At 40.5% G+C, this 137,839-nt stretch overlaps 17 protein-coding genes and 1 long non-coding RNA gene across 24 annotated transcripts; 9 read left to right on the forward strand and 9 right to left on the reverse strand.

The window, feature by feature from the left end:
- The first annotated feature begins 11,644 nt into the window (after positions 1 to 11,644).
- On the forward strand, positions 11,645 to 13,599 carry LOC125048807 (isochorismatase domain-containing protein 1-like). The gene is made up of 4 exons (XM_047647715.1): positions 11,645 to 11,885; positions 12,117 to 12,323; positions 12,620 to 12,736; positions 13,329 to 13,599. Exons 1-4 carry the CDS (start codon positions 11,754 to 11,756, stop codon positions 13,479 to 13,481), a joined length of 609 nt encoding a protein of 202 aa, XP_047503671.1. The 5' UTR covers positions 11,645 to 11,753; the 3' UTR covers positions 13,482 to 13,599.
- Positions 13,600 to 14,341: 742 nt separating this feature from the next.
- LOC125048806 (TAR DNA-binding protein 43-like) lies at positions 14,342 to 15,965 on the reverse strand. Its single transcript, XM_047647714.1, has one exon. The coding sequence runs from the start codon at positions 15,711 to 15,713 to the stop codon at positions 14,832 to 14,834; it is 882 nt and encodes a 293-aa protein (XP_047503670.1). The 5' UTR covers positions 15,714 to 15,965; the 3' UTR covers positions 14,342 to 14,831.
- A 2,122-nt stretch (positions 15,966 to 18,087) lies between these two features.
- LOC125048871 lies at positions 18,088 to 20,733 on the reverse strand. Its single transcript, XM_047647824.1, has 4 exons — positions 19,965 to 20,733; positions 18,606 to 19,784; positions 18,361 to 18,467; positions 18,088 to 18,121 (listed from the first exon to the last, which is right to left on the reverse strand). The coding sequence occupies exons 2-4, from the start codon at positions 19,482 to 19,484 to the stop codon at positions 18,088 to 18,090; spliced, it is 1,020 nt and encodes a 339-aa protein (XP_047503780.1). The 5' UTR covers positions 19,485 to 19,784; positions 19,965 to 20,733.
- A 1,375-nt stretch (positions 20,734 to 22,108) lies between these two features.
- On the reverse strand, positions 22,109 to 25,566 carry LOC125049230 (serine/threonine-protein kinase MAK). The gene is made up of 5 exons (XM_047648383.1): positions 23,289 to 25,566; positions 22,868 to 22,930; positions 22,652 to 22,783; positions 22,376 to 22,542; positions 22,109 to 22,297 (listed from the first exon to the last, which is right to left on the reverse strand). The coding sequence occupies exons 1-5, from the start codon at positions 24,116 to 24,118 to the stop codon at positions 22,236 to 22,238; spliced, it is 1,254 nt and encodes a 417-aa protein (XP_047504339.1). The 5' UTR covers positions 24,119 to 25,566; the 3' UTR covers positions 22,109 to 22,235.
- A 5,161-nt stretch (positions 25,567 to 30,727) lies between these two features.
- On the forward strand, positions 30,728 to 33,971 carry LOC125048728 (tryptophan--tRNA ligase, mitochondrial). Of its 2 annotated transcripts, none has more exons than XM_047647566.1 (5): positions 30,728 to 31,056; positions 31,372 to 31,593; positions 32,808 to 33,347; positions 33,418 to 33,762; positions 33,829 to 33,971. In XM_047647566.1, exons 1-4 carry the CDS (start codon positions 30,973 to 30,975, stop codon positions 33,757 to 33,759), a joined length of 1,188 nt encoding a protein of 395 aa, XP_047503522.1. In that variant the 5' UTR covers positions 30,728 to 30,972; the 3' UTR covers positions 33,760 to 33,762; positions 33,829 to 33,971. The 2 variants fall into 2 exon arrangements, with proteins under 2 accessions (XP_047503522.1, XP_047503523.1); XM_047647567.1 differs by having other exon boundaries at positions 31,375 to 31,593.
- On the reverse strand, positions 33,602 to 42,527 carry LOC125048731. The gene is made up of 3 exons (XM_047647573.1): positions 42,082 to 42,527; positions 33,838 to 34,119; positions 33,602 to 33,744 (listed from the first exon to the last, which is right to left on the reverse strand). The coding sequence occupies exons 1-2, from the start codon at positions 42,407 to 42,409 to the stop codon at positions 33,839 to 33,841; spliced, it is 609 nt and encodes a 202-aa protein (XP_047503529.1). The 5' UTR covers positions 42,410 to 42,527; the 3' UTR covers positions 33,602 to 33,744; position 33,838.
- On the forward strand, positions 34,563 to 37,727 carry LOC125048727. The gene is made up of 4 exons (XM_047647565.1): positions 34,563 to 34,750; positions 34,838 to 35,150; positions 36,045 to 36,637; positions 37,488 to 37,727. The coding sequence occupies exons 1-4, from the start codon at positions 34,608 to 34,610 to the stop codon at positions 37,684 to 37,686; spliced, it is 1,248 nt and encodes a 415-aa protein (XP_047503521.1). The 5' UTR covers positions 34,563 to 34,607; the 3' UTR covers positions 37,687 to 37,727.
- On the reverse strand, positions 35,170 to 38,502 carry LOC125048730. Its single transcript, XM_047647572.1, has 3 exons — positions 38,009 to 38,502; positions 37,769 to 37,869; positions 35,170 to 35,991 (listed from the first exon to the last, which is right to left on the reverse strand). The coding sequence occupies exons 1-3, from the start codon at positions 38,247 to 38,249 to the stop codon at positions 35,530 to 35,532; spliced, it is 804 nt and encodes a 267-aa protein (XP_047503528.1). The 5' UTR covers positions 38,250 to 38,502; the 3' UTR covers positions 35,170 to 35,529.
- A 133-nt stretch (positions 42,528 to 42,660) lies between the features above and the next one.
- On the forward strand, positions 42,661 to 45,990 carry LOC125048729 (reticulon-4-interacting protein 1, mitochondrial). 4 transcript variants are annotated; one of them, XM_047647569.1, is made up of 3 exons: positions 42,661 to 43,107; positions 44,269 to 44,456; positions 44,815 to 45,990. In XM_047647569.1, the coding sequence occupies exons 2-3, from the start codon at positions 44,291 to 44,293 to the stop codon at positions 45,741 to 45,743; spliced, it is 1,095 nt and encodes a 364-aa protein (XP_047503525.1). In that variant the 5' UTR covers positions 42,661 to 43,107; positions 44,269 to 44,290; the 3' UTR covers positions 45,744 to 45,990. The 4 variants fall into 4 exon arrangements, with proteins under 4 accessions (XP_047503525.1, XP_047503527.1, XP_047503526.1 ...); XM_047647571.1 differs by having other exon boundaries at positions 42,661 to 43,015; XM_047647570.1 differs by having other exon boundaries at positions 42,661 to 42,932.
- A 3,230-nt stretch (positions 45,991 to 49,220) lies between these two features.
- Positions 49,221 to 50,897, forward strand: LOC125048662 (protein ALP1-like). Its single transcript, XM_047647453.1, has 2 exons — positions 49,221 to 49,430; positions 50,026 to 50,897. The coding sequence occupies exons 1-2, from the start codon at positions 49,221 to 49,223 to the stop codon at positions 50,845 to 50,847; spliced, it is 1,032 nt and encodes a 343-aa protein (XP_047503409.1). The 3' UTR covers positions 50,848 to 50,897.
- On the reverse strand, positions 49,426 to 51,443 carry LOC125048665. The gene is made up of 2 exons (XM_047647456.1): positions 50,903 to 51,443; positions 49,426 to 49,984 (listed from the first exon to the last, which is right to left on the reverse strand). The coding sequence occupies exons 1-2, from the start codon at positions 51,242 to 51,244 to the stop codon at positions 49,697 to 49,699; spliced, it is 630 nt and encodes a 209-aa protein (XP_047503412.1). The 5' UTR covers positions 51,245 to 51,443; the 3' UTR covers positions 49,426 to 49,696.
- A 949-nt stretch (positions 51,444 to 52,392) lies between these two features.
- Positions 52,393 to 69,931, forward strand: LOC125048659 (fatty acid synthase). 2 transcript variants are annotated; one of them, XM_047647447.1, is made up of 15 exons: positions 52,393 to 52,836; positions 54,768 to 54,971; positions 57,099 to 57,865; positions 57,961 to 58,191; positions 58,261 to 58,578; positions 58,660 to 59,389; positions 62,962 to 63,443; positions 63,517 to 64,446; positions 64,531 to 64,748; positions 64,818 to 65,424; positions 65,951 to 66,084; positions 66,158 to 67,215; positions 67,858 to 68,265; positions 68,406 to 68,947; positions 69,016 to 69,931. In XM_047647447.1, exons 2-15 carry the CDS (start codon positions 54,797 to 54,799, stop codon positions 69,526 to 69,528), a joined length of 7,113 nt encoding a protein of 2,370 aa, XP_047503403.1. In that variant the 5' UTR covers positions 52,393 to 52,836; positions 54,768 to 54,796; the 3' UTR covers positions 69,529 to 69,931. The 2 variants fall into 2 exon arrangements, with proteins under 2 accessions (XP_047503403.1, XP_047503404.1); XM_047647448.1 differs by lacking the exon at positions 52,393 to 52,836 and having other exon boundaries at positions 52,852 to 54,971.
- A 1,697-nt stretch (positions 69,932 to 71,628) lies between these two features.
- On the forward strand, positions 71,629 to 73,557 carry LOC125048667. Its single transcript, XR_007116856.1, has 3 exons — positions 71,629 to 72,531; positions 72,993 to 73,139; positions 73,362 to 73,557. It is a non-coding gene; the product is annotated as an uncharacterized LOC125048667 (long non-coding RNA).
- Positions 73,558 to 76,866: 3,309 nt separating this feature from the next.
- Positions 76,867 to 84,809, forward strand: LOC125048660 (unconventional myosin-IXb). 2 transcript variants are annotated; one of them, XM_047647450.1, is made up of 9 exons: positions 76,867 to 77,079; positions 80,095 to 80,304; positions 80,626 to 80,750; positions 80,824 to 80,989; positions 81,122 to 82,182; positions 82,574 to 83,173; positions 83,529 to 83,774; positions 83,848 to 84,045; positions 84,136 to 84,809. In XM_047647450.1, the coding sequence occupies exons 1-9, from the start codon at positions 76,989 to 76,991 to the stop codon at positions 84,400 to 84,402; spliced, it is 2,964 nt and encodes a 987-aa protein (XP_047503406.1). In that variant the 5' UTR covers positions 76,867 to 76,988; the 3' UTR covers positions 84,403 to 84,809. The 2 variants fall into 2 exon arrangements, with proteins under 2 accessions (XP_047503406.1, XP_047503405.1); XM_047647449.1 differs by having other exon boundaries at positions 76,868 to 77,079; positions 83,514 to 83,774.
- LOC125048664 lies at positions 84,804 to 97,792 on the reverse strand. Its single transcript, XM_047647455.1, has 4 exons — positions 96,660 to 97,792; positions 95,989 to 96,233; positions 87,113 to 87,209; positions 84,804 to 86,898 (listed from the first exon to the last, which is right to left on the reverse strand). The coding sequence occupies exons 1-4, from the start codon at positions 96,811 to 96,813 to the stop codon at positions 86,720 to 86,722; spliced, it is 675 nt and encodes a 224-aa protein (XP_047503411.1). The 5' UTR covers positions 96,814 to 97,792; the 3' UTR covers positions 84,804 to 86,719.
- A 726-nt stretch (positions 97,793 to 98,518) lies between these two features.
- On the forward strand, positions 98,519 to 100,537 carry LOC125048663 (proteasome subunit alpha type-6-like). The gene is made up of 5 exons (XM_047647454.1): positions 98,519 to 98,710; positions 98,940 to 99,116; positions 99,313 to 99,468; positions 99,548 to 99,821; positions 100,413 to 100,537. The coding sequence occupies exons 1-5, from the start codon at positions 98,635 to 98,637 to the stop codon at positions 100,468 to 100,470; spliced, it is 741 nt and encodes a 246-aa protein (XP_047503410.1). The 5' UTR covers positions 98,519 to 98,634; the 3' UTR covers positions 100,471 to 100,537.
- LOC125048661 lies at positions 100,531 to 102,408 on the reverse strand. Its single transcript, XM_047647452.1, has 3 exons — positions 102,153 to 102,408; positions 101,671 to 101,945; positions 100,531 to 101,584 (listed from the first exon to the last, which is right to left on the reverse strand). The coding sequence occupies exons 1-3, from the start codon at positions 102,205 to 102,207 to the stop codon at positions 100,718 to 100,720; spliced, it is 1,197 nt and encodes a 398-aa protein (XP_047503408.1). The 5' UTR covers positions 102,208 to 102,408; the 3' UTR covers positions 100,531 to 100,717.
- Positions 102,409 to 103,471: 1,063 nt separating this feature from the next.
- LOC125048666 (ras-related protein Rab-10) lies at positions 103,472 to 105,887 on the reverse strand. Its single transcript, XM_047647457.1, has 4 exons — positions 105,668 to 105,887; positions 105,298 to 105,497; positions 104,890 to 104,979; positions 103,472 to 104,651 (listed from the first exon to the last, which is right to left on the reverse strand). The coding sequence occupies exons 1-4, from the start codon at positions 105,792 to 105,794 to the stop codon at positions 104,457 to 104,459; spliced, it is 612 nt and encodes a 203-aa protein (XP_047503413.1). The 5' UTR covers positions 105,795 to 105,887; the 3' UTR covers positions 103,472 to 104,456.
- Positions 105,888 to 137,839: the final 31,952 nt, after the last annotated feature.

Consider the following 137,839-nt stretch of genomic DNA (forward strand, 5'->3'; position numbering starts at 1 on the left):
ACAAAAATTGTATAAAGGTAGAGTCGACTCTACAAACCCAGTTTTTTCACTAGACAAGTCGGGGTTGGGGCGTTCATCACGACAGTGAAAACCGCTCCCTCCTCCGGCAGAAACTCACAAAGATACGGCAATTTTACAGATTGGCGGCCATTTTGACCGCCATCTTGGATATTTTAAAAACTACATAACTCGGAAAATACTTAACCGATTTTAACAAGCGACGTATCAAATAAAAGGGCACAGAGAGCCCAATCGATCTGGGATATAGAGACGGCTCTACATAGAGTCGAAAAACCGACTCAGAACTAGCATAAGTTGACGGCTGCCACCCTATTGGGGACAGACCCTAGGTTAAGTTAAGAAATTTGACAACGTGACGGCTGCCACCCTATTGGGACAGACCTTAATTTTAAGCTAAATAATAATAATTGTAAAAACTCCAAAAGTGCATTGTATTATTGACTTATATTTATTGAATAATTTAAACTATTGACATAACTTCCCCCTATTGGGAATTGTTTTTATATACTGTCAGTTGTAAAAAGTGACGACTATCACCCTATTGGGGATAGACCCACTGACTTAATTATTATAAACTATTACATAAGAACAACCACCCTATTGGTGGCCTTATTAGTTTAAGTTCTAGTTTAAGATTACACCAGACAAACGCACTATTGGCGGCCGTTTAGATACTGTAATAGAATTGTTACTGTAAAATAAAACGGACGTGAAGCCTTATTGGGCCACAAAATAAAACAAGACAACTATTATTACAAATTGTTTAAATATTACTGTATATAAGACAGCCGCCCTATAGGCGACCTTATTAGTTTATAAGTAAAAAAATCTACATCTATCTGGAAACTAAAATAATAGCCTACCTAAATATATCACTTACCTGAAACTCACCTCAAATCCAAAATCCCCCAAATAAAAATGTTCGCATTAAGAACACCCACAAAACCTCGCACCTCCACGACACCAGACATAAATCTGGAGAAGACTTCTACTGTAGCGAGCGGAACACAAGTACCAAGAGAAAGCAAAGTTAGGAAGAGCATAGACCAGTGGGAGGGGACAACTGCAGAAGAGGAAGAAAGAGGGAAAGGTAAAGAATGTAAAGAGTATAAGAGTCGCACCACGGAAGCATTGGCGCAAAGACAGAGCGTAAGCAAACATTTGAGTATGTCAAGAAATATAAAGGGAGAAATAAAAACAGCGATCACGGAGGCAGTCAAAAAATTATATGAACTTGTAAAGGAAACTGAAGCTGAACTCAAAAGAGAGGAATTACCAATAAACAAAACCTATAACATAGACGGTAACGGAAACACGAGAAGCAAGCCGCAAATCGATACAGAAAAATTAGAAGAACAAATAAAACGGCTGGAAAAGGAAAACGACAGGATGGAAGAAACCAGCAAACAACTAAAAGAGGATATAAAAGCTCTTAATACACAACAAGGAAACAGTATAGTAGAAGAAATGAAAATGGAACTAAGAGAATACAGACGCGAGGAAGAGGAAAGAGAAAAAAGGATAGAAGGAAAGATTTTGACGTACGCAGAAGCGGCAGCAATTAAGCAAAGAAACACTGAAACGAATGAAGATGAAACGAACAAAACCCTGAACAAACGAGGGCAAATGCACTCGATTATAATAAAGTCCGCAGGCACAGAAACGAGCGAAAAATTATTAGAACGCATCCGGAACACGGTAGACGCCAAAAACACCGGACTCAATGTAGACAAAATTAGAAAAGTAAAAGATCAAAAAATAGTTATAGGATGTACCACCACGGAGCGACTTGATAAAATCACAGACCGCTTAAAGACCGACTCATCCTACATAGTGGAAACTGCAGTCACCAAAGACCCACTGGTCGTCCTCAGAGACGTAATAAAATCCCACACTGATGAGGAAGTGGTGACTGCACTGAAAATCCAAAATCAGAACGTGTTCAAAGACCTGCGGGAGGAAGAGATAAGAGTGGCGGTAAAATACCGAAGACGAGCCAGAAATCCGCATACCGAGAATATAATCCTACAGGTCTCTCCGCGCGTGTGGAAAATGCTCACAGAAGCAAGGAAGGCACACATAGACCTGCAGCGAGTATCGGTGCAAGATCAATCACCACTTATACAGTGTTCGAGGTGTCTGGGTTACGGCCACGGGCGGAAATACTGTAAAGAAGCTGACCCAACCTGCTCACACTGTGGAGGATCGCACCTGAAAGCTGACTGCCCAAACCACCAAGCGGAAGTACCACCGGTGTGCGTGAACTGTCGAAAGGCAAACACTGGCCCAGATGCGCACAACGCCTTCAATATCGAGTGCCCAGTGCGGAAAAGATGGGACATACTAGCTCGCAGCCCAGTAGCTTATTGCTAACGCCAGAGTTGAGCAAAAATCTATCAGGGTGATACAGGCAAACCTGCAAAGAGCTAAAATCACCACTGAAGAACTCATCCTGGAAGCACAAAAGCGTCGCGTAGCGATAGCCCTAATCCAGGAACCATATGTCGGGTCGAAGGGCAGAATGAAAGAGTACAGGGGAACCAGTGTGTACCAAAATGTAGATACGATGGGAGGCCACAACAAAGCGGCTATTGTTGTGCTCGATGATACTATCGAGGTACTGCAATACCCCGAAATCACAACTAAAAACGTGGTACCCATCGGTCTTAAAACAGCCAGAGGCGTGGTACACCTGGTTTCCTTCTACATCGAGCCAAAACCCAAGCCCATAAGACCGTTCCTGGATGAGATAGAGAGGGCTATCCAAACACTCCGCCAGAAGATTCTGATAGGAGGAGACACCAACGCAAGAAGCCCATGGTGGGGCAGCAATACCACGAACGACAGAGGCGAGGAGGTCGAAGCGACTCTCGACGGTGCAAGTATGGAGATCGTAAACCAGGGCGGGGAATACACATTTGACACTATCAGAGGAAACACAAGATACACGAGTTGTGTTGACATCACTGCCGTCACTCATGATCTTCTCGGACTTATCGAAAAGTGGAGGGTCGATCATGACGTGACAGGCTCTGACCACAACGCTCTTACATTTACCATCAAATTAGAACTAACACAAAAAGTAAGCGTTGACAGCACAACCAGGGTTTACAACGTGAGAAGGGCGAACTGGACCCATTTTCATGAGAAAATTAGCCAGTTGCTCTCCGAACGCAATCTCTCAATAGAACACATAAACAGTATACACTCAACACAAGATTTGGAAAACACACTCACACACTACACAAACATCATCACAGAGGCATGTAACACACATATACCAAAAATTAAAAAACGCAAAATACTCACCTCCCCCCCCTGGTGGTCCGAAACGCTCTATCAGATGAAGAAAGATGTCGCCAGGAAAAAGAGGAGAATTCGATGCGCAGCCCCAGCTCGCCGTACCGTGGTCGTTGAGGAGTACCTAAACGCGAAACAGAACTACAAGGAAGAAATTGAGAAAGCAATGACAGACAGCTGGAAATCCTTTTGCAGCAAGCAAGACCGAGAGAGCCTTTGGGATGGCATATACAGAGTGATAAAAAGAACCAACCAAAGGAAGAAGGACGAGATGCTGAAAAAAGACGGAAGGGTTCTGACACCTGAAGAGTCGGCACAGTATCTGGCGGAGACCCTCTTCCCAGAGGACACGGCAATGGGAGAAAGCGGGGAACAATCAGAGATAAGGAGCAGAGCCGAAAGGTTAAACGGTACAGTTGATGATAATGATAACTATGATCCGCCGTTTACCTACACGGAACTCACTGAAAGCGTTGCCAGCTTCAACCCGAAAAAGGCACCCGGGGAGGATGGGTTCACGGCAGATATATGCGAACGAGCAATTTCGGCAAACCCCTCCATCTACCTAGCGCTAGCAAATAAATGCCTAAAACTCGGACACTTCCCTGTCCAATGGAAAAAGGCCACGGTTATCATATTACGGAAACCGGACAGGGAAGCGTACGACCAACCAAAGGCATACCGCCCAATTGGGCTGCTGTCTGTATTGGGGAAGATAATGGAAAAGATGATCGTCAAAAGGCTGAACTGGCATTTAATACCAAGAATGTCGGAGAGGCAATACGGCTTCGTCCCACAAAAGGGCACGGAGGACGCGCTGTACACTCTGACAAAGCATATTAGGGAAGGTCTGAGGGCAAAAAGGGTGGTGACGGTAGTGTCTCTCGATATCGAGGGGGCTTTCGACAACGCTTGGTGGCCGGCAATTAAAACTAGACTAGCCGAAGAGGACTGCCCCCTCGGTGTCGGGAGGATTATCGATAGCTACCTTAGGGACAGGAAGATCAGAGTTATATATGGAGGTACAGCCTGGGAAAAAACCACAAGCAAAGGGTGTGTTCAAGGTTCCATCAGCGGACCGACATTTTGGAATTTACTGGTGGACCCCCTGCTAAAAGAGCTAGAACATCAAAATGTATACGTACAAGCCTTCGCTGACGACATTGTGTTGGTCTTCACAAATGAAACCGCGCTGGAAACGGAAAAAAGTGCCAACCAAGCACTAACACATGTCCAAAGGTGGGGACAGCGCAACAAACTAAAGTTCGCACCACACAAAACAAAGTCCATGGTGACAACTAATCGGACTAAATACGATGTCCCGAGACTCACCATGGCTGGTGTGGACATCGAAACTTTTAAAAGCATAAAGATACTGGGACTTATCATAGACAATAAATTAACCTTTAATGATCATACGGCAGCGGTAGCCAAAAAGGCGATAAACTTGTACAAACAAATAGCTAAAGCAGCGAAAGTAAGCTGGGGTCTAAATCCAGAAATAATCCGCACAATATATACAGCGGTAGTAGAGCCAATAATCCTTTATGCAGCCAGCGCCTGGTCTCCATCAGTAAGCAAGCTGTACATAAGAAAAAGGCTGGACACGATCCAACGAGGTTTTGCAGCAAAAATCTGTAAAGCACACAGAACCACTTCGCTTAACTCAGTGAGGGCACTCGCCGGACTGCTGCCCCTTGACCTGAGAGTGGAAGAGGAGGCAGCACTGTTCAAAATTAAAAAAGGACACGAAAATCTGGAAGCGCTGAAGGACGCGGAGTTAGAGGTTAAAACACCCTACCGAAACACTCCGCACCCAGCAAAAATCCCAAAAGTTAGCTACCGGGTGTTAGCAGATGAAGAAGTCATAACGAACGAAAACGAAATTCATATTTACACAGACGGCAGCAAAACAAGCGAGGGCGTGGGTGCAGCGGTGACATTCTGGAGAAACAATCGTGAGATCCTGAAACATAAAATAACCCTGGCCGGCTTTTGCAGTGTTTACCAAGCCGAATTATTGGCCTTGAAAAAAGCAGTGCACTTGGCGGTGCGACGAAAGGAGGTCGGCTTTAATATATTTAGTGATGCAAGGTCAGCGCTTGACGCTATAACAAGTAGCCGCTCTCTCAGTCCCCTCGTCACCGATATTCGTGAAGTGCTCGGAAAACACCCGGAAAAGGAAATAAAACTTTTCTGGGTGAAAGCCCACGCAGGTAGGGAGGGAAATGAGAGAGCGGACGAGCTAGCCAAAGAAGCAACAAAAAACCACAAAAACAAGCCGACCTACGATCGCTGCCCGCTGTCGCACCTAAAGCGCCTCATAAGAGCGGAAACGCTGCAAAAGTGGGCCACAAGGTACAAAAACGAACAAACAGGGAAAATAACAAAAATGTTCTTCCCGGATGCAATCGCTGCATACAAAATAATCAGAAATATAACATTTAACAGTACACTGTCTCAGATACTCACAGGACACGGGGGATTTTCTGCCTACTTATATAGGTTTAAATTAAAAGAAAGCCCGACGTGCATATGTGGATACGCAGAGGAAGACGTTCCACACATCCTATTCGACTGTCCCGTCCACCTCTACGAAAGAATGAAACTTGAAAACCAGATAGATGTAGACAAAATAGGCAAATGTAATATAGCATCGGAATTAGCGAAAAAAGATAATAGAAAAACGATACTTCAATATTGTATAGAAATAGGAACCTTAGTAAATAATAGAAATAAGTAAAAATTGCAAAATATGTATTGTAAAAAATGTAATCAAAATTTAAATGTAATTTGAATTGAATAACCAAATAAAGGAACAACTAACAAAGTATCAGCTATTCCACGGCCCGGAGTTGCCCAACGTCCGGGGGTAGGCTATTTAAAAAAAAAAAAAAAAAAAAAAAAAAAAAAAAAAAAACCTAACCTCGTCGAAGACGTAAAAGACAATTAATCACTTCTTATAGCGTGTTTCCCATGTAACAACATCGCGTTTTGCCAAAATTTATGTTACATCTAGCGCCATCTATTGAACTATTGTGGAGGTGAAATTTATAATTTTCTTTATAAATCACAATAATAAATAATTTTTTTGTAAACCGTTCGAAGCGACAAAAAAAAAATTTTTGTTAGTTTAGGTTCTTAAATTCAATAGCATTTATTATTATTGTTATTGAAGTTGTACTTTTTTTTTTTTTTTTTTTTTTATGTAATAGGAGGCAAACGGGCAGGAGGCTCACCTGATGTTAAGTGATACCTCCGCCCATGGACACTCACAATGCCAGAAGGCTCGCAAGTGCGTTGCCGGCCTTTCAAGAATTGGTACGCTCTTTTCTTGAAGGACCCTAAGTCGAATTGGTTCGGAAAAACTTCTGTGGGCAGCTGGTTCCACATAGTGGTGGTGCGCGGCAAAAACTGCCTTAGAAAACGCTCTGTTGTGGAACGACGGACGTCGAGGTGATACGGATGGTATTTTGTATTTTGCCTTGACGTCCGATGATGAAACTCAGCTGCAGGTATTAGACCGAACAACTCCTCTGAACACTCTCCATGGTAAATGCGGTAGAAGATGCAGAGAGATCCTACATCTCTACGCAACGCCAAGGGATCAAGCCGCACGGAAAGTGACTGGTCGTCGACGATTCGAACCGCTCTTCGTTGAATACGGTCAAGTGGAAGGAGCTGGTACTGGGGAGCTCCCGCCCAGAGGTGAGAGCAGTACTCCATGTGGGGCCGAATTTGCGCCTTATATAGTTGCAAGCGGTGGCCCGGAGTGAAGTACCGTCTCGCCTTGCTGAGCACACCAAGCTTTTTGGAGGCTAATTTAGCCTTTCCTTCCAGATGACCGCGAAACTGAACGTTATTCGATATGTCAACGCCCAGTATTCCGATGCTAGCTGAGGCTTTAAGGAGAGTGTCTTCGAAGAGGGGAGTAGCGACAAAGGGAGTTTTTTTAGCGGAAAACGCGCATACTTGTGTCTTCTTGGGGTTAAATTGGACTAGATTTAGTCTACCCCAGTCCGAGACTCCACGTAGAAGAGTTTCGACTTCAGACACAAGTTTGTTCCGGTACTCATCGACAACAGCCCGAGAAATACCTGCCCGGCCAGTGTAAAAAGTATCCCCAGTGCTGTCGTCCGCATAGCAATGGATGTTGCTAAGCTGCAACATATCATTGATATGCAGAATAAACAGGGTCGGGGATAGGACACAGCCTTGTGGGACACCAGCATTCACAGGTTTCAGGTCGGAGCATGCTCCGTCGATGACGACTTTGATGCTTCGATCAGCGAGAAAGCTGGAAATCCAGTTGCATAATTTCTCAGGGAGCCCATAGGCTGGAAGCTTCGAGAGCAATGCTCTGTGCCACACCCGATCGAAGGCTTTCGCTATGTCCAAACTTACCGCCAGCGCTTCCCCCTTGGACTCAATTGCCTCTGCCCACCTATGTGTAAGGTATACAAGGAGGTCACCAGCCGAGCGACCACGACGAAAACCGTACTGGGAATCGCTAATCAGCTGGTGGCCCTCTAGATACCTCAAGAGCTGGCTGTTAATAATGGTTTCCATTATTTTGGAGAACAAGGAGGTTATAGCTATTGGGCGATAGTTGGACGGATCAGAGCGATCGCCTTTTTTAGGGATCGGATGTACCGAAGCGATCTTCCAGCACTTCGGAACAGCGCCGAGCGTGTAAAGGTACCGGAAAAGGCGCGTTATTACCGGAGCCAACTCAGGAGCACAAGTACGCAGCACAATTGGGGGAATGCCATCAGGCCCGCTCGACTTATGGATGTCCAAGGAAGACAAAGCTTTACGGATAGCACGTTGCCGGAATATAACTTCGGGCATCGTAGTATCACACCGCAATAGTGTCGGTGGTTCCTTCCCTTGATCATCCAAAGTGGAGTTCGACGCAAAGAGACAGCCTAGAAGATCGGCCTTCTCTTTCGCGGTATGGGCCAGTGAGTCATCCTCCCTATGCAATGGTGGAATTGAGGGCTGACAGAAATTCCCTTGGACAGCTTTGGCAAGAGACCAGAAGGCTCGAGTTCCCGAAGGGAGGTGGGCCAACTTCTCACCAAATCTGGCAATGTGCTCTGACTTTGCTTTAGCGATTTCCCGCTTGAAGGACCTGGAGGCTGAATTGTATGCTTTTTTACGTTCGCCGATAGTCACATCACAGGATGTCACCGCTTCTGCCCAGGCTTTGAAGCATTCATGCTTACGGCGCAAAGCCGCTTTGCAAGAACGCCTAAACCAAGGCTGGGACTTGCCACCGACCGGCACCGAAGAGAATGGAATAAAAAGATCCATACCCTGCAGGACCACCTCGGCGACAGAGTCAGCGACGGCATCTGGAGTACTCGACGAAAAGCAAATGGGCCCCCAAGGGTAGGACGCAAAAAAAGACCGCATCCCATCCCAATCTGCTGACTTATAGTGCCACACGCGGCGACAGCCCGCGAAGCTAGGCCGTAGAGGGCGCGTGAACGGCACAATGCTCCAGACCACACAATGATCTGATGAACCCAATGGCGGTTCAACAGAGACTTGGTAGTTCTCCGGATGTGAAGTCAGCAGAAGGTCCAACAAAGAGGGTTTATGACCATCCACATCTGGTATTCGCGTAATCGCAGGGACCATTTGTGTCAGGTCGTAGGCTAAAGCAAAGTCGTGAAAGGATCTTCCCGCGTGATCGGTAGTTTCAGAACCGAGCCAATCGGCATGGTGGGCGTTAAAATCGCCAAGTATCACGATTTCAGCGGTAGGAACCCTTTCGAGCAGGGAATCTGTAGCCATTTGGATGTGCTCAATGAGTCGGTCAGTTTCGGTATTTCCGCTATGGGACCTATACAGGCATGCGTAGAATCGCGGATGGTCATCGCAGTCTACGCGCAGCCAGAGGTTAGATAGGTCCCTTCCTTCAAGCGTCCCGAGGCGACGAGAACAGATATCCTCTCTGACGTACACGCAAACTCCAGCCCGCGGCACAAATGAATGTTCCAATTTGTACCCCGGGTAGGAGAGGTAGGAAGTATCAGCCGGGGAGGAAATCTGAGTCTCGGTAAGAAAGAGCAAGGCCGGCTTCGCAGTCTCTAGATGATGGTGGACAGCGTTGATGTTGGAATTGAGCCCCCTAACATTTGTGAAGTCCACGGCGAGTGTGGACGGGGGTGCCTTTGTTAAATTGCTCCGTTTGCCCCGAGAACGATTACTGTTGTTTTTATCGAGCGCAGAATTGCCCCCCCCAGAATACGAAGGGCAGCCTGTGCGTCCACCACCGGGTGCTGTGTGTCCCGGTGTTGGACGCCCAGAGGGGGATTCTCCACCGCGAGCGCGTGTGGTACCCCCCTGGGGTAGTTTCTGTTTTTTCTGCACCTTCATATTTCTTGTAGAGGGGGGGGGGGAGAGGGATGGGCTCCGGGAGTCTCTCTCACCGCACGAAACGCGAGTACAATAGGGCGAACCTATTGCATCACTTCACGCCGGTTTTCTGAGAGACAGTGGTACTGCCCCGGTCGTGCCTGCCCATTTGGCTGAAGCCCGAAGGCAACAGCATGGCACTCCCACTAGGAATAACGTACTTAATGTACTTCTTTAGGCGCGATATGAAAAATTGATTGAGAGTAAAATGATTGACACAAAATTGTCAGTGTGATTATAGCGTGCGCGAGCGAGATGGGAATAAGACAATCTACAAGTAAAAAGAAATAGAATATGCGTGAAGCTAACTTTACTGACGGACTGACGGACTCATAAACTGCATCAAAGTAAAAAAAAAAAAAAAAACGACTGTAATAAATATTTTAACCAAGTATGCAAACTTTCTACACAGATTTAAATTGAAACGTCTAGATTGGTTCGTTTACTTTAAAACAGCGTAGGGTCATATCCTTAAGTTTGAGTTTGTGTACTGGAAAGGACCTTAAAACTTTATTGAAGAAAAACAGAAATTTAAAGAAAATTGGTTTGATTACAAAAATTTGTTTTAACAATAAACACAAGCTTTATGCAAGGGTTTTTTTATGTTTTAATAAGGTGTATAAAATAATAAAAGTTTGAAATAAATTCACAAGATCCAACGTGGGAGAAAATGAGATAGGAAGCATTATACAGTGTATAAACTTTTAATTAAGTGTAGTACGAAGTTTTCACTTCAAAAAGTTTCTATAACGAATGATTTGTAAATAAAATTGATAAATAATCTAATTTTATAATTAAACTACTTACTTGACTTACTTATTTAATTTTCATCAAATCTGTTTTTTTATTTCAGAAAATGTTCAAATACACACTAATTTTAAGTTTCTACACTGTATAATGCCTCCTATCTCACTCTCTGTCACGCCAAATCCTATTAATGTATGTGTCTGTCTCTTTTTACTGTCGCTTTTTCCGTTGCATCCGGTTTGAAATCACAACGATTCTAAAGAAGTTTCACTTCAAAAACTTTTTTTCTCATCAGTCTCCAGCTCTAAGTGATTAAAAAGAATATAATTAATTATATCCTCTTTTCATCTTCATATTATCTTTAGTGTTTTTTGTGTAACTTAAATACGCTTAAGCAAGAATGGGTAGTGAAAATGAAGAAGAGCTACCTTGGTAGCGCCAGGTACTCCAAAAAAAAAAAATCGGTTGTCTGTAAAGTCGGTTTACTGACGATAGTTGAACGTGACAACGTCATAAGAAAATACTGATGGAATCGTTGCATATTTTTTCAAAAGAAAATTTTTTTTGTTTGATTGAGAAGGAGGTAAATGGAAATCACAATTGAATTGATCAAGTTACATATTTGTACGCATAAATTCAATTATGTCATTCTTTTGTGCCTCTTTGTCGCTCGTCCGCGCTCTCGCTTGCACTTCAAGCCTTAAATAGAACGCCTCAGAGGTAACGCCTCAGAGCGAGGTAACGCCGCATGAGTCATGTTTTTTCGTGAGTGCAGCCGGCTCCATCGATTTATAAGACGTTGTCACGTCAAAAAATTTGCCAAAAGAGCAGAGCTTTCTGCGGCAGAGAGGAACAAACACAGAGCACAGAAGTATCGTTCCAATTGGGAAAAATTAGATTTCTTTAAGGACTGCTTAGGGCCCGGTAAAAACCAATTTAAAGCGAGGTGCACTGTTTGTGACGTCGAAATGGCTTCAGAATATGGAGTTTTAAAGTTACATTCTTCAAGGCAAAGACAGCCAGTCATTTTAAATAAAAACCTTCCACTTTTATGTTGTACGATCTTTTCATTTCAAAATTTCCTTGGAGTACGATTTTTTTGTAGTTGGTGCACGATCATGTTTTTCTTTCATCTGGCAGCACTGCGGCTCTACTTAAACTGTGTTTAGGATTTATACTTTATAGATTTATAATCAAATAACTTATAACACAGCAAATTCTTGGGTAGTTTGCTGTTTAGCTCGGTAAATATTTTAAATATGGCTCGAAATATTATAAAATTAGGCGCATTAGAAGCTCCGAAAACAGCGTTTCTTTTATGTGACATACAAGAAATATTTAGGCCACACATTAAATATTTTAGCGAAGTTGTAAAAGTGGCCAACAAAATGGTAATTATACTTATTATTATTACGTAACTAAATTCAATAATTTATTCTCAAACTTAATTTGACGGTTCATCTGCTTACCAATATAATTATTAACGCATGAACATCTACACAATTAAGTTATTGTGAAAGCAAATTAATAAAAACAAGTAATATTTTATTGTAAACTTACATTATATCTCTTAAGGCTTTACACTAATATGTGTTGGTTGTAAGTTGTAAAATTTTATGCAGGTAGAGGCAGCAAAACATTTCCAAATACCTGTATATGTGTCCGAACAGTATCCTAAAGGGTTAGGCCACACCACTAAAGATATTAACATAGGGGAAGCCGCAATGGTCTATGAGAAAACTAAATTTTCAATGGTTACTCCAGAACTAGAAGGGAGGTTGAAAAAAGATGTTCCAGGTTTGAGTTCCATTGTATTATTTGGAATAGAGGTAAGTAAGCTAAAGTAAGATAAATAATACTACAAGTAATACTAAAGAATTTAAAAGACTTGAGGAGGAAAAAAACTGTACAGCAATCAGTAAAAAGAAAAAAAAACTCATTTTGTTAATAAAACACAGTACATAAAATTAGATAAGTAAAATTTATTGTCAATAAATAATTATATGTTATAATAATTTATGTCAATTAATTTTGTAGGGACCAGAAATTAAGTTTATTGTTTTATTGGTTTCTATTCCTCAAAAGGTAATTATAAAATATTAATAGGTACTTATATGTATTTTAGTGCCATGTATGTATTGAACAGACTGTGATTGACCTTATCAATATGGATCTATCTGTTCATGTATTAGCTGACGGAGTTTCTTCAAGGTCACTTATGGACCGAGAACTAGGATTAAAGGTATTGTATTGTTAGGTAATAAGCTTTGGCTCAAAGGTCATTAGCTCTTTAGGTATCTCCCAGTTTATCTTTTAATCACTGATCTTTTAACAAAGGAAACACCAAATTCAGTTTTGCCATTAAGTGTTCGAATTCGTATTGAATGTTAGTATATTAAATAGTAACATAATATAATGCTTATCACCGAACTGCTTAAAAAGGCCTCAATTTTTGTAATTCTCTTTTTGTTATATTTGGTAATAACTGAGAATAAGTTGTTTACTATTTTCTTATACCCCTATTAGATAAGGGAGACCTATTGTCGATGTCGATGTTTGGAATTATGTAAATGCTTCGTATTTCCTCTCAGTAGACTTACTAAAGCATCTTGGAGAAACATCTCACTGTAGGTATGTGTCACATTATACCTAACACGTTATATGGTGAAAATGTTTTTCACATAGCGTAAATAATAAACTGAGGTACGGGATTACCGAAATTCGACATCAATCTTGCTAGGAAATATATGTGCTACTGTTAAGTAAATTGGGAAGGTATCTTTAAACAGCCTTCTCTTCTAAGCTTATGTAACTGATTGATTCTTCTGTTTCAGCGTCTCCAGTCTATCGGTTGTTTTGTTGCTACATCAGAAAATGTCTTGTTTAAATTAATGAAAGACAAAAATCATCCTGCCTTCAAACAGATATCCAAACTCAATTCTCAACCCACACCTGATGAATTTGGCCTCACTAAGTCCAGCTTATGATTGAAAGAAAAATTCATTATTGCTAGTTAAGAAGCATACTTGGATTGTCTTCAAAGCAGAATAATTTTCGCGTAATACGACTATACATTTTAAATAAATAAATAATTATAGAATTTTAGTGGCAATTTATTGCTTTTACTCTCACTTGGTGCTGGGTGGATAATATGTTCACCTCATTACTTTTAACGCCTTTCAACGCAGTGATTTTCTATGTATGTACCTTTTACAGAACGAAATCACTCTGGGAGTCATAATAATTGTAAAAAGTTCGGTTATTTCATGAAGACAATTTGCTTTTACTTATTGTATTAGATTATATAGTGGCCTACACCGACCGAACGGCGAGTTGGTGGTGGTAAAATTGTACGGAAATGCCACGAAAACACATCCACACCAAGCCCAGGCGAATAACTGATTACCCAATACCCTGAAATAGAAGGCAACCCTACTAAAGAAAGATGCCTTTTGATACCTTGGAATACGTGCCGTTTTCAAAGTTTACTACAAGAAAAGCGTTTGGTCGGTTCTTACGACGATAATCGGTTTAACATAGCTCGTGTACGCCACTTTTCGTCCTTTACTCATCAACTCCACACTGCACAACGTGATCTTCGAACTGTAATAATTAATAGACACATGTGAACTGTCCAGCAGTACTTGTATATTAACACTAGGGGGTTGTCCATAGATTATTTTCTATATATTCAACAAAGGGCCTTCTATCTTGTGATGCAACCTTAGCACAAACTTTACAGTTTATCGTCGTGTGCATGAATGAGGAGATAACGCACATAATTTATATTGGAACTAGGGACAGTTATAATTTACTATAATTACTATTTAAATGAAACCTGGCAACACACATTTCATAGTTATAATTTATCAATTATAGTAAATTAATGAAGCAACAATAAGAGTAAAGTTAGGCATTGTGAATTGTGACTGAGAAGGTACAGACATTTTTATATTCCTGAGAAACTTCTTAAAGCATGAATACTTTTAGAATTTTACAAAAATCTATTCTAACCATTAGTGAAGTCACGCTGTAGTAAATAATGTTCTTTAAATATAAAAATATATATTTTCAAATTTTAAGCTTACAGTTTGTATATATCTATACAAATTAGTATAACCGAGTGGAGTAAATTAAGGAAAAGTTCAGTTTTGTTTTGCTAAAAATTTTAACTATGCATAGAAATTTTTCAAACTTCAACTCATATAGATTGTATTCATAAAAATATTCTTAACATTCAATAATAATATACTGTATTAATATTTTTACATTATCATTATTTACATATTTGCTCTTTAATATAAAAACTATGAACAATCAACAAGGCGCATCAGTAGTCACTCATACTTGAGGTAGGGTTTGGTGTCAGTGAGCGGAGCAGAATGGTGCCAAGCATCAGGTGGCCAGCTGTAGACCCGAGGAGTACCCTCCACCAGTCCCCACCCCATAAGCTGTGACCGTGCACCACGTTCACGCTTTGGTGACGCACTTGAGATGTTCACTGACACACCTTTAATAATATGGTCTTGTCCACAGAGAGATTGAGCGACCTCTGGGTCTAAAAATGTGACAAAGCTGAAAGCACGAAATGGCTTTGGAACAAATACATCGGTCACCTGACCAAATGCACCAAAATATTCTCGAAGATCATCTGCTGTGAGACTCTCTGTGCACCGTCCTACAAACACTTTCCTGTGAGCCGCTGATCCACCTTCTTTACTATTAGGAATACGTACATCACACCAACGCCCATCTATCATATGTCGTCTTCCAAGGGCTCTCATCTGAGCTTCATAGTCAGCAAACTTAACAAAACCAAATCCTTTTGACAAGCCTGTTTTAGTATCACGCTTTACTTGCACCATTAGCAGTTCACCAAAAGCTGTAAAATAGTCTCGTACGGCTTCTTCACTCGTCTTCCACGGTAGGCCCAGAACAATGAGGTCCGAACACCGAGGTCGCAACGCTGCCGTCGCCGACTCGATGCGCGGGAAAGCACAGAAGTAACGGTGTGCTGCCCATCCTTCTGCCGGCGGTAAGACATGTTCATCTGCCAGCCGTAGTCCACGTAACCTCCCACCAGCTCGGTACTTGAGGCCACTGGCACCAGCAAACTGCGCCGCTATAGTACTCAGCAACAGGGAACCATCCTCCTCCGTCGGCAGTTCAATGGGCTCATCTTGTTCGCCCTCGCTGACTACCACGTATTCTATCGACATCGCGTTTAGCAAACGACACAAATAGCCCAATACCGCATTTCGCTTGCTTCACATCGCACGCACCAAGTCAATGGATCTTTTTTCTTTACGATGCAGATTTAAACCAAATATCGGGTTTTGTTATTACTTATTTACTCTAGAAATCGAACTTGAATATAATTGTTTTTAAACACGAAATAAGAAGAGTGAAATTTATAATTACATCGAGTTCTATATGAACTTGTTGTGACATAAGACTTCACCTTTAATATTTTGACACGAGTCCGAAGGCCGATTCCACAGATCAAAAACAAGGGTTATGATATATTATCATCCTACTGTAGTAGCAGACCTTAAGAATAAACTTAGAAACCGCACTAAAATAGCAAAAAATAGAATATCTTGGGGTCCTTTACTTTATAATGCCATTCTAATGCAGAAAAAGAAGATATAACAATGCATTATGCTTGTTGTTTTAATTTACGTAGGTTAGTTTACTGACATCAAAAATTTACGACAAATGTATGGAAATCAATTATTTGGGAAGTAGAATTATATAGAATAGGTGTGCTAGTCGTAACAAAACGACAATCAATAAGTATTATAAGATTTTTTTTTATTGACTATAGTAGATACTATACTATAGTAGATAAAAATAAGTCGGGTTTTCCTTCCTGACGCTATAACTCCAGAACGCACGAACCGATTTCCACGGTTTTGCATTCGTTGGAAAGGTCTCAGGCTCCGTGAGGTTTATAGCAAAGAAAATTCAGGAAAAATTCCAACAGAAAAGCGGGATCACCAAACGAAATGTTACATAAAACGAAGCCATCTGGTGGCGAAACGGAGTTCGCCGAGTTTGCTAGTTTACTAATAAAACCTAGTGCCTAGCCTGGTGTACACTTTATTACGGTAATATTTTCCTTATTGACTCTTTGCCCTAAAACACTCTGTCCACGTATAGAGCTTCTTACCGTCTATCTCACTGTACGGTTCCTGGGTCATCAGGGGTTCGAAATAATAGAATAAATTGAACTTACTCTATATTTATCACTCGCGTTATACAATAGAATATGAGCGGATTAATAACTATTATGTTAATTGCTATATAATAAGTGCAATCTAACAAACAGAGAGAGTGCCTACGTCTGGCTATGCTCCCGGGGTGAAACTCCTATGAGTTAGTTAATTACGAATGACTGCATAGTAACAGTCGAAGAGAGTGCCTGCGTCGGGCTATACTCTCGGGGCGTGACTCCGACGATTGTAGGAAATCGTCATGCTTATAAATGATCAAACTGTACAGCCAGAGCACGTACTTACATAATAAAAACATCACGCTCGTGGATGATTGGAATGTACGAGCCCTGGCACGTACTTATAAAAACATCACGGTTGTAGATGATCGGAATGTACGAGCCCTGGCACGTACTTACATAGGGAATAATTAAGCTTATAAAATAAGGAAGCCTGAGCGAGTAAAATGTACAGCCTTGGCTCGTACATACTCCGCCAGGCAAAAGAGCAAAATGTACAGCCTTGGCTCGTACATACTCCCCCAGGCAAAAGTGCAAGATGAATATGTAGTGCTTTACAAGATGATTTCATTATATGCTTAACAGTCTCTAGGCTTACGCTAACACTTTTAATCACAGCACTATCACTAACACTAGGTCCCATAGCTCATGAGCCCTTGCACTACCTAACCGGAGTCCGGTCCCGGGTGGCTTCTCCTGAGGCCACTGCGAGACCGGCTGCTGATTCTGCCGATGCTGCACCTACTGCTCCGTGACGTCTCCTGAACTTTATATGATTGTAATATCCTATCCACTACCTGTCTTGAGCACATTCCGAGAACTATCATGAGCATACAAAATATATTACAGGTTTGGTGAATGCAACCATGATCTAGGTTAAAAATAATTGTTGTAAAATGCAACCGTACCTCGGTAATTTGATATCTTGCATAATATTATTCATTGTAGTTGACGTCTTTCACAGTAGGTCATTCCACTTGCTAACATATGATATTTTGCTGAACTGGCATTCCATTTATTGTTTATGATATTATATTAATTATCGTTTCTCACGTTATAAATGATTTATGTTAATTGATGTATGTATAATTTAATATAAAGTTTCGACAATGTATGTTATACATAAATGGAACTGAACATACGAAACATAGTCTCTGGTTTGTATGCTTAAAGGAATTTTAAGTATTATTTTATATATGGTGCTTTTCTTTCTCTTCCTCTGATTACTCATATTTGACTCATAGGAATGCATATCCGAATAAGTTTGCTGTATAGTATTTTTATTAAATCCTGAATCGGTGAGCCTGCTATATTGCGGAACGATAACGTTTCGCAATCTTCCCCTTTTACGAAAGACATTACCTTTCTTTCTGAACTTTCCTTTTGACCTTCCTGTAAATTCCTTTCTAATCTTAACTCCATTTTTTCTTCTTCGAAATTCCTGCTTTTTCACGAAAGCATTTTGCTTATATTTCTTGCCTTTCTTGATAGGCAAACCATTTAATTTGCGTGTAACCTTTTCTGATCCATGCGAAAATTTGCCATAACTCTTTCTAGTTATAATGCTTTTGTTTCTTACAACTACGTCGGACCCTTGTGTTAAGCTGTGTTGCAAATAGGGTTCCGTATACAATTGAATCGGCGCTTCTAAAAATGGCTTAGACAATACTAAGCTACTATTTAAATTTTTATTCTTCTTATAAGAAATGGACTGAGACAAACTTTCTTTTTCTTCTGTTTCTTGCTTGTCTTGGCATTTCATGCTTTTGATAGCCATGTTAACACGATGTGATTTATCTTCTCCGCTCACTTCACAACCAAGTTGCGTTTGATGATCTGTACTATGGTTTAGGGTCTCTCCTACCCCGGAGCTGATGCTATGTTGCTCCTTGCTGTAGTCAGTTAACGACTGTGCTACGCTTTCTGCCAATTTGGATAATTCTCCGCCTTGATAATTATCTGCATGTATACTGTGATTAACACTAAGACCTATCGGAGTCCGGTACCGGGTGGGCTCTTTGGAGTCCACTCCGAGACTGGCTGCCACTGCTTCCGCCAATGCCACTATCGATGTTTCCTGCTGCACATCAGTGGTCTTCTGTATTGGCATCATTGCTATGCCTGATGGTATCTGCTGATTGTTACCACTTTCTGCTAAACCTTCCACCATTGCCGAAGACGAAGAGATTTTCTTGTCCGATTTATATTGAAATGATTGCTCTGCTTGCGTAGAATTACAATTTAAATTTGCATTTCCTTGACCTTGTGTATCGAAATGCGTTGACAGCGAATTTTTGCTGATGCTAAAATTTGATGAAGGTCGCTGTTGTTTTGCAATTGAATCTTTCCAGGTTTGATTATTACCTGTTTCCAAATTTTCTGAATTATATGAATAAAGTACCGGTGAATCCATATGCGTTTCTAAAGAATGTAATTTGAGATATATCTTTCTCTTTTGGCGCCTACATATAGCTTGCTTCTCGTAATATATATTTTCATACTCAGAGTAGGATCCGCCATGATCAACAAGTATGTAGATATGGGTTTTAAAAATTAAATCCCAATGCCACTTTATTTCGTCTAGCGCTCCTTCAAGTTCATCTTTGTCGGATTCGGAGTATACATTTGATAGTTCAAAAATCTTATCAAGCGACCTAAATAAATATGCTTGTTTGCGAAGCAACTCTTCGGTTTTTCTTGAATGCCTGATGGTTTTCAGACCGTCGGTAAACGAAGCTTGGAATAAATTCTCCATTATGCTTAATATAATAATTAACTAAACGCTTTGTAAATATTGCATTATAGATTCTTAAATGCTTATACTTGATAAAATGCTCAATGAATGCTTCAGATCATTCTTAGTAAATTTATGCTCACAAATGAGATAATTCTCAGAAATATAGTGCTCAAAACAAATGGAAAGGACTTACTGTAGATGCCTCCGTATGTTGAAGATTGACGTCCGTTGCCTTCTTCTAGGTTCAAAGGACGCTGATATACTTTTTGACCGCTGTGGGTCCTTAAAAATGCTGGGAGTGGACTTCCTGTCGCCTGCCTCCCTATTTGACCGCTTTGGGTTTTTGAGAATGCTGGGAGCGGACTTCCTGTCGCTTGCTTCCCTATTTGACCGCTGTGGGTCCTTGAAAATATTGGGAGCGGACTCACTGTCGCTTGCCTCCCTATCTGACCGCTGTGGGTCCTTGAGAATGCTGGGAGCGGACTCACTGTCGCTTACCTCCCTTTTCGACCGCTATGGATCCTCCTTCTCCTTGCTCTCCTCTTTTCTATTGATGCGGATGATAGTTTCTTACTTGCTTGACGACCCAACAAACCAGCAGTGGGATGTTTTTCCACGGCGCCGATCTTCAGGATGACGGAGAAAAACGCGAACGCGATCAACTGTACGCGAAAGACCCGCTATTCCCGGATAGCTCGAAGGACCAAAATGTACGGTTCCTGGGTCATCAGGGGTTCGAAATAATAGAATAAATTGAACTTACTCTATATTTATCACTCGCGTTATACAATAGAATATGAGCGGATTAATAACTATTATGTTAATTGCTATATAATAAGTGCAATCTAACAAACAGAGAGAGTGCCTACGTCTGGCTATGCTCCCGGGGTGAAACTCCTATGAGTTAGTTAATTACGAATGACTGCATAGTAACAGTCGAAGAGAGTGCCTGCGTCGGGCTATACTCTCGGGGCGTGACTCCGACGATTGTAGGAAATCGTCATGCTTATAAATGATCAAACTGTACAGCCAGAGCACGTACTTACATAATAAAAACATCACGCTCGTGGATGATTGGAATGTACGAGCCCTGGCACGTACTTATAAAAACATCACGGTTGTAGATGATCGGAATGTACGAGCCCTGGCACGTACTTACATAGGGAATAATTAAGCTTATAAAATAAGGAAGCCTGAGCGAGTAAAATGTACAGCCTTGGCTCGTACATACTCCCCCAGGCAAAAGAGCAAAATGTACAGCCTTGGCTCGTACAAATATCTATTCGAATTCTACATACACGGGTGTAGTTCATCAGAAGTGCGAGCAGTGTGCTCAGCTGTTTGTGACGTGAGTAATGTAATTAATATAATGACCGCCCAACGCCAAGTTCAAAGTCGCAAAAGTGCAAAATGTACAGCCTTGGCTCGTACACTCACTAAAACAAACACGGATCAATTACTTTGAAACCACGTTGCTTAAAGAAATCTCAAATCTGTTTATTCCAACATCTCGGTGCCTGCAACATACCTACTCTTCCAGATGTATTATAAGCCTTCAAGTTGCAAGGCCGGCTTCGCAGTCTCTAAATGATAGTGGACAGCGTTGATGTTAGAATTGAGCCCCCTAACATTTGTGAAGTCCTCGGCGATTGCGGACGGGGGTGCCTTTGTAAAGTTGCTCCGTTTGCCCCGAGGACGATTACTATTTTTGTTGAGCGCAGAATTGCCCCCCTAGAATACGAAGGGCAGCCTGTGCGTCCACTACCGGGTGCTGGGTGTTCCGATGACGCCCCCGATGACGCCCAGAGGCTGATTCTCCACCGCGAGCGCGTGTGGTACCCCCCTGGGGTAGAATCTGTTTTTTCTGCACCTAGGCCCCCCCTACAAGAAATATGAAGGTGCAGAAAAACTGGTGGGGGGGATGGGCTCCGGGAATCTCTCTCACCGCACGAAACGCGAGTAGGTACATGAAGGCGAACCTTTTGTATCACTTCACGCCGGTTTCCTGAGACAGTGGTACTGCCCCGGTCGTGCCTGCCCATTGGCTGAAACCCGAAGGAAACAGCATGGCACTCCCACTAGGTCCCACAATTCAAATGATTGTTTGATATTCATAATAAATAAAAATACGTGTACTTTCAGATCCGGCTGATTAAGCTAGTTGGCTGCGACATATATATCACATACGGCGGTAAGTACGACTAATAAATGAGTAGTACCTACGACTTATTAAATAAATATCCTACAAACCAATTGTGGAAATATTGCATACTTCCGATGAAAGGTGTGTTTAGTTGATTCCGTTTACGGTTGCTTTGACAAGCAAAATATTTTCCAAAATTCAATGTTACCTATCCATACTACTGTACACGCATAGAAAGAAGAAGACTTAGCTGAAACTGTAACTATCCAATAAATTTTTGACGTCCTAGAGTTACACTTACAGAGCAATAAGTCTCGTTTCTGAATTTTACCCTATCAAACGTAAGGTGGTAGGTACTTTTGATCCCGGTCTGTCGACATATACATTTTGTACATGCGATATTTATACCTAATGACAAGCCCAACATTCTTTGTCATTCGTTGTCCAGGTCAACTAATATGTAATAGATATAGCATTTTAAATTATTACAAAATTATGAACAATCATTTTTATTGTACCATGTTAATGACGGTTAACAATCATTGAATGCATTAAATAACACTGACTTCTGACATCATCCATTGGACATGATTGGGGACTCTGCTGTTGAAGAAAGCGGGGAGGTGTCATCGCAAGTATTTGGCGGCCCAGTCCACTCGTGTTGGATTGCTTCCCAACGCCGCAGCCTCTAAACAGAGTAAGTGACCTCGGAGGTAATATACTTTGACTATTTTTAATTAACTAGTAGGTAAACGGTTATACGTACCTTTTAGCGACTGTAATGGTAGATTGCGGAAGAAGGAGGTATCGACCCTAGTTCCAGTGACATACCGTGTGGCTCCAAAATACGCACAGGCTGCTCGCTCCGTTTCCATGGTAGCTCCAGCTCCACTAACTGCCGCATCACGTCCGCCACTTTTCACCAATTTTCCTCTACGTATTGGATAATAACAAACATTTAGTACAGCAATAGCTGCATTTGAATTATCCGGGAATAAACGCTACCAATGTGTATAGAAAACAAAATTGTCGCACAACTCACCCTAACACATGCGCAAATTGATCATAGTATGTTGTCGCAACGTATCCTCGTGTAGTTGGACCCGTTTCGTGGGATGGTTCCATCTCGAGGACCGCCGACGGGTATATTTTCTCGTCTTCATAGTGATTGCTCCTGCAAATCATACAACTAGATAAATTGCGAACTTAATAGAGTTCTTACATGCTGCAATAGAAAATAATAAAAATAGACAATAACCTTCTAGGTTGTGTAGCCGGTGGTCCCAGTACTAAGGCAGTGCCTACAGCAAAATAAGGATATCTGTAAATAAAATAAAATTAAATATTTACATATTTCTCATAATAAAAAACACTAACTACTTTTTGTCATAATTATGGGTACGTTGGAATAGTAAGACTATCGTAATGCAAAACGTGCTGTTTTTTAATCTTTGCTTTTATTAACTTTTTGGGGACACGTAAGGGTGACCTATTAAACGAAAATTAACATGTTTTCAAATTGCTGCAGCTATTGTGTCGGTAGGCACAAATAGGTAGGTGTCATATGATTTTCTGTGTTTGTAATATTACTACTATTTACTTTTTACTATTCCGCAAATGTGTGCCTTCGAGGCAAATACCTAAGTAAAAAAGAAATATTTATGGACTACAGTTTTAACCTGAGTGCCTGAGTGGCGGTTGGGCGTTCTCCGGGTGGGAAGCGCAGAAGTGCAGCGAGCAGCGCTAGTGCTGCAGCGGAGGCACGGGGCACGGCGCGTGCCAGCGGAATGCCCGTACTTGCCGGCAACCGTATGCGCAGCGATGCTGCTAGGGCATGACCTTCGGGCCAGTTCGGTGTTCCTAGTACTGTGCACATTTTATGTAGTTGGTCAATTTCCGAATTCCCGGGCAACAACGGGCGGCTCGTATATAACTCGGCGATAATACACCCCAGCGCCCAAAGATCTATAGGCGCTCCATAGTGGGGATCGCGTAGCAGTACTTCCGGCGCCCGGTACCAGCGGGTAGACACATATTCGGTGTAAGGTGGTCGAGAACGAGTCTCTCTTGCTAGTCCAAGATCGGCTATTTTGACGAGGTCAGGACCGGCGCAAAGTAAATTCTCGGGTTTTAGGTCGCGGTGAAAGAAGCCATGGCGATGCATATGAGCAAGCCCCTGTAGTACTTGGAATGTGATGTTGCGTAGCGCCGGTTCTGGCAACGGCCGCTCGGAATCTCGAATAAGCTGGTACAAATTACCACGCATATACTCGAATACGAAGTACAGTGTATCATTCTCTCTGATGACCTCGCGCAGTTTCACAATATTCGCGTGATTCAGTTTCTTTAAAGATTTAACCTCGCGAAGGTTCATAGCTTCGTCCCAAGAGTAATACTTTCGTTTCATGCGTTTGATAGCCACCTTTTCTCCAGTATCTCTGCGTTGCGCTAGCACAACTGAGCCATACGTACCGTCACCGAGCTGCTGCAGCATAAGATACCGGTTCATTGCACAGTCGGACTTATACACACTATTATAATATATACTGAATATTAACAATTACCGATTAGGGAGGCATTTTCATTTTAAGTATTTATACATTTTCATGTTACGATGGACTTGAAATTACGACTACTACACAGGTATAATAATAAAACTGGACTATATCTATATTAGCCACCACGATTTCTCTGATTTAGAATTACGTGCCTACGAATAAGTAAATTTAAATGTTACACACTTCAATTTGTTTACAGCAAAAGTAGCGTTGCTATGGTTACTGATTGTGTACTAGGCTAGGAACACTGAACGCTGTGAAATATTAAACTAAAGGATATGTTGGTCTTAGTATTGTCTTTTATTGACATAACCTTTACACATTAAAGAAAAAACTTTTTAACCGGATTAAAGCTATGTATTACGTCGGATAAATTTAAAATTATGTTAAATAATTGTAATGTTGGTCTTTTTCTAATGCCTAGAATGCGCTGAAGGAAGAATTGATTTTAGTAGGTTGGCAGTCGTTTTGTTAAGGGCAAGAATCGTCCTCTGCTGAAAATTAGTATTTATGTAAATCATTTACGCACTAGGGCAACACAATAAGGAATAATAATAAACAAATAAAACACAATGCGGAATAATTATAATTAAAGAATAGCCCAAAGGGGTTAAGGGTAGGTATATAACTTTTTTGTCGAAAACTTTGACTCAATAAATTTAAACTTTTAAGTTTCAGGGAACAATAAAATATATTATTGAGTTTGTGTACCTACTTCAATTCACTTAGACAAAGTGTGCCAAGAACATAAAATAAAAATATATAATCCAAGAATTATTTATTAATTAAATATATACAATAAATTAAAAAAAAAATACTGTCAAGTTTTAAAAGCTTCATTTTTCTGAAATAGTCATTATTTAGTATTATTGCTTTATAATAAAACCTTAGAGACTATTTATCAATCTTCAGTTCTTATACTAAGGGTGTCGTAAGTCAGTGACGAAAGTTAAATATGACTCCACCATGTCAAATCCAATACGTTTTTGACCTACTGGAGTCTGACTTAGTACTGAGGCGAAGATAGAGAAACGAGACTTAGACACGAACTATGGCTTTGCAAAAAATCTTAACTCTCACATTGATGTTTCTTGCAGTTCTGGTTACAACTCACTCCAAGATTCAGAAATAAGACTTGCTGACATTCATATACGGTATTTTAAGACGGACTGGCTAAGCCGAGTAGAGTCTGGCTAACGAAAGTAGATACTGGATTTTTTTGCAAACTTTTTATATGACAACACTAAAGTTAGTACGGTCAAAATGTCTTGATATTTTTTTTTTATTTTAAATAAGTACATATTAGTTTTAGTTACTTTAGATAATGTTATTGTTCTTTTACAGATAGTCTTGAGATTATTAGCCAACGGTTATGAATTTAAGAAAAACAAAAATGAACCTTCATTATTAATTGATATGATGAAACGATATGATATAGCTGCATGGACACATCGCTTTTTGCGTACCATTGCATCGAAACATGCAGAAGGCAAGCCAATAATCTACTTAGATATAAAAAAAATATTTCTAAGAATGGAATGACCCCTGCCAAATGCCTAGGACAATATAGCAAAACAACCAGTATTCATAACTTTTTCCTTACATGATGTTAATGTTAAGATAAAATTCAGTCACTACTAAGCAGTAGGTATATTACCGTTTGTCAAAAAAGTATCTTAATTGTCTTTGGTTCCTATGGAAATATGAATTTCTTTGGAGTAGACCATTTCGTAAATCTCCATTAAAGATAATAGGCGACTATGTATTAAAAAATGTGCGTGTACTAGTGTACACACGTAAGAAGTGAAACTTCTTTATGACCTTATAACATTGATATACAAAAAACCCAAGATGTACACTCTCGAATAAAAGTAACGCTCGAAAGTGTCCCGAAACACTATTTCTGTCCCTTTCTATAACAGTATGTCTATAACAGTATATGTTACAAGCATATATTATTGCAAAATCAACCTTACGCGAATTGCTTAAAGTTGTTATTACAACGCAGTGTATACGTACTTAAAGCAATACAATTTTACGACCGACCGTGGTCGGTAGGACAAGGTATTGAGTGGAGTCGAACATGACTTTTTATTTACAACTATTTAACATAATTTTAAATTTATCCGACTTTTCGGGTGCTTTACAGCGTGCGTGGTCACGGTGACTGAAGACAAAAGGTGTTGGATGTTAAATAGTTGTAAATTTATAGTAATACATAACTTTAATCCGGTTAAAAAGTTTTTAACACAAATAAATAACATCGACTCCACTTATTAGACGCGAGACTATTTGAAATGAACGCACAATTTAGAATGTTGCGCTCATTTTTTGAGGACGTTTTTTAGACGTTGATTGTGCATCTTGGGTTTTTTGTATATCAATGCCTTATAACTTATTTTTCGAAAAATTATCTATATGCAACTTTACAGAAATTGGTTAAATGAAGTTAAATTTGATAAAGTTTAACAAAAGGCTTTTATTATCATAGACATGAATACAAATACAATTATTTCATTTTACCTTATTGCCACTAAGATTATTACAGAATTTCATAAATTGTAACAGAATTTTTAGTATCATTGTTATAGTTATTATAAATTTTTGTTATTAATGGTTTAGAATCTCTGCGAATCAACCGTGGTAGGGACAAGAAAAAGACGCACGTAACGGTCAAATGTGACGCGTAACCGAAACATGTGACGCGTAACCGAAAAATGTTACACTAAATTTTTTTCCAACCCCGATAAAGAAGTTTCACTTCAAAAACAATAAAAAGTACTATAAGGTTCTAGTTGTGTTTTTTTCTGCAAACGACAAAACTTAAAAGGCATGCCTCGTATTAGCTTATTGGCAAACTAATTAAACAACAAAATATTAAATAAGAGTTTTATTCATTGATTTAAAACATTTTCACTTAAAACCTACAAAAAATCATGCACTAACACTTTGATTTTAATTATTTTTTTCCCAGTTTTCACGTTCTTGCTTTTCCTTTTTAACTTGGTCAACAATTGGTGTTAGATAGAGTTTGTCCTCTTCAAATTTTGTCCACTCCTCCTTTGGTAAAATAGTTTTAGTAACGGATAATTGGACAGCTCTAACTAAACGATAATTGCGTTCATCAACTACATGTTGAGGTAAACGGCGAAGTGCCTCAGTAACTTCTTCAGTTTCGTGAAGGCAATCGTCCCTTAGTAAACCTGTTTATGATTAAAAATTTTAATAATCTCTATATAAATATCTACTTTTACAGCAAAAAATGGGCAAATTATATATTATGTAAATAATTAGGGATTGCAGGCTTCATATACGTATAAAGAACACACCAGAAAATCCTTTTTAAAAAAAAGACGCGCGTAACGGTCAAATGTGACGCGTAACCGAAACATGTGACGCGTAACCGAAAAATGTGACGCGTAACGAAAAAGTGTTACACAAAATTTTTTCCAACCCCGATAAAGAAGTTTCACTTCAAAAATCAAAACAAAACCTATAAGCCTAAAAATTGCAAGCATCCACTAGTAAAATAAAAATGAATGTCAAAGTATCAAAGTGAATTGTTCCAACTTTCCTTTTAACTGTAGGGCTGCCATGCTGATATTTTTTAAATTTGCCGCGCTTTTTCAGTATCAACTTTCATTAGCCAGACTTTAGCTACCAAGCCAAGTTTACATAAATTTCAGAAACAGAATTCAGAAACATGGTTATAGTATAAGATCCCGATATACAACTACCTTCACCGAGATGCTTATTTAATGAAACGTTTTTATATTTAATTTAATATGTCAATAAATATAATCCATATGGGTTGCCTAGCAAATTTCAGTCCAGAGTATTTTAAATAATATTTTTAAAAAAATATGTTTTTTAAAAAATTTCCAGACCGGAAACGTTGGAACCAAAAACGAACTGTGTTTTCTTTTGCAACATGACTATTGACCGCCATACACATCATTTACCCTTCGAGCCGTTTCCGCAGCACTAGTGCCACGGCGGAACTCGTATAGTGCTTTTCATGAAAGAAGTCCCGCGGTGATTTTTGGAACTAAATTTGACAGGTCGGCAATGTTGTCATTCGTCGATGTTATCAAGTACATTTGTTGTGGTAGATTTTTGTGAATTTTTACCTAGCTTAGTGCATTTTGAAGATTGATTACAATGCCAAAAGTTGTAAAAAGTTCGGCTCGAGAAATTATATTAAAGGTGAAAGAGTTCTGTGAAGCGGAACATAAGAATCAAGGTGTTTTAATACCACTAAACAATGTTTGGAAGAGAGTTGCCGCCATAACAGGTACTTTTTAGAGTTGCCATTTAATAATTTTTTGCTGTATTGATGGGACTTTTATGATGTAAATTCGTTTTTGCGACAAAATTGAACAAATACATAACGTGATGAAACTATATAATTTCATCATAAACTTAAAGTTACTATTATTTTTAACTGCTCATAATTTAATTGCAGGTGTGTCAAAGAAAACTGTAACAAGAATTACAAACGAAGGTATAACAGCGGCGTGTATTTCGAAAAAAAATTGCATTATGCATTGAAACTCTGAATATAAATTGTATTGCTTTTTTTTACCCTATTTTCTCATCTTTTCCCTGTAAGTAGGTAGAACACCGCTAATATAAGTAAATAAAAATATAATTTTTACATAACATAAATATTGTTTCATCGAAGTATGCAGAAAATAGTATTATTTGATAAATTACATCTGCTAAATGTAAATAAAATAGGTAAATTTGTTACTCATAAATGGCAACATTACGTCATGCGATTGCAGCGCAGCGTCTGGGGGACTTCTTTCATGAAAAGGACTATACTCGTAAATAATGCGATACTTTAAGTTTTCCATTTTGTAAAATGAGTGACGGAAACAGAAAAAAACAAATGAATGACGGTCATCGAAGCACATTTGAGTAAATAGCTGTACAAATTTGAATTTGGAATTCCTTACCAAAGAGGAGAATATCGTGATTAATGTGGCCAGTACGAAATACGCCAATTTCATATGTAAGGACCTAATATAATCTGGGGGCTTAGTCAAGATGCCTTAACGAACTTTATTTTCTTTTGTTTGACTTGAGTATATTTATTGTCTATATTCTATTTTCTACTAGTACTTAGGGTATGTTCCGATATACACTGCGAGTACTGTATAGTGCTCCCACTGTTCAAAAATTCGTTCCGCTATGGACTGCCAGTATACAGCCGCAGCGTCCTAGGGAAATATATGACGTTACAAATCCCCGCTATACTTCTACTGCGAGCACTGGCGTTTTCGAGGTAAGGTACTCGCAGTGCTTTGATCACGTGATCAATCAAAACCACTTGAATGCCTAACGGCTGATATAACTTACAGTTTAATAACAAACATTTAAAATTCTAACTTACTTTCTTTGTGATATTAATTCAATTGACAGTTAATATTAATATAGATTTTTTTTAATGTGATAATACTCCAATAATAGTTTTTCTTGTTGAATTGAAAAACTTTGATGCACTCATTTGAAAACTGTGTCGAAAAACGAAGCTGACTAGTATACTGGACTGCGTTCCGTTTTAAATTGTAACCACTAACCAGTATAGCTGGCTATAGAGAAACGGTTTCACAGTTTACTAAATTGACGGTACTCTGTACAGTGGTCGCAGTGTATAATGTATAGTCCTTTTCATGAAAGAAGTCCCCCAGACGCGGCGCTGCAATCGTATGACGTAATGTTGCCATTTATGAGTAAACAATTTACCTATTTTATTTACATTTAGCAGATGTAATTTATCAAATAATATTATTTTCTCGATGAAACAATATTTCTGTTATATAAAAAGTATATTTTTATTTACTTATATTAGCGGTGTTCTACCTACTTACAGGGAAAAGATGAGAAAATAGGGTAGAGAAAAGCAATACAATTTTTTATTCAGAGTTTTATTGCATAATTGTTGGGTTACAATTTTTTTCGAAGTACACGCCGCTGTTATACCTTCGTTTGTAATTCTTGTTACAGTTTTCTCTGACACACCTGCAATTAAATTATGAACAATTAAAAATAATAGTAACTTTAAGTTTATAATGCTTATGTAATTTGTAATATATATTTTAATTTCAGTTACCTAGTTTCATCACGTTATGTATTTATTCAATTTTGTCACAAAAACGAATTTATATCATAAAAGTCCCATCAATACAGCAAAAAATTATTAAATGGCAACTCTAAAAAGTACCTGTTATGGCGGCAATTCTCTTCCGAACATTGTTTAGTGGTATTAAAACACCTTGATTCTTATGTTCCGCTTCACATAACTCTTTCACCTTTAATATCTTTTCTCGAGCCGAACTTTTTACAACTTTTGGCATTGTAATCAATCTTTAAAATGCACTAAGCTAGTTAAAAATTCACAAAAATCTACCACAACAAACGAACTTGATAACATCGACGAATGACAACATTGCCGACCTGTCAAATTTAGTTCCAAAAATCACCGCGGGACTTCTTTCATGAAAAGCACTATATATCGGAAGTCGGAACATACCCTTAGTACTTGACTACTTGGTCTGTGGTGCCCACTATCTGGTGACTGGTATCTTTACTTTGTTTACATTATTTTATATTTATAAACAATAGATATATGAAAGAAGTTGAGATATTAGTTAATTAACTTTCTTAGTGAAATCACATATAAAATAGCATAATGAAAAATACAATACCTTAGATGGAATTAACAAATCTATTAGGGCTTATCGGACTAACCTACAAAAATATTGTGATTTAAAAAAGTGACCTTAAATTAAGAGTGGAAATGTGTATATTAACAAGAGGATTGATACGCGTGAAAAGATACGCTCATATATGCAAGTTCAGTACACAGGGTTGCCGTCGACAGGTAGGTGTAACGTATTTTATTGCTGAATATTACATAGTTTGATTTTGTTCAGATCGTGTGCCGAATTCAGTAAAGAAAATAAATTGTGTTTCTATAGAAAGTAAAGGAAACCCCCCAAAGATAAATTTTTCTATAATAGAAAAATTTAAATCCTGTTTAAGAGTTTAGTACATCTGTAATTGTAATTCAGTTATATAAGGTAAATTTGAAAGACTATTCTGATCTTTTGATTATTTATGTTGCTCATAAAATGCTACATAATTATTCTATGCCACAACTTATTTATTTAATGATTAATAGCTAAAACTTTTCTAGAAGAATACTACAGGTGATAACCCACTTGAGCTGAATAATACCATTATTGGTGCAGAAGAAGATGGAAGATGGCCTAGAAGAATAGTATCAGGTCTACAACCAACTGGAGCCTTGCATGTTGGTAATTACTTTGCTGCGGTGCGCCGTTGTGTACAGCTGCAAGAGCAAGGACAAGATGTGATGATGTTTATTGCTGATTTGCATGCTTTAACCACAAAACAGGTATTTTTTTAGTTTTCTTAATAATTTAATAATATAAAGTTGAAAAAAATATTTGTAGTGTCTAGTCTCATAATTTTCTAAATAATTAATATATTATTAATATTTAACAGTCAATATCTCTTTTTTTATATATAAATGTAAATCTAGAACACACCTAATTTATTTGAAAATTAATTACTCATATATCTTAACTCCATCAACTACATCTCTGTGTCTATTTACAGTTTTTTTTTTTGTTATAATTTTATTTTTATTACATTATTTTATTTTACACATATTATATTAAATATGATGTCTGTGCATTTATATATTTGAAAAAATATCATTAGAAAAGGGTAATAAAAAACAAGTTTATTCTTTCTGTTTGTTTTAATAATAAGTGCCCTCCCTCACCGGGACGCCATGGTCACGTCGTCGGCTACGTATCCAAACAATTGGTATTCTCATGCATCAGGCACCTCACTCACTTGGCGACCGACTGGCGACGTCGCCAATTTAGAAGCGTAGCCAGAGTCGACCGCTCCGCATGCGGCGACGCTGGCTACCTGGCGACGTCGCCAGTTGTTTGCACGTGTTTTTATGCTCCGTCACCGAATTAGCACACCTTAGCACTTTTTTTGCTTTTTCATAGTCTCTTAATTACGTTTTTTACTTAGTTATCCTGAAAGAAATTGATAGTAAGGCTCCTGCTCTCCTAATTAACAATATTTTACATAAAAAATGAATTTAAAATGATTAAATAAAATAATAATACTTTTATTGTTATTTTATTGATGATTTTATTATAATTCATTTTTGATTTTGATTTTTGAGTCGAGACAGAACTGAATGCATTGGCGACGCGTTTTGGCGACTCAGTCTGGCGACACAGAGACGCCAAACGTAGCCATGGTAACGTCGCTGGCCACGTCGCCATGGCGTCTCGGTGAGGGAGGGCACTTAGACACATTTATCAAAAACAAAATATTACATAGAAATTTCTAAACAAAAAAATACTGAAGATGAATTCATATTTAAATAATGGATGTAAAATTGCATAGAAAGTGTCCACTGGACCAATAGTGATATTCAAAATCGAGACTTGCAAGGATCAAAATCAAATGCATTTTCGGCGCACGGGAGTGATGAGTTAGTCTCGTTACTGGATCTTCTTATTCCGAGTCATCTAGGAGAAGCATCAGCATCCAAAGTAGAAAGTGAAAGTTTGTCCAAAGGTGAGCCCGGCCGCGATGCAAGACAACACACTGCAGTTGACGGCATATCTGCTGGCCAGCGGCTTGGACCCGGCGCGCACCGTGCTGTTCGCGCAGTCGGCCGTGCCGCGTCACGCCGAACTGTGCTGGGTGCTGACCTGCCTGGCCACGCAGGCCCGCCTCGCACATCTGCCGCAATACCGCGAACGCACCGCCGGCGGCGGCGACCTCGGCGCCGGGCTACTGCTGTACCCGGTTTTGCAGGCGGCCGACGTGCTGCTCTACCGCGCGACGCACGTGCCCGTCGGCGCCGATCAGCTGCAGCACCTGCAGTTGGCCGCGTTGCTCGCGCGCACGTTTCGGCACCGCTACGGCCCGGCCTTTCCGACGCCCCGCGCGTTGCTGCCCGCCGACGGCAGCGACCGCGTGCGCAGCCTGCGCGACCCCGCCAAGAAGATGTCCAAATCCGACCCGGACCCCAAGTCGCGCATCGTGCTCGGCGACTCGGACGACGCCGTCCGCGCCAAGATCAGAAAGGCCGTGACCGACTTTACGCCTCAGGTGAGAGAGCTCCGATCGCCCGTCGGCCGATCCAAACCGGCCACGCGCTGACCGGTGTCTCGTCGCGCAGGTGACGTTCGACCCGGCGACGAGGCCGGGCGTGTCCAACCTGGTGCTGCTGCAGTGCCTGGCCGAGGACAAGACGCCCGAAGAGGTCACCGACGAGGCGGGGGGACTGACGACGGCGCAGTATAAGCGCGTGGTGGCCGAAGCGCTCGTTTCCGTGCTCGGCCCGATGCGTGCGCGCGCCGAGGAGCTGCAGTCGCGGCCGCGGCTGCTGCGCGACGTGCTGCGCCACGGGGCGGCGCGCGCTCGGCGCCGGGCCGACGCCGTGTACGCCGACGTGGCCGCGCTCACGGGTTTGGCGCCGGTCGAGCTCGTGGAGGCCGACAAGAAGCTGAAGGTTGCGTAGAATGTGAGTTTTAGACGCGTCGCTAATAGATAATATTTTCGATCCATTTGTGACGTCTCGATACGACAGGGAGCGTACCTCAGAGCGGGTGGTGGTGCTGGTGCTGCATGGCCAGGTGGTCGTGGGTCGCGGGCGGAGGTGCGGGGGGTCGTTCGCGCAGTAGCGTCACGAGGTCTCGCAGCAGGTCCACGGCGTGCACGACGGCCTCGGCCTGCTTCTCGGCGGCCAGCGCGGTGCGCATGGCGGCCTCGGCCAGCAGCTCGTCGGTTGCCAACGGCGCGGATCCCTCCGAGCACATGTCCTCGTCGAGAGCCTTGCGCTCCTCGTCCGAAGCCGCCGCGCCGCCCGACACCGCGTTTACTGCGTTACGATAGATATCATAAAAATCATAATAAAATGTAATAAATTAAACTAATTTTTTTTTGCAAATTAATCCTTAGAATATTAGTATTTAATTATTTGATGGTGCTTGGATTAATTGCATATTGAAAAAAAAAAGTGTGTGTGTACAAAGTACACATGTCAGAAGTGAAACTTCAGTGGCAAACTAATCTTGAAGTGTTGTTCATATTTTTACAAATCTAAACGTTTAGATTTCCGATACTTACAGGGACGGAAAAAGGAAGATATGTTAGGAATTTAATGAATTTAATTGTCATTAAAATATTAAGTGTCGACAATTGATATACAAAAAACCCAAGATGCACTGTCAACGTCTAATGGTACGTTTACACGCTTGCCAAGCCTTGTCAAACTGCAAACAGTCCCAAGCCTCCACAAATCTCGTTTGGAGTTTGAAAGGCGTTTATACGCTTGTGAATGCGTCAGTCTGCAATATACATCCAAGCATGGCGGACGCCGAACTTGTGAAGGCTATTGCATTTGGTTTAACGTACTTTTATTTGAAATGTAAGCAAAGTGAAATAAAAAAAAGGAGAGCTCGACGACAGCGAAGATGGTGGATGAAAAAGATTCATCATAATCGTACCAGGTAACTACTATTTTGATTTAACCATTATCTGTTGCAGTTGAGTTACGAGTATGCCACAATACTTGCGATATATTTTATTTGTTACAGACAATTTATAGAAGAGAAATTTAATGAACTTTTATATGAACCATCTGGAGAGTTTGATAACTTCTGCCGAATGAGCTATTCTGATTTTGAGTTTTTACTGCAAAAAATTTCACCAATGATATCCAAGCATGATACAGACTTCAGAGAAGCTATACCAGCCAAATTTCGTCTTGCCATTACGCTACGATTTTTGGCATCTGGTGATTCTTACAAAAGCCTTCACTTCTTGTTTAAAGTATCTGTCTCTATGATATCAATAATCATTCGTGAAGTTTGCCGAGCTCTTAATGAAATTCTAAAGGATCTAGTTAAGGTAGGAATAAAACAAAACATTATGTTATACATTTTTTTAGATTTTAATAGAATTATAGGAAATCTGTTCTATGAATGTGTTAGCTGACTGCTTTATTGTTTAATTATTTATTAATTTAAATAAGAATTATGTCGACGAATCAAAATCTTCGAAAGAATTCAACGTAGCCATGTTTATAATGTTGGTTTCACGTGGGGCTGGGTTGATGATTTGGTCCGATATGATACGAATAGATGACGAGGGTGCTGTTGATGTAGACGGAGCTGGAGCTATTGGAGTTGGTATATGTTTTGCCATGTCTGGCGCTGAATAAGAAGTTTGTGTGTTTGGAGAGGGAAAAAAACTTTGGTTGTTATGAATAGGTTCAGAATAAACACTATTAACTGATGTTGGTCGACTCGGAATGACTTGAGGAGATGGTGTTGAATATGCACCAGCCATTGACGACGGACGAGAATAATATTGATTTTTGACTGATTCTGTTTATAAACAACCCATCTATTTGGTACATCATAATTTTTCGTTCATCAGTTGACAGTTCACGTAGCTTTATAGCCAATAATTTTGCGTATAGATCACAATCATCGTCGTGAGCAGGTATATTTTCATTCTGCCTTTGACCCAAAACATTTGTTAATTGTCCAAAAGCCACGGCCATTTGCTTTTCAGCCGTTTCAGAAGCAGGGCGACGACGTTTATTAGTAACAGCTTGTATGGATGGTGGTCTGGATGGTGATCTAGATGGTGGTCTGGATGGTGTGGTAACCGTACTAATTGTACGGTCTCTTATCAGAGGGTCATCCTCTGTCTGATCTGTGTCTTCTTCTATTTGTTGTGATTGCTGCAAAAAAATAATATACTTAAACTTACACTTCATTTACTTTCTTTTTACAGATGCCCACCACAGCAGAAGGATGGCTTAATATAGAAGAAGGATTCAGGACTAAATTTCCGCATTGCATAGGTGCATTGGATGGCAAGCATGTAGTCATTGAAAGCCCAACGCATAGTGGAACAGAGTATTACAATTATAAGAAAACTTTTAGCATTGTCCTTTTGGCTTTAGTGGATAGCAAATACAAATTTGTATTCGCAGACATCGGGAGTCAAGGAAGAATAAGTGACGGCGGCGTCTTTAATAATTGTTTACTATGGAAAAGAATAATTAGAAACGAGATAGATTTTCCACCACCATGTCCACTTCCAGGATCGAATATTAATATTCCATACGTGTTTTTAGCTGACGGTGCTTTAGCATTGAGTCAACACGTAATGAAACCCTACCCTGGAAACCATGAAGTAGGCTCACCAAAAAGGTTATTTAACCAAAATTTATCTAGATCCCGAGTTGTAGTTGAAAATACGTTTGGAATTTTAACCTCAGTTTTCAGAATATTCAGACGCCCTATCAATTTAGAACCACAAACTGTAACGGAATTTACGATGACTTGTGTACTACTACATAACTTTTTGAGAACAAGTAAAAGTTCTTCTTCTTAGAGTGGGGATTAACCAACATCTTGGAAGATTTGGATTATGCCGATGACCTATGTCTGTTAAGTCACACGCACCGTGACATGCAATCTAAGTTGGACGACCTGGAACGCGAGGCGGGAATTGCGGGACTCAAAATCAACACCCGGAAAACGAAAGAAATGCGTGTTGGAGTTGAGAACCGCACCCCATTGCGGATGGGTGTAGAGGACGTAGAAAGCGTTCAAAAGTTTGTTTACCTCGGAAGCGTCGTGTCTGAAACTGGAGGTACAGAAGAGGACATCGCTTCACGCATTGCCAAGGCCCGAGCAACCTTTGCACAACTTCGGCCTGTATGGCAGTCACGGATGTTGACGCGTCGAATCAAGTTTAAAATATTCGGATCCAACGTCAAGTCTGTGCTGCTCTATGGGTGTGAAACGTGGAAGGTCACCAAAGACATCTCGCACCGACTCCAAGTCTTCGTCAACCGCTGTCTTCGCCGTATTCTGGGCATCTACTGGCCTGAAAAAATCTCTAACGAGCAACTTTGGGAGCGCTGCCGAGAAACCCCGATCAGCCAGCAGATCAAACGACGCAAGTGGAATTGGATAGGCCATACACTCCGAAGGGATCCCAATCATATTCCCAAGCAGGCGCTTGATTGGAACCCGCAAGGAAAGCGGAAACGTGGCCGTCCCAAGCAAACCTGGCGCCGTACAGTCGCAGACGAGGCAAAGAGAGCCGGAAAGACTTGGAGTGAGGTAAAATACGAGGCTCAAGACAGAACGCGATGGAGACTCACTGTGGACGCCCTCTGCCCCAACTAGGGGTTATAGGACATTAAGTCAAGTAAGTCAAAAGTTCTTCAAATCGATATACTCCTCAGAGTTCGTTTGACGTATATGACAGTAGTGGAAATATGGTTACCCCTGGTTCATGGCGTAGAGATAACGACGAATATAATGCATTGCAAAATTTACCACAAATACCACGAAGATCTCCGGTGAGCGCCAGAGAAGTCAGGGAAGAATTTACTTCATATTTTAATAGGATTGGATAAGTTGATAAAAATGTATAAATAAATGTAGGTTTAATAACCAACGGTGTTTTTTTATTTAGAATAAATAAATTTATTAACTTACTGTTTCGGTGTTTATCCCTTCATTGCAAGTATATACTGGTAGTAAAAATGACTCCATGGTTTCGTAAGCATACCAAGTTGGATTGTATATTTCTTCGGCACCTAAAATAAAATAAAAACATCGAAAATTAGAGCGAGATAGTTGCGGAATAATCAAGAAACTAACCAACGCTTTTAAACATAAGTTACACCTTGCTAAGCAGACTATCAAAATAATTATAAATGTATCGTAGGAACATACCTGCGCCAGAACGCATAGATTCACGTTTTTTTTTCAAGTGCTTGCGAAAAGTAGTCATCAGTATCTCTTTTTTATTTTTTATTTCCTTTACTGGCCTTCCAGTAAGTTCAGCAAGACGAATCCATGCATCTGCTTGTTTCTTTTTATCTTTATGATTTGCATCTTTCGGATTCCAGATGCATGGTTCCATTTGATAATGTTCCAGAAACGAAAGACTCTTCTCATTCGACCAGCAACTCATTTTTTATTAATTTTTTGTAAAATCAATCAAGCGTGTACTCGCCGCGAGATCACAATGGCTAATAAACGCGGACCAACATGTAAATGCATCGCAAGCGCTTGCCGCAAACGCCCTTTGATCTGCGTAAAAAAACCGACACTCGACTGGATCGAAAGCAAGCAGGCACAAGCCCACGCAAGCCAAGCCAAACGCCCTTTTTACATGCTTGCGATTGTCGATCCTTGCCAAGGCTTGGCAAGCGTGTAAACGTACCATTAAAAACGTCCTCAAAAAATGAGCGCAACATTCTAAATTGTGCGCTCATTTCAAATAGTCTCGCGTCTAATAAGTGGAGTCGATGTTATTTATTTGGGTTTTTTTTTTATAAATAAATTTATGTACTTTTGAACTTTTTTGTGTGTAGTTTTTGACAAATATATTTACGCTTTATAAAGTGTAAAGCAGGAGGTAGCCAATTTAACTTTTTTTTTTAATTTAAAGAAAAAAACTTTTTAACCGGATTAAAGTTATGTATTATTATAAATTTACAACTATTTAACATCCAACACCTTTTGTCTTCAGTCACCGTGACCACGCACGCTGTAAAGCACCCGAAAGTCGGATAAATTTAAAATTATGTTAAATAGTTGTAAATAAAAAAGTCATGCTCGACTCCACTCAATACCTTGTCCTACCGACCACGGTCGGTCGTAAAATTTTATTGCTTTAAGTACGTATACACTGCGTTGTAATAACAACTTTAAGCAATTCGCGTAAGGTTGATTTTACAATAATATATGCTTGTAACATATACTGTCATAGACATACTGTTATAGAAAGGGACAGAAATAGTGTTTCGGGACACTTTCGAGCGTTACTTTTATTCGAGACTGTGCATCTTGGGTTTTTTGTATATCAATGGTGTCGAATAATAAATAACGATCGCCACCTGGATTTCAAAAATGTAACTACTCAAAACGGGCCGCAAAATACATTGGAGACATTTACCAATCCCTACTCCGCTGGAGAAAGTATACTTCGAATCACGCGTGGTAAAGATAAGATAAAGATGGCGCGTAACGGGAATGAATTATGATATAGTTCTGAACACTCTCAATTATAACTATGATTAATAATTACTCTATGCAAAACCGGATTACAGTAGATTGCATATTTTATGATTGACTAGTGTTTAGAATGTAACAATTCTCAATTATATTTCTAGATTAGTAAGACATTAGTTATTTCACACTACTTACATTTTAAATGTTAATTTTGGCAAACATTTTTTTTTTAATTTTTTTCAAATATGAAATTAATTACTTAATTAAAAAAAAAAAACATACTAATTTACTTCAAAAACAAGTGTGACTTGTGATAAGTAAAATTTGTTTTTGAAGTGAAAACTTCTTTAGAGGCATAATTGTACACTTTTTTGTAAATTGTCATGTTTGTGTACGATAGCGCAATAAATAAATATTGTATTCTACCGCATGATAGTACTTTTATACTGATAATTAAAGCAATTTGTGCAAAATTATTCCCAAACCATTGCAAAATATCAAAAATGCAGAATGTTAATATTCAAGTTTTCACTTCAGCCGGCACTTCCAGAGTGCAAAGTTTTTTGTTTGTTTCGTTTTTTATAAATATATAATATTAAATATTAACAAATAACAAGTATCCTTACCCATCTCATAAATTTATCTTTCACACAGGGTATTTTTCCCAGTTCTTTAAAATTATCAATAGTTAAACCTATGTTTAAAAAGGGTAATACAGAGGATATTAGAAACTACAGACCTATAACTTTAATACCAACTTTAGCTAAAGTGTTGGAAAAACTTATGCACAATAGGTTGAGCTCTTCTTTTGCCAAATTCAGTGTTATAAATGATGAACAGTACGGTTTTCAAAGAGGTAAAAATACTATCCTAGCAGATTTCTCTTTAGTTAAGGCAATTGTAGAACATATTTATAGGCGCAAGCAGGTATCTGTAGTTTTTTTTTGACATGAGCCAAGCATTTGATTGCGTAGACTACAACATTCTTCTTCAAAAGTGTAGACTTTACGGAATCCGAGGATTGCCTTTAAATTGGCTGGAAAGTTACCTAACCGGTCGTAAACAATATGTTGAAATCACACATACTTCTTCTCCTAAATATATTGAAAGGAGGTACAAGTCTGTGGCTATAGATTGCAATAAAGGCGTTCCTCAAGGGAGCATACTGGGCCCATTGCTGTTTCTTCTGTACATTAATGATTTACCGAATTTGGTTAGTAATAAATGCATTCTTTACGCGGATGATATCTCAGTGGTCGTGTCGAATGATACTACGCGTAACCACGAATCATTATTGAATGAAACAGTAAGAAATGTCACGGAAAGGTTGGAAATTAATAATTTAAGTGTAAATGTAAAAAAAAACAATTTTATACAATTTCGGAATTATAATAATTGCAGACCCAATAACCTCAAAATCAATTATAAAAATGAGTCAATTGAAGAAGCTGTATCAACCAAATTTCTAGGCTTAACACTAGACCAAAATCTTAATTGGAAACAACACATTTTAACGATATGCACACGCCTAAATAAATTTGTCTTTGCTTTGAATCGAACTCGCAAAGTGGCTTCAAAACACGCAGCAATTATTGCTTATCACGGCTATGTTGCTTCAGTTTTGCGCTATGGTATCCTTTTATGGGGAAATTCGGTAGATGTGAGTAAAGTTTTTATTACTCAGAAAAAATGTATTAGGGCTATCATGGGCGTTGGACCTCTTAAAAGCTGTAGACCTTTTTTCACGAACTCGATATTCCTACAGTACCAAGTTTATATATATTTGAAGCAGTTATGACTGTAAAGAAACATCCACAATTATTTACAACTTACAAAGAAACTAGCTTGTATGTACCGAGGGATCCAACACGGCTGCGGGTGCCTGTATGTTCCACCGCGCTATGTTCAAAAAATTGTTACGCCATGGCTGTAAGAATATTTAATCACCTTCCTAGAAATTATAGATCACTGCTATTTAATGTTTTCAAGGGGAAGATGATTAGGTTTCTGAAGTCAAGGTGCTACTATAGCGTGACCGATTATTTAGAACATAAGTTTATTAATTACTCATAAATGACTTGTTTACCGAATGATCCAACACAATTGTAGGTTCCTGCAAGTTGTATTGTATTGTAAAATCAAGGGCCCTCCCCTTAATAATTTTTTAAAGACAAGGTGCCAATTGTATAGTGGGAGAGGTTTTTATCATAAGTTTTGACAACAATTATACTTAACTGTTCTTATAATTATGACATCATGATAATTCATATTACATTTGCACACATGTTTTATATGGCTGATTGTGCGGTCGTTTATATAATTAATCAAACTAAATGTACCACTTTCTTTGCAAATAAAACTTATTATTAATAGGTTAATTATAACCTGTAAACAAAATGCATTGTATTTGCGCTACAATAAAAGCATTTTTGTTATTCCTTTTTTAACTTTTTGAGTTGTTTTTTACTACTATATTGATATTTTATTATTTTAGTGTGATTTAAAATAAAATGTAGGTTAATCTGTTTACCCAATTAAATCATGTGTACAATAATTATATATAAAGTTTAAAGGTATAGGTTAATGATCTATTACATTTGTGATTACAATATAAATATAGTTTCAGTTTGTAGGCATTTGGCAGCATGTAAAATTTTTGTTCTTTGTATTGTTTAATTATGTGTGAAATGTGCATTTTGACAAATTAAGAATTCAGATAATTCATTTGACTATATCTGCCAAGTACTTAATTATGCTTAAGTAATACATATATACAATACTACACTTACAATCGTTTTTGCAACTGAGAATATTCTGTAAGCGCTCCTCTGCAGACGAGAGGTCACCTAGTGCACCTCCGGCGGCACACTTCTTTCTTGCTTTATATTTAACGTCCGCCCAGTAGCGGCACCACTTATCTGGTGATTTCCGAGCACCGCCCGTGTCTGCCGCCGCAGCGTTTAACCTCTCGGCAAGTAGCCGCCACAGTTTACTAGCGCTAAAGCGAGAATATATCGACTGTTTGCCAGCTGCAAAGTCACGGTGCTCTTCCATAAAAGTCAATAGCAGATCCAGTTGCTCTGCACTTACTCTGCTCCTGGACAGCGCTGAGTTCATGATTCAAACATAACGTCACTTTTTGTGCCTCTAGTAATCTAGTCTCATGATTGACTTGCATTACAGATGTACAATTAACAATATACTAATCTAAAGTCCAAACTTGCATTGAGATTTGTTTATTAAAAGCATTTACCACAGATGAAAAATGTATCAAGATAAAAGATCAAGTTTAGGTACAGACTAGAACCATTTACAGATGCAGACTAATTACTTTTTCGCATATTTATTTGGCACTCATTTTCCCTTTGTTTTTACAGACGAACGAAAGATACCAATGAGTAAAATTATAATCCCGTATGCAGTTCATTTAGGACATATAACTAAGTTTCTATATAATATTATGCCAGTCTAGTTCTTCGTTCTTGGGTGGATAAAAAAGATCACGATTTGAAAACCGACAGCTGACACTACGACAGCTGATATTTACATATTCCATTGACCATTACACAATACTGAAAACACATCTCAGTTTTTACTTTATTTTCGTTCGAACTTTGAAGTGAAACATATTTGTTATTAGGTAAAATTAAGATATTATTAATTGTATTATATTCCCGACAGGGTGAAAACTATACAGTTAGTGGTTGACAAAGTGGAGAAGAGGTATTTAAAAATATTGATAAAGTGAAAAATGAGTGGGGTGACGTGCAATCAGAGATGTGCGAACTGCGAACTAAATTTTGGAAATGGGTAACGTGAGTTTGAATGGTGATTTGACTCGTTACTCGTTAGTCGTTACCGCAGAAAAATTAGCTACCGCATGTTACCGTCCAGCTCAGCCTATTGATTTATCGGGTTTGGATCAATCCAGGAAATACTATTTACTAGAAACAAACTATGAAAACTTGTGTTGACTTATTAGTGAAATTTGACTAGCGAAAATAATGGCAAAATTAAATTAAACGAAAATATCATTAATCCCAATATATACTATCTTTATATGAAATGTTGAATTCACATTAGATAAAAAACTAATGATTTGATACCACATAGATTATTATTTGCTTCCTTATCGTTATTTTATTTTTTTATTTTATTTTAAAAGGCACACTAACGAAACACATACAAACACTTACAGAGAACACATAACATAGAAAACAAGATACATGCATGTGCATCAATAACAAGTGTGCACAACATTTAAAGGGAAACATTACAATAAAGAAAAGAAAATAATAAATATATTCTAATAGTCTTGGATGTTGACACTTGACAAGCCCCCAAGTCTTAAAAAGCAGCCAAATTTGTTTATATATGATGGGACTATGATAAACTGAATTTGTGAAAACAATAAAATATTATTAATAATAATTATTTTTACATAGTACATAATTGGGGATGGTTTAAATAAATATTTCAAATTATAGTTCAGTTATGTATTGACATGGTGTTGGTAAATTTGATTATCTTAATTAAAAATTAATAAAGAAAAAGTATGAACTTAAATAATGAATGAGTATTTTCTCATATTTATATATCTTAAATAAATAAATCGTTAACTTTTCTTGTTTATTTTTATATTAAATATTATATTTTAGTTGAATACATTACATGAATAATGTTTTTATTTCATTAAAATAGATAGTAATCTGAAATCTCATTCAAGCTATTTTATAATATGTACATTCAAATAATTTAGATGTTTTGTTTTATCAATGCTTAAGGATACAGTTTTAAGTCATTTGTGGTTACAACAAAACCCATATAGATTATTACATCTTAAATTAAAATACCAAGAAAATCAAGATATCATTTAATTATATGAATTTTTCTTGGTCTTTGTACAATTGAAATGATTTAAATGCATGTGATATTGTTTGTATGTTTATGAAATGTAACTCAAGGTTTGTTTTCAGTTAGGCATTGTCAAGTTATAATATGTCCGGAGTGGGAGCACGAATGGCAGCGTGGCGCGCGCACGCGTACGGCGGCGTCGGCGAGCTGCGACTCGAGAGCGCCCGCGTGCCTCCGCTCCGAAGCGCCGACGACCTGCTCGTGCGCGTCACCGCCGCCTCGCTCAACCCCATCGATCTCGCCATGCTAGGTGTGCCCATACTTACAGACAGAAATACGTAAAAGATGCATCGAGAATAAAACAAATTTAAATTTAATCGTACGTTAACCCAAATGATGACTATAATGTTAGTGCCGAAAAACTATAAAAAGAATCGCGTATGACCATACCAACTATACATGTGGGTTGGTAAACCAGAATTGATCTTTATAATCTAAATGTAATAAAATTGACCGTTCTAGTGCCACGCCCACAGTTGGTCTAGTATTACCTACTGTAGCCGGTGATGCGATCGGATCTTGCGATAGCCAAGGTAGATTTTAAGGTTAATTGTCTGGCCAAAGAAGCTATTTATTTTTATGTTGATTTTGATCGTTAAAAAATTTAGATGGATACGGATCGCGCATATTGAACACGCTTAGACGTCTGGAGGGCGCAGACGTCGAGTTCCCGTTGGTGCCGGGGCGCGACTTCAGCGGCGTCGTAGTGCGGGCGGGTCGCGGGGCGCGACTGCAGCCCGGGACGCGCGTGTGGGGTGTCCTGCCGCCGCATCGACCCGGTGCGCTCGCAGAATACGTCGCGGTGCCCTCGCGTTGGGCGGGGCCGGCGCCCGTCGCGCTCGATCCGCTCGCCGCGGCCGGAGCCCTCTACGCCGGCCTCACGGCCGCGAGTGCCTTGCGGATCGCCGGTCTAGCGGGAGCGTCCGCGCTAGGAGCGCGCGTGCTGCTGCTGGGGCTCGGGGGCGTCGGCGCGGCCGCGCTGCAGTTGTTAGTGCAGGGCGGCGCACGGGTGGCGGTGAGCTGCGCGCCCGAGCAGGCCGCCGAGGCGCTCGCGCTCGGCGCCGTCGCGGCGCTTCACCGCGGCGAACCGGACTACGAGGCGCGGGTGGCCGCCTCGGGCCCCTTCGATGCGGTGCTCGACTGCGGCGGCGTCGGCGGCTGGGCGGCCGCAGAGGCCGCTTCACGCTGGGGTTTCTCGCGGTACGTGACGCTGACGACGCCGCTTCTGAGCGAATGTGATTCGCGCGGGCTGTTGGCGGGGAGCGTCACGGCGCTAGGAGCGCTGTCGGCGCAGACGTTCGGAGCGATGCGAGGCGCCCTGGCGCGTAACCGGGAAGGGCCCTGCCCGCCTCACGTGCGCTGGGCGTTCTTTGTGCCGAACGCCTCCGATATAGAGATGCTGAGACGGCTCGCCGAGCGCGGGCAGTTTCGGGTGTCGGTGCAGCGCGTGTTCGGATGGCGAGATGCGCCGGCGGCGTTCGCGGCGCTGGCCGAGGGACACGCCAGAGGCAAGCTGTTGCTCGACTTCAGCGATTGATCGCTTCTTTTGCTTGTGAAATACCTCCATTCGGATATTTTATAAGACTGCTTTAGATTTAGTGTTGTTCGGTTTTTAAAATATCTATAAAATTAACTACTAAGTAATAAACTCGACTGAAGACTGCAGTTTCATTACAACGTAAGGTCCTCGTGAGCTTTCGTCATCTCGGATATGTTTCTTTGATATTTTGTCTAAGACAAGCTGTTTGTGCTTAAAACTAATAAAACTATTAATATATCAGTTATACGAGTGTTTCGATAATGCGATAAATAATCTCCGCTCTTCGTTCTACTTGGTATTAAACATACGAACAGGCATAGCTTAATAAAGAAATCAATTCTCTTGTGTTTTGAAAATAAAAGTCATTTGATTACGTCGAGTCGGATCCCAGCCCAAGGCTGAATTTAGTCTCACGCCGACCGCACGCGCACCGTCGGCGCTGATGGTCGAGATATGTGAGCCTAAGGATGAATTTAGTCTTAGGCTGAATTTAGTCTCACGCTCACCGTCAGCGCTCATAGATCAGCGCGTAGTTCGTCAGCGCTGACGCTCAGCGTGGTTCGTTTTAGTATCGTACTGACCGCCTTACTTGACCTGTATCCACTTCGCGATTTGCCATGACTGTACACGCTGACGACGTCCGTTCGACACTACAACGCTCACTGAAAGCAGAGGCGCTCTAGCGATCGTCAGCGCTGACAGCTACGCGGCGCCGACGCGCGACGCGTACGGCCGCGCAGCCATCGGCGCTGACCACCGTGCGCGCTGATAGCTACGCGTCATTCAAAAACGCTTCCTAGAAGTTCATCTATCTCGACCATCAGCGCCGACGGTGCGCGTGTGGTCGGCGTGACACTAAATTCAGCCTAAGTTCACATGTAACGAGCGTTAACGCAGGACAACGTGCGATTAAGTTTATAAAGAATTCAGAAGACAAGCGCTAACGCGCCTGTGCGCGCGAATTGTGAGAGCTCGTCAGTCTGTTTCGATAGAGCTTAGAAAATGGACGTGGAAGAAGTGGTTATATTACCTACAAAATAGAATATACAATATAATATGATTCTGTAGCTATATCCCAAATTGCTGTTCTGTTCCCGACTTCATCAATTAGTAAATCGATTTCAATATCTTGAGATTCACTCATTTTGAACTGAATACGAAGTCTGTGGGATATCAGCGCAACTGAGCGATGCTCAGCTTGGGTTTCGGCGAACGCGGACTACGGTTCCAGCAGATCACTCTGGTGTATAGGTACATGTTTCTACCTACTTGGCTTGGCTTGCAGAAGAAGAATGTACCTACATCAAAACTGTTGCAATTTTGTTATGTAAAGGTGTTATTTCGGATCCAGACTACGTCAATTCCGGTATATTATTTGCCCATAATCATCCAATACGTCTTCTGTTCGCTGACGATTAAAAAAACTTTTTTTTATTTCTTATAAAATTGATACGTGCCTAAGCCTCAGAGTGCCCGATGATCATAGACATTGACGATTGTACTGTTAAACATCGTACCTACTCTTTGTTGTTGTTTTTTCTATATGTAGGTGTGTATATTCAAATTCCAAAATCATTTAATCATATTGGTAACACTTTTTACACTTATGACTTGTCTGTAAAGAAATATATATAAATGCTTCTAATTTTACATTTAGTGCCAGTTCTCAAATCAAGGGCGTAGAACGGAAGAGAAGAACTGGCAATAAACTCTCCGCCACTCTTTTTAATCGCCATGTTTTTTTTTTTTACACAACGTTTGTAAGGAGCTGCAACCATTAAACCATGTTCCACATGACATCTTAAGTAATTAATAATAATAACATAAATTAAAAACAAAGAGTTGTCCTCTTCCAGCAGGAGGCATGGTGAAATAGGAGCACGCACTTACATGCTATTGTTTTATGTAATATAATTGTAAATACTTGCTACAATGGCATGCCGCATGACCCGTAATAGCATTTGATTTACTTAAAAATAAATAAATACTATAGATAAAGACGATCAAACCGCCAATATTTACGCCCAGACCTTTCAATGAACAAAATCTATGAAATCTTTAAAGCAAAACCAATAGTAAAAAAGAGTGCCTACGTCAAAGTATTTGCAACTAAGCTTAATTGCCTTGTCCGCTGCTAGCGGTTGCATGAAAACAACACCAACTGCAGCAATGGAGATAGCCCTGCAGATCTTACCTCTAGATCTACACATACAGCAGGAGGCAGCCCTGGCTGCTATCAGGCTTATACTACTGGATCTTTGGGTAAAAAATCACTATAGTGCACAAACAGCGATTCTCAACAGGGCGATAGAGTGTCAACCTCTTATAGCTGCGCCCTGTGATAGAATCACTAACCAATTAATATTTAACAGTAAATATCACATACAACTGAGAGAAGAGGAACATGATCGGTCGACCATGAATGAGCTACGTAACATACAGATGGATCTTAAACAAGGTCTGGCTCAGGCGCTGGCATATTTGGTGGCATGGTTAGGGATTAATGACTTTTGCATTAAGTTCGTATCCGACAGTGCCTCCGTGCTGATGGCGCTCGGAAACATAAAAACCAACAGCAAACTAATACTGGAGTGTCACGAAGCACTGGAAGCCATAACTCGAACCAATAGGGTTACCTTGCAGTGGATAAAGGGACACAGTGGATCTCTCGGCAATGATGTTGCTGACGAACTTGCGAGAAGAGGCTCCGGAATGACGCCTGCTGGCCCTTATCCGCTCTTCCCCTTGCCCTTCTCGCTGGTGCGAACCTGGATTCGCCAGAGATCCGCTGAACTCCAGCATCAACGATGGTCGCGTAGTGCGGCTTAAATAGAACAATGATAGGGACAATAACGGGTCATTGTCTCCTAAATAAACATCTTTTTGTCCTAGGCGCGACAGACAGCCCCTTGTGCAGAGGCTGTTTCAGCGCAGAGGTATCAGTCACCCACGTAGTCCTGGAATACGAGGCTGTGGCTAATCAACGTGCAGAAATCCTCGGAACAGTGAGGTCGCTCCGGGAAGCCTGTGAAGTGCCCAGGAGACTTATGTGCTTCTGGAAGGAGCTAGGCTGGCTAAATTAGCCAGGACTTTAACGCACAACGGACCATTCAGGAGTCTAATTGCGGAAAATGAGTCCTACAACCCTAATGCCCCGTATTCATGGTAAACATTTGTTTAGCAACAGTTGCTAAACATTGTTGGTGAGCGGCGAGAAGATTGCTAGCAACTATGTTTAAATCAATACAGGTTGTCCACACGCCAGTCTGCGTTAAAATGTTGCCCGAGGAGGTAGTGTTGTTGTGTTCTCTGTATCAGATGTATAGAATCTCTAATAAAAAAAAGAGAAAAAGATGGTGGATTCGAAATTATCTTTTGCAAAGAGAAAATTTGATGAGTGACCTCAGAATGACAGATGGATCATTTTGTAACTTATCGAGAATGTCGAAAAGTGATTTCGAACATCTTCTAGAAATGATTGGTCCATCAATAGCCAAAAGGGAAACAAATATTCGTCAGCCAGTTTCACCTCAAACGAGGCTGGCTATTACATTACGGTATCTTGCAACTGGAGATTCATACAGTTCTCTTTCATACACATTCAGAGTATCAAAACAATTGATTAGCAAAATTATACCAGATGTATGTCAAGAACTAATTAACTCACTAGCAGGATATGTCAAGGTACAAGAACACTATTTGTGTAATCAAGTATTTTATTAATTAAAAAACACAAAAAAAAAACAGTGTATGCTATTGCGTTGATTCATCACTGAGATAGTTAACTAAGTTTAGTATAGCCGAATCTTCTGTTTCGTCTCGTAATGCATCTAGTCTATTTGTTTCGTGTCTCTCAATTTCCCTTATTTCAGTTTCCTGAACATTATTTGGTGTTGATGATGGATGAGAAGATGCCGTTTGATATCCATATGTATTATATCGTCCCATTTTTAATTCATACAGTATATGGTATTAATATGGTACTTTGCCTGTGTCACGGCTTGGTCATCTTTAACACTTCTTAATTCAGCAGCAATATATTCACCATATATATCAAATGGATCCTTCTTCTCCCTTTCATCCATCTTTTTTTTAGCACTTTTCAAAACCTCTAATATTTCATTTGATTCATCTGTCTTATTTCTTTTCCTCGAAGATGTAGATGTTGTAGCATTCGGCCTTGGTGATTGAGATGGCTCTGACTCCATACCACTTTCAAGTGCATTGTTTTCATCTACCTGTAAATTATTATCTTATTATATATTTATTTATTTTTTAGGTTCCAAGTTCGGAACAAGAATGGAAACAAATAAGTCGTGAATTCGAAATACGATGGAATTTTCCACATTGCATTGGGGCCATTGATGGGAAACACGTTATGATTGTGGCGCCAAATAATTCTGGAAGTGAATACTACAATTATAAAAATCAGTTCAGCATGGTACTTATGGCAATTGCAGATGGCAATTACAACTTTATTTACGCAAATTATGGAGCTAAGGGTCGGTCGTCCGACAGTGGAATATTTCAAGAAACACCGTTTTATAATGCATTGTTAGAAAACTCACTTAAACTGCCACGGCCTGAACCAATAACACAAGGCGGAACAGAAATGCCGTATGTAATTGTAGGTGACAGTGCTTTCGCGCTAACGGAGAACATCATGAAACCATATCCTGGCATTCATGAACGTGGGAACAAAAAGCGTATATTCAATTACAGACTATCAAGAGCTAGGAGGATTATAGAAAATGTTTTTGGCATTTTATGTGTGGTGTTCCGTGTATTCACTAAACCTATTCCGTTAAAACCAGCCAATTGTGAACTCGTGGTAATTGCTTGTGTATATTTACATAACTTCTTAAGACGTAACTCAGTTTCCAGATCCATATATACACCTCCACAAACTTTTGATTTTGAAGACTCTGAAGGTAACCTATTAGAAGGTTCTTGGCGAAGGGAACTAAGTTCGTTTCCTATGATTGATTTGCAAAGACGGGGCAGGCCTGCATCACAATCAGCTCTTTGTATTAGAGAACAGTTTGCCGATTACTTTATAACTCCAGAGGGAAGAGTTCCATGGCAAAATAATGTAGCGTAATTGTAATAATTTTACAGACAATAGTATAAAACAATTATATACAAAAACAACTTACTGTTTTATTCATAGTATCCGTTTCACCAGAAGTAGTTGCACCACATAACAAAAATTCCAATGGCTCGTAATAAATCCATTTACATTTTTCTATTGCGCCGCTGCCTGTAGTTTTTTTTGCCGACATCTTTTTTTTCTCTCTAGTAAATTGAGTACGCAGTACATGTATTTTAGTTTCTACGTCTTTTTTGGGTATATTTAGGACTTGAGAAATTTCTTCGAATGCATCGTTCTTTTTGTTTCTATCTTTGTATTGTTTTATAGAACAATCCCATAATAATGGTTTTGATTGAAATAATTCTATTAATTGCATTATTTTATCATTGCTCCACACTACTGCCATGTTTATAAACTGTTGCAAACTCGTCCACACACGTCAACAATTGTCGCTAAACTGATGTTTACGCTTGTCGGGCGAGAGCTTGTCAACATGATGCTGTCAACTCTGCAACACGCAGTGTTGCCAGCAACATGTTGACAGCAACTCCGCAACACGTTGATTCAACTTTGTTGCTCAACAAATGTTTCCCATGAATACGGGGCATTACCCTTACTAAGCTTAATTTACACTTTTATATCCCAAAGGCACGTAAAACCTATGATATGCTGGAATCTCAATAAAAGGAGACTTAAGAAACATATTCAATGACTGTAAAAGTTTTAAGTTTTTTTATGTACTTTAAAGGTTTTGACTTTACCTTCTCGTGAATAATTAGGAGCTACGTCTGACCATTTCGGTTAAAATTGGGCCATACATATGCTATAAACAAATAAATTGTAGGGCCAGGGGCTGACACTCCTTTCGCTACTGTCTAGACTCTAGAAGATTCCGCGCCAAATTTGCCTAATGCCAATTTTTTTAAGTAAGTGTTGCTCTGGTCAAAACAGAAAGTTGCTCGTTTTGCACTTTATAATTTTCTGATAAATCGCCATAATATATTGTTAGTGGCCATACTTATCTGCCACCGATTTCTCTTTCAAAAGTAATATCATAGTCATAAAAAAGAAGAGTCATGTCTATACACCAGAAGATTGGATGAATTTCGTCCGTTACTGCAGAAAACAAAATCCCTTCGCGACACATGAAAAATAATTTTCTTGATTTTGAAAGACTGATAGGACTATTGAAAGATAATCAGGTTATATTACAAGAAGGCGCTAAAATTTTCGAGATGCGAAGGATATAGTTATAGGACAGGTTGCTAGTGATAAATTTATCACTAGTAACCTGTCCCGCCTTTGCTCGGCTGGACATTTATTGTGTACAATATTATGTACATAAATAGAGGCTCTCAGAGATTTTAAAAAATTAAATCAAAAATTCGTTTTACGTAATATGCAAGTTGTGCAGTAATATGCAATATCGGTGCCGGTTGTCGACGTCCACAGCGAGCCGGCCGCGGTGTAATCAGTAAGCTCTAAGCTCGAACACAGCTGGAAGTACGTCGGCGTCACGAGCCCACAGCGTGTCGGCGCAGGCAGGCAGGCGGCCGACGCGAGTCGATGGAGCGCGAGCTGTCGCCATTGGCTGCGTGCACGTGGCCTGATCTCGCACCATGGCAACGCAAAGCGACCGCGCCCCGCCCCGCACCTCAGTAGATATTCGCATTTTGCACGAGTCTTCTCCGAATCACCATCGGCAGCGGTGTGCCGTGTATACTGTATCGCGACGTGTTTTATTATTTACATTGCCACAAGAAGAAATAGGTAATCGTGAATCGCACACTTGGCTACCGAATGCCGATCCCGGTCGATACATTGCTAATAATGTTGTAAAAGTCTTCTCACTGCGTCGCAATTTCGTTGTGGACTGTATATTATATACGACTGAATCGAAATTAGTATCAGAATAATATTTTTTTTATGAAAAAAGTGTTAGTGGCAATATTAACTGCAATTTGTAGTTGCTCCTTCTCTCCTCGTTCAAGGAATTTTGTAAGTATTGAAAGCTTGAATGAATTAAATGCAGTATAAGGGAACTAACCTATTTTAACCTTAGTATCTGTTAGACTAGGTACTGAGTACCTACTTTATATTGTACGGTAGCATAAGTTTGTAAAAGAATAACATTATGTGTGTCCCGTAAATTGTATATTGCTCCGTCTATTAAGCGTTTCATGTAATAAACGAATTATCTCTAAACGAATAACAAAATTACAATGGAACAGCTGATTATGACCATACAGTTATTAGTAGGTCCCAATCCTATAAGTCATTCCTAAAACACATGAAGTGGCCAGTGCTACTTTGTTAGTGCTATACTTAATGACTCACTTTACTTGTTATGGGCTAAAGCGTCATAACTTTAACTATTTAGAACAATATTGTTTTAAAATATAACTTGTAATTGGTTTACCTAATATTTAAAGTAAGTTTAGTGAAAGTGCAATCATTAGATGTCTGTTTTTAAAATATGTTTCTTTTATTAGACTGTACGAGATCGCAATTATCACGCTTGTAATAAATGTCTGTCCTTGCGTGGATTGTTTATTTTTCTTCAAAATCAGAGCTATAGAAAAATATCTCTTGAAAAGACCAAAACAAGGAAGGAAAGACATGTCTACCTAAATATTTGTTAACATTAATACCTAGTATAATTCTGTCTACTCCTCGGAGGCTCTCTACAACAACACCAATAATTTAGTAGGATACTTTGACATCTAGTAAATCAACCTATCAACCAAATTTAATGTGACATCTTACATAGGGATACAATACTTCAATAAAGAGAAGAAACGGACGAAGTTGTGGATTTTTAACGATGCCGTGCCATTTTTCCTTCTGTTTTTTGTTAACGCGTGTTTATTACATTAATCACATAACCCGCAGTCTTCGCCGACCATTTAACCTTTTTAACATTATTTTGAACCTAAAGCGCAATCAATAATCATACCAAGAAATTTAAAAGAAAAATCATTGAAACAACAATTATTGGTATGTAATTTGACTTGAAATCAGACTTGACAGCTAAACAGAAAACACGAGTTGTTATTTAAAAAATAATTCTCTATTCGAACCAGTAGTTTTTAAAACTATAGAATTAGACGAGATGTACTTCAAAAAGACACATAATTTAAAGGTAGGAATGTATAATAATTGTTTTTACCCATTTTGTATAGCGCAAAAGATTTTCCACTACGTCATAATTAAATGATGAAAGCCCGTCCGCAATTAAAATATTTACGCCAAAACTAGGTACTAAGTGACATCATGAGTAGACTGTGTGATATATTTTTATTATAATTATCATAATTTGATAAGTGAAATGGGGTTTAGTCGAGAAGATCTGTAGAGCCCGGACGCCGAAGGCCGGCTCCCGGACCGTACATATTTACTTTCTAATTGGAACACAAAGAGCACCGCTAAGCGCTGCCTCTCCACTCGAATCATCCCATTAGCATTTGGCGGCCACTGCCCGTCGGCCCGACAAATTAGTGCTATTGATAATATTGCGTCCATCGCCACGGAGGGAGCATGTATTTAATATCCTTTGACGCGTGATTTACACTTCGACATGATAATATTATGATGATCGGTCATTATGAAGCGACTGACTGCGGGCGTCGGCGATAGCAGCCAGAGGTCGAAGCGGTCACCGCTTTGGCAAAATTCGCGGTGTCGGTGGAAGAAGTCGCCGACGACCTTGCTCGTCCTTGTCCGCGACTCGGCCCGCGGCCGCGATAAGCGGCGAGGTCTCGTGGAAATGTGGGAGCGAGTCGCGACCCCGCTATCGCGCCGTTTTAACCGGCCACGCCGTGCGCGCAGCCTCACTCGCTGCGTGCACACGCTCGCGAAACCACTCGATTCGTGGCCGTGTTCGATAGCCCTACGACGAAACATTTTGACGATAGCGTCGGCCATTCCAGAATATCCGAAGACATTCCCTTGAGAAACGATGCCGAGCGCAGTGGTGAACGGCGGCGGCGCAGCGGCACGGGCGGCCGCCGACGAAGTGGTGGTGACCGGGCTGTCAGGCCGCCTGCCGCAGTCCGACACCATCGAGGAGTTCGCGGAACAGCTGTTCGCCGGTGTCGATCTCGTCACGGCGGACGACCGACGTTGGATGCCCGGTATGTTGCTTTTTCTTCTTTAAACATATAAAATACCTGCATAATCTTAAATGATGTATTATTTATGGAACTAGCTGTTCTGCGCACTTTCCTGCGTTAACATTTTGATTGGAATTTGACCAATATTTAGTTGCGGCTTCGTTTTATAACTATGGTAAGATATTATATCACAATTTATGTTTAAATTAAATCTTTCCTTTCTTTTATAGAAATGTATGCTATTAAATATACATACACGTAAAATATGTGAATATTGTTTTATCTTCACTGCGCACGTTTATGTTGCAAATGCGTAATATAACTTTATTGCACTCTAAAATGTATCCTTAGAGTAGATAGGATTTTTTATTTTTAATCGATAATAATGTAGCCAATGCTGGTTGTGTGGTGGCCCAGTATTATATACTTAAAGAGTTTCGCACATTAAGAACCTGGGTTGCACGATTAACGCTTCAGAAGAGTTGACTTAATTTCATTATACAGCGTATTTTTAACTGTTTGTTAGCTTAGTTATGGCTAGATTACAGTAAAGTAAATAAAACGATTAGTTAAGAATGACCGACCTCACCGAATCGTATGAACTTCTAAGAAACTAAATTCAATAGCAGACAGAGGTAGGTAAGACTCGGAAAAATGTTATCCCGACTTGTTGGGGTTTGTCCTGTTGACGGCTCGGCCGAGCTTCCTGCTCGGTTTTCCTACTGCTATCGGCTGTTTACGCACCTTTGTCGTATTATTATCCTCGTTAAACTCATTTTCTAGAAGGAATGTTGTTATTGACAACTGTTTGGTTAATAATGTCACTTGAATGATAGAAAAAACAGCTATTATTAAACCAATTTATTAATTTAAGTTACCTGGTCTAGACATAAATAAAGCGAATCCCGTAGAATATACAAAGTGTGCAAGTTGTGCTGTCAAATAACAAACCTGCGTCATACCTGAAAAAACATAAATTGTACTTAACTACGGCTAACGGGGGAAATCTCCTTGAAATTATGCTAAATATTATTTCTAATGGCTAAGATAATTAATATCTTATAATATAACGTAATTACTATGGAATTAAATGATTACAATTTAGAATTTTATAAAAAACATACTATTAAAATCTGTTTAGGTACTTAGCTTAAAAGTTTTTGTAGTTTTCATTTAACTGTGCGGTTCCTGGATCATCAGGGGTTCGAAATAATAGAATAATTTAAACTTACTCTATATTTATCACTCGCGTAATACAATAGAATATGAGCGAAATAATAATTATGTTAATTGCTATATAATGAGTGTAATCTAACAAACAGAGAGAGTGCCGACGTCTGGCTATGCTCCCGGGGTGAAACTCCTATGACTTAGATAATTACGAATGACTGCTGTAACAGTCGAAGAGAGTGCCTGCGTCGGGCTATACTCTCGGCGTGACTCCGACGATTTAGGAAATCGTCATGCTTATAAGTGATCAAACTGTACATCCAGGACACGTACTTACATAAGAAAAACATAATGTGAAGAGCGAGCACGTTCGACTTATTGCTGCCTTCTCAATAAAGAAATCGTTTGTTAAGTAACCGTTGAAAATAAAATAAATAATTACTCGATATGAAAGAACGGAACATGCAGTTCCCCATAAGTGTTCGTGATTATATTTATACGCCGATCACAGAAATGACATAGCTGAACAATCAATATTCTGATTTAAATTAGAAAGTCACTATCTACTGACTAGACAGGCGAAAATTTATAGAAATTTTTAATAATTATAGATAATACGAAGGATAGTATGTGTTATGAGTAAAATTTAAAAAATAAGCACGTGCGCAGCGATGTGATATCGTGATGTGTGACGTCACGCGCCATCACACCATGTCCAGAGAGGCCGGCCAGCTTTCTGTGACTCACAGTTCACTAGGCACTTGCATTGTTCTCTGATGTTCTGTTGAGCGGGCATTGTAATCAAATTGTGCTTGCATTCACGAATTTTGTCTAGAAGATTATTTCCTTCTCCGCCTTATATTCAATTATACTACGTAACTATAGTATTTGTAAGGTACATCACCTTTTTTCGTTACCATTATTTTTCAAATATATGGATTTTATTGTTACTCAAGGATGATTTGTGGCGGATTACAGGGTTGCACGGGCTGCCGGAACGCAATGGCAAGCTGAAAGACTTGGAACACTTCGACGCCACTTTCTTCGGCGTACACGCCAAGCAGGCCCATCTCATGGACCCGCAACTGCGACTGCTTCTCGAGATCACGCACGAAGCCATCGTAGACGCGGGTCTCAACCCGGCCGAGCTGCGCGGCTCGCGCACTGGCGTCTTCGTCGGCGTCTCCAACTCCGAGACGGAAGAGATGTGGACCGAGGACCCCGATAAGATCAACGGCTACGCGCTGACCGGCTGCTGTCGGGCGATGTTTCCCAACCGCATCTCGTACACCTTCGACCTGAAGGGCCCCTCCTACGCCATCGACACCGCCTGCTCCAGTTCCATGTTCGCGTTGGCGCAGGCCGCGGCGGCGATGCGCGCCGGCCAGTGCGACGCGGCCGTCGTCGCCGGGTGCAACCTGTGCCTGAAACCGGCCAACTCGCTGAACTTTCACCGGCTGAGCATGCTGTCGCCGGAGGGTCGGTGCGCGGCTTTCGACGCCGGCGGCCGCGGCTACGTGCGCTCCGAGGCCGCCGTGGCCGTGCTGCTGCAGCGCCGAGGCGCGGCGCGGCGGGTGTACGCCACCGTTCGAGGCGCACGAATGAACACCGACGGCCACAAAGAACAGGGCATCACCTTCCCCTCGGGCGCCGTGCAGCGTCGTCTCGCCGAGGAGACCTTCGCGGAGGCCGGCCTGCGCCCGCAAGACGTGTCGTACGTCGAGGCGCACGGCACCGGCACCAAGGTACCGACGTCGGTTCTAATCGATGACCACGGATTTGTTCCGTACCCCCTCAAACGTAAAAGTCATCTCATCGTTACACTTGCGAACGTCCGCAGGTGGGAGACCCGCAAGAGGTGAACGCGATAGCGGACCTGTTCTGTCCGGGGCGCAGCGAGCCTCTCCTGCTGGGCTCCGTCAAGTCTAACATGGGTCACTCGGAGCCCGCCTCGGGGCTGTGCTCCTTGGCCAAGGTGCTGCTCGCCATGGAGCGCGGCTGTCTGCCCGCCAACCTGCACTACCGCGAGCCGAACCCCGACATCCCGGCGCTCAGCGACGGCCGCATTAAGGTACGGTCGGTCCTCCTTCGACGTCCTCCACGAGCGTCCCCGAGCGACTGACGAGAACTCGTTCCGCAGGTGGTCGACCGCAACACGGAGTGGGACGGCGGGCTGGTGGCCGTGAACTCGTTTGGCTTCGGCGGCGCCAACGCCCACATCATCCTGGAATCGGAGCGCGGAGGCGCTCGGGCGCCCGCCGCCTACGAAGTGCCGCGCGTGCTCGTGGCGTCCGGCCGGACGGAAGAGGCGGTGCGCGAACTGCTGGGGCTGGGCGCGCAGCACCCCCGCGACTCGTCGCTGCACGCGCTGTTGGACGCCGTGCACGCGCAGAACGTCCCCGGACACGGGCACCGCGGCTTTAGCGTGCTCTCCAACCCGCCCCTCGAGGAGATCTCGGTGAGTGCGAGGCGTCCCGTTTTATTCTTTGTTTTCGTTCTCGTCGCGTTATCGCTTCTAAGTGGATCTCCGCACCCTCAGGAGGTGGAGAGCGGCGCCCGTCCCGTGTGGTTCGTGTTCTCGGGCATGGGGTCGCAGTGGGCCGGCATGGCGCGCGGTCTGCTGCGGCTGCCGGCGTTCGCGCGCAGCGTCGAGCGCAGCGCCGCCGCTCTCAAGCCGCACGGGCTCGACCTGCTGCACGTGCTCACGGAGGCGCCCGACGCCGCCTTCGACGACGTCATCAACTCTTTCGTGTCCATCGCCGCCGTGCAGGTGGCTCTCGTCGACGTGCTGCGCATCGCGGGCATCGTCCCCGACGGCATAGTCGGCCACTCGGTCGGCGAGATCGGTTGCGCCTACGCGGACGAGACGCTGACGGGCGAGCAGGCGGTGCTGGCCGCGTACTGGCGAGGCCGCAGCATCGTGGACGCGAAGCTGGGCCCCGGCGCGATGGCGGCCGTGGGCCTGTCTTGGGAGGAGTGCGAGGCGCGCCTGCCGCCGGGCGTGGTGGCGGCCTGCCACAACGCCGCCGACAGCGTGACCGTGTCGGGCCCCGTGGAGGCCGTCGAGAGAATGGTGGCCGAGGTTAGCGCCGCCGGCGGCTTCGCTCGGCGCGTGAACAGCTCGGGCGTGGCCTTCCACAGCCGGTACATCGCGTCGGCCGCGCCGCTGCTGCGCAAGAGTCTCGAGCGGGTCATCCCCGACCCGAAGCCGCGCTCGGCGCGCTGGATCTCCTCCTCGCTGCCGCGTGAGCAGTGGGACTCCGACCTCGGTGAGTCATTTATGCGTTTCCGGGAGACTTCGTTTATATTTCCATTCTAAAGAACGAACCCTATAGACGCCTAAGAAAATAAATATTTATTTATTTCTTTTTATATTATTAAATTTATGTTTATATTTATTTCTCGATATCTGTGAACGAGCCTCTGAGAATTGATTACTATTCATTAGTCACACTATATGTGGATCCTCAACTTAGTGACACAATAATAATAATAATATAGACAAGACACCTTTATTCAGACAAGATACAATTTGACTCAATCTAGAATATACTAACAAAAAAAAATTAACTAAATAATTTTAATAGTTTAATTCTAGTCTAATTAATTAGTATAGTTTATTTCTGTTTTTTAAAAGACTCTTTGTCGTATCTGATAGTCAGGGTAATCTTTTTTCCAGTTCTTTAAATGTATTTCTGGTTGATTTTGTTGTCAGAACGTCTATAAATTTGTTGTATTTATCCTGCGTGTTAAGATCTCTGGTATAATCTATGAAGTCTCTGAATTTCTCCTTCAATTCTTTTGTGTCTTTGGGGATTTCTGTAATTTTCGACTTGACTTTGGATGGCCTTTGATTGTTTGGCTTCAGTTCTAGTTTGGCTCTGAGTGCTCTATGATTGCTGTTAAAGTTAAGGTTATTTATTACTCTACAATCAGCGAAAGATGTTCGAGAGAATATATTCTATCTAATTTTTGTAACTACCACCTGGAGATTCCCAGGTCCACCTGTTCCTTGTACGGTTTAATATTCATAGTTTCCTGTTCATGTCGTCATGATAGTCTCCCGATTTAGACTGGGATCTAAAAAAAATTAATTGAGGATTGGGTATAAAGCCCATCTCTCCACCAGCATGTACTATTATCCATCGTGGCCCCTTTGAGTCAGATGATAGAACACCTTCGTTTTCGCTTTGCCAACATTTCCCGGCGCAGTAAGTAGAATGATTATATACCTCGTCCAAATAAATAACTGGCCGCTTTTCCCCATTTCGATTGTCTCGTAATTCATTTAAATATCGAAATCGCCATGCTACAATGTCATGTCTTTCCACTAATACTTTCCTTTTTGATTGACATTTTTTGAACAAAAAACCCATTTTCTTCACTATTCTCCAAAGAGTAGTACGGCTGCCCTTAAAATCAATGTCATTTTGTAACTCAAGCAATATTTTATGCCCGAGCGCACACGTTTCAAAATCGTCAAGCTGAATCCTTCTTTCCGGGGGTCGACTTTTGCCAGGCGTTGAAATTTTGGTTGACGTAATAGCAGCCACTTCTCCTTCTTTGGAAATTTTGGTTACAGTTTTTTCGGATATACCTGAAGACAAAAAATAAGTACAAAACTGTATTTGGAATGCAATGTGAAAAACAAAACTTGAAATTTTTAATTCTTGTGAATTTAGGTGTGGAATGATATTGTCGGGAATTTAATGAGTTTTTTATTCGAGGCTGGCAATCCTATTTTGCTTACCTGTCATGGCGGCAACCCGAAGACGAACTAATTCATATGGAATTATTGGCCCTTTGTTTGATTTTTCTTTTTCACAAAACGATTTCACCTTCAAGACCATCTCCCTTTCACCACTTTTTAGTGTTTTTGGCATGATTAAACGCACAAAACTCTCAAAAATTCGGAAAAAAATATAGAACTCGACAAACCGTGTTTACTGTTTGGTGTTTTGACAAACAGTGGGGCCAACATAACGACGAAGGGAACCATCTCGTGAAACGCACTATAACGGTTTTGCACGAATTTGACTTTGACGTTATTCATTTAATATGACAATGATGACTATGGCAGCTGACACTAACACCATTGATTCATCATACTATTAAATTACTACACACTATCAATTAATAGTCTGTTAATTTGTAGATCTTAACTGATTTGACTTTAAAGTTATTAAATAATTAAAATGGCAGTTGATACCAGCGCCATTACTCCGACATACACTCGGCGTCAAAAAAATCGCACCTTTCCTAAAATTCGTGTCAAGCTATTATAACTCCGAAGATCCTTCCTGTACCCTATCATTATTAGTATCATTTGAAAGCTAATGAAATCCCTTATTTGAAAACGGTAGGAAATTGGCCACAACCCCCATAAAAAAAGAAAATTCTGGGAAAATGTGAAACAATGTGTATTCTGATCAAAATTACAAATAAAAGGAACGATACAAAAATTAAAAATAAACAATGACAATCCTTAAAAATTAGTCTTAAAACCTAGTGTTGCCTCCTCTAGCCCTCCGAACAGCTTCCAAGCGGTCAGTCATGGACCTGATGAGCGTCACGACGTGTTCCTGGTGAATGTTGTCCCACTCCTCGATGATGGCAGGGGCTGGATTACGGGCCCGAACTCGCCGTTTCAGCTCGTCCCAGAGGTGCTCGATAGGATTGAGGTCGGGGCTTCTTGCTGGCCAGTCCATAACCTTGATGCCAATTCGACGTAGGTAGTCCTTGACAATCAAGGCTGTGTGGCACCGGGCGTTGTCGTGCATGAACTCGAAGTTGGCGCCGACAAAACCTGCACATGGTCTGTCTTGCAGTCGATAGAAATGCCGCCCTAGAACATGCAGGATCCTCCTCCATATCCGACGATTTCCACGGTGCAGGCTGGTGTGAAACGCTCCCCTGGTCGCCTGTAGACTCTCTTACGCATGTTGTTGGTGTATAGGCACACTCGGTTTTCGTCGGAGAACAGGAAATTCCTCCACTGGTCGAATGTCCACGGCACGTGCGTTTCGTAAAATCGCTTCCTTTTCGTCCGGTGGATGGCAGTCAATTGGGGGCCTGTAGCAGCTCTCCGGGGCAGAAAATTCTTCTCTCACAGCCTTCTTCTGATAGTGGAGACGCTGTGAGCTGTCCTTCGAGTAGCTCAAAGCCGCTGCTGCAGCTCCACAGCGTTGGAGAAGCGGTTCCGCAAAGACGTCGACACAATGGAGCGATCACCTCTGACGGTAGTGCAGCGACGTCTCCCGGATCCATGTCTCCTGATGTAACCTCCAGTCTCTTGGAACCGTTGGTATACCCGTTGCACTCGAAATCGGCTGATTTTCAGTTGCCGAGCAAGTTCAACCTGCCGTAGTCCGATTTGCAGTAGGGCCACCACTTGAGCTGCTTCTTTGCCATGGTATCCATTTTCACTGGGCTTTTTCTTGTCGAAGCTCTTCAGGACCTCTGTGACGTCTGGATAGCGAATAACCCATAATTGACTTTTACCCCTTCGTTTTATACGCGTCCAGGGTGGTACAATTAGTGAGCCTCCAAACGCGTACATCGCCACTTTTTAATCAAAGTGCTGGTGATTTGTGGTTTTTGATTTTCCGTAAACAAATGATTATTTTTTTGAAAGCTTATTAATTGAGCTTTTAAATAATACTAATAATGATAGGGTACAGGAAGGATCTTAGAAGTTATAATAGCTTGACACGAATTTTAAGTAGAGTGTATATTATATTTGAATATTTGCAGAGCAATTAATATTTTATACACGTGAATGTAATTTTTTGAGAAATAAAGTATTTTCGAACTAAACTCTCACGACGATAAACCTTCGCAGCCCGAATGAGCGACGCGGCGTACCACGTGAACAACCTGCTGTCCCCCGTGCGGTTCGCGGAAGCGCTGCGCGAGGTTCCCGAGCGCGCCGTGATCGTGGAGGTGGCGCCGCACGCGCTGCTGCAGGCCGTGCTCAAGCGCGCCCGACCCGCGCCCGCCGCGGCGCACGTTCCCCTGCTGCGTCGCGACGCGCCCGACCCTCTGGCGCACCTGCTGGCGGCGCTGGGCCGCCTCTACGCCGCCGGCGCGCAGCCGGACCTGGGTGCGCTCTACCCGCCCGTGTCCTTCCCGGTCCCTCGCGGCACGCCCGCGCTGGCCTCTCGCGTGCGCTGGGACCACTCCGTGGAGTGGAGCGTGGCCCACTTCGGCTCGCCGCGCTCCGGCGAGAACGTGATCGAGTACGACCTGTCCCGCGCGGACGACGCCTTCGTCGCCGGACACGACATCGACGGCCGCATCCTGTTCCCGGCCACCGGCTACCTGGTGGGTGTCGCCCCTCTCGCGCCCTCTCGCGGTCGGAACCTCTCGTTCATCACGCCACTCTTCCGTTCCGCAGACGCTCGTGTGGAGGACGATGGCGAAGTTGAGGAATAAGAAGCCCGAGGACACCCCGATAGTGCTCGAGAACGTGCAGTTCAAGCGCGCGACCATCGTCAGCCGCGACGCGCCCGTCCGCTTCCTGATCAACGTGCTCGAGGGCACGGGCGAGTTCGACGTGTGCGAGGGCGGCGGCGTGGCCGTCACGGGGCGCGTGCGGCTCGCGGACGACGGCGCCGACGAACGCCTGCCGACGCCGCCGCCGCCCGCCGCCGAGCCCGGCGCGACTCCCCTCCTCACCGACGACGTCTACAAGGAGCTCCGCCTGCGCGGCTACAACTACGGCGGCGTCTTTCGCGGAATCCGCTCGTCGGACGCCCGGGGTGTCGCCGGGGAACTCGTGTGGAACGACAACTGGATCGCCTTCATGGACACGATGCTGCAGTTCGCCATCATCGGCTCCGACACGCGCGAGCTCTACGTGCCGACGCGGCTGCGGCGCGCCCTCATCGACCCTCGGGCGCAGCGCGCCGCCTTGGCGGCCGCCGTCGACGGCGCCGTGCCGGTGCGCATGCTCCGAGACGTGGACGTCATATCCGCGGGCGGCGTCGAGTTCCGCGGCCTCAAGACGAGCCTCGCGCCGCGCCGCGCCAACGCCCAGGCCCCTCCCAAGCTCGAAAAGTACTCGTTCGTCCCGTACGACGGCAGACAGACCGTCGTCGACCGCCGCGACGCGCTCGCGTCCACTCTGCAGCTGCTGCTCGAAAACGCCGGCACCCTGCGTCTCAAGCTGTGCGAGGCGACGCTCGAGCGCACGCCGGAAACGCTGCTGGCGCCGTTAGCTCTGGAGATCTTGGAGGAGGAGCCGCAGGTGCGCGTAGAGGCGGCGCTGGCCGGCGGGTCCGCCCACGCCGCCTACGCCGCGGTCGCGCAGAGCTCGGGGGCCAAGGTCGGTATCCTCTTCGCCGTGTCGTCTCACACTTGAGGTACGTAATGTGGATTAGAAATGATAAAGGTCTCTATTTACGCGCAGACCAGTCCGAAGGACGGTATCGTCGGCGCCCCGGACGTCGATTGCCACCTGGTGGTGGCGACGGACGTTTTACGTCGACACGGCGCACCCGTGCTCGCGAATCTCGTCGCCGCACTGTTGGACACCGGCATGCTGCTGCTGGAGGAGCCGCACGGCGCGGCCGACGACCCCGCGGCGAAAGAGGCGCTGCGCGACTGCGGACTGGAGACGGTCTCCAGGTATGAAGGTTTCGCTTCGCGAACGGCCGTTTCGTTCGCCCAGTTCTAACGCCCACGTTACGCACTCAGGGCGCGCACGCCGGACTCTGAGTTCCTGCTGCTCCGGCGAGAGACGTCGCCGCCCGCGGCTCACGTGATCGTCGACGCGGACGAACCCTCGTTCGCCTGGGTGGAGCGACTCCGCGACGCGTTGAAGCGCGCCGAGAGCGAAGATATCCGCGTGTACGCGGTGTCGCGCGCGCCCGACTCCGGCCTGCTCGGCCTCGCGACTTGCCTGCGGGCCGAGCCGGGCGGCGCGCGCCTCCGCACTTTCTTCCTGCCCGGAGCCGAGCGACCTTTCCGGCCGGACTCGCCCGACTATCGCGCTCAAGTCCGTCGCGACCTGGCGGTGAACGCGATGCGCGCGGGCGCGTGGGGCTCGTACCGACACCTGAGCGTGGCGGGCGTCGGCGACGCGCTGCTGCAGGTGGAGCACGCGTACGTGAACACGCTGACTCGCGGTGACCTTTCGTCGCTGCGCTGGATCGAGAGCGAGCTGCGCCACGCGGCGGCGGCCGGCCTGGGCCCGCGCGACGAGCTCTGTCGCGTGCACTACGCGCCGCTCAACTTCCGCGACATCATGTTGGCCACGGGCAAGCTGCCGCCCGACGCGCTGCCCGGCAACCTCGCCGGACAGGTATGACCATCTCTTTATTAGAACGACAAAGTAGTTAAATCAGAGACTAATTAAATCTCTAGACATTTAATTAAAGATCGATATTCAATCAAGTCGCTAAAGTTCCGTCAGACAAGTGACTGAACGAAAAGTTTAACGAGTTTCCTAAACGTTCCTAGACAACAAGACGAATTTCAACTTTGGTAGGGTGACCAAAATATTTGATTGGAAAAAAAAATGTATTTATATATTTTCCTATACATATAGTATATATATTGTCGTAAATATTTTCCTAAATAATATTTCATTATTTAGGAAAATGAATAGCCAATAAAAAAATTTTTTTTTGTTTTGTTTCTTGAAAGAAAAAATTAAACCTGCGCTGCTTCAGACATTTGGTACATTTGATTCGTTTTATATATTAATGAAGCTATTATATTTAGAACCCCAACCCCTTCCTCCGCAGTGAACGGTGTAGGTTATTACTTTGTATAGAGACTAAAGTTATAAGGTAACTCGCCATATGAAGTAATTCTTAATGTCGCAGGAGTGTATCCTGGGACTGGAGTTCAGCGGGCGGTCTTCGACAAATGCGCGCGTCATGGGCATGGTGGCGGCGCGAGGCCTGGCCACGACCGTGATCGCCGACCGCGGATTCCTGTGGGAGGTGCCCGACAAATGGTATGCGACGTCATCTCCCGCTTCGAGGTATGCGACGGAGCGGTCGTCACTAACCATCCCGTCGACGCCGCAGGACGCTCGAGGAGGCCGCCACGGTGCCCGTCGCCTACGCCACGGCGTACTACGCCCTCGCGGTGCGCGGGCGCATGAGGCGCGGCGAGAGCGTGCTCGTGCACGCGGGCACGGGCGGAGTCGGACAGGCCGCCATCGCCATCGCGCTGCACGCCGGCTGCACCGTCTTCACCACGGTGGGCACGCCCGAGAAGCGCGCCTTTCTCAGAGAGCGCTTCCCCGCGCTGCCCGAGGAGAACGTGGCGAACTCGCGCGACACGTCCTTCGAGCAGCACGTGCTCCGGCGGACTGGCGGCCGAGGAGTCGACCTCGTCCTCAACTCGCTGGCCGGCGACAAGTTGGCCGCCTCCGTGCGCTGCCTCGCGCCCGGCGCGCGCTTCCTCGAGATCGGCAAGCTCGATCTCTCCAACGACACGGCGCTCGGCATGGCCGTCTTCCTCAAGAACACGACCTTCCACGGCATCCTGCTGGACGCGCTGTTCGACGCGCCGGCCGACGACCCCGAGCGGCTGGAGGTCGTGCGCTGCGTGAACGAGGGCATCGCCGGCGGAGCGGTGCGGCCGCTGCCCGCCACGGTCTTCGGCGGCGGGCAGCTCGAGCAGGCCTTCCGCTACATGGCCACCGGCAAGCACATCGGAAAGGTGGTGCTGCGCGTGCGCGACGAGCGGGAAGACGCGCGGACGGTGGCGGCCGTGCCTCGCACGTACATGCACCCCGGCCGCAGCTACGTGCTCGTGGGGGGCCTGGGCGGCTTCGGGCTGGAGCTGGCGCAGTGGCTGGTGGGACGCGGCGCGCGCACCCTCGTGTTCAACTCGCGCAGCGGCGTGCGCACGGGCTACCAGGCGTGGTGCGTGCGACGTTGGCGCGAGCGCGGCGTGCGCGTGATCGTGTCGACCGCGGACGTGAGCGGCGCGGCGGGGGCGCGAGCGCTGCTGCGCGAGTCGTGTTCGGCGGCGCCCGTGGGCGGCATCTTCAACCTCGCCGCCGTCCTGCGCGACGCCTACCTCGAGAACCTCACGCCGGACGACTTCCGCGCCGTCGCCGCGCCCAAGATTGACGGTGAGCGACATTTTCCTTCGCATTAGTCGTGTTATTTTGGCAAATTCACTGAACGAGGGAAAACCGATAGTTCTTTACTATAATTATGTGATTGGAAGTTCAAGACAATTTTTACAAGAGACGTTGCCGTATTGTGTTACGATGCTGTGCGAAAGTAAGGGAAATATCCCCTGATCTGTCCTTCTCACCTTTAGAGTTTAGACCTCTCAGTCGACTTCTCGCTGTGACCGAAATTGGTTATGTAATTTGTCGCGCGCCCACTTTACATCTAGGAATGCAACTATCTTTTGTGAAAGATCATAAAATCATATGAGCTAGGTATGTTTGTTTGTACATTAAGTTTAATAACGTGAGTTAACACAATTGAATCAAACGTGAACCTATTGAATGTATTACAAAGGTACTGTACGTGCCGAGACTATACATTTTGCTCTCTTAGTTTTAAAGGCGTGGCGATTTCCTAAATCGTCGGAGTTACGCCCCGAGGGACTACTCTATCATAGCCTACACACGAACGAATGACTGAATCTAAAAAGTGAACAATCGTATCCTATTAATCTTGATTTATGATTTCGTCGTGTCGAACCTAGCGTCACCTAAAATAATAAAGCTCGAATAATAATCGCGAGTGTGCGCTCGCAGGCACCAAGGCATTGGACGTGGCGTCCCGGGAGCTTTGCCCCGAACTGGAGTACTTCGTGGCGTTCTCGTCGGTGTCGTGCGGGCGCGGAAACCCCGGCCAGAGCAACTACGGCTGGGCCAACTCGGGCATGGAGCGGCTGGTCGAGCTGCGCCAGGCCGACGGATTGCCCGGCCTGGCCGTGCAGTGGGGTGCCATCGGCGACGTGGGCCTCGTCGTGGACACGATGGGCGGCAACGATATAGTCGTGGGCGGCACTGTCCCGCAGCGCATCGCGTCGTGTCTCGAGGCGCTGGGCACTCTGCTGGCGCTGCCCCACCCCGTGGCCGCCTCCATGGTGCTGGCCGACAAGCGTCGCTCCGCCGCCCAGCCCACGCAGGATCTGGTGCAGGCCGTCGCCAACATCCTCGGTGAGAAATCTTTTTAGGTTTTGCGACGATCTCTGAACTACCGAACCGATTTCATCAGTCGGAAGTCCTCGAAAGTACTCGAACGTGGCGAACTTAGCCGTCGATCGTTCTCATCGACTAAAGGCCCGCTTCGAACGCAGGTATAAAGGATCCCTCGAAAGTATCCGACTCCTCAAATCTGGCCGAACTCGGAATGGACTCGTTGATGGGCGCCGAGATCAAGCAGACCTTGGAGCGCGGGTACGACTTGGTGCTCGGCGTGCAGGAGATCCGCGCTCTGACGTTCGCCAAACTGCGCGCCCTCACGGGAGGCGAGGAGCCGGCGCCCGCGGCCTCGGCCTCTCCGGCCGCGGACCTCGGTCAGGCGCCCACGCTGGGCGAGCTCGTGCCCGAGCAGGTGACCGTGAGGCTGCCGAGCGGCGGCGACGAGGCCGGTCGGCCCGTGTTCATGGTGCATCCCATCGAGGGCGTGGTCGACATGCTGCGGGGCGTGGCGGCCGCCGTGCGGGGGCCCGTCTACGGGCTACAGTGCACGCGCGACGCGCCGCTCTCCGACATGAGCGCGCTGGCCGCCTTCTACGTTGGGCACGTGCGGGCGCTTCAGCCGCGACCGCCCTACACGCTGCTGGGCTACTCCTACGGCGCCAGCGTCGCCTTCGAGATGGCTCTGCAGCTGGAGAAGGTGAGTCTCGGTCCCGTCCTCGGTTTCGAAAAGCGAGGGACGCGACTGACGCGTCGGTTCTCTTTCAGGAGGGGCTCGAGGTGCGCCTGGTGCTAGTGGACGGTTCGCCCTCGTACGTCGCGACGCACACGACGCGCGGCATCAACAAGCGAGCGAAACGCTCCGCCGCCACCGACGAGGCGGACGCGCTCGCCTACTTCGTGCAGCTCTTCCGAGACGCGGACGGCGCGAAGCTGTCCGCCGAACTCGAGGGGCTGGCCGACTGGAACGCGCGCGTCGATCGGGCCGTCCGGCTGGCCGGACGCGGCGACGCCGACTCGGACGAGCTGCGCGTCGCCGCCGAGAGCTTTTATCGCAAGCTGGTCGCGGGGCACGCGTACCGGCCGCGGGGCAAGGTTCGCGCGCCCGTCGCGCTGTTCACGGCGCGGGACAACTACGTGGAGCTGGCGGCCGACTACGGGTTGGGCGCGGTGTGCGAGAGCGAACCCGTGACGCGGCAGCTCCCCGCCGACCACCGCTCCATCCTAGTCGGGGACCCCGCGCGCGCCATCGCCGACTGCATCTCGACGCTGCTGCAATAGGCGCGAGTGCCGAGTTCGCGTACGCGTTTCGTATCATAGTGATCCGGAAGAGACTCGGCGGCGCTCGATACGTAGGGTTACGTAGCGAGAGACGCCGGCCTGCGTCGTCAGATGTGCTTATCTTTATTTATCCGCTCCACTTTCCCGACCCCGACTTTCGAAGAAGAAAATCTTACGAACGAAGGAGCGCGGGGCGGAGTGGACTCGCGGGGTCTTAGTCGTAACTGTATTTATGTTCTGCTGTTATTTATTAGACGAGCGTGGCTCGGGTTTGTGATACGTAGCATTCCTTTAGTTTTAAGAGTATAAGAGTAGAGATTAAGGCGGGTGTGACGCGCGAAAGCCTCCGTCGATTCACGGTCGGCTCGAGCCTGTGATAAATAAATGTGCATTATTTTTAAAACCGCTTGTTTTATTTTCAATTAGCCACTTAAATAGACATTTATTTTTCGAAATTAATATAGTTACTTTATCATTTTTGTAAATGACTTAGCATATAATTTAAAGTGCAATTTTAAAATGTACACTGATGATTTAAAATTATACCAACATATTCAACCGGAATGATTTTCTGCAGGAGCAACTAAACTAAGTTAACGTATGGTGCGGGCTAAAAAAATAAATCTTCACCATTAACATAAGGGGCCAAAATATTCAAGAGGTAAAAAGCATAAGAGATTTGGGTGTCATTATGGATAGTTCACTAAGTTTTAGGGAGCACGCGGATAGTATTATAAAGAGATCCTCAAAGCTCTCAAGGTTTTATCTCCAGAATAACAGGGAGTCTTACCGACCCCAGTGTCGCTGTTACTATCTTTACCAGCCTCGTTAGAAGCATATTGGAGTTAAATAGTTGTATCTGGTCTCCAATGTGTTTAACCCATTCAGCGGGGCGGTGCACCCTGCAAAGAAAGTTTTTATATCATTTTGTCCTTTAAAAATAATAAATGTGTAATTTAAACTAAATATGAGGATAGGTTACATTTTTAATATTTGGAATCTCTGAGCGTTCGTAGAGCAAACATCGACTTGCTATACCTTTTTAAAGTCATTAACAGAATTTCCCGGAAATTTTTGAACGTTTATCCATACAAGTTCCGTCGGCAGTAGTTTATACAATCGAAAATGTTTTCACATCCCTCATTGTCGAACAAACATTGGCAGAAACTCAGCTTAGAGTAGAATTAGGAATTCTCCGTTCGTCTATGGCCCGCTTTAGCTGTACCGATAATTTCATTTCTTGGTTCAAATTGTTTAATTATTTTTATAGTTTGTAGTTTCTCTTTTTAATTTTAGAGTTGTTGGTATTAACTCTGTGCATTGTATCTACTTGAGTTCGTTGGTCGTGTCCACATGTTATCTGAAGACAGCGTATCGTATTCAGAGACTTTGCGCTCACGGTACAGATTAATAGGAGGTTAGTAGGAGAAGGCATAGTTGGTCGATATGCAATCGTTCCAGGCGTTAAATTTTACCAAGTCATTGTTCCCCCAGTCAGTAAAGTCTAGAATTAAATACGGTGTGGGACGTAGGTACAACAAACAGAGCTCAACACACCCACGTTGTCGCCCTACACTGCAGATTTCAAAATTGAAGTTATGGTCATCCATGATACTAAATTTTATAAACGATGCAACTCAAAGATACTCGTATAAAGACGAGCATTATGTCAATAGGAAGGCGAAATGAGTTGGCCCGATAAAAAGTGGAAACGTATAATTTTGTAATGGCTTCATTTGTCACGAGTCGCTTGTATGTAGCGGTCAGACGGCAACCGCAGTAAAAAAATGTGGAGCGATCTCTTGACAGTTAACCACACGAAGTGTATTGAATATACTTAGCAAGAGGTGAGCGGATTGTAGTTTTCCTATACATGTCGTGACCCAAGCGAAGAGGTGTTTACTCAAGTAGTGGCGCCATTTTATCTATATTAAGCCCAATTTTAATCGGGTATGATATGGTTAAACATATGTGATGAAATATTTAAGTTTAAACTTTAGAGGCGCTGATATAGATTTTTAATTGTTGGTAAAAAAATTCCAAAATCAACTGACATGTAGTTCGATGGAAAGTTTATCTGGGACAACGAAAGACAAACCGCGTGTCATTGTTGTATTAGAATTCTCTTGTTTTAGATTCTCATTCTTCGTTATTTTAAAAAACGGTTCGGTTCGAAACGGTTTCGAAAAACAAATTACAATTATAAGATTAGGTGCATTTGGGTAGTTCCTACCATTTTTAAAAACTTCTTTTAAAATTATATTTATAGTTTGTGAATAATAATATCATGTACACACGTACCTACGTTTGGTTTATTTATGATTGCTATTATTTTTAACATTTGGCTACTTTTAAATATCATCAAATGTTGACTAAAACGATAAAAGTAGTTTTATACGGTAATTTCCCGAAGAGTTGGCCACATCATACGATCGGGCAACGACATATATATTTACATATAACGATCGCAGAACACACGACCGAAGAGCGCTAAGGTGCTCTGCGAACTGTAGAGGCACGCATTGGCCATAGTCCCAATACGCCCCGTAGGGCCATCGCCCATCAGTGTGATCAGTCGATACTCGGCAGCAGAACTGTGCGCCTCTGACGCAAACTTTCGCGCTCGTCTACGTCTTGATTGTTTACAATGAACCAATGCCCGGTGGATCGTTTCTCTACGTGAATCGTACCTTCTGCTGCTTCTCATGTGAATTTGCTAGTAACCTTTTGACAAGAGGGTACCACCACAATATGCGTCGAAAGGTATTGCATGTGTTTCTATATTATATGTATGGATACGTATCCATAACATACAAAATACAATACCACGTGTCTTTTTAAAATATTTGATCAATGTAGAAACATCAAACTAGTAATATTCCCGAGTCACATTATATTGGTCTATCAAGTGTAAACTCGAGAATAAAATGATGTACCTACGTATCGTGTTTCATTGATGATGTGATTTCACTGAACTGGCCGGTAGAGGACTTGTTAATAATGGTATGTAAATATTATGTGGAACAAATATATTACCTATACGTATATATATAATATTCTGGCCAAATCTTCTAAGATGCCACCGAGAGGTGACGGTGGCCAGTGCCATAAGAGTTCACTATACATTTTTTTATTTCGCAATAAATATATTATCATGTGTGCATCGCTCGAGTATAATAATGGAAATAGATTTTAAATAACCTCAATTTACAGGAACATTAGTTATGGGGAATAGTTATTATATGTAGTAACTAAGTATACCGTGATAGACGCATTATTATTAAGTTAAGAGAGAGCATAAAGATTGGCCTAAATAATTGAAATTTTCGCAGAAATCACTTGGTAGTTCTATGAAAATAAAATATAGCATATTATGTTAATTATATAAGTATATCTTATTAAGCATAGCATTTGATCAACTAAAACCTAATTAATTTATAAAGTTTTGATATTCGATGAAACAGTGACCGGACGGTTGACATTGCGTTGCGAGCCGCGTTTGGTGTCCGGTGTTCACGATTTCTGAATTGGACAAAAAGCTTTACCTCGGCGGCATTCCGGCGGCGGCGGAGAGCCGTCGGCAGGCCGGCCATGCCAAAGCGTTTGGACAGGTTCGTCACATCGTCAATGTTTGGTGAATAGTGCCGAGTCAGCGTGTCTAACGAGCCCATTGCGTCTCCCTAACATGAATTATTTCTCGCTAATGTCTGCTATCCGTTTTAAGTATGTGCTAATGTTGTATATATTATATTGTACACTTATTGCGACTAATATATAGTTACGAGACATCCTACCTAAGTTATCGATTAAATCATTGGTCAAGGATTTTGTAGTTCATAGTTATACATTGCGGACTAAGTCATGGATTCCCGTTTGATGGAACACGGTACGACGTAGATCAAGAGGAATGAAATCGGGCGGGAAGCGCGAAGGTACCACGCTGCTGCCGGACCAGACGTACGAGGCAGTGGAGTGCCGACCGCGTCGCCCGCCCCGTCCGAGCCGCCCGTTCCGCCCACGCCGACATCGACCCAGGCAAGTATTTCCTAACGTGAACTACCCCATGTCAAGTTTAATGGTAAATTATAATAAATTTTCGTAATACGACTGCTGAAAACTGTTATGTATTGCGCAGAGCGAGTCGGCCGAGTGCGCCGGAGTCGCCGCACGACGCCTCCGCCCGGCTTTACACGCGCATTCGCGGTGAGTCGTACTTTTTATTGTAAAAAATCTTGTTCTCTTAAAAAAGACTCGACAAATGAATACTAGCGGTTCGTATTTACGTCGAGATCAATGTGCTAAACTTCTCAAACAAACTCAATTGGAAGATTGTTTATAAATTTCTCTGCAATTACCTAGCAACGAAAGAACCGATGGTGGGAGATTAAGTCGATCGCGATAAGGCAACAAGCACTTCTTAATTGGATGCATCGTCCTAGGCCCTATACCCAGTAGTGGCTACAGTCGCTTGTCGCGTTCGTCCGCTTTATCACTTTCTAGTTTGCCCACGAAGCTAGTAGAATATGGAACTTGTAGAACATTTAATAGTCGTAAAATCTCACCTTTTTTATCTGATAACATACATTTTAATAAATAGTGTGAGATTTCAACTTCTTTCTACGATTATCACATAATTGTGTGAGCAAGATGTTGCTTTTTACTTTAATTTGCGCATCTGTTAAAAGCTTTTATTGTTATACTCGGCCTTATAGGATGGGCCGCAAATCAAGCACAGACAATATGCCATATTGTTCTTTTAAGTATATATGACGACCCATGTCATTTATTAATCAATGAAACATATTCACGGCCCATACTTCCATCGTAGAACTCTTCTTTTTCGTTTAACGACTTCGCTCTGTTATACGGATACTTGTAATAATCTTTTTAAAGAACAAAATGATGTATTTGGAAATTAGTAATTAAGAAACAGAGGTGTAACCTTTATGGACACTGACAATCGACTAACCCTGCTCCCGCCTGGTATGCTTATCTGCCTTACTTTTGATTACTTAACATACCTAAAGCCCCATCCACACGCTTGACAAACAATGGCAAACAGCCAACAGCAAACAGCAAACACGGTCGTGTGGATGGGTGTTTGTCGTTGTTTGCCTGTTTGTGTTTGTGTTGGGCAGTGTTCGGCATCGGTGTCGGTTTATCTTGCCAGATCAAAGGATGTTTGGCAAACAGTTTGCTACGTATCCACACGTTTGGCAGCGATTAGTATGCGCGCGAGCTTGCGGGAGGCGGACGTATTTACTTGCTACACTTTTTCGTTGGCGCGCAAAGCGTAAAAAATTTCTGATTGGAGCACCTACGATTCTGACATTTTTTAGTAACTTTTAAGTAAAATTAAAAAAACACGGCAAATTAAAGCCCAAATAATAGGTCTAAAGCCTTGTACGCTTTCTATGTATTTTAATCATCCACCATCGTCTTTGCTTTCTTCTTTTTTTCCTTTTATCTTTTTCTTGCTTTAATTTATAATAAAAATATGTCAACCCGAAAGTAATAGCTGCCACAAGCTCGTCGTCCGCCATGTTTGCCGATTCGGAATGTTATGAACGTTCGCCAAGCATGTGGATGGCTGTTTGTGTTGGGTGATTGTGGTTGGTGTTTGGGACTTCGTTTGCTGTTTGCGGTGTTTGTGACAAACAGCCAGCGTGTGGATGCCCCATAACAGATAGTCAAGAGGTTAGCCACATCTCATGCATGCTAAAGGTATAACAGTTCGATTAAAATAACGAGTTTGTTAATAAATATTATATTAGTGTATATATAGTGAGGTATATAATTTTATTCTATTTAGGTTTTTATGGTAGGTCGCAGTCCGACTGCAACATAATTCGTACTGATCTTTAATTTGTTTTCGGTAAACAATGTTAGCTGCCTAATTCTTTATTAAAATTCGGATTACTATTGCTTATATTTAAAATGTGTCTTTAGGTTAATACTCAAAAAAACGAGACAACTTGAATATTAGACTGTTTATAATTTATTAATAAAAGGACATCAGATCAAATACCTACAATGAATTTTCTACAGTAGAAGAACAATCTATATATTCTAAAATACATGACAATTACGATGAACATAAATGTTTAAAAAAATATAAATCACACAAATACACTGCAAATTACAAATTTAAGTTTTACGTAATTTCCTATTTAGAAAACCTTTAGCGAATTAAGTACCCGAAAGGCGCTTAACAAAGTTTTTTTTTCTAATATAGTTATATAAGTAGGGTTGAGGCCTGAACTCCTAGGTGGGTTTCTACAGACCCTTGGGATTAAATAAGGGAAGACAATTAATGTTCTGCAAGAGGTAAATTTATTTTTTTGACCATTTCACAATTAGTATAACAACACCGTACATCCGACCGTACAGTGACATGATTTTAAATTTCCTAAGTCGCTGATGATAGATACGGCAGTACCAATGAATGTAAAGTATCGAAGGATCTTTGAATACTACAAGGGATTCCACCGTATTCAATATGACTTTCACCAGAGCGTAAAACAAAATTGTTTTTACTTTTTCAAACAAACAAGATGTACCTATTCCCTTTAAGAAATCCGAGCATTCGTGCGCATGTGGTACTTTATGAACTTGAGATATAAACGTTCCTTTTCTATCAATAATTACACCCAAGTACCGAATATCCTGAACCCCCTTCAATGGTGCGCCGTTGAGCTAATACACAGTAACTGTTTTTATGGATTTATTATTTTTCTTTTAATAGATCTAGTTTGAAGATTTGGGTGTGAATGTTAAGATTAAGGCGTAAGGGTAATACCTATATTTTGCTGTTATTGATACTTATCAATGATCTGTTGTTAACTAAGATGGTTCTTACATCTATACGAGTGCTTCTATTAATTATTATTCAATAGAATTTACCACAATGAATGCTTTTTTTACAAATTTTATTAAACACGTTATTATCATTATGTTTAATAATACAATTTTTTGTAATACAATCTCAAGAGTTAATATAGCAGCGGCCTCTATTGCATAATTTTCGCGACTCGAACAGAAGATGATCGCGGCGCGAGCGCATGCTACATTAGCTGCCTATAACTCGAGTCAGTACTACAACCGTAATCACCACATACATAAAGCCATTGAGCGACAATAGATGGCGTCGAATTCACTTTATACGATAAGGTTAATGCTCACAAGAGCAATGGTAAAGATTGCAAGATCTGCGTATATTACCAGAAAAAAACGCCAAAGGTGAATTGCATCGGTTGTATGTTTGCTGCTGGATGTTTTTAGAAACGAACAGAACCGCCTTACTTTAAAGTGACGTGATGTCGTGAGAGAGTCCGTGGCGGGGGTTGCGGGTGGCTTTACTCTTTAGTCGGCGAGAGTCGGTGCGCGCGAGTGGTCGCGGAGTAGACGCGGACGAGTGAAGCGGCGCGGCCGCTGAGTGTGATGCGAGCGCGCCGCCCGCCATGGCCACGCTCGGCCTCTCCAAGGTGTTCATCCTCGACAAGTACTTCACCGAACTGCAGAAGTTCTGGGAGACGGAGAAAAAGCTGCAAGGTGAGCGTCGACGCACGGTGTCGCTCTCCTCCACCCGTGTTCTAAAGCCAACCTTTCGAGTTTCGTGAGCCCTTTACTCTTTTGTGGCGATGACTCACGATGGTTTAGTTTCCTCCTAAAAGTGATTGTGTTTAGTGTGCAGTGATTTCGATAAGATATGATTACTTAGTCGACCCCAAAACTGGAAAATATCTTACAGTGAAGATCCTTTTGAGAGGAGTATAAAATTTATATCGGCTTTACTTAAAAATAACGAAACAGAAAAGGGCGCTTGCACCTTGGTACAATGTAATTTAGAGTTACGTCTTGGGAAATCATTCGAGAGGCTGTATCTGTGGCGATTGCAAACGGCAGCAAAGCTTAAACTACGTATTTAGGTAGGCCGTATCCACCTGTGAATTGGTGTTTTCTAAACTAGACAATAATGATCTTGTGAGCTGTCAAAATAAAAAAGGCTGTTTTGGGACTTGAAATACTTTCTTACGAAATTTCAAGTAGATATTTAGAAATTAAAAAGCTTTTTTCTTTATTATCTACCCATTTTAGTTAAATATTCATTCCTCAGTTCTACCGTGCTCATAGAGTGGGTTTGAATATAAAAAGTAACACAAACTTGTTTTAGAATAATATGAAAGGTAAATTAGGTGAGGTGGGGGGCGGGTGGCGGGCGCAGGTATCTCGGTAAATTCGGCCCTTCCCCGGCGGGCGGCGAGGCTCAATGGATCTGAGCCGGTTCTCGGCGCCCTCAAACATATCTATAAGTACATACTAGAGTAGCGGTGCCAACAACGAGAGAGCGAAGCGAGCCCCACGCCACCAAACCATAATATGTAGAAAGCCTTCGTTCTGTTAAAACTTTCAAACGAGTATCACCATATTTAAGTGAGGCACTTTATTGTCCCTTTTTTATTACGAAGTAGGTCACTCTTTAACCGAATACAAAAAAACACCGAAGTAGGAGATTAACAATTCGGCGCAAACAGTTTCTTCATAATTTCATTATCGGTTTGTTGCGCTTATTTATTTTCAAAGTAAAACGAGCGTGATACAGACAAAACATCGTTAGCTATTTGAGACTTAACGATCAAGGGTGATAAAATCTAGCAGGTATTGGTCAGTAATTAATACAATTTCTCTGCACGATAATATTATGATGTTTGCACATAATTGTATATTTCGGGCGAGGTCATTTGGCGAGGACTGGTAGCCAATCCGTTTTTTGCATCTTACATCGTTTTTATGTATTATATTCTAACAGCTAACGTCGCGTGAATAGATACGAGTATAGACACACGTTGAATCTTACTAGTATTATATTTGACGCAAGCTTTAGTCACTGAATACAGAAGTCGACTAGCTAAACGTGAATATGCGAAAGTAGGAAAAACAAATCGGTCGCACCTAGATGATCACCTGTGGCGAAAAATGCGTGAGGATGCAATAAGCAATTACTGTGGCTCGCCGCACGGCGGACTCCCGCTCCGTAGCCAATCGGATTACACTTGCACACGCGAGTAAAACGATATCACCGATTGCCAGAAATCAAAATATAGTCTTAGAAATATGCACACTCCTCTAAACAAAACTTTATATTATAACATATCACATCAATATGTTTTTGCTCACAACAATGTTTCAACTATATTCTTAGATACTCAGAGAAGAGCTCTGTCGTGGCTGTCAAAAGTTTTTTATATTCAATTTACCAAAACGAGTAATAATTTCGTATCTCGTTGAATTTTTGATGTGAACAGATAACACAAAGTTAGGATGAAATAGTTACAATTCATTCTCTCTTTAAAAAATATATTTAAAGAAGCAAGAAGCAAAAAATGTACGCTGTCGTTATAGCAATAAATATCAAGGATTTACAGACACTGTCCTAAAAATAAATTTCAAAGCGCATTTTGGGAATCGCGTCGTTCATATGACTAATACAAAAGACATCAACGTGCGCGTTTGGCGGTACTTGCCTTGAGCTTTTCGCGAGTTGTATTTTTTCTAGTGATTTATTGCTTCATTCGCGTAAAAGTACATTTGAAAGGCTAAGGTGAAGGCAAAGCGAAGCTCCTCATGAAGCTCTCAACAACTTTATTGTTTTTTAAATGTCACAGTAATAAAGAAAAAACAATTTACATCTGATTAATAATCAGATTCTACGTATACGTAAACAATTGGAAACGTTACCTAAAATATCGTTTAACTTTGAATATTCAACGTTGTTATTCAATTCACTATATGACTATCACTATTATGATATGTTCTAATACTTTGTCAAATTCGCTACATTCAAACTTTCTGGTGAATTTCATGGTAGATGAATAAGACGGAACCCGATGTGCCATATTATTTATGGCTTATTTTGAAGAAAAAAAACAATATGTTGGAGCCGATGTGTTTAAATGTAGAAGCCAACGAACTATTATAACAAAACAGGTTGCACACGTGTTGTCAGAGAGTATGTCTATACTCCTCTAAGGCTAAATTTATATCAGCTGATTTATTAAAACGCGGACGAATATTAATAAGATATTTTTGTCCAACGGTTATATCCTTATCGAACGCAGATGATAGACATATCATGTCGTTCTCTTTTGTTTACGTGTGTCTGTTTGTTTGTGTCGTGTTGTCACAGTGCCATACTGAATCGATCGTGTTGTGAAATAAAATACTCTGCGGTGCTCTGTCAGCACCGGCTGGACGTAGTGAGGCGAAGGGAACTCGGAGAGACGTCGGAGCCGCGCGGGGCGCGTCAGTGCGGAATGTGGCGGCGAGGGCCCGACCGGTCGACGCCCCTCGCCCCTCCGCCGCCCTCTCGCGCATACCACACCGAGTCTCGGAAAATTTGTATTATCTTTCAGACCCGTATTCTAATTCCTAACCCGGTCAAATATTCGTCAGGACAATTACATAAAGGAAAAAATATTAGAGAGCTGGATCTAGATTTAAGTGTCTATCATTCGAAGAGTTGGTCAAGTAAAGCTATAATTCAATATCGATAATTACAATTTCCAGACGCGTCTTCATCGAACGAGGCGGTCCACTTGCAGCGGCGACTGTTGAGCCTCAGCTCGGAGCTGGTGACGCTCCGCAACCATCTACATGTGGGCGGCCCCGGCCAATCGGGTGGAGCGCAGGCCCAACCCGCCGCTAGCCCGCAACCCGCAGTGCCGCCACGGGCGCCGCTACTGCTGCCCCCGCTACAGCCGCCACCGCCGCCGCCAGGTTTAAAATAATTTACAGTAACAATAGTAGAACCCCTTGTGTCAACGCCTGTTGATAATTCCAAATCTTAACGCGTGTTCACGGTCATTAATTACATGATCACTTAAATATATAATTGTTGCCGGGGACCTAAGACATTTTTGAAATAAGGAATACCTTGCGTAACGTTAAGTGTAGGCAGACAAGGCATAAATCCAGGACGCTGCCGCCTTCCCAGTTCATCATCGAACGTGAACATCTTTCGAAATATTGTGCAACTCTCGGTCCTTCTCACGGAGAGAGAGCCTCGCGATTATTCGTATTGAGTATGTAAAACTTCAGAGGTGAGATGGCGCGGAGGCAGCGGCAACGGCGATGTCGACGACCTCGTCCACCTCCGGGGGCCGCTCACCGAGGACGCCATCGTGAGGGCGCTGCAGACCAGGTTCTACCAAAATAAGTTCTACGTAAGTAGGAAGTACGTCGCCTTTGATGGGAGAGTGATCCGATAAGTCGCCTAACGTCCATACCGTGTTTCAGACGTCGGTGGGGCCCATCGTGGTGGCGCTCAATGCGTACGGCGACGCCGCCAACGCGCTCACGCCGGCTGCGGCGCGCGCGCAACGTCCCGAGCTCACCCGGCTGGTGCGCGACGCTGTGCGCCACCAAGCAGATTCCGGCTGCCCGCAGGCGATCATCCTTTCCGGTATGTTTTCTCGACGTCACTGTGACCGACCGGCGTTCGCAATTCGATTAACGTGCAACTAATGTAAATCGACAAAATCCATAAAGAAGGTTTTCCGTACCGTGTAGGTGATGAGTTATTGTAACGTTTCAGGAGTGTCCGGCTCGGGAAAAACGTACGCTTCCATGGTGCTTCTCCGGCGGTTGTTCGACGCCGCCGGCGGTGGACCCGAGACGGACGCCTTTAAACACCTCGCCGCCGCATTCACAGTGCTGCGCGCTCTCGGAACGGCTGCGACGCGCGCCAACGCGCATTCGACGCGCATCGGTCATTTTATCGAGGTGCAGGTCACCGACGGTGCGCTGTACCGTACCAAGATACACTGCTACTTCTTAGACCAGACGCGCGTGGTGCGGCCTCCGGCCGGCGAGCGCAACTACCACGTCTTCTATCACATGTTGGCCGGCCTCGCGGCCGACGAGCGCGCCCGTCTGCACCTGGACGGCCTCACGTCTTCGGACCTACGATACCTCGCGCCCGCCGCACCGGCGCGGCCTCGCGCCGACGCCGCCGACGAGGACGCGGCGCGTTTCCAGGCTTGGCGCGGTTGTCTCGGCGTGCTCGGCATCCCCTTTCTCGACGTGGTACGCGTGCTCGCCGCCGTGCTGCTCCTCGGAAATCTCGTCTTCGTCGACAGTTCGGACGGCGGCGCCGAAGTGGGTGACGACGCGACGTTGGCGGCGGTGAGCGCGCTGCTGGGCGTCGGCGCCGCGGCTCTCGCGCGAGGCTTGGCAACGCGAAGCGCCGCTCGAGGCCGAGTACGCGCGCCAGCGACGGCGGCCGCCGCCTCCCTGGCACGCGATTCGTTGGCGAAGGCCCTCTACTGCCGGACGGTGGCCACAATAGTGCGGCGCGCCAACTCACTGAAGCGGCCGGGCTCGACGTTGGGCACCCTGTCGTCCGACTCCAACGAGTCAGTGCACCAGGATGCAGCGTCACGCCGAGCGTCGACGGCCGGCAGCGGCGCTCGGAGTCGAGCGGGCGCACGCTCAATGGCCGTGCTCAACGATGCGGTGCGTCACGCCACCGACGGCTTCGTGGGCATTCTCGACATGTTTGGCTTCGAAGACGCTGCGCCCTCCCGCCTCGAGCACCTCTGCACCAACCTGTGCGCGGAGACCATGCAGCATTTCTACAACACCCACGTCTTCAAGGTAGCCGACGCTTTGACTTCCAAAGAGGGTGTGCTTTTGCTTATGTCCTCTCGTTGCCTATGTAGTGACTACAACGGAACTTACATATAAACTTTCTGCAAATTACGAGCGCTCATTACAATGCTAATATATTTTCGTTGTTCGTATTACTAATACTAAATCATTGATCATTCATAATAAAAAAATAAAATAAAATAAATAAACAAATTGTCACGACATTTCTGTAGTCCAGCTTTTGGCATTATTATTTATTTTATGCATAAAGCAATAAGATTTTTTGTTTCCACCCCTTATTTCTAAAGCGGCATATATTAGAAGTTATTTCTATATATATCCGATCCCTATGGATCCGTGAATCGTTTCAATAAAAGCTTCGGTGTTTCGGCCGCAGTCGAGCGCAGAGTCGTGCCGCGAGGAGGGCGTGACGGGTGCTCTGGAGGTAGAGTACGCCGACAACGTGCCGTGCATCGACCTATTGTCTTCGCTGCGCAGCGGGCTGCTGGCGGCGCTCGACGCCGAATGCGCCGCCCGGGGCTCGGCCGAGCAGTACGTAGCCCGCGTACGAGCGGCACATCCACGACTCGGCGACGCACGGCCGCCGCACCCGCGCCGCTTCTCCGTGCGCCACTACGCCGGCGAGGTCGTCTACGACGCCGCCGACTTTCTCGAGGCCAACCGCGACGCGGTTCCGGACGACCTGTTAGCCGTCTTCGACACTCGTGCCTGCGAGTTTGGCTTCGCCACCCACCTGTTCGGGGCCGAACTGAAGGCGCTGGCGTCGGCCGGCGGACCGGCGGGCTCCGCTTTCCGCGCGTCCCCCACGGCGGCCGGCGGGGCGTCGGGCGGCTCCACGCTGACGCAAGACTTTCACACGCGCCTCGACAATCTACTGCGCACGCTCGTGCACGCCAGGCCTCATTTCGTGCGATGTCTACGCGCCAACGCCACCGAGACGCCCGTGCTCTTCGATCGAGCCACCGTAGCCTCGCAGGTAACGCGTGTCGTAAACGAATAATACGATGGTGTCTTTACCTTATGAGCCACAAACATTATGGAACGGAAACAAAAAATATGAACACAGGACGACACACACGTAATCGGAGACGTGTACCTACAGATTAGATGAGATACAAAGAAACGAAAAAATGTCTGCATTACATTTTTACAGCAACGAGTAAGACGTAGAAGAGTAGAGGTTCGAATGACAATCTGAATTCTGAGTTATAAATGGTGCTTTATACTTTCGAGGAAAATAAAAACCTAATTGATTCAATCTTATAATTTTAACGAGCCAATATGAACTGTTATTAAAACCGATATTCATAAATCAGGTGAGAGCGCTACAGATATTGGAGACGGTGCAGCTGATGGCGAACGGATTCCCGCACCGCATGCGATTCCGAGCCTTTTGCGGGCGATATTGCGGGCTGGGGTCCCGAGGGAAGGATACCGCCGCCGATAGCGGAGAAGCGACATGCGCGCGCGTCTTACGCGTCGCCACCGCAGCCGCGCCGCCTCCGTCGCACTCGCCTGCCGCCGTCCGCTGGGCCATAGGCAAGCGACACGTCTTCCTCAGCGAGGGTATGCGACAGGTATGCATACAATGCGCACCCTCCCGTCTCCTCGCGCCTACGGCGATCCACGTGACCTTCGACAACGTTTCAGGTGTTGGAGCGCATGCGCCGCGCCCGGCGTCAGGCGGCGGCCCGCTGCATCCAGACCGCGTGGCGGCGCCATCGCACCATGTCTCCCGACGCCCCGGTTCGACCCCGACCGGCCCCCATCGCCGGCACCCCTCCGCCGGACTCCAAGTGCGACCCCGCCCTCGTCAAGAAGACCTGCTCGCTCTTCGGCCTCGATCTGGTGAGGGCGATCTGTCCGAATCTCAGAAACGATAATCTAGTCTAATCTAATAATAGGTTTCACGTTTCGTATCGATTTATTTCGCCGCAGGAGCGACCTCCGCCGCTGCCTCCGTCCCGCGCCTACACCGTGTCCAACGGCGTGAAACTGGGCTATCCGCAGCAACGAACCGTGGCGACGGACTGGGACGAGGCGGGCGTGCGCCTTCGCGCCGGGGAAGCCGTGCTGGCGCTGGGCGCGGCGTCCCGCGGGCGCGTGTCGGTGCAGGTGGGCGGGCGCACGGTGTCGGTGCCGCACTCGCTGCTCTCGCCGCCCCGCGCCACTCGACCCGCCCCGCCCCCGCCCCCGCCGCCGTAGCCGGGCCGTCGCGAGAAGAGCGGCTCGAGTATTTGTGGCCGCGTGCTCCTATAGACTGTGGAAAGTGAAAAGGAACTTACCCGGAGTCTTCACATACGAGTCTACTTAGAGTGTGACGATTTATTTAATGAATTTGTACCTAAAGTGTAATTTATAATTATCAGTATTTACATATTACCATATAATACAGGATATCGATCGGTAGATGAGAGTCTGACAAAGATACGCGTGACGCTTGCAGCCGTGCCTCGTAAAATGGTATTTTCTGTTTCCGTCGCGTTCAGTCAATGAAAACTGACATCGTGGCACCTCTAGCACACTCCGTCTCGAAAGCTTGCCAATAAGAGTCTGATACATTGTTAGTTGTACGGAGAAAATTATTCTATAAATAAAAGTGTATATTCAAATAAAGTGGTTTTATTTAGTCAAAAGACGCCGTCTGCGTGGAATGTCAGCGAGATGCGCCGGCGACGAGCTGTCTCGCGACTTCGTCTATTTCGGGCGTCCCTCCTCATGACGTGTTTCTTTTGTTTATATTTAGTAGACATTACTTAAGACAAGTCGTTCAGAAACAAATGCTGTATTCACCACTACAATCACAAAAGCAATTCATTTATGACTATTGACAAAATGTTATTATTTACAGCGCTCAATTAAAAAAAGAAATACAAAGAAAAGAAACATCATATTAAGTTTATAATATAATAAGTTTTCTAAAATTGCTAAGACAATTATGAGTGTTGTCTGTATTGGTCGTATTCAAAATTGCCAACGGCGACCCCTCACGGCGGTGAGTCGCTGGAAATATAGGGTGTCTCAGTAAGAGTGCACTTTTTAAAATTGGAATTTTTTTTTCATGCAAGTGACAACTCTGAAATTTGACAGCTGACACCTCTGTTTATTCCAATTAACAAAAATGGAGCGCTTTTCGAAAGAACAACGCGTTATAATTGTGAAAACTCGCCTTCGCCAAATTTTCAGCCGAGAAACTGGGTCAAAAATGGACGATAAGAATCCTTTACGTCCACGTACCGGTCGGTCTCTTGAACGTCGACATCGTTCTCAACAACTTCAAATTTCACGAAGCACTACGCGGCGAATTTGACTAAAGACCTTCACCATGTCATGGAAAATTTCATGAAAAGAGTAATGGCCTGTCATCGGAGCCGTGGGGGTCATTTGCCGGATATTTTATTCCATACTTAAAATATCACAACTCTGTCATAAAATACTTGTTTTTATTTTAAAATGTGCACTCTTACCGAGACACCCGTTACTAACAATGTTAAAGCAATAACTCTACAACGAGAACCTTAATTAAATTTTTCTATAATAGTAATATTTGAGAAAAAGCCACGAACACGAGGCGATGAAAACACCGCCAATATTTATATCAAAACAGTAATCTGGAAAAGATTTCAACTTAGCCTTTGGCCAACTCGGTCAAGAGACTTCTAAACTTTCTCCGAAAACCGTTCCGTACAATATTTATTTACTAAAATCTATTACAATCAGCAAAAACTTGGCAGTACAGGTTCCGCAACGAGGTAGATACATGTCTAAACATTATACGAACGTTTATTTATAAAAGTACACAACGAACAGTCATATTTATAGTGGACTTAGCAAAAGTACAAATCGTTCGAAACACTCGTCAAACACTGCTTAACCTACGTTTAAGTTTAAAAACACACTTTACGACAAAGATTACTAATTTAAAGACGAGTCAACAAATAATATAATAATTTCATTCCGCCTTTTGTATATCTTTCATAGAGCACATGTGTCAGCACGAGAAGTTCACAGAATCCAACGAGCCGACATACAATTTCATTACAAAGGTATATAAACGCGCTTACATCTAATTTATCAACATTTAGCTTCGGCGATAAGGCCAAGCAATGGTCATCGATAGCTCAAACATCCACAGGACTAACATTCAATATGAACATAAATGCAAAAAGATCGACTTTCACCGAATTGTATGTCAAATATCGTCACCAGTTAAACGGAATTAACACACACGACAGAGATGTCTACATTTTTGAAACTAGAGACAAAAAATTATTGAAACATTGAACTACGAAATCTTGGCAAATTTAATTTTGTTTTCGTAAGTCGATTTTTGTGCAGTAATTGTCTTTAAGAATGGATTCAATCAAATATCTACAACCCATATCATCATTTCATCGTTCATTCGTAGATTCGAATGGAATGCACCGCGGGCTAGTTCAGTAAAAGCAGAGAATTGTGTGAGAGTGAAGCGAGGACATCAGACGGGGCGGGCGCGACAGCAGAGTGCGCGCAGGCCTCGGGGCTAGTCGCGGGCGATGGGAGTGCTGCACATGGCCGAGGGACGCCTGGCCGCGAAGGGCGTGCGGGGGGTGCCCTCTCCCTCCGCACCCGCCGACCCCTCCGCGGCCCCCTCCGTCCCGCGGCAGAGGGAAGAGAAGACCGTGCTCGAAGACACCTCGCGCACGCAGCGCCGCTGCTCCGCTGCAGTACGCATTACAACCACGTCACTCTTTATTTTAAAAGTTAGAGCACACATTTTACCACTTTGGAGATATTATTGGTATTATTAATAAAAAAAATTGTAATGCTCTTCACAGAATACTATATAATACCTTCCAAATTTCAATTTGTGGACCTAATAATAAGACAGACTTTCACATGTCCATAAAGTGTAAGTTTGCGCCTTGATAATTACCGATCAAATTGTGGAGGTTGTCTATGGTGACTTCAGAGCTGTAGGTGGCGTCGACGGCGCGTTGGAGGAATGCTGTCCACGCACTCAACTCGGTCTCCTGCAACATCGTATAGGTCAAATCGTAGATTCTAAAACAATATTATTTCAAAGACAATTTATAGTCTCTGATTTGGGATTTATTTATTATCTAATTCCTAAGCGCAGCATTAGCCTAGTGTAAGTTCCTGACTGAGGCAGTGCTGCTTTATTGGTCTCCCGATCAGGATATCTCAGGCTCAAATGGACTAAAACCGCCGGCGCCTTCTTACGGCCAAAATTAATAATGTATCCTCAATCTATGATTATAACCAATCTTGGACTGGTTCATATCTAAAGACCGATCTCCAATCTGCATGCCAATAAACATTTCTGCTATCCGATTGTTTATTTGACAAAAGATTGACAGCAATCATTTGCGTGATCCTTGCCTCTCGACCGCGTTTCGTTCAATGCAATATGTTGTGTTCAAGCATACCAAAAGTTTGCTGTTTTTGGAACGAAATAAAATAAGTAAGACTTAGGGTCTGTTTCACAATGTATGGATAAAGTAGCAAATAGCTATGCAACGTTTTGTTTGTTTTTTTGTTACGAACAAATAAAGTTACAAAATTCTATAGAAAAACATAGAACCTTAACCTTTTTGTTGGTCATTTAATATTACTTGTAACGAAACGGGCTGTCATTTTCATATAGTATTTTTGTTTGTTAGGTTATTGAGTATTTTAGTACATATTATTACAAATATAAATTTTCTCTAAGTAGTTTGTGTATGTTGTTTTTGTGATTCGAGGTTGGTTCTTTAACTTAAAAAAATGTCTACGCAAAAACGTGAAAGAAGCGTCAATTTCAGCCGGGAAGAAGTTGACCTTCTAACTTCGCTTGTTGCTGACCATAAAAATATATTAGAAAATAAAAAGAGTGACTCAGTCACCTGGCAGGAGAAAGAGCAGTGCTGGAAGACGCTGGAGGCGCTGTTTAATAGCACAAGTGGGGTAAACTTTCGCAGTGCTAAAGCTTAAAGAGGGCTACAAGAAAAAAGTCTGCCTTGATACATGCTGAAACATATCGTACAGGAGGTGGCCCTAGTGCTGCTACTCGTCTTACCCCCTATCGAGGAAAAAGTCAAAGACATGATATTGTTGTCTGTCGAAGGAAATGAAAGTCAATTGAAAGGAAGAGCATCTAAATAAGAGAAAGCAATGGGCATTTGAAGAGGAAGAAAGAGAGCATAAAAGAGAATTATGGGCCATAGAAAAAATATATTGTTAAATATATTAAAAAAATAATAGATTTTGTGCCTGGAGCGAGGATGTATTGTATTAAAAATTTGTATTTTTATTTAAATAAAAGCATTGAATTTTTATTTAATTTATCTCAAAAATGTTGTAATTTATAAAATATTATAGTAATAAAGCAAAATAATCACGAGATACTTGAAGCAAAACCTTTTTTGACAAACCGATTTTGGGGAACCGATTTTTTCCAAACACCATATTATGTCCTTTCCACCACATTTCTGCTTCGTATTTGAGATTCGTTATAAAGATGTTCTGCTGGAGTCTTGAGGTTTTGAAGTGGAGTTAGTAGGTAGTATCTATAGTAACAAATATTTTTGGTTGTAGCTAATATTTAATTTTTTTTTACAAAAGTTGATGAAAAGATGAAACCTGCAAGAAGTCATATATGATAGACATCACTTTGTGTAAAAGTGTCTCCAAAGCTTCTTTTGTTAACCTAAATCTAAATGTGAATTCGGCGTCATTCAGGCTCTGGATATAATAAATTCTTGTCTTCTTATGTCTTCGCACAGAAGTACGTTGTCTTCTTCCAGTTTCAGAATTACTATCCCAATCGGATAATTGCATTTAAACTTCCAAATCACTATCACTAGAACTGGAAGATGACGAAGATGAATAAATTTTCCCAATGAATATTAAGTTAGGTCGCAATCCCAAACCCAAATCATACGAGTTTCACCGATAGCAATCCGAGATTGATTTGGCCAATCGAAGCAACTGTCAAAATGGACAGATAGGTTGTTGGCATGAGTAAACATTCATTTTCATACAGAGGGCAATCTTCAATCTCTTATCCGCCCTCTGAACGATTGGTTGAATAATTAGATTGGTATCTCAGTCCATGTATTGAATATTGGCATGCTTTTCTTTAGAAATGGATTGAATTGTCAGTCTATGACAGCTAAAATTGGATTGAGATTGCGTATTGGTTTTGGCCGTTAGAGATTAACCGGCGTGGTCGAGTCGGCCTGACTTTTGTTTTTAATACTATACGCTACGTAACCCCTCCAGAATATAGAAAAAAATATTCTTATTTTGTTAGAATTGACACAGTTTAACGAAAGTTGAGACGATACAAAACAATTGATACATCGCGAAAGGAGCTCTATATCTAATTTCATTTGTGATTGTAATTCGATTCAAATGGCATAATAATTTAGACTGCTGTATTTCAATCTAAATGAACAGTAAAAATAGAAAACTTGTCCACTACATCGTATGCGTATGTTCCTAGCTTTATTACTATAACATCTGGCAGCCGAGGGTCAGAGCGCAATGCAGCATATAAATAGGCGTGACGGTCAAGGACCGTCGAGGCGGACTTGAACATTTTTCGCCTTTTAATTTCCGTATGTCGGCCAAGCACCTACAAACTCTACATTACGGAGTCGCGAAATTGGTATGTAATTCAAGAGGCGTGGGTCGGCAGCGACTGATCAAATTAGCGTGTTCAATGAGTCCATCCTCGCGTCACCTAACGCACGAAGTGCTATGATTCGCGCCGACAACTGCCTACTGAAGTGAGCACTAATAATAACCCGCGCAAGCAGTTCATCCGTCTCGATCATAATTCGCTTCCTCAAACTACATCTACGCATCACTCATCGATATTCTCGACACTTTCTGTCGTGTTTAACGAACGAAAAGAGCATTTGTCATAACATTTTTATTACGATCACTTACATCACCTCCATCTAAAGATGAAACGGTGACGTCATTGTATATCCTTAGATAAAGTATGTCAAGGCTTTCCGAAACATCCGAAGCGGGCCTAAAGATGTGTAGCCTCTCTTTCCGGATGAAAAGGGGATCAATGTCAGGTCCTCGTAACTGGGGGCCACTTCAGCGGCGGACGATGTGCAGTCGCGAAGCGTTTCATACAATTCGGATGTGATGTCAAGACAACGATCTTGTTCTAGGCGGTAACATACAACAAACCATAGTCGTGTTATTTGACGTGATAAAAATACGTTTAGTAATTAGAGATTTTATAACACGTTATAAAATGTATCAAACTATATTTATAGTTTGAATAACAAACATTTACGAATTACATATATAATAATTTATCTTTCATAATTAAACGTAAAAACATATTTGTACTTTCCGATAACAATCGCTATATAATAAAACGCTATTCTCATGACTACCCGAGTTGGTTTGAACTAGGTCAGATGTCGGCGCAAGGTGAAGGATCTTGCTCGCACTCACCCTCCTGTTCCGTTAGGTATGTTTGCTTAATATACATCAAATGGCGTTCAAAGAACGGCTCGCATATAACTTTTAACCTTCCGACTCCCAGAACCAACATTGGGTTCCGCGAGCCTCTTCACAGGATGTGTTCTGCTTTGAATTCTGCCACTAACATCGACACTTTGTCGCACTCACTCAAAACGACTATTAATGTCCTAATCCTTGTATCTTTCTTCTTTATTATAGCTTTAGTATGTTTGTCGTTCTCCGGATTTATACATTTTGTGCTGTCATGTTTTGTTTTGCTTTGTTCTGTATCATATTTTTTATGAGTGAAACTTTTTGTGGATACATCCAATGTGTTTATTTGATGTTTTATTTTTAACTTTGTTTATTGTATAGAAATGTATCTGTTTTGTTTCCCAAATAAATAAATAAATAAGGAAAGTATGTCGCGAAAAGTGGATTCTACTTGTTCCCACGGAAGCTGAGTTTACGAGGACCAGTAAAATTGTATGATTGTCAGAATTAGTGCAGCCGGTGGAAATTTATTCCGTTATCAATGAGGGCCGACACCTTATCGCAATAAGTTACCGAACCGATAAGTGTTAGATCTCCAATTGACCTACTCCCAAAACCAAAGGTACATCGCGCGTGTGTAGAAAGAGCAACCGTGCCGTGTTTTCCTGTCGCGTGCGCTTTCACTGCGATTATATTAATGACAATGCACCATAGGGCTGATGTTTTTACAACCGGCTATCATAAATTTCACATTTGAGTACGATTCGTATGCATTACTATTCTTACATTATTGTATTAGTTAAATAACAAAGTAGTTTTAAATTAAATTATTAGAATGGCATGGGTGCGTCGACTTCGGTAGTGGTAACCCTAAGCATCACTAATGATTAGAAAGTGAGAGATGACATGTAGATCCCATACATAATACATTGCTGGCTCAATAATGCCTGAAGCCGCTGATGAGTGACGAGATTCGTTTCGGATGGATTTATATACGTTATACCCGACACCAGTGTACAACCAAACAAACTTGATTCAGATTTGGTGTACAATACAAATTTAGAATTAACTTATCCTATGGGAAAGATAATTTATAAGCGCTTGTACTAGGTGACGAGTTGCCGAGACGCACTTGACTTTGGACAGTCTCTGACGCTAATACGTGCTCTAGTGGGCCCACTTATACAGGCTTAATAAGATCACTCAAACAGTTGGGTGATAATTAAAGGCCGAGCGATAACATCGACAATCGATAAAACAAAGCGATTGAGTTAACGACACTACACGTGTCCTCATTTCGCTGCTCGCGTGCGTCCGATAGTCGGATCTGTATGAATCGCTCGCACTTGCGAAGTCCTGTACCCCCAAATAGCATGAATAGAATATTTCACATAGGGCATAACTATTTTGTTAGTGTTAATTCCGCGCATACAATTTAGCGAAATTCAGGAGCTAATAGACTAAATTCTCTTAATAACAATATCTATTCGAATTCTACATACACGGGTGTAGTTCATCAGAAGTGCGAGCAGTGTGCTCAGCTGTTTGTGACGTGAGTAATGTAATTAATAAAATGACCGCCCAACGACAAGTTCAAAGTCCTAGAGAAGTTAAACCTTTGTTTGTTTCGGTCACCGATTGATTTACAGAAAAATGTTATTTTTTCTTAGAAACATTGAAGTTACATTATATCTTGAGGAGGAAGGTAGTTTTAAGGTTCAAAATTATTTATATTTAAGCTTATTTTGAATTTATTACTATCTTTGTATAATTGGTAAGACAATACCTACTTATAACAAACATCAATCGAAGACAGAGTGCAATAAACAGATTATGAGTAATCCAGCTCCGCAGTATCGACATAGCGCAATGGCATTAAGAGGCAGACTAGACGTCGAGACAATGTATCTATGACGGACCGTTTAGTTCCTCCTCACTAAATATTATGCTATAAATAAATAAACGTTTTAAGTATTGAGATTTTAGCTTTTATCGGTTCAATATTAAATATGTCTCTGAACTGATTAAAGATGGAAAATTGCTCAATATTTTTTTATTTTTGAATACATATGGGTTTTTTTTTAATTTCACATCAACTAATAAGGATGCAGTTTTAACAATTTCAAATTGGGAGATCGCTGCGAAACAATTTTCATTCGTTAATAGGTAAATATCACAGGAAGTAAAACAACTATCACATAGAGGACGTACGCAACGCACAACATAAATCGTCAGGCGGGTTCGTGAACTCTGTGAGCACTAGTGGGGCTTCGCCCGGCGGGACTCCTCATTGCGGCCAGAGAAGCCCCAGCCTACCCCGCCTGGCCTGGGTCAGCGCTAACAAGATAATTGCCTTCGAGCTCAATTATTGTCTGGCGCGATAATTGCCCCTCCGACCTCGGTGGCCCGTGCGGACAATCTGTGGCCTGTAACTTGTTTTCGTTGATGTATATTTTACACTCTGTAAATAAAGATCACACGGCCTTCTTCGACTGCCTTATTACCAGTCAACACAATGGTACAGGTTCCCACGACTCCACCGTGCAAAAACAAAGACCGAGCGACTGGAAACATTAAATTTATATATATATATATAGTTTGTTGTGGTCGGTGATGTCAATGGAAACATAGGGCATAAGGAGACCGAGGGAGATGTTTGCGAAGTTCTAGAATTAAGATAAATTCTGTTCCAAAACCGAAGAGTTAAGCGAAAATGTCACCCACGTGCAACAACACCACACTTGTCACAATAGCAGCGCACTTACATAACCGAAAATTATACTTTCTCTCCTCTGTCAGGATGCTCTGTGATCATTCTGACATCTCGGATATTCGGGCTCTGAGCTCACTCCGAATTAATCACGTCCAGTTGACCTTAATCCGAGTAATAACGATATCGTTTTCTTCGCCAAATTTTAATCATGACATATCACTCATCGAATCCTATCAGTGACATTTTTTTTATTACAATTCTAAAACCGTATTTTATTACTAAACAGTGCCATGGCTTTATTATGAGAAATTTATTTGTCGCTCTTTTAACTGCTTAGTAACTTCAGTGAAATGTAACGCTTCTGGCTCAGAAAATGTTAATTTTTTTACTGCTATTTCTATTTTATTTCTTCCATAATGGTTTTAAATATTAAATTTAGATCTAAGAATGTGAAATGGAATGCTATGTGGGAGGATTGGATTTCCTTCTTTCTTTCAAGTAGCTATATCGACTAAATGCGCGTGAACAACCACATTAAGTGAAGAAAATTGCCGACGAACAATCAACGAGGCTGTAGCGGTTAGCGACCTCAACGCCTCCAACACAGCACTCTGATGCAGGATATTTAAAAAACCTTGATTCGTCAACAACGGACGAGCATGGCATAATAAATGCTAATTGGTAGTTTTAACAAAGAAAGTGTTGTTTCACATTTCATATTAAGTCAGTAAGCCAAGTAAGCTGAGGCCCATGAGACGGAAAAGCGATCGCTTACACCGACATTACATTAGTTAAGTAGTGTTCGTGCAGCGTAACCGAACAAGTAGTATCGAGATATTGTGGTGGCACCGAGTTCCTGTTTGGGAGTACGGAGGCGGCGCACGCACGGTTTTATAGACCTAGTTTCTATTTTACTTGCTTACTCTCCCCGGGTTTAATATATCTTGACCTCAGCCAAATAATTGGTCATAAAACAGTTTCGACCGCTTTTCTAGAATATGTGTGTGTCGAGTTTTCAATATAAAATAACATATAGGCCACCGCGGCTTACAAATACTGCAAAGGCAAACCTCATTAAAGCCTACTCGTGTCGTCTTGTATTTACCCACAGGAATTTTTAATTTGTGTGCAGTAAAATAAATTACAAAAAATAACCGCAATTAATTAATGATTTAATTTATGCATAAAACAGTACTTAAGTGGAAATTAATGAGTTATGTATACCTAATTGATACTCTAAGATTAAAAACAACTCGACAAACACGAGTCTGAAGCAGACAAAGGATGGTGCAAAAAGTTCATTGTATTGTGCCAGTGATTGTGTGCGGTTCATAGATCATTTAAAAATCGGCCACTGCTTATTGCTTCTAGAGCAATGAAATAATAAATACATATATATACTTTTAAATATTTAAAACCCCGAGTTTCTTCACCGGATAAAACTAAAGAGATAAATCGCATGTTTCTAAGAACATATTGATGTCCAGTAGGTACGGGGCCGTAAATATCGCACGTCGGCATTTATTGTTTATCAAAGGTTGAATTCAGAACCTTAGTTGTTCAGTTTGATTTCCGCGTCAACTATAAAGAAATGTCAAACTATTTTCTTTTTCAACTTGTATTTATTGTTGTTGTCTAAACCCTTTTTGTGTTTATAGTCCGTGATTATTACTTGTTCCGCTGACGGTGCGACACGAAATTATCTCGTAGGTTTTGGCACAATTTATGAACGATATAATAAAACCTTTAATTTTATAAGTTATTTACCGACCTTTTTATTTTAATCATATATGTATATATTTTTTAATTTTATTGACTAGTATAGTAGTTGGTATACCCTGATGTCGTGCCTTCAAATAATTAAAAATTGTTTATAAGCCGAAAACGTCGCAAAAATAACAGCCGTTTGCTTGCTTGCCTTAAATGAAAAATATTTCCCACTATATTTATACATACATATATATGTATATCTATAAATCTTCAATGTGTTTGTAATAAACCTCCTTCTAAACGGCTGCACCGATTTTGATGAAATTTTTCGTGTGTGTTCAAGTGGATTCGAGAATGGTTTAGATTTACAATCAGGAGATTTTGTTATGAGAAAATATTAATGTAATTTATAATTGTTTAGTCAAGTCACAATTCATATATCTAATTGCAATGTGGGGTACAGCATGCAAAAACAAAATTTCTAACATACAAACACTACAAAATAAATTAATAAAATCACTATTTAGATACAATTTTTTAACACAGACTAATATTATCTACCAAGAAACCAAAATTATGACAATTAAACAACTATGTACATATGTTTAAGCACCTGTATCTTATTTTTAAAAAAATTAAATAACTTTCCATAGTAGCTTATCATTTAAAAAAATTCAAACACACCACTACAAGCAATACTCGTCGAGCGTGTTTGCTTATCTTGCCGAAGCCACGTACAAATTATTTGAAGAAGTCTATTAAGTATGAGGGTGTGCAATTATTTAATATAAACATATTAATAATAATTTACAATAATAATAGTAATATTAGCAAGTTATAATATTTTTTTAATTCAACATATCTAGTTTAAATTAAAAATATGGGAGAAATAAGATAATTACCATCTTGGCAAGCATGGTGTCCATTTGAGGACGGTGCGCGGCGGCGAGCAAGTGTCGTATTCGCGAAGCGTTAGCAACACATTGTGTCATGCAGCGCTGCAATGCCGCAGCCTGTCTTACTAGGGCAGCTGACAATGGTACCCCGTCATCCCCTCCACTACGCAATACTGACTCCAGCACCTGTGCATGCTGCGACACAAACTCTAGGCACCTCTGCAACTCTGCTGCCTTACGCTGCTGACGATCTAAAAAACCAGTCTATTTATGCCATGCTTAGACTCGATCCTAAGATATAAATTTGAGATTCCATTATAGAATAAGCTTTTACTGACAGTAACTATACAATATCATCATAACGGAAAGATATTATGTGAAGAACAATGTCCTTGGATAAAAGTAATTATTCCCTGAGTAAAAATCTACATAACATAAACTTAGGGTGAGATTCAGAGTCATACCCTTTATTATTACTAGGTACTTAGAGCCAAGAGTGGATCCTAGTTGATAATTTTATTAGTAAACAAACTTTTGTAATTGGACTTATTATTCATACAAATTTAAACTTTAAGAGTGGAGTGTGTGACCATCCCACTGATTCCAAATTCCAGATCCGCCCTGGTTTAGTACTTTATTAGAGTAAATAGAGCTTATTTTAATAAAAAAAAACTTACCATGAAAATCATAAATTACTTGGGTTCTTCTTTGATATTTCTCCTCTTGTATTTGTCGCTCAGTATCAGCTTGTTTTTCTTGAGCTTCAAGGATTTCGAGAAATGAGCAAAACATAGATTTTCTCTCATTTGAGTTCCTAACGGTCTCTTGCATTTTGAAATGTAAGTTTATTTTAATTGTTGTTGTTTTATAAAAATACCAATATTTATTTAAAAAACAATAGATTATTTAATATTTTGTGCTTTATTAACGATATATTAAAATTGAGCAGTTTCCTAAAATCAGAAAACAAAAATAATATTTAAGAACCACACAAACACTCACTACTAAACAAGAAAAACGACTACGGAGTACGGGAACGAGAAATGAGAATTTCATTGTGTCTGTGACAACTAAAATGTCAAATCTGATGAACTACAGATTGCATAGAACCACAAATAACTTCCATTTTTCCGTAGATAGAGTATAGAACTAGATGAGCTTCTAAAATAACAATAATAACTAAAAAGAGAAGGCATTAACGTGAAATACTTAAGTGCGAGCGAAACAGAGTATCAGTTTTTCTGTCTCTATTTGCGTATCGGGTTTAATTTGTTTACCACCGAGCCCTTGGTGGTAAACAAGTTTTCACCGCTTACTGATAAATCTGTGAAACCCAAGTCCAACCCATATTCTAAGAATTTATCCTTATAAGAGGTGTCTTTAAAGTGTCAGTCATTGTGAATTGTTGCATAATTGGCTATAAAAGCTATAGTGAACGTAAAGAACCAAACATAACCTTTCTTCTAGTCTCTCCTGTTCAGTAGCTTATTTTGTTACGACTCAGTAACTTTGTTCAAAAATTATTCATTCGAATGTGTATTTTGGTCAATAATAAGCAATCTTCAATGAATTAAAACTGTAAATACGACAATTCCAAACATATTTTTCAGTGCTAACCTATTGCGAATCATGTTACCTACGTCAGGTAGTTGCGTGTCCTTTGTAAATAGTTGGATTATAACTCGTTGGGGCTACCAGCACTTGAATAAATTTTCCACTTTTTTCAGTTTTCCGAATGAACCGTATTTAAATAATAACTGGACTGAGTGTAGGGGTAGATTAAACTGGCATCCAACTCAAAACGCTTTATATATAAATATATTTATAGTATTAAATTTTAACACATAATATTTTAACGGCATTTAAATTAATTAAATTCCTAACATATCTTTCTTTTTCCTCCCTCTAAGTCTCGGAAATCTAAAGTTTTAGATTTGTATAAATATGAACAAGAGTTAAAAATTAGTTTGCATACGTGTGCTTTGAACGCACGCACTTTCTTAAATTTAATATTGCTATAAAACAGTTTAATGAACAACTTATAATAATTCTTGAGTCAAAAATGTAGTAATAATAATATGTAGTATTATTACTTTTTAATCAAGGTTTCACTACCTTCGTCTGTCATATTTTCTTTAAATTCTATTGTTATGAGAGTTTTGCGCTTCTGATTTTTGGTCAGATTTAGAAATTGATTGTTTTACAGCATTCATTCATTGTTTTTTGTTGTAAATGTTATATGAGAGAAAATAAATTATCATTATTATTCTTCATATTACAATATCCTGCTATAGTTTACTGCTATGGTTTAGATTAATATTATTATTACGTATTGGCTCTGTGTTAAATTGAGTATAACTGTTTTTCATTTGAGATTCATCTTGTGACTAAAGGTTTAGTTAATAAGGCAAAATGGTAGTTTTACTTTTGACCTCTAAGGTCTTAAAAAATCGATTGTTTGTATGAAATATATGACTATCTATAGTTCTTAGTGAGAATCTATGGATTAATGTTCTGTGATCATGATTAACCAAATTTGAGTACATATTTAATTTACGAGAATATCTGTCAATATCAAACAAAACTTGTAGCGGCAATTGAATGAATTATTTTACATTGAAACTAATTTTGTGGTGAATTTATCATAGTATAATGGCTCGTGAAAGCAGTGCTGGATTTGATAGACATATCACTATATTTTCTCCTGAAGGAAGATTATATCAAGTTGGTACGTAACGGGTTAATATTGAATATACCACTATAAGTCGAGTAGTGGTTATAATTTATTCAATTATAACAAAATCAGCAGGAACATATATATTGGATTCTAAACTATGCCCTGTATTAATAAACATTCTCTATACACCTTGGTTTATCATCCCTGTATGAAAATCTGTTTTTCTTTGAGAAAAAGTTGATTTTCTTGTAATACATGTATATCATCTATCTTGTCTTAGAGTATGCTTTGAAAGCAATCAATCAAGGGGGACTGACATCCGTGGCCCTGCGCGGGGCGGATGCAGCCGTAGTGGCTGCGCAGCGCAAAGTCCCTGATCGTCTTCTAGATCCAAAGTCGGTTACACATCTGTTCACACTCACAGACCACATTGGCTGTGTTATGACTGGCATGACAGGTACTGATGTATTTTTATATAAAATTATTTTAACATATCAAGCTTAAACTACAACAACATGGTTCATTATTATCATTTGTCAATATTCATGCTACCATACTGTAACTGCTTCAATGATATTATTAGTAATAACATTTTCTTAATGGATCACATATTGTGGCATTTTATGTTATACATTCATCATTTGCTTTGGCAGCGGATAGCAAATCACAGGTTCAGCGAGCTCGGTATGAAGCTGCTAATTGGCAGTACAAATATGGCACAGAGATTCCAGTACACATCCTGTGTCGCCGCATTGCAGATATCTCACAGGTCTATACGCAGAACGCCGAGATGAGGCCACTGGGATGCAGTAAGTTCAATGATATTCCTGCGGTTGATGTTGATATGATATTTTACAAAGCGAGTGAATATAAACCGGATTGATGCAGGCATGATGCTGGTTGCGTATGATGAAGAAAACGGCCCCAGCGTGTTGAAGACGGACCCTTCGGGATACTACTGCTCGTACGCTGCAGTGGCGGCCGGGGCCAAGGCCACGGACGCCAATGCCTACCTCGAGAAGAAGCTGAAGAAGCGCTCCGACCTTTCGTCCGATGAGGCAGTGCAACTCGCGATCACCTGTCTCTCTCACGTTCTGGCTGTCGACTTCAAGAGCTCTGAAATAGAGGTGGGCCTCGTCACCAAAGAAAATCCCAAGTTCAAGTGAGTTCAATGCTGTAAATCCGATTGTTGTCTTACAAATATATGTATTAATTATTATTATTCTGTATATAAACACACTAGCAGCTTAATAAGCTGATGCGCGTGTATTTTGAGATTTGGAGAAACCATCCAATCTATTTTTAAAGGAGTTCAGAGATGGTGGACTGATTACACTTTCTGGAAGCCTATTCCAGTCGGCCACTACTCGGTTTGGGAGAAAGTTCTTTAGGGAATTTGTGTTATGTTGAGTGGTCTTAAGTTTGAAAGAACTACCCCTCAAATATGTATTTTCTCTTAAAATAAAGAGCTTCTCAATTTCTGGAACATTATAGTGGCCAGTGAGGATTTTATAGGTTTCAATGAGATTTCCTCTTAATCTCCTACTTCCTAAATCAGTAAGGTCAAGTGCCTTTAGACGCTCATTAAAGATTTCTTCCTGAGTGACCTGATCACTTTCGTGGCTTTTGTTTGGACCCTTTCAATCATACTAATATACTTTATGAAATAAGGATCCTAAATGTATGTTGTATGTAAACTTTTCTTTTACCAGACTCATACCATAAAATAAATCCATTATTGTTATCGTTGCAGGGTTCTATCAGAGAGCGAAATAGACAGGCATCTCACTGCTATCGCCGAAATGGATTAAAACTTCATGAATTTTATAAATACTGTGTAATTTTACTAAAATTGAATAAAAATACTGGTGTCGTAAAGTTGTGTCATTTTTATTCAGATTAAAGAAAATGTATTCTGCATATATTTAATAATCTATGTCAAGTCAGTTTTACAAAAACGTTACTAATTATATTCGTAAGAAATATTTGTGTGATTATAATGGACAAAAATCCAGGGAAGGAAAGGAAATAAAATTTTAAGAGTCCGTGACCGGTAGACTATTCCGCGAGCAGTCCCGCGTCTCCCGCCGGGATGTCCTCGAGAAGGGCGCGGGGCATCTCGGGGACCGCGTCGGAGAAGGCGTGCACGTGGCAGCAGAAGGCCAGGCCGTAGAGCGGAGTCTCGTAGCGACGGTCGCGCCGCAGCGAGAGCAGCCACGGCACGCGGCCGCACGCGCTCTCGCAGAACACCGCCTCGCGCACCTCGCTCACCGCCACGAAGGGGTCGTTGAGCACCACGACGGCGAGCGCGCGACGCCGGCGCCGGTCCACCACCACCGTCCATACGAACCGAGGTACGGGAAACCGGCCTCCGATCAGCCGGAGCGGAGTCCGCGCGCCGGACGCTCGCACGACCCCCTGCCCGTGCGTGCCCGCGTAAACTTCCAGCGCCGGATCGTGCGCCAGGAGCCGGGCGACGTCCTCCTGCAGATGACGCAGGTTTCCTTCCTTGACGCTCGTCCACGCGGCCACCGCGTTCGACGCGAATCGCGAGACGCGCGCGTACCGGTCCTCGAAGTAGGATTCGGCCAGGAGCTTCGCGCCGGCGAGCGTCTGTCCGGCGAAGTCGACCCCGTCGTGTTTGAATATCTCGCGCAGGCGCCGATTGAGGCTAGCCTCGTCCGAGTAGAGCGTTTCGGCGCGGCGGCGAGTGCGCGCGTCGAACATCTCGTTGAAGTTGCCGAGCAACGAGAGCGGAGACCGCGCGTGGTCGTGCGGCGGCAGCGGGGATGCGCCGCGGACGTGAGCCATCGTGGCCACGCCGCGGTCCTCGTCGTAGCATAAAGTCGCGAGGTGTCGCACCGCCTGCGTCGCGTCCGCGAGCTGATACGCCCGTCCCTGCAGCGGCGCCGCGCAGTGTTCCACCTTGAAAGGTAATGAAGTAAGTCGACTAACTTACGGTAGCCGACGTTCGTCATCGCCGACTACGAGATCGCCGTCGACGTCGTTACCGTGTGCAAGACGTCTTCGAAGATTTCCTCCTGGCAGCCGAGCTCCAGGAGATGCCGCAGTGAAGCGTCGTGCCCGAGACGGAATCGGCCGTCCTCGCAGACGGCGACGACTGCGGCGCGCAGCGGATCCAGCAGCAGACGGCCCGCGCCGCACGAGAACCTGATCTCGTCCCCGCTGCGCAGGCGCATCTCGCCATCGACTGCGCGGTGTGACGTCACCAATGGCATGTGCTCCGGCAGACATTCCGGGCACCCCAGTTCGATCACGCATTCGGCTGTAGTAGCATAATATGAAATGTCTGTTGATACCGTTCCCCTTCTCAAGTAATAAGAGCCAATTACTAGTACTGAGCGAGTAGCTCTCGGTAGCTTTAAAAGAAAATGTAGATAAAAAAGTCAGTTCGATCACATACCTTCGGTGGGTGTATAGACAACAAAACACAAATAAGTATGTACTTACAATGAAAAACACAAAAACTTACGTTGAACAAGTAACGCGACATCGAAAGAACAAACGACAAGCAGTAGTAGCAACATCCCGAAGACAATCGGAGCACTGAGGCACGGGCCGTGATAAGGCGGGGTTATCCCGACGTGACCCGACTCGGTGTACGCAACCCCTATATTGTGTCAACAATCATTTCAAAATTATGTTTGTTTCAGTTGACTCTCGAAGATAACTAATCTAGGGCAAAATCCGTGCTTTACGAGAAAAGTTTTTGACCGAGCATACGTAATATACTCAAACTCAAAATATCTTTATTCAAGTGGGTGGGACTGGGGACTGGTGACTTGTAATAACAGGTTTTCCCAACCTTTTTCAAGCACCAGTCTCTCAGTATAATACATAGCTTTAAGCTTATTGTCAAGTTTATTATTATTATTATTAATAAAATTAAATTAAGTTAAAGTTAATTAAAGTAAGTTTATCATAAAGCAATGTATGTATAAGATAAATAAATTCTCATTCTCTTCCTTCTCTTCTTCCTTAACCAAGTACACTTTTGAATCGTCAAGTTAAATTAATCATAAATTTACATTTACTACCAGTTCGCAAGTCAAGGGCGTAGAGCGGGTAAGACGAACTGGCAAGAAACTTTCCGCCACTCTTTTTAATCGCCAAGTATTGTCATACAAATTGTTTGAACTGGAGCAATTCAATCCCAAGCATTAGGATCATTTAAGTAGTCCTCAAATTTATAAAAAGCTTTGTTGATTAATTTTCGTTTAACAAGGGCTTTGAATTTATCTAGTGATAATTCTCTAATTTCGCTTGGGAGTTTGTTGTAAAAACTAATACAATTTCCATATAAGGAGTGGTTTATCTTTGGGAGCCTGGTTGGTCGTACACTCAAATTAGTTCTATTTCGCGTATTATACTGGTGAAAGTCACCATTTGTTTTAAAATCGTTTATATTTTTTTGGACATACAACAAGGCTTCAAGAATATATTGACCAGATAGTGTCATAATATTTAATTCCTTAAACTTATTCCGTACCGACTCCCTCGGAGAAACACAACAAATTCCCCGAACAGCCCGCTTCTGCAGCACAAATATGGATTGAACCTCTGCAGCAGCACCCCACAGTAAAATACCCTACGACATAACGCTGTGGAAGTAGCTATGATACACAATTTTAGCAGTGTCCTTATCAGTAAACTGTCGGATTTTCTTTACTGCATATGCTGCAGAGCTCAGCCTATTCGAAAGAGTATATACTACTATAGCATACAATGCGGGAAATTATATCAAGCTAGTTACGAGACAAATGGTGACGGTTTAAATAATAATAACAATAATAAAAGTAGATTGTTTATTATGAATGTAATATACAAATTACAATGCCATTGTTTAATAAAAAAAGCGGGTAAAAACCGACGACACATACACCATACCATAATATTGTTTCAAGTATATAAAGTTCATGGCTTACGCTACGCTATACTAATGTGCGACCCACGCTTTATCGACGCGCCTTAACTATACACGGTGCTCAGTATCCAGTATCCAGCCGGAGCTCCAGAGGATCCGATTGTGGGTTCTACAAGATGTTTGGTCGAGCACCTTTCTAAGACCGAGTAAACTGCAGTTTTTTAACGCGAATATTAATCTTTTACAAATATCAAATCTTAAAATTACTTCAATCGTTTAAGGGATGTAAGATATTAAGGGACCCTTTTTTGTGTTTATAATGAAGACAAAAGCGTAAGATATGCAAGTCTCTCGCTAACCACAATGACTAATTTATATTTTAGTTGAAGAATTTTCACAATTGCACCTTTGCATTTCACTCTATTCTTCGGCCACACAAAGATGCATAGAGTACAGAAGTATTTAAATTAATCACAAAGAAATCTCTGAAATGTAAAAGGACACGCCTAAGTGGTAATGTGCATTCAATGATAATGAGGCCTCGGTTAATCTCACTACGGATATCCTCGACACAATGGAACATACCAACATAATATGTTAACGCGTAATTGACAGAATTTGTCTTGAATATTATTAATTATTATAACAAAAAGATATCTTCATTTAATTTCTCGAGACATTGATTTAGCTTTCCAAAGAGGAATGACTTTAATTATTTAAGCACATTTAGCCCGAAAATATACAGACAATAATGTGGTACAACACATCACTGAGAACTATGCTAACTTCATCGGGAACTACTATACACTGACCACCAGCAACACAGACCAAAAATAATTGCGACATACAGTCCCAATATTACGTTATGGAGATATGGTACACTAAGTATGCAGATGGTCGTGGGCTGGTAGCCTAGGAGCAGCAGGCGCGGGCGGGCGGTGCGCGCGAGGGTCGGCGCTCGACTGCGATGCGCGCCAGGTCGGCGTCCGCTTCGCGTCCCGCCGTCTTGTCGAGGATGGCCTCCGCCAGCTCTGAGAACGCGCGCTCAATGTTTATGTTGGACTTGGCCGATGTCTCCATGAACCTGATCCCGTGCTCGCGCGCTATCTGCAAAATACCATGAAATCAAGTGTCAAATAGGTAAATACAGAAATGACTTACCTAAGAACAATAGCAACAAGGCAATACAAATTAGACTGTTAGCATGAGTCACCAAATTGGCAAATATGACCTCAGACTTTATGATCTTGCTATACTAAATACACACAGAAAACTGAAAAATTCCACAAAACACAGTCTTTACTTCACCTGACTATAGAAAGAATATAAATTGATTAATACTCACCGCCTCTCCACGTTCTTTGCTGACAACTCTTTTTTCTTCCATGTCACATTTGTTCCCGAGGATCATTTTTTCTACATCTTCATTAGCATGCTGAAATGGGTTTAAAAAAATTGGAAAATATATTCATAGCTAAATAATTTACAATTTTTTTGACATTTTGACTTATATTCATAAAATTTACACCAGTAACTGCACCGTTTCAACTACAGTAATTTTCTCTGTTATCATTACAGCAGTACCATCATTAAAAAAAAAAACTTAAAAGAAATAAAGCTACATGCATAATACATATAAGGATACATTTTGTCATATTTTTATAGTGAAAGTTAAAGAGTACAGCTGGAAATCAATAGGATAACAATCAAATATATGCTAGAAAATGCTTTCATAAATATTTAGTTTATTTACCTCATCTATATTTCTTAACCACTTGACAATATCATCAAATGTTTTCTCATTTGTTATATCATAAACCAGCATGATTCCCATTGCTCCACGGTAGTAAGATGTTGTGATGGTGTGAAACCTCTCCTGTCCAGCTGTATCCCATATTTGAAGTTTGATTTTCTTACCTCTAAGTTCTACAGTTTTTATTTTAAAATCTATACCTGAAAAATTAAAATTTAAATGAATCTCAAGTCGCAATTGTCACTTAATACTATTAAATTTCGACCTTGGTGATAATGAGAATTAAAGATGGAGATTGTACCAATAAATTTAGGATTCCATCAAATTCCTATGTATAAAAATATTTTAGTCCTCACAAAAACCGACTTACCGATTGTAGATATGAATGTAGTTGTAAAATGATTATCTGAAAATCTGAACAATATACATGTTTTTCCCACACCAGAATCTCCAATTAGGAGAAGTTTAAAAAGTAAATCGTAAGTCTTCTTAGCCATTGTACTTATTTAATATTTTATTACAAAAACTAAATAGAGGCACAAAAACTCCTACAATCTTTACAAAATTCAGACAGTTTGACCTGTCACCTGCGTTTGACATTGCTTTGATGTCAAATTGTCATTGCACATTGCAAACATAGTTGCTGGCAAGCGTAGACGGACTATGGTATGGTTCCATACTCTATCTACGCTGGCGAGGTAGTTCACAGCAAGATTACAGTATAGACAATATAATTATTATAACCAAAAAGTAATAAGTCTGTTCACAGACAACATACAATTGTAGTTAGTCTTTGTATTCAACCATAGATGTCGCCAGTTAGAAAGTTCTAATACGTAATCATTTTTAATACTTTCATATTAATTCCGTCATTTTTGTGGAAATGTTTGTCTTCGGAATCCAATGAATCGCAAATTGTATTTAAAGGTATAATATGCAATCTAAAAATTATAAACGGGCGATCGGGCTTTGCGATAATACTGCTAATAATATACATATATAACTAAATGTACTACATAATAAAAATAGATAGGTATTATTGTTTTCAAAAATTGTATAAGTATAAAGATATGAAAAAAATAATTATAAAAAGTTAATTATATCTACTGTACTGAACCATTTTAAGATACATTAAAATAAGTTTTGGGTATTTGACAAACAACAAGTAATGGTAAAACCCTGCTGGCCAGTATACAATGTAGTACGATTATCGACTTGGCAGCGAGAGCGGAGACTCCCAACAAAACCGCACTTCCGTTGACTGTGAATGTTATGATTCTGCCTAGCATCCGTCTTCGTCTTCTTCTATCAAACTTTATTAAGTAACATTATAAGAATTGTTTCCTGCGCCTAGCTTCCGTTGCTTGACGTCACCAAGACCAACTCACAAGCGAATACGTAGGTGAGCTGTGAGGGTGACATAAACAGGGTTTTATGTTGCGTAAAGTTAAGGAAAAAATATATCTTCATCGTAATTACATGAACTCTTATTCTACAGAGGCAATCTTAAAATTATGACTAATTCGTTGTGATGTTAATGAAGATATCTATCAGATATACCTAAACCTAATTATTACAGACCATAATTATGTACGCTGTGAGTATATACACAAAAAAACATGTTCAGTTCTAACAAAGTAACTGGAAATTTTTTGCTACTAATAGTATCTACTTAGTAGTAGTTAGTACCTGTAAATTTATATATAAAGCTGTAAGTTTTGATGATCAATAAATAAATATCTATATATAAACGAAGGACTTGCAATACTACTTCCTTATTAGGTGGTGGTCTGCGCCCTTACTCAAATTCCATTAGCGACACCGATCCCGAATACTCTTAATTATTGTCGTCGTCACGCGTCCTATTTTCAATATTCACAATGTTACCGGAATGTAGGTATATATAAATGTATATTTGTAAGATTGAACGATATTTTAATTTAGTATCTTGTTTTTCAGTCTGGCCACCTGTCGTTCCTTTCCACCACAACTGAGCAGACACTATAGTGGACATAACTGTTAGTCTCAGTTCGATCCACTAGCACGGTTTAGGCTAAAGGAATATTATTTGAATACAAGATTTTTTAGATTCCAGCACTTGGCAACGAATTGTTAATTATTTGCGCGGGTAATCTTTTCATGGATCGTTTAATTGTAAAACAAAATGGGTATTTCGATTAAACAAGCATTGTCAATTGTGATTGTGTTGCTACGGATGACAGGTCGCTTAAGTTGTTTGTGAGACCGACAAGCGGCGCCCGCGAACAATGGACCAGCACGGGTCACAGGACTAGCCGAGATCGCCGTCTAATTAACGGAATTTACGTACAATTATAGTTTTAATTAAGTGATTGATTATTTTGAAAATTAATCACACTGTGCACGGCGCATATCCATAAGGCCTTTTTACAATAGTATAATACTTTTTAAAATATTCAATATAAGAACAAGAAGAAAAGTATTGTCATATTATAATTGTTGAGTACCTTGCTATTAATAATAAATACTATTTCCGGTAGTTATACATACGAAACCATAATAATGAGTTAATAACTAAGTTTAGTTGCACTCATGTCCCGCATCCCGACAAGGAGGCACCCCGCACCCGGCACCCGGCACCCCGCACCCGGCACCCGCCACCCGGCACCGTTACTCGAGAAACGGTGAGCTGCCTGTGTGACTCAACGCTCGTCACTGCAATTACCACTTTGGTATACTTCCTAATAAAGTGTCGAGAATATTTTTTATAAGCTGCTTTATTATAGGTATACGGAGCTCACAGTTTTTTTTCTTTCACTCATTTTTAAATGAAAACAGAAAACGGTCACTTCAAAGCCTGAGCATGATTCGACTTTCCATTTGTTGGACATGACATAAAAAACGAGGTGCGTTCTTGAACACACGTTGTCACAATCTGTAGTATCTGCATACATCAACATGCCAATAAACAATACAACAACTGATCGCGCCGCCGCTACCTGGGCGACCTCATCTCGTATGCTGGGACGCACCTCCTTGTAACATGTAAAATTGCCCTTTATAAGGCGATTAGATATTGACCATTAACATTTCGTTGGGTATATTAACTCTTTGAATTTAACCAGATATACTTAAGAAGACTTCATTATCTTCACTAACACTGCAAGACAGCGGCGACGTTTGGGATGAAGTGCGGCGTCGTGCGCATCGTCACGTAGGCTCCCATGCGAGAAGCGAGTGACAGAGGCAGGCAGGCAAGTCACCGCATTCTAAGCCTTTCTATTAGCTATTGTAAGCTATTGTGTCGGTCCGTCACAACTCACACGCCTGTTTCACTTAATTTGGCCCTTTGTTCATATTATTCAAACTGTGTCAAGAAGAAACTTGAACGGTGCTCTAATGACAAATGATGTAATATTTATTTAAATAAAATTTACTTAAAATTACTGATAAAATTGGTTGAACGACAGTTATGGTGTCTGCGTGATATCAGCAAAAAATAATATAGTCAATTGCCGTTTAGTATAAACTTTAATCATTGACTTCCTACATTTAATTAAATATATAATGTCTGTGTATCATTAATAATCGGAATCGTCTAACATCTGTTTCGACATTGAGGTAGTACTAAGTTATGTAATATTAAAACTTGATTTCTGCTTAAAAACAAGATCGGGTCAAGGAACTAGCACTCGTGCAGTGTAGGACCGCGAGGCATGTGCCTGCTTTCCGGTGTGTCATGGTCTCAATATAACCACTCCATTGCGTGTTTGAGGCTGGATAATATTAATTTACTCACAAAACACGCCTTGTACAGTGTTTAGGGCCCACGAATGTGTGGTATGTCCGGAAAAGCACACGGTTGGCACTTATTACCAAATACTGCTAGAATGCGTCTGGGTCAATGCTTTTAACTGCATACATCGATGTCATTGTATGATCTTTGCAGTCTGCCTTTTTTCGTAATCAGTAATGTACAGTTAAAACCATATGATCTATGAAAATGTTGATAAAGTGGCCCAATGTATAGCTGGGTGGGTGGCCATATACCCATACTCAGAAGAATTTGATAGGTTTCTGATGAGTCTTTACCTCGTATTGAACATTAGCGAAAACGATCACAAATATATAAATAACTAGAGTAAACTATACTTTAAACGGCCTAGTCATAAGATTGATAGCATTCGATGTTGATTACAATTTCTATGGAAAAGCGATGCGTCAAGTTGCAGCCAGGGCGGCAAGATCGGCACCTGCCACTATTACGCTACGAGAATACTTAATGATACTCACATATTACGGGATAGATCCGTATTGACTCACCACTATGATGAGAATTTGATTTGTATGATAAACGAAAGTGTCAGGATTTTTTTAATAGGATTTGGGAATTTATTGGTAAAAAATAAATCAATGTGTACGCTCATGCAAAACAAACACTTTTTGCCTCAGATGATGCAATTTATAACTTTGTGAGATAAGTATCTAACCGTAATTCAAAAATAAATAAATAATATTTTGAATCATTTAGTTTAATTCATAAAGTTTTAAAAAGATGATACTATTTTTAAGGGTTTCTCCGAATTCGAGATTTATCAACTAATTTATCTCATTATACGCATTTGCTAAGATTATTCATGTTATAAGATAACTGTATTAATATTTAGATAAACAAATGTTTGAGATTATGATGATGTAATAAGAGAAAAATATGCGTTTTCTTAAGTTGACGCAAATCTATAGTCAAAAATTGCTGTGATACCATTTAGTATCGCTTTGCTCATTATAATTGCATAAGGATTTTAAAACGTAGTGAATCATTTTCAGCCAATTTTCCAAAGTCTTAATTTTGTGGTTTCTTAATTTTTTTTAACGTAAGATTATGATTGTTGCAACTTCATAAAATCAAATGAAAATAATAACAATTTAAAATAATAACTAATTTCAATTAACTTTTTAACCACTTCGTACTCCGCCTAAGTGTCCCTGTGACATTGAAGTAAGTAAGTAGCCTTGGGCAACATGGCCTCCATTGCCAAAAGACTTCATCCGTCAATATTCCAGCCATTTTGGTGCCGACAAGCAGGGACGATGGCAAGCTGCCGCATGGGAAGTCTTTGGAGGATGCAAAGGGCTTGGGTATGGGATGCTACTTGTGTGAACACCGGGTACGTTAGCCCCTTCTCACCTCCCTCGGACAAGCACAAAAGCTGGCGCGGCCGCAGAGCAGGCGGAAAATAATAAACGGCAAAAACTTTGATTTTTTGTTCCTTTGGAGTAGACTCTTGGGCCGCGAGGTTCAAATGCGAAGGCACTAACAAAAGATTTAAGTTGGCGCCTGGTAGATATTACCTTGGAGCACGAGCATTTCTCGCTCAACGAATAAGTATCGCAATACAAAGAGGAAATGCTGCAAGCATTAAAAAGGTACACAAGGACAAACTTTAAAAAAAGTTCTACTCATTGATTTTAATTATTAATATTGTTGTGTAGATTAAGAATATTGTAAATACTGTATATATGTATATGTGTTATTACAAAGTGTCATGTCTATTACAGTGTTGTAGAAAATTAATTAGTAGTATACTATATTTATAATATATTATTTATAAGGATAACAATACTATTTTCTTAAATCGCATGCACAATTGCAATAATATTAAAAATACGTAATATCCAGAGCGATCCTTTTGTGTTTCAGTATCGCTGTATACAATTATTTCCTTCCTTAAGTTATCCCCGTTACCCTATTTAGCCACAAGACGATTTCGATACTTGGACTCGGACTTGGGTATTACGTCCAGATAAGATTAATATTATTTCTTTACTAAATAACGTTCTTCAACTAAAAGTTTAATTTCAATTGAGGTGACATGTTCATTTTGTGTATAATGATCAGATATAATACATTATATAAAATAAGAATAATGTTTATTGCTGACAATTCAATTTAGAGTTCATATTCTATGATAAGAACAACATACTCACACTCAAAATTGTTATTTATAAAACCACAATGCAGAAAAAAGGATAAACTATAAAGTAATGGTGATAAGTTTCCTAAATATTTCCATGATCTTATTTCAAAAAAGGCTTTAAAAAAGTCAGATAAAATATGTAAATAAACGACGTGGAATAAGCAACGCGGCAAGCACGCGCGATTTCACGCGATGACTCAGAGGGAATCCGCAATGATACATTGCATCCCACACCACAATGTTTTGATTGCAATTATTGTTACCTCATTGCAATGTGGATGCCCGATAAGAGCCCTCACACTACTTTCATCTGTGGTGTTGCGCAGTGGAGGTGGCGCGAGCGTGGTCCGATGTGTTGGGCCGGATGACTCGCTCCATTTACGGCATTAATTGGTAGATATGTAGGTCTTACTTTTTAATAAAGTGTTGATATTGTTATAGTCAAGTCAAAATGAAAGAATACCAAACTATAATTAATCAAATATTTATGCATTCAAGTTAAGTTGCGTAATTGAAGCATCGCTCCGTCAGTCGATTTCACGTTCGTGTAATCTGTAGGTAATTATATTCTCTGATTCATAGAATGATACCCAATTTTTAAATGTTATGAAATTCAATATACAAATACACGTAACACAACATAGCTAAGCTAAGGCTTTACGTGTATGTGTATTAACAAAGTACAGCGATGGTACAAATCATAAAATTCTCTAAAAATATACCAAAAGTCAAAATCAATTATTCATATAGGTAACACAATGTATACTTATGATCGTCAAAAAAGAAACATATCAAGGGCGTCGAACGGAAGAGAAGAACTGGCAATAATCTCTCGCCACTCTTTTTTTTAATTATAACGAATAATACCTGATTTCAGGAATAACTAACGGGACATAAAAATCATTTAATGTTTTACAATATATGATGCTTTTAAATCATTAACAAATATACTTTTCTCCCCAACATATTACTATCGCAGTACAGGCAGACTGCAGGGCGCGTTCGCAGCTCCGGCCTCGTAGCACATGCTACGTAGTGGATTCAAATTGCTACGGACGTGCGAGCGATTTGCAAACTTTAAGCGATCATTTTGAATACCAATCGGGGCTTCTCATTTGCGTACGATTATACAATTATTTAATGTTTTTGGTTTACGAATTTTGACAGTTAATTTTCATATCAATTTTAATCTCTCTTATTAGTGGTAGTGAAAGAAATACAACCATTCAAACAACTACATTTATTACTTTTTATTAAAACTCGTCATACAGAAATTAAATTGGAGGTTTAAGAAACGTTATAATGTTTTTCTTGCATTCCAGCAACTTTCCAGTAGCTGCGTAGCGTAATTATTATCATAGTAGTAACATGAGAAGGAGGAAAACAGCAGTTAGGAGGCAATTAGCGGCTCGTGCGGACGATTTGTCGGCGATGTCAAGGCTGGGAGCGCAGCACCATGCTAATCACAACCTGACATCACAGTCTTCGGCTCACGTGGCCTCAGCCATGTGAACCGATACCGATATTGAATTATCTGCTTACCGCCTTTGAATATGATAGTCATTCAAAACAAACAAGCACGATTATTTCTAATAAATGTTGTTATCTTCTATGATGCAAAAAATACTATAAATTGGAAAATAATAGTGTGCGCAGGATTTCTTCCGTCAAATACTAAAAGATTAAATACTAACTTTCCCGTTACAAAAATTGATTTGTAACGTTAAATAGCAGTTTTCAGAGTGCTCCATGCACAACAAGCCGGAGGTGTGCCGTGAGTCAGTCGAGGGACTAACCGAACGGGATTACATCAGACTCATGTGAGCGTTGATGTTCCTAGAACGCGAAGGGTGTGACTTGCAACTGACGTCAGTTCGTCTCCATTTACGTCTGTATTTTTCAGAAGTTCTAAAAACCCTCATGGTTAAATTAATAAACAGACTGACATGCGTCAAGTAAAACAAGTATATAGATACTTGTAATGCGTATAAATTGGCTACGGTGCAGCGTTTGAAGCCTATCAGTACTTCCTAAGTAATTCTATGGAACATGCAAAATTTTTGGAACATACAAAGTAAAATAAAGTAAGTTGTAATAGTAAACGAGCTACGTTTTATAGACGCAAAAGAGAATATATATACCTCTTAGTTAGATTATAAACAGTGTTGTTCTTAGATTATATCTAGTACAAAAACATCGAATTAGAATCGTTTGTCTCAAATTTTGCATAACAAAGCAATTTGATGTTTTATGAATCGACTTTCTCAAAAATACGTGCTTATGAGTGCTGCAAAGCGTTCAAAAGCAGGCGACAAGTGATGGAAAATTTGCTTCGCTCTGGTAGGCCATCGACATCTACAAGTGAAGTTACATCGCAAAAGTGAAGGAAATAGTGAGAGAGCAAGTTTAACAAAATAGGCCAGATTTGTGGAAACAAAATTCTTGGATTTCGCTCTACGATAATAGGCCTTCGCACTAGGCTATCATTGTGAATGAAGTTTTCACCAAAAAACTCAACAAATACCATTGAGTTTTGTTTTAAAGTACTTGAACTCGAAAGTATCATGTTCAATAAACCACTCATTCAAGTTAATGAAGGACCACGTACAGACAGTTTAGTACACGTAGTCAAACCGGTTGCGGGACTTCACTTATTTTGTCGTTATGGAGGAGTCGACAAGTAATGCGTAATCACATCAGTATTCTAGCGGCGTATGCGCATCTAGTGCATTTGCGGTCTCAGGCTTACTTTTATGAGTGTAACTACCTTGACACGGCTCTGTATAGTTTAAATTTCTTTAATATTTGCCTCGGCCAAAGTTATATTAAATATAATTTCCAAACAGTAAATTGGTGTAAGAGAAGACGATTATTTTATTTCTCACACATTAGTGTTAGCCTTCCAGGTAGAGGCAGCATCAGCATTCCAAAGCTGTTAGTCAATGTGATGCACTAATGGTCGCTCCATTCCAGACCTTTCCTGGCTCGTTATATTTATAATATGTATCGGTAATTTGAGTACGACTTACTATTCTTACGACACGTTTGATGTCTTTAATTGTAATTCTAGGCATTTAATTAAAAATTCAATGTTAAATGAAAGTAATTGCCAACCCAACGCAAATAGTTGATATTATATAGCTTTATTTAAATAAAAATGTTGGAATCTCGTTAATAAAAGCCGGGGTGCACAATAGGCAAGAAAAGTTGACATTCACTTGAAATTAAAAATCGTTTAAATGTGTAAATTATGACTCACGCGGCATTTTATAATAACAAGATATCTTTACTGGAATGTTGAACAAGGTACTTCACATGACATCCCCCAGCCACCCATGTTCTTCCAAGAAAACATTTTCCAACAACACAACATACATTTACTAGCCGTATTGAGGCACCAACATTAAGCTTACAAAGGCTTTCCGCAACTTTCGGCACAAATAAAACGGCATTATCTGTAGCAAAAAACATGTTTCTAAGTACAGAGTTATGAGCAGAAACGCGGCGCCGGCGCCATCACGGTATTGTATCAGTAGCCACATAAATCTTTTATTGTTTATTGCACTCCCGATCAGACCCATTCACAACTTCCACAAACTCCTCACAAATATTTGTGCTACATCCGTTTCGGCGCTTATCGTTTGACAACTTAAGCTGAGAACAATACCTGCCGCGACGGCTATACGAACCTCACAAAGTAGGAATTCATTCATTGTGTGTGAGCCTTTGCGGCGGGTGGCTCATTCACACTTCTACTCGCTCACTTAAGAATAAGTGACTCATCAATTATGAATGGCAGATATTTGTATAGCTAGCAGTTAATGGAGTATTAATGCGACGATGTTTGGTTCAGTGCAAATATCTTGCTACAATATTATACAATTTGCTCTCGAGCCCGTTTTTCAATTTTTTTTAAATATTACACTTAAACAAACTATTTTAATTTTAACATCAGTTTACCAGATGACGGTTGCCTGTTTTCCAATTAAACGAACAGGAGTTCAGTGACGTCAAAGGGCAGGTCACATGTGTTGTGTAGCACAATGGACGTAGTTTCATTAATCTCACAACTTTATTAAACGAATGAATTACAATGAACAGCCTCAAACCAGGATCTGAATATATTTATATAGGACTAGAAGTGGTAATAACATCGACGATCGAGTCCTAGAGACGTGTCATTAAAAAACGTCTATGTTGCGTCTGGGTTAGGCAGAACATCTGTAGATATAAAACTATTAACTTTATACGTAGAAATAAATTGACGACGAAGTTGTTATATTTGAAGTGACGGATTTGCTTGTCAACGAACGTGAAACTGTTCGGTTTCATTTAGAAAAGTTTTATTTACAGCCGACCACGACTAGCAAGTGTATGTTGCATGAACCGTATGTGCTGAGCGTCGACAGGCATCGTCGGGGGCTTGCGTCGTGACGTCACACGCGTCAGCGTACGCGTGTTGCGTCATGCACGCACTAGTGCCGTATCGGGCACGCATCCGCCCGGTATTAAGGTCACCCACACACGGACATTGAACTTGCATGCAGATGACTTCTTGTCACTCGATCGAGATTCGAGGTCCACATGCATTGCTCAACTACAAACTCGTTAAATAATCATTCGTGATTCAAGCTTTAAGTAATCGCTAACAGACATCTAGTGAAAGCTGTCGGGGTTTTCCGGTAGGTTTTCGCAGCTTTCCTCACAATTAGTATGCACCATACGAAGTAATTCATTATCTTATGTAGACACATTTTTTTGTTTATTTTATTTTTATTTCACAAAACATTATTATGTAAAGCAATGTGCACCAAACTTTAAGTCGGAGAGGGAAATGCGCTCAGCTATTGCTCCAACATCACCGAATCGCGATGATGATAGGCCTGTTTGCGCCCCCTAACACAACGTCAATTTGTTTAAAGCTTTTAAAATTTGTTAGCGGTTTCCGCACATTTTTATCGGAAATATAAGGATGTCATTCAAATCATAATTTTTCTATTTCTTCATATATATGGTTCCGAAACGAAAATACATCCACACTATTCGGTTCCGAAGTGCTTTGGTAATAGGTTTTAATACGAAGTTTGATTTTTCGTTTCGGTCCGAAACTTCGGCGTTGGTTGTTCGTAATAGACCTCTAGTTATAGATTTCTCTCTTGAAATTTATCTATAATTGGTTCGTTGATGGTTCCAATCAAGCTGGTCTTAAGTTATAAGCACATAATGTAAATTTTAAATAGTAAAAACCTCGGGTACATAAAATATTTCTTTAAAAAGGGTAAGATTATATCTTCATTAATTTCGAGCCGAGTCCAAAAACCCAAATGAGCCTTTTTCCAATCGGACGTGTACTTTTCTAACATACACGAAATAATTTTAATTATCTGGGTCCAAATAAAAAGAGTTCGGACCCAGTCTATAGTTTTAAAGATTTTAGTTAACCTAACATAGTGTCTTATAAAAATCTGAAACTCGCGCCGCTACAAAACGAATATAAAAGATATAAAAAAATATTGAATACCTTTTATAATTTAGTATGTTGTATTTTGATGAGGTTTGGGAGGTCTGCATACGGTTCTGCGTTGGTTTTGAAAAATAAGAAAATTTATTTTCCATTTCCCACCTTATCCGCAAATTTTTCTTCCCACTATATTTATTTTTATTATTAAATAATCTGTTTTAATTGTCAGTAAATATAAAGGAAAAATACTTCAGCAAAATTCGATTAAATAATTAAATTATACATCCTTAAAGATACACTACCATAAAAAGTAAACTTTTTAATTTTTTATTAAATTTTTCTATTTATCCATTTTAAATTACATATTATTACTGTGCAGCTTAAGAGTGTAAATAATCTAATTACATTTAAAATTGGCAGTCCCTTTTAATAATTAACCATCGTGACTGAATTATACAACCTAACCAACATTTTATAAACATAATCGTCATCTTCAGTTCATTATTATTTTAAACTTCAGAATACAGTTATAATAATCACGTATTGGCGATTGAAGGACGATATTTGTTAGTTAAAATTAATCAAAGTGTGTGATATATTGTTTATTGTAAAAATAACGGCAAAGGCAGATTGGTTAACCGCAAAGTGATCGGAATCAAAAGTTTAGTGTAATCATTTGCGGTTAGCTCATGATTATTAAAAATGAATATTGCTTAAGGCTTGTTCAAATGAATGTGTAGAAAACGACGAATGAAGGAGGGTGCACGAGTCTTACCACTTCTCTGCATTATTGTTTCTTTATTTCTTTCTCTGTTATTATACATTTAAGTTATACGAAGCATGTAAAACCAAAAGTGTTTCAACAACGAAAACCCCGTTTAGATCCATTTTAACGATGAACAGTAATTATATCGAAGGAAAATAGGGAATTTTTAAGATAGTATCTAATATTCTTCTGAAAAACCAGTAAGCACAAAAATATAATTAAAAAAAACCAGTCGAATAAGCCTTTACGGTAGGCTTTCTCTAGCACCTATACACTTATTCGATTCAAGTGAATCGGGTCTCCAAACAATGTATTAAACAGACACAAACTTTCATCAAAGAGTATCCATAGAAAGTGTTGTTTGGAGATTTGTGGTCAATTAACGAGATGTTACTTTTTGTAATTTAGTTGCCTTTCTTTTTTTTAATGGTGGTTAAAAATACAAAAAAACTTGTTCCTATTTTTAAAAAAGTCAAAAGTCCGCAATGGCATATGTCCCATCAAAATATCTTAAAGATATCGTCATAAAATAACAGTGGAAGTCAAAATAGCAGCCCCAAGCAGGCTCTTTTTTGGAACCTGCAAGGAAAGCGGAAGAGTGGCTGTGGCTCCAAGCAAACCTGGCGTAGTACAGTTGCAGATGAGGCGAAAAGAGCCAGATAGATTTAAAGCGAGGTGAAATGCGAGGCTTAAGACCGAACGCGATTAAGGCTCTCTGCCCCATCTAGGGCTTATAGGATATTAAGTAAAAGTAAGTCAATATAAGTTGACAAAAGATCAATCAATACGCGCGCAATTACGATGAGCTTTATTAAATTAAGGCAGAATCGCGAGACACACCTAGTTAATGATATAGGTACCATGTAAAAATATTTACGTTCATTCGGCATTCCTTTAGTCTAAGTAATTATTATTTCACCAATTTTAATCATTTCTTTATCATTATATACAAAATGTAACAGGGAGTGATTTAATTTATTTCTATTATGATATGTTATATTTAAGGACCACACTATTGTATTAGGTTAGCCTGTAAAGATAGTGATGTGGAGAAAATAAATAAATAAATAAATGTAGTTAACATTTAGATATTTTTTATTTTATTTACGCCCGTTTCTCGAAAGGGACCAGAGACCACGGATCCCCACTTGCTGGGGACAATACTGGGGGAATACTTCTCTCACTTCATATCTCATTCATTCTGTAGTACCTCCTGAATTTGGTCAACGTATAGTACGGGAGGTAGCAACGTTTGAAAAAAAAGAATTTTAGGTCAGCTGATTTTGTGATATGTCTTCCTTCTTGCACTTCCGGTTAGAGTCTGGGCAATCTGGCTGGCGGTAGTGGTTGCGTTCATTAGTGCGCATCCTATCTGTCCAGGTAAAAATCCTGGATTTTAAAAGCATTTTAAGAAGCGTAATTTTTAATTTTTCGTTTTTAAATACGTCTACCTGACATACTTTTTTTATTGCCAGACATTTTTCACGTTGCTAACTATGTGCCAGACGCGATTTTAAGTTTTATTTTTATGAAAATTTCAAAGCATTTTAGAATGTCTGTAATTTTAATATTATGTTATTTAAATATAAGGAAAACTGAAAATGAATTTGCCAGACATTAATTCGGTTGTTAAGTCTTGAATTAAAATGATAAAGTTTTGCAGTATGATGAAGCATTGCATTTTAAGAAGCGTAATTTTTGATTTTTCCTTTTTAAATACGTCTACCTGACATACTTTTTTTATTGCCAGACATTTTTCACGTTGCTAACTATGTGCCAGACGCGATTTTAAATTTTATTTTTATAAAAATTTCAAAGCATTTTAGAATGTCTGTAATTTTAATATTATGTTATTTAAATATAAGGAAAACTGAAAATGAATTTGCCAGACATTAATTCGGTTGTTAAGTCTTGAATTAAAATGATAAAGTATTGCAGTATAATGCTTGTAGTACGAGCATAAAAAGGAATATAAAATTAGATTAAAATTAATAATCAACACTTTATTTAAATTGTCCTAATTACTAAATGTAAGTTATGAATAATTCATGCAACGTGAAAAATGTCTGGCAATAAAAAAAGTATGTCAGGTAGACGTATTTAATAAGGAAAAATCAAAAATTACGCTTCTTAAAATGCAATGCTTCATCATACTGCAATAATTTATCATTTTAATTCAAGACTTAACAACCGAATTAATGTCTGGCAAATTCATTTTCAGTTTTCCTTATATTTAAATAACATAATATTAAAATTACAGACATTCTAAAATGCTTTGAAATTTTTATAAAAATAAAACTTAAAATCGCGTCTGGCACATAGTTAGCAACGTGAAAAATGTCTGGCAATAAAAAAAGTATGTCAGGTAGACGTATTTAAAAAGGAAAAATCAAAATTACGCTTCTTAAAATGCAATGCTTCATCATACTGCAAAACTTTATCATTTTAATTCAAGACTTAACAACCGAATTAATGTCTGGCAAATTCATTTTCAGTTTTCCTTATATTTAAATAACATAATATTAAAATTACAGACATTCTAAAATGCTTTGAAATTTTCATAAAAATAAAACTTAAAATCGCGTCTGGCACATAGTTAGCAACGTGAAAAATGTCTGGCAATAAAAAAAGTATGTCAGGTAGACGTATTTAAAAAGGAAAAATCAAAAATTACGCTTCTTAAAATGCAATGCTTCATCATACTGCAAAACTTTATCATTTTAATTCAAGACTTAACAACCGAATTAATGTCTGGCAAATTCATTTTCAGTTTTCCTTATATTTAAATAACATAATATTAAAATTACAGACATTCTAAAATGCTTTGAAATTTTCATAAAAATAAAACTTAAAATCGCGTCTGGCACATAGTTAGCAACGTGAAAAATGTCTGGCAATAAAAAAAGTATGTCAGGTAGACGTATTTAAAAAGGAAAAATCAAAAATTACGCTTCTTAAAATGCAATGCTTCATCATACTGCAATACTTTATCATTTTAATTCAAGACTTAACAACCGAATTAATGTCTGGCAAATTCATTTTCAGTTTTCCTTATATTTAAATAACATAATATTAAAATTACAGACATTCTAAAATGCTTTGAAATTTTTATAAAAATAAAACTTTAAATCGCGTCTGGCACATAGTTAGCAACGTGAAAAATGTCTGGCAATAAAAAAAGTATGTCAGGTAGACGTATTTAAAAAGGAAAAATCAAAAATTACGCTTCTTAAAATGCAATGCTTCATCATACTGCAATACTTTATCATTTTAATTCAAGACTTAACAATCGAATTAATGTCTGGCAAATTCATTTTCAGTTTTTCTTATATTTAAATAACATAATATTAAAATTACAGACATTCTAAAATGCTTTGAAATTTTCATAAAAATAAAACTTAAAATCGCGTCTGGCACATAGTTAGCAACGTGAAAAATGTCTGGCAATAAAAAAAGTATGTCAGGTAGACGTATTTAAAAAGGAAAAATCAAAAATTACGCTTCTTAAAATGCAATGCTTCATCATACTGCAAAACTTTATCATTTTAATTCAAGACTTAACAACCGAATTAATGTCTGGCAAATTCATTTTCAGTTTTCCTTATATTTAAATAACATAATATTAAAATTACAGACATTCTAAAATGCTTTGAAACTTTCATAAAAATAAAACTTAAAATCGCGTCTGGCACATAGTTAGCAACGTGAAAAATGTCTGGCAATAAAAAAAGTATGTCAGGTAGACGTATTTAAAAAGGAAAAATCAACAATTACGCTTCTTAAAATGCAATGCTTCATCATACTGCAAAACTTTATCATTTTAATTCAAGACTTAACAACCGAATTAATGTCTGGCAAATTCATTTTCAGTTTTCCTTATATTTAAATAACATAATATTAAAATTACAGACATTCTAAAATGCTTTGAAATTTTCATAAAAATAAAACTTAAAATCGCGTCTGGCACATAGTTAGCAACGTGAAAAATGTCTGGCAATAAAAAAAGTATGTCAGGTAGACGTATTTAAAAAGGAAAAATCAAAAATTACGCTTCTTAAAATGCAATGCTTCATCATACTGCAAAACTTTATCATTTTAATTCAAGACTTAACAACCGAATTAATGTCTGGCAAATTCATTTTCAGTTTTCCTTATATTTAAATAACATAATATTAAAATTACAGACATTCTAAAATGCTTTGAAATTTTCATAAAAATAAAACTTAAAATCGCGTCTGGCACATAGTTAGCAACGTGAAAAATGTCTGGCAATAAAAAAAGTATGTCAGGTAGACGTATTTAAAAAGGAAAAATCAAAAATTACGCTTCTTAAAATGCAATGCTTCATCATACTGCAAAACTTTATCATTTTAATTCAAGACTTAACAACCGAATTAATGTCTGGCAAATTCATTTTCAGTTTTCCTTATATTTAAATAACATAATATTAAAATTACAGACATTCTAAAATGCTTTGAAATTTTCATAAAAATAAAACTTAAAATCGCGTCTGGCACATAGTTAGCAACGTGAAAAATGTCTGGCAATAAAAAAAGTATGTCAGGTAGACGTATTTAAAAACGAAAAATTAAAAATTACGCTTCTTAAAATGCTTTTAAAATCCAGGATTTTTACCTGGACAGATAGGATGCGCACTAATGAACGCAACCACTACCGCCAGCCAGATTGCCCAGACTCTAACCGGAAGTGCAAGAAGGAAGACATATCACAAAATCAGCTGACCTGAAATTCTTTCTCGAAAACGTTGCTACCTCCCGTACTAGTATGTCTGGCTAGGCCTACTCAACCCGACGTCACCATCCACGATTGCCTTGTATGTATACCCTCCTCGTTAACCGCTTCTCATTCCTCCGTTCCAGATAATCAAACCACTTAGGCATTCCCTTTCGTATCCATCTCACTACGTCCTCTTTAGATATTTAAATGTAAAAATGGATTTCTGAGCGAAGAGTTTTTTCAAACGAAAAAATAGCATAATAATAAATAATTAACGAAAAATATAAAAATAATTTAATTTGAGTAATTGGCTAAAGTGATATAGAAGAAACAGACATAGCTATATTTTAAACTTTGCCGGGACCAAAAAAAAAAAAAAAAATTTTTTTTATTATACATAGAGTTCAGATTGAGGCCTCCCTAGTAAGTCAAAGACCTGAGACGGCGAGCTTCGCACTCCTTTAATAAACAATGTTTTAACAAAAATAACTAACACAATTGGTTTTAAAACAATGGTAGTGAAAAATAATAAATATATGATGATGACTGCGTGATTGTGTATCTGGAAACCATAAATATGTTTTGGACAGCTAAAAGAGCGATTTTTTACTAAAAATTGGTCGATGCAGTACATATACAATATACATGATGCCTGATTATATGAGCCCTGTTTCATTCATTTAATTTTAAATAATAAACGAATACCTGGAACTAATTAAGTCAAGCATTTTTCTAATGATAACTGCTTAGGTAAACAGTTAATTCTAAAAACTAATTGTTCCATTCATAGACAGGCAAGTCTCGACAGGAACGCATTAGGAGTGAGGAGTGTTAAGGGGCGCTTTTGTGATTAACCGACACCTTTAAAGAGCCTGCAAAACTTTTGTTTGTGCTCGTCAATGTGGTTGTTAATGGAAATCCTATTATTATCCACAGACCACAGCAAGTGAATATTCTGACGGTAACATGTTGCAACTTGAAATTACACCAACCACGCTCGGATCAACATTTTAAATTTAACATTTGAACAAACAAAACATCACATCACATACGTCGTTGATGCGTAAAATTGTGGAGGGGGCAGGTGATGTAATAAGGGGTATTAAATAAACGCTTTACAAATCAGACGATTAAAATATATTGGGTAGTTATAGTTTAATATAGGAGAAAGTAGTAATTTCATTAAAAGTCGTTGGCTGTGAGTGAATTATGCCCACGTCACGGGGGTAACCCAAGGTGACTCAGTTACCGTTCGCCAGCCTCACTGACGCACTCTTGTGTAATTCTATCACTGTAATTCTAACCATGCATTGACTTCGTAAAATAAATCTTAGCAGTTTCCTAACTAATGTAAAACGCTGGAGGTGTTTTTGGTCTTACCGGTCAGTTGTTGTATAAGGGAGAGTTGTTAAGCCCTATGTTCTGTGTAATAATGGAATATCGCAAAAAAAAACAGATTATGGCAGCTTTTTACGATGTCGAGAAGTCGAGTTGACCGCGAGCGTCACTTAATTGATCCATTCTCGAGCGAAATTGTTTGGTGACTAAGAATGTAAATGTTTATTAGTCATGACCTAACTCAATAATACTTGTTGCATACCTTGAAATATTACGAAATACTGTGATAACGTATGGATCTCTATGAGAACTATCTATTATCTACTATTTTACGCCGACGCGAAAAGTTTAAAATATAATATATTTTAAAAGAAATTAAAAAACCCGCCAGAAACCATACATAAATAGCACTAATATGAAAATAACCCGCATGTATTATTTTACGGAATAAACGTCTAATTTGCAAACGATTATATTGAATAACAGGTAAGGTTACTGATTAGTAGGTATGTCCTGGGTTTTAGCGACGCGTGCGCAGCACGAGGTAGCGGCGCGAGCTCACCTGTGCCTGTGTGTGTATATCTGTGTAGTTGGGTGCGTGCGCGCTGTGATTTCCCGTCGCGTGGCGTGAACCACGCCGGCCGGCACGCGACATCTAATGACCCATTTATGTTCTATCATAATTATTATAATACCTATATTGAATCTTATTACAATGTCGGTGAAGCTGACTCAGGTTGAGCTTACAAAACAATTTTCTGTGCTTAGATTATTTTAGAGGCAATATTTTTTATTAATGCACACTAACGATATTTCAGTAATTATCAGGTTTGCCTTCATAGGTGTAAGTTGTATGACCTAATATAAATACATCGAGATTCGAGAAGAAAAACCATCATTCATATCGCATCGAATCTGCTCCGCTGAGACATCATACGAATCAGTTTTAGGCGAGTTTTCCGCTCACGAACGTCCGTCGACCGCTGCCGAGGGAAACCCATCTCGATTATCACTGAGCGTAACACCTATTATATACTTATATAACATTTGTTGTGGAAAATACATTTCTGTTTCATACATACGTACGTATATAGTTCACGCATAAAAAGTGTGCAATTGTAAAGATTAAGCCTCTTTATTTCTTAACTTAAGATGCGATCTTTTCAAATGTCTTTGTTGTGACAAACCCGAAATCTATGTAATTGGATTTTCCAACGTAGTACGTAGGTCATAGCTTGGCGTGTACCTAGGAAATGTTTTAAACATAATCAAAACAACAATCAGTGATTGATCAGAGAGGTGAGTCTAGAGTGTTGGCTTAGTGGCTTCAACTTGGGACTCTCATCCCTGAGGTCGTAGGTTCGATCCGCGGCGGCACCAATGGACTTTCTTTCTATGTGCGCTTTTAACATTGGCTCGAACGGTGAAGCAAAACACCGTGAGGAAACCGGCTTGCATTAGACACAAAAACTCGACGGCATATTGTGTCAGGCACAGGAGCCCGATCACCTACTTGCCTATTAGATTGACAAATGATCATGAAACCTTTTTATAGGTGTGGGCCTCTGATTTATTTTTAAAGGTTTATTTTAAAAAGGTTGTAGCGCCACTGATTTATTTTTTATTTATTTTAATCAGTGTCTGATCAAAATATTGAAATAAAACATAGCTTAAATTGCTTGAACATTTTCAAAACACAGGAAATTAGTGTCGTCTGTGTCCAAAAGAAGCACTTATTTAATATAGTATTAGATATTGTAAAGGTAAAACTATAACATGTAACTTTCTACCAGGGACATGGCTATTTGTTGTGATATCAAATGTTCATGAAATCGTTGTTTTACAATATATGAGTATATTAACAACAAAACAGGGGAAAAAGAAACGTTCGTGACCGAGATAGAAAGCTAATGATGTGCGACGCGCATGTCTGCCGGGAATCTAAATAATAATTCTCTTAGTTCCGAGGGGGTAATATAACCGATTAGTCCTAGGTTTCGACGAACGATTTGTCAATTTTTTTTGTGAGTCACTACCGACTACTTACTGCCAAACTAATGAATGAATGATAACACCCGTCAATTGTGGTCGCCGACCACAATTTGTAATAATAGACATAATTAATAATACGACAACTATATGATATAGTCGCAGTAAGTCGAAAGTAATAAAAGAAGAAAGTGTAAAAAAAGGTAGTTGTTGAACATGACATATTATTCCTATATAAATGAAACAGATAAAAACAAGGGCGAATTGCAAATAAATTTTATTTTTTTCCAAATTATTACATCTAACTGTCAAACCTGTTTAAATATGGTATTCCGAAACAGACATCATAGCAACTGGTAACGAAATAAATTAAAAACGTTTAAAAAATTCCTCATTAATTCACCGGCTTTTCCATTTGAATTATGTATTATTCTAAAGTCAAATAGGTAATCGTGGGAGAAACTAATGGAAAATTAATAATTAAGAATAGTAATTATGTATGTATAGTAGACCGAGGCGAATCGGATCACTTTTTCTTTGAGGTTGAGTAAATCATACTAAAGTGTTATATAATGTTATTTTTATTAATAAAATCGTAAGAAGTATTAATAACCTATGAAACAAACATTTGAAAACTTAAATCATACATATATTCTCTTAATTACCTATTAAAAACTAAAAAAAGGAAAATATCCGAATCGCCCCAACTTTCGGGGTGAATCGGATCGTACACAACATATAGCAAAATTTTAAGGTATAGTGTTAAATAACTTTTGAATCAGTAAAAATATATAATAATAAGATCAATTTTGATTATTGGCACATAATTCACATATATATGGTCCTTTTTTTCTGTAAGCTCGTGAACGGTACTGAAAAAATCTTAGCAGCTTTACGTAAGGTAAACTCTTTGTTCTGGACTTTATTTACAGCCTCTTTCATTTTTTTTTTGAGACCATTCTCCGGCGGTCATGAAATAAATATGAATCATTAACCTCAAACATGTAATAAATCAGTTTAAAAGTATCATCCAATTCGCCCCTAAGGATATGATCCGATTAGCCCCATAATTAGGACTTTTGAAATAAATATTTTAGACGTTAACCTCTAAGATTATACTTAAAAGCTAATTGGTTCTTTAATATAAACACCTTGCTTAACAATATAAGCCAATGTAGTTGAATTTTAAGACAAATCCGTCATATGACACAAAGAAATTGTAAGTACGCGTACCTTAGATGAGCGCCAAATTGCGACACACACAAAAAACCGAGTGGCTGACGATCAGCATTGCCACTGATCCCCAAGCGCGATCGAAATACTGCTTATGTCGGGAGGTGCTCAGTAAATGAAGAGACATAAAACGCCGGTTCAGTGCGTTCTATGTGATTGTGATATTTGAATTATCAACAGATTTCTAATTTTGATCCGATTCGCCCTGTGATCCGATTCGCCTCGGTCTACCTACCTATATTTATCAGTACCAATATAGTTTTACCGTATAGAAAAAATAAAAATTGGGAACACACATATGATTCACAAATAAACAGTAAGATTTGCGTAAATGCGGTCAGTTTTATAAATTAAACTACATCATTGTTCATAGTAACGTTTATTTAAAAACAAAAGCTGTTAAAAGGGACTTTAATTACCACAAATATCACATCTATTCTAAGAAATAATGCTAACATGTAATACAATTGTATAATTCTTAATTTTAGATACACAAAATCCATTTAAAATATTATATAATATTAATTAACATAATATTCTTTCGTATTTCATCTAGCCACTTAAAACTATACAAATTGTGTTTAGGTAAAGTTGATAAGAACAGGTATTTGCTAATGAGGATAATAGTACGAAACAAAAAGTAACAATCTCGTTTGGTAAGTCAAGCAGCGACTTGTCGACTTCTAACGGGAATCTCGAAGGACGACGAGACGTCACGAGCCTCGGATTACGTCACAGTGGCGTCGGCAAAATTTGCAAACGATAACTTCACATGAGGATAATAATTATACTGTATGAGAAAACCTACGACTGCTTTTTGTTTCTCGCTTAAGGAAGGTTGAACACACGCGTCATTGAACTTTACCTGCATTCCTATTCGCTTAAGTTTTTTAACTTAGTCACTTAACGTAACTAAGGCCAATTGGAGCAGACATCACATATACCACTTTTCATAAACATATTTTATTAAAATACAAATAATAGTATTTTGCATAAAAGATTGTAGGAAATGGTAAATGGCTAAAAAAATTTTTCGTATAAAGTCTTTGGAAAAAGTTGAAACCAAAACTAGATAATTTATCTACGCAACAATCGCGCGTAGAACGATTCGTCTACGCGGCCTACGCTGGTTGGAAATGGCTACGCTGACGTATCCAGAAATTAGATTTTTTCTAATTCAATTATTCTTAAAGCGCTACGGCATAAATAAATATGAGGGTTTTAATGTTTAATATGCAATCATTTACAAATTATTAAAATACATAAATCATTAATTGTTTCCAATTTGAGACATCTAAAAAAGGATTGGATAAAAAAAAAATGGCAAAATGGCGAGTAACAGCTTGCCACAGAATGACATGTAATGCAATTGGGCCTATGTCAATGGACAGCAGCCTAACGAAAATATAGTATTTTATTTGTAATAATATTTTTATTTTAAGTAAAAGAAGTTAACAGTGAAAGTATATAAGTAGTGAGTCTATCACCACCATGAACATGTGGAAATAAGGTATTGATTTTCTAGTGCGTGTTGGAATGAGCTTTGGGGCTTTTGCGTGCTCTCGGATATCGACTAAACTTTTAAACTATAATCTGTATTGGTATGACGACAGCGCTAAACAAACCTCAGAATAATTATAACTAAACATAAAACGACATTGGCCCTGCTGTTTGACTTAATAAAAAAATACAGTACGGTACTTACAAACCGAAAGTTCTATAATTATGTCACAAATAGAGAATGACTCATTAGGCCGCCCGTAAGCTAAATATAATACTACTTATCAAATTTTCACGTATCTCTTATCTCTCGAAGGATACGTGTGTTCATTATACTGTAAATACACGTTAATAATCTGTCAGTGCCAAATTCAATCCCGCCCAACAAAGTGAAACTTCTACTACTGCTATTGGTTGATACCCTATATATTCCCTCGTGAACTATCCAACATGAATGTTATACGCTAAAGTATTTTGTTAATTATAAAATAATAATATTCGGTGCACATCTACATATTTAAATCGCAACATATACACTTAAATATCGTTATCGTTGCACAGTTTTAAACGATTTAACATGAATCATAAATTTATTACATTTTCAAGTGAATGTCCACATTTATATTTACAAAGATTGCGCCGAATCGTAGTTCTAAGCACCATTATAACACAACACACGCATCCAACATTTCGCTACGAAAGCGTCACTGAACGTATAAATTGTTAATCACAGTCTCGTAGAGCGAGGCGGCCGCGTTGAGATGATGCGCGCACGCGGTTTGGCAGACGACTGGCGCGGCGACGGCACGCGACCGGCGCTCCGCCCGCTGAACCCTCGCACTCCGTGCTCGTAATCGGTATTTAAGCCTCACCAAAATGCATACCTGCTATTCGCAATTTAGCTTCACGTGAACGCAGACGACTCGACTGACCATGTTCCACAAGATTGTTACGTTCGTCGCCTTCGCAGCTCTGCTGGGGCTCATCTCGGTGAGGCCCGGCGAGGCCCGCTCGATGGACCTGAACGATGTTCTCAATAAGACCGTGTGCCCCATCAAGGTGGAGATCGACATCAACGAGCACCGAGTGCCGCGAAAGATAAAAATGCTAAAGTGCGCCGAAGATCAGCGAGAGTGGTGCCGGCTGGCACACCTGCAGCACGAGTGCTGTCGCCACAGCCTCAGTGGGCACGTGATGCAATGCGTGGAGGTCCACGACACCGTGCTCGTGTTCGACAAGATCAAGAACGATATGGTGACTCTGGAGGTGCCCGTGGGCTGCAGCTGTATCGTAGACAAGAGCACGGCGGCAAAGTCTCTGGACACTTCGCCCCCGCGGTGAGCTCAGTCCCGGCGCATCGGGGACTTGCCGACCGCCAGCGGCGCTGACAGCGCCTAGGCCTACAGATGCGAGCAGAGTTCGCTTCCACGCAATAGTTGTTTAATTGCTAGAAATGGTTGTGAGCCGGAGAGTTAGAGAAATTAAGGATTTATTATTGTTAAAGATAGTTTAAGAGAAGTTTGAAAGGTATTTATTATTTTACCTTGAATTTATTAAATTAAAATTGTTTTTGTATTTCTGATTTTTATTTATAATTTTGCATTACATATAAGTTGGAATTATGAAATTCTAGTAAACCTTACCTCGCTGAAGGTAGGAACAAGTATTATTATAATCCAGAAAAATACATTTTTATTGAAATATAAATTAAATTTATATCTAATTAATATTTAAAAATCAATTAAGCTTTTCATTGGCAGCCAGCTAAGAAAAAAATGTACTATTCTCTCTAATAAATAATAAAGACTGGATTTCTTCTGTCGCTGCAAATATATACTGAGTGATGCCTTGTATAAGAGATCTTTTATCTATATACTTACACATATAAAAGTTACGTACCTTTTTGAATAATATTTTTTAAATTTATTTTATGTATTTAATATTCGAAATTACTGAACCAATTGTTTGGCGATTTTTCATAAAAAATCAGGCCTACTTCGGAGCAACTATTACAACAATCTTCTCTTATTTATTAAAAATCGATATAACGTGGAATTGAGGCTCAGCTAGAATTGCATAGCAAACGTCATTTAAGTGTTTTAATCTAAAAAGACGTACGTAGTACGCGGCTGCAGGTTTGTTCGTGATAGCTAATATGTATAAATGTAGTCTATGATTTAAACTAATCAACATCCGACGGAGCCACAATCCTTTTTAAATAATAGCACCAATAAATTTCATTTTTATAATGTTTTAAATAACAATAAAACAGAATTCAAACGAACGACCTCAGGTTTCTTTAGCGCATGCTCAACGCTAGATTAACAGTTCTGGATTCGATTGTCTTTGATTAGTAATTACCTAAGTTATAATAATTATAAAAAAATGATACTACATCTAAATTCTCTGAATTTTGTCTCTCTTTTTGAGTCAACCGAGCATCAGCTTGGGTGGTTCAAGCGATATCGAAATAATAAATAAATAAACTATAAATTCCACGTGGTCGGAGTCGCGGGCACCAGCTAGTTCGGTAACAATTGCGCACAAACACAAGATAATATCTTTATGAATGTTTTATAATTATAAGATTGCTAATTCAAGTGATAAAAAATTTAATATAATTGTGGAGAGTGGGACTTGAGATTAAATGAGAGTCAATGAGTCACCCTATACTAACTCTGGCTTAAAAAGTAATTAAATATGGGTTTTAACTCACAGTATTGAAATCCAAAAGCGAAGGTTTTATTACGTCTTATATTTTTAGACTGTTCAATAAGTTAAACTGTACCCGTAAACTTATTTTTTAACTGAACTTGTTCACAAAACTGAATAGAAAAAAGCTAAAGTTACAGTTTTAACGCTACATTATAATATATTCCTTATTGTTAATTAGTAAAGATACATAAAATAAATTTGACGAATGCATTAAAAAAGAAGTTCACTTACCAAAGCTTTAGCTCAGATGCGCTTATTAGATCATAGGTTTCAACATCAAATAATTTGTAAAGCAAACCATATAAATGCTGAGTAATATTTATGTTAATTTTTAAAGTTTAATAAAAAAAATATTTAAATAATTAGAACCTCTCATGAAACGCGTAAGCGGTGTTTCGCTCTCAAGATAATAAATAAGATGCTTCAAATGTTATATTCATCACACACACACAGAACATCTCCAAGACTGTTCAACACGATTATATATTTTATCACGAAATATACGCCGCAAATCACGATGCTATACAGACAAACACACACTAGGTTTTAGGTGTTTATCTCCCGCAGATAATATATAAATTAAACGTCTATGAAGACTGTGTCTGTGTGTATGTGAGAAAGGCGAGTCATGCCGAATAAACAAACGTGAATAATCAGATTGTGATAATTTATCTAAATGATATTTATCTTTTAGATCTTTCTAAAACAGCGCGAGCATATACCGATTAGCTATGTGAAAATTACTCATTACTCATCAGGACCGAATTTCTATTTGGTAACGTAGAATTATTTCTACGTTGTGAGCTTTATCTCTATATACTTAATAACAATGAATGATTAAAATTAATTCAGGGCCACTTCGTACTTCATAACTCCCATACCCCGACGGGACGAATGCAGGGCAGCTTCGCGTGGAGGCACGAGGCACCTAAGGCATCGTGAACTCCTTACTAGGGCGACAATTCGAATTTATTTTATCAAATCCCAGGTAATTATTTTTATTTATCAACGCTCGTGTAAGTCATAGTTTATATGAGTTTTTCGTCACTATTTCGTTCGCCATTATCGCTGCATATTCTGATATTTTGTCAGCCATTAAATTTCAATATACTTATCTATATCGCGCGCACCACCACTATGTAAAACCAGCTGCCCACTGAAGTATTTCCGAACCAATTCGACTTAGGGTCCTTCAAGTAAACAGCGTCCCAATTCTTAAAAGACCGGCAACGCACTCACGAGCCCTCTGGCATTGAGAGTGTTCATGATCGGCAATATCACTTAACATCACGTGAGCCTCCTGCCCGTTTGCCCCCTGATCTATAAAAAAAATATCTTAAGCGAATCTTATAATTATCATTGGCGTTAGGATAGGTCAGAGATTAATTTTGGGCAAAGACGTACCGTTGGCTCTAACAAACCTTGATAACTTTATACATCAGTTAATTTTTACGGACAGATTTAATCTATCAACTGAGATAAAACATGAGTCATATGAGTTATTCATGAGAGTTAATGAAATAAATCCTTGTTATCTAGTAGAATAGTAGATTGAAGATTTATTTATATATATATATATATATTAGGCGCTTCTTGAATACGGCTACACAGTAGGTACATGAAACTGAATTAATTATGACTACACAACAAAAATCACGTCGTTTTCTCTTAATTGATGAGAAGCTGCACTAAATAATTCCAGATTAGGTAATCTGGAATTATTACCATAAGTAAGTGTCTAAAACCTAAACGAGTTCGACAGAGCAAGTATTTCCCATTATCTTTAAGTTATTCCTGATCAAAATATTTTTTTTATATATAAATTCTGCAAAAGAGAATATAAAATGCGCAGACGCAGCGGGCGGGGCACACGTGCGCCAGCCCACGACCGCTTGCCTCCGCCCACTTCCGCCACAGATAACACTTCTTTTTGATTCTTCATTCTTTAACTTTCTACACTACCCCTTTTAAGTCCACTAAATAATAATGAATATATATAATCAAATCGTCGTGATTAACCATAAGCTTTACTTCACCATTGGATATACCGTAAAAAGTACATCTTTCGATATTGTATTGATGTTCAATAAAAGTGGTAATGGCTCTTACGTAATTTTCTTTTATTAAATGTTATCCTGTTTTTGGACATAGTCGCTTATATAGATAGTAGACTTTGTGTATATTTTGGTTAAAGCTAAATTATTTTTTCATTCATTCTTCATTTTCTTCATTCCGTCATCATCTTGAAATTTATAGCCTCTGTAACCGCGGAAATAGGTAGAAATCTCTCGGAACTTGATCTCCTAGTAATAACACTTCCGGTGAATAAAAAGGATTTTCCAACAATTCGAAGTCTTACGTGAGGAGTCACTATATGGAAAGGACAAAAGGGAAGAAGGAGAAGAGGGCGTCTCAAAAAAGGTGGATAAGAGAAATAGAAGCATTAGCAGGAAGCGAATGGAGAAAGAAAGCCATGAACAGTGATATTTGGAAAAAGCTGGAGGAGGCCTTTACCCGTGATGGGGTTTCGTCCATGGTACTGAAGGAAGCCAGGATATTAGGATTACAAGAAAAATAAATTTATAAAATGTATGTAACAAATCTAAGCTAATAGGTATACTTGCTTTTTATTTTTTTGGAATTAAACGGGCTTTTATTATTATTATTGGTGCTTACACTTTTTTTATACCTAAATGGTTGTGTATAGGTTCTAGAGAAATTCATAGAAGTTCATGGACAGTTTCTATAGAAATCTTTATTTCTTCTGCTATAAAACAAACAGTAACACGACGATCCGAAGTTCTTAAGCCTTGATTTACCAGCACCTTAGTAAACACTCTCAAGCAGAGATATTTTATTACCGCGCGAACTTCGATATTACCCATTTTTAAGAACACGTTCCGACACGACGCAAACGAATGATTTCTATTCTAAAATATAAAAGAAAAATTATTGACGCTTATATTATTATTATATCAAACGTATGGGCTGTGCCTGACAGTATATTTTTTTTCAATAATTATTATCGCACTATCACTAAGTAATTATTTATTTAACACCCTTCGTATATCAATTCTAATTACGGCAACGCGACACTCGAAATTATTAACTATTATACATAATATAGCATTAAAAGCACGCAACGCGCAATAATGGACAACGTGTGATCAAGATGGGCCACAGTTTTCTAACTGTTTCTTTTCTCGACGTAACAGAAATTGTTTTGTTGAGCGCAGTGGCGTAACTATACCATCTGGGGCCCTGTAAAAATCGTCACGTTGTACTCAGTTGAATTTTAATAAACTTCGAGATTTTCAGCGTACTCAATTACTCGTTGTATATGTCCCACTAATGACCATAGGCCTTCTCTTTTAGGCGAGAGGGAATGGTCTGTAGACTGTAGTCCCCACGCTAGCCCTAGCCTATTGGAGACTTCACATTCGTCCATAGAACATATTATCTCTTGGGCAGGGGCCCTCTTAGGTCGGGGGCCCGTGGCATTTTGCCAGCCCTGCCACCCTATTGTTACGCCACTGGTTGGGCGGCACAGAACTCTGTTATAAGGGAAAACAATTAGGATTTTCTCAGACAATAGTTAGGTTGAAATTGATTTTATTATGATTATTGATTTAATTTGTTTCGCTAATTTAAGATAATTTCAATACTGAAAAGAATAATAGCAAAATGTTTAAATAATTTTTGTATGTTGTTACGATGAGGACTTTTCATCAGAATCGAAAGTCAGACATGACACACGCAGAGCAGGACGTCGGGTCGTGTTAGCGTGATGACGAATCGAGCCGTTATTTAATTCCTTTGTAACGTTCAATTAATTATTATTGTATTTGTTAATTTTGAGAATCACCTACGTCCACGCGTGCGTGAACTAAAGTTTTGACGTAATTGACTCGACTTTATCAAACCAAATATGGTAATGTTAGAATGACATGCACTCTTCATTTTCATTTCCTATTATCGAAAAACGTGTAGAGCTGGTAACAGAAATGAACTCTGTTAGGACAACTAGAACCGAAACCTCAGCCTTGCGATTCTGTAACTCACTTTTCGAACTCTCACAGCGGTTTTCGCAGCGGCAAATTAGTCGTGAAGCAGTCATTTTACGATTTGGCATTCTGATAAACAATAAACTACAAGCTCCCTCCGCTTGTCAAGACGTAATGTGAAATTGCTTAACAGAATACCATGAGATTCCAAAAATGACGTGAGTGACAGAATCGCACGGCTGGTTGATTTTGATAAAAAATGTAATAATTCCTATGGCTATGACGTCGCCGAGAGCTCATTCATAAAATACAGGATATAGGAAAGCGCACAAATTTTCCTTCTTAACTACATTTTAATGGTTAAAAGGAAATTTGGGGTTTATCCTTCTATCTGTGATTTGCTTTTTATCCTTTTACGGTTGGGACCATAATTGATGTGTCATAATATATTTGGCGTCATCTCAACCCGCTAATTAAATGCGATGGTATTCGATTAAATAAATGCATAAAATAACTGAAAAGTATTTATTCATAGCATTCTGATCGACGCAAGGGCCGCAGTCTCTTGCTCGGACCTCGGTCGGCCTTCGCCCTCGGATGTGTCGTGCGGACGACGAAGCCCGTATGTCCTACTCCTCCTGGAAACAGGGCTCGTCACAATCATGCGATCTGTGAAGCAAAAGCTTGCCAGGACAAAAAAAAATTTTGTTTAAGAGTTTACAAGAATATATGTGAGTGAGTAACGATTAAAAGCAATGCCATGCAACAGTACTCTTAAAATAACTGCAAATGGACATTCCATTCACAGACAGACCTAGCTGGTTATTTATATTATCATGACGTAATATGTGGTTTATGGGAAACGCAATGCGTAATGTTTAAATACATTTTTGACTTCTTTCCCTTTCCCTTAAAACAAAAGCTTGCTTGGAATGTAGCAACAAACAGAGTTGACGTTGGGTTTTAGCTGGAACACAATCTTGGACTCCGCCGCGTCAGAGGCAGGAAAACTTGGTTCTATGACGCGAAACGCATTCCGCCCAATAACTTCCTTTCCGAGCGACGTCATATTATATAATTGTTATAGATGAATTTTATACTATGGTATGCAGAACGGCATTGCGTAACAACATACTTCTTATTTCATAATCGTAACGGTCAATACATAAATAAATAATGTTAAATGAACTACGGACGGGTGTACATTGCACACTTACAACAATGCCTAAGTACGTAATACTAAGAATAAAACTATTAACTACACAGATAAGTAAAGTGTTTTTGTGTGTTTGTTTTTGTGTTGGACCGTGGTCGCCGAGGGCCACTGTGACCAGATATTTATTAATTATTCCTTTTTAATTCTGGCAGAAACTCCCAAATCATGAAACAATGGTTACGTCACTAGACAAGGCGAGTTCTTATATTGCCTATGAAATAAAAACTCCTACAAATATCAATATTATAAAGAAAACGAGGAATGAGTGGCAATAAGGATATCAAAATGACTTACTTACTGTTATATACCTATGTTTTATTCGTCTCTGTTGACCCGTCAGTGGGTTCATAGGATCGTTGCGTGGTCCGGAGCACTGTGCCGTTCACGTTTCCTCCACCACCTCGATTCAAGGGCTGTCACCGCGTGTGACACTACAAGTCAGCAGATTGGGATTGGATGCCGTATTTTATTGCATTCTTGCATGGGGGCCCATTGCTGACTCTGTCGCCGAGGTGGTCCTGCAGAGTATGGAACTTTTTATTCCATTTTCTGCGGTGCCGATTGGTGGCGAGTCCCAGCCATGGTTTAAGCCTCTCTACACGCAAGGCGGCTTTGCGTCGAAAGGGAGAATGCTTTAGAGCCTGGATAGAAGCGGCGACATCCTGTGATGCGATTGTCGTTTGCCTGAGTTATAGCAGCTCCTTCAAACGGGAAATCACTAAGACTCAGCACATAGCCAGATTTGGCGCAAAATTAGCCCGCCTCCCTACGGGGACTCAAGCCTTCTAGTCTCTTGCCACAGCTATCCAAGGGAATTTCTGTCACTCCTACTTCCACCACTGCACAGGGATTATGACTCACTGACCACGAAGAGACGGATATCCTGGGCTGTCTCTTTACGTCGAACTCTACTTTGGATGACCAAGGGAAAGCACCACCGACATTATTACGCTGCCTGATATTATATTTCGGCAACGTGCTATCCGCAAAACTTGTCTCTTCCTGGGAAATTTATAAATGGAGCGGGCCTGATAGCATCCCATCAATTGTGCTCCTGTGTTGGCCCCAGTCCTAACGCGCTTTTTCCCAGTACCTGTACTCGCTCGGCAAAGTCCCGAACCGATTCAATACATCCGAAACCTAAAAAAAATTGCGTGCGTACAAAGTATAATACATATATGTCAGAAGCGAAACTTCTTTGGCAAACTAATTTTTAACTCTTTTTCATATTTATACAAATCTAAAACTTTAGATTTCCGAGACTTAGAGGGAGGGAAAAAGGAAGATATGATAGGAATTTAATTGTCATTAAAATAGTAAAAGTATCGAAAATTAATGCATATAATAAATTTGATTTTTAATTTATTTCTTCGATAATAAAAACACGTGGCATTTTAATTTACAATTAGTCATTTGAGATTTCAATAAATTATTTTGCATAAAAAATAAAATGCTAATATTTCATAAATTCTCTTTACGAAATTTTAAAAATAGAATTTCTATAAGGTTAATTCGCCTTTTTCACTCTCTCTCAACCGCTCTCTCCCTCTTCTTCGACAAAAACGCTGCACATCTTCGTGACGTTCCATAAAAAATTTACCCTAATGCGCCTAAAGTAGTTTCACT

The sequence above is a fragment of the Pieris napi genome, chromosome 4, assembly GCF_905475465.1.
Source record: "Pieris napi chromosome 4, ilPieNapi1.2, whole genome shotgun sequence".
Classification (NCBI taxonomy): domain Eukaryota; kingdom Metazoa; phylum Arthropoda; class Insecta; order Lepidoptera; family Pieridae; genus Pieris; species Pieris napi.

Bases quoted from the DNA above. Each gene is read 5' to 3' on its own strand.
- LOC125048807 (XM_047647715.1), top strand. From the start codon at position 11,754: ATGGCTCGAAATATTATAAAATTAGGCGCATTAGAAGCTCCGAAAACA. The intron at 11,886-12,116 runs GTAATTATACTT...AATTTTATGCAG, and splicing joins TAAAAGTGGCCAACAAAATG to GTAGAGGCAGCAAAACATTT. The intron at 12,324-12,619 runs GTAAGTAAGCTA...TATGTATTTTAG, and splicing joins TTGTATTATTTGGAATAGAG to TGCCATGTATGTATTGAACA.
- LOC125048806 (XM_047647714.1), bottom strand. From the start codon at position 15,713: ATGTCGATAGAATACGTGGTAGTCAGCGAGGGCGAACAAGATGAGCCC.
- LOC125048871 (XM_047647824.1), bottom strand. From the start codon at position 19,484: ATGGAGAATTTATTCCAAGCTTCGTTTACCGACGGTCTGAAAACCATC. The intron at 18,468-18,605 runs ATCAGCTCCGGG...GACAAGCAAGAA, and splicing joins ACAGCAAGGAGCAACATAGC to ACAGAAGAAAAAGAAAGTTT. The intron at 18,122-18,360 runs GTATACGGAACC...AGGAATTTACAG, and splicing joins TTAGAAGCGCCGATTCAATT to GAAGGTCAAAAGGAAAGTTC.
- LOC125049230 (XM_047648383.1), bottom strand. From the start codon at position 24,118: ATGAACCGGTATCTTATGCTGCAGCAGCTCGGTGACGGTACGTATGGC. The intron at 22,784-22,867 runs GTTATTGTCTAT...TATGATTTGCAG, and splicing joins CCGGCTACACAACCTAGAAG to GAGCAATCACTATGAAGACG. The intron at 22,298-22,375 runs GTACGTATAACC...TACTCTGTTTAG, and splicing joins ACCATTACAGTCGCTAAAAG to AGGCTGCGGCGTTGGGAAGC.
- LOC125048728 (XM_047647566.1), top strand. From the start codon at position 30,973: ATGTGTATATTAACAAGAGGATTGATACGCGTGAAAAGATACGCTCAT. The intron at 31,057-31,371 runs GTAGGTGTAACG...AAACTTTTCTAG, and splicing joins CACAGGGTTGCCGTCGACAG to AAGAATACTACAGGTGATAA. The intron at 33,348-33,417 runs GTGAGAGAGCTC...CTCGTCGCGCAG, and splicing joins TGACCGACTTTACGCCTCAG to GTGACGTTCGACCCGGCGAC.
- LOC125048727 (XM_047647565.1), top strand. From the start codon at position 34,608: ATGGCGGACGCCGAACTTGTGAAGGCTATTGCATTTGGTTTAACGTAC. The intron at 35,151-36,044 runs GTAGGAATAAAA...TTCTTTTTACAG, and splicing joins TTCTAAAGGATCTAGTTAAG to ATGCCCACCACAGCAGAAGG. The intron at 36,638-37,487 runs TTCTTCTTCTTA...GTAAGTCAAAAG, and splicing joins TTTTTGAGAACAAGTAAAAG to TTCTTCAAATCGATATACTC.
- LOC125048730 (XM_047647572.1), bottom strand. From the start codon at position 38,249: ATGAGTTGCTGGTCGAATGAGAAGAGTCTTTCGTTTCTGGAACATTAT. The intron at 37,870-38,008 runs GTATGTTCCTAC...ATTTTATTTTAG, and splicing joins ATCTATGCGTTCTGGCGCAG to GTGCCGAAGAAATATACAAT. The intron at 35,992-37,768 runs GTAAGTTAATAA...ATTTTTTTGCAG, and splicing joins AAGGGATAAACACCGAAACA to CAATCACAACAAATAGAAGA.
- LOC125048731 (XM_047647573.1), bottom strand. From the start codon at position 42,409: ATGAACTCAGCGCTGTCCAGGAGCAGAGTAAGTGCAGAGCAACTGGAT. The intron at 34,120-42,081 runs GTAAGTGTAGTA...ATCGTAACGCAG, and splicing joins TCTCAGTTGCAAAAACGATT to TAAACGCGGTGTCGGGCGGC.
- LOC125048729 (XM_047647568.1), top strand. From the start codon at position 44,291: ATGTCCGGAGTGGGAGCACGAATGGCAGCGTGGCGCGCGCACGCGTAC. The intron at 44,457-44,814 runs GTGTGCCCATAC...TAAAAAATTTAG, and splicing joins CATCGATCTCGCCATGCTAG to ATGGATACGGATCGCGCATA.
- LOC125048662 (XM_047647453.1), top strand. From the start codon at position 49,221: ATGATTGGTCCATCAATAGCCAAAAGGGAAACAAATATTCGTCAGCCA. The intron at 49,431-50,025 runs GTACAAGAACAC...TTTATTTTTTAG, and splicing joins CACTAGCAGGATATGTCAAG to GTTCCAAGTTCGGAACAAGA.
- LOC125048665 (XM_047647456.1), bottom strand. From the start codon at position 51,244: ATGGCAGTAGTGTGGAGCAATGATAAAATAATGCAATTAATAGAATTA. The intron at 49,985-50,902 runs GTAAGTTGTTTT...AATAATTTACAG, and splicing joins CGGATACTATGAATAAAACA to GTAGATGAAAACAATGCACT.
- LOC125048659 (XM_047647447.1), top strand. From the start codon at position 54,797: ATGCCGAGCGCAGTGGTGAACGGCGGCGGCGCAGCGGCACGGGCGGCC. The intron at 57,866-57,960 runs GTACCGACGTCG...GAACGTCCGCAG, and splicing joins CGCACGGCACCGGCACCAAG to GTGGGAGACCCGCAAGAGGT. The intron at 67,216-67,857 runs GTGAGCGACATT...GTGCGCTCGCAG, and splicing joins CGCCGCGCCCAAGATTGACG to GCACCAAGGCATTGGACGTG.
- LOC125048660 (XM_047647449.1), top strand. From the start codon at position 76,989: ATGGCCACGCTCGGCCTCTCCAAGGTGTTCATCCTCGACAAGTACTTC. The intron at 80,305-80,625 runs GTTTAAAATAAT...GTAAAACTTCAG, and splicing joins GCCGCCACCGCCGCCGCCAG to AGGTGAGATGGCGCGGAGGC. The intron at 80,990-81,121 runs GTATGTTTTCTC...GTAACGTTTCAG, and splicing joins GCAGGCGATCATCCTTTCCG to GAGTGTCCGGCTCGGGAAAA.
- LOC125048664 (XM_047647455.1), bottom strand. From the start codon at position 96,813: ATGCAAGAGACCGTTAGGAACTCAAATGAGAGAAAATCTATGTTTTGC. The intron at 96,234-96,659 runs GTAAGTTTTTTT...CTGGTTTTTTAG, and splicing joins AGTAATTTATGATTTTCATG to ATCGTCAGCAGCGTAAGGCA. The intron at 87,210-95,988 runs GTAATTATCTTA...ACGATGTTGCAG, and splicing joins ACACCATGCTTGCCAAGATG to GAGACCGAGTTGAGTGCGTG.
- LOC125048663 (XM_047647454.1), top strand. From the start codon at position 98,635: ATGGCTCGTGAAAGCAGTGCTGGATTTGATAGACATATCACTATATTT. The intron at 98,711-98,939 runs GTACGTAACGGG...ATCTTGTCTTAG, and splicing joins AGGAAGATTATATCAAGTTG to AGTATGCTTTGAAAGCAATC. The intron at 99,469-99,547 runs GTAAGTTCAATG...GGATTGATGCAG, and splicing joins GATGAGGCCACTGGGATGCA to GCATGATGCTGGTTGCGTAT.
- LOC125048661 (XM_047647452.1), bottom strand. From the start codon at position 102,207: ATGTTGCTACTACTGCTTGTCGTTTGTTCTTTCGATGTCGCGTTACTT. The intron at 101,946-102,152 runs GTAAGTTTTTGT...ATGCTACTACAG, and splicing joins TGTCGCGTTACTTGTTCAAC to CCGAATGCGTGATCGAACTG. The intron at 101,585-101,670 runs GTAACGACGTCG...TTACCTTTCAAG, and splicing joins TCGAAGACGTCTTGCACACG to GTGGAACACTGCGCGGCGCC.
- LOC125048666 (XM_047647457.1), bottom strand. From the start codon at position 105,794: ATGGCTAAGAAGACTTACGATTTACTTTTTAAACTTCTCCTAATTGGA. The intron at 104,980-105,297 runs GTAAATAAACTA...AACCCATTTCAG, and splicing joins GGTTAAGAAATATAGATGAG to CATGCTAATGAAGATGTAGA. The intron at 104,652-104,889 runs GTGAGTATTAAT...GGTATTTTGCAG, and splicing joins GCAAAGAACGTGGAGAGGCG to ATAGCGCGCGAGCACGGGAT.